The sequence below is a fragment of the Oryctolagus cuniculus genome, chromosome 15 (assembly GCF_964237555.1).
Source record: "Oryctolagus cuniculus chromosome 15, mOryCun1.1, whole genome shotgun sequence".
Lineage (NCBI taxonomy): Eukaryota > Metazoa > Chordata > Mammalia > Lagomorpha > Leporidae > Oryctolagus > Oryctolagus cuniculus.
In genome coordinates, this window is record NC_091446.1 from 30,615,685 (window position 1) to 30,758,573 (window position 142,889).

At 47.2% G+C, this 142,889-nt stretch overlaps 3 protein-coding genes and 2 pseudogenes across 7 annotated transcripts in view; 3 read left to right on the top strand and 2 right to left on the bottom strand.

Moving 5' to 3' along the window:
* The first annotated feature begins 16,584 nt into the window (after positions 1-16,584).
* Positions 16,585-46,981, top strand: GOT1 (glutamic-oxaloacetic transaminase 1). Its single transcript, XM_002718630.5, has 9 exons — positions 16,585-17,147; positions 27,257-27,438; positions 37,929-38,052; positions 38,489-38,601; positions 38,869-38,973; positions 41,311-41,461; positions 41,544-41,709; positions 43,399-43,541; positions 46,181-46,981. Exons 1-9 carry the CDS (start codon positions 17,030-17,032, stop codon positions 46,318-46,320), a joined length of 1,242 nt encoding a protein of 413 aa, XP_002718676.1. The 5' UTR covers positions 16,585-17,029; the 3' UTR covers positions 46,321-46,981.
* A 1,341-nt stretch (positions 46,982-48,322) lies between these two features.
* Positions 48,323-113,754, bottom strand: CNNM1 (cyclin and CBS domain divalent metal cation transport mediator 1). 5 transcript variants are annotated; one of them, XM_051824063.2, is made up of 13 exons: positions 111,858-113,754; positions 84,195-84,338; positions 81,348-81,488; positions 79,873-80,039; positions 78,254-78,353; positions 77,481-77,528; positions 73,565-73,627; positions 65,224-65,387; positions 53,891-54,077; positions 53,572-53,787; positions 51,736-51,837; positions 50,654-50,729; positions 48,323-50,517 (listed from the first exon to the last, which is right to left on the bottom strand). In XM_051824063.2, exons 1-13 carry the CDS (start codon positions 113,425-113,427, stop codon positions 50,421-50,423), a joined length of 3,075 nt encoding a protein of 1,024 aa, XP_051680023.1. In that variant the 5' UTR covers positions 113,428-113,754; the 3' UTR covers positions 48,323-50,420. The 5 variants fall into 5 exon arrangements, with proteins under 5 accessions (XP_051680023.1, XP_051680022.1, XP_051680026.1 ...); XM_051824062.2 differs by having other exon boundaries at positions 79,873-80,042; positions 111,858-113,753; XM_051824066.2 differs by having other exon boundaries at positions 53,638-53,787; positions 79,873-80,042; positions 111,858-113,752.
* Positions 113,755-116,896: 3,142 nt separating this feature from the next.
* Positions 116,897-118,427, bottom strand: LOC100353959 (F-box/LRR-repeat protein 20 pseudogene; annotated as a pseudogene).
* A 4,803-nt stretch (positions 118,428-123,230) lies between these two features.
* Positions 123,231-123,442, top strand: LOC108178459 (mitochondrial import receptor subunit TOM6 homolog pseudogene; annotated as a pseudogene).
* A 10,903-nt stretch (positions 123,443-134,345) lies between these two features.
* Positions 134,346-142,889, top strand: part of HPSE2 (heparanase 2 (inactive)) — a 781,878-nt gene continuing 773,334 nt past the window's right edge. The window contains exon 1 of the mRNA XM_051824058.2: positions 134,346-134,933. Coding sequence (XP_051680018.1) covers positions 134,917-134,933 — 17 coding nt within the window. The 5' untranslated portion in view covers positions 134,346-134,916. The remainder of the gene's footprint in view (positions 134,934-142,889) is intronic.

Sequence of the window (142,889 nt, forward strand, 5' to 3'; positions counted from 1 at the left end):
CTAAAGCCAGGAGCCAGGAACTCAAACCAGGTCTCCTACATGGGTGGCAGGGATCCAGCTGCTTGAGTCATTACCTGCTGCCTCCCAGGGTGCACATTAGCAAGAAGTTAGAATCCAGGGCAGAGTGGTAACTCAAACCCAGGCACTCCGAAATGGGTGGGCCAAACACCGGAACAGTACTGCAGTACTGTTAATAATATGAGCAGGTGATGTAAGGTTAAGAGCTGGGCCCTGGGTTCAAATTTTAACAGCTGTGTTGGCAAGTAAATTAACTTCGCCATGCCTCAGTTTTCTTATCTGTTAATCTGTCTGAAGTGTTTACAATAGTGCCTCGTACATAAGGAGAAGTTAATAAACACTAGCTTTATTGTAGTGGTAAGACAATCTCTAATTAAAAGTTTTAAAAGTTGAGATTTTTGAGGATAGATTTTCTTCAATGACAGCATATTTCCACATGGCAAAAACCAGGTAATCCAGTGCATCTGTAGAAAATTATTAGGGACATTAAGAGAGCTAGCGATTGTGTTCTGTGTTAACAACGCTTTAGTTTCAGTTTTCGCCAGACCGTGTTTGGACTTTACCAATAATACTGTTTCTATGGCTTATGCATTTGCTCTGGATGGCAGTTCTCAGGCTTTGGTGTGCATGAGCACTGCCCAGTAGCTGATCGAAGTGCTGACCAACAGCTTCTTTCCCACAGGGTTTGTCGAGTCTCACCAAACTCTCCTGATAATTCTAATGTATACCGACATTTGAGAACCTAGAAGCTAAAACAAAAACAAAGACAACAACCACCAAAACACCTGGTTAAAATCAGCAACTAGCAGGACGGAACCAAGTGGCAGCACTGGGCTCAGCAGGACGTGACTGGGGGCTGCTTTCTCCTTCAGGAGTATCCTAGAGATGAACTGGCTCACCTCCGATGGGAATGGCTACTGAGAACCTGCTCTGGGCTTGGCAGCCAGGGAGAGGGGAGCTCATGCCAAGAGGGGCTGCTGGAAGTGCCACGAGGGGCCTTGGTACAGGCGTCTGCCCGGCCAGTGGCAGGTGGTGTAAGTGTGAGCGTGCATCCACAATCACCTCGAGTTTGTTGCAATGCAGATTCCTTGGCCCTCCTCCCGCCCTTCTGAATCAGGACCTGTATATGAAGCAGGCTCCGCAGATTTTCTGATGTGATGTTGAAGTGGGAACCACGGATAGCAGGGCGGGTTGAGGAGACCTGGCTATGCCAGCATGCCTCTGCCATCTCAGAGGCGTTCTGGTTTTGTTGCACTCCCCTGGCTGGTAACCTGGAGGCCCTGGCCCTCTGCTTGGAACCTCAGACAGACTTCTCAGATCTGCTAGTGTCAGCAGCCTCTGGAGACCACAGTTACCACTGTTACATGCATGCTTCTGGGGGACAGCTGGAACAGCCATTTGGTTTTCAGGGACTGTCCTGTTAAAAATCACTTCCTCTTGCAAGAAATTTCAACCAGGTAGGTGGCTTTGTCTGGGTTCCTCCTGTTGAGGCCTCTGAGGGTGGTAGGGCCTCCCTGGCACTTGCTCCTGGTGAGCAGTCTTCTGTAGATAACAGTACTCTGCTGTCTGTCAAACAACGGTGGATGAGCAGGGCCTCAGCTGCCGGGGGCGACATTACCACCTTGGTTTCCCCATCAAAGTCTGTCGGGCTGTGTGACTTGAAGAAAAGAAAGGGAGCTGGAGGGGAGGGGTCTCTAAAGCGCCATCTGCAGGGCCCCTGCACGGGCTGGAAGCCTCTCTCAGTTGGCCTGCTTCAGCCCTGACTGTGTTCCAATGCTCTTAGGTTAAAATCCCCGAGTTTCTCTCAGAGAGAAGAGAAGTGGCCTGGGGCTGAGATTCGGAAGTAATTTCCCTTCTTACACACTTTAGTGCTCGATGGCTGTTTCGGAGGAAGGGCCCACGCAGCAGACTCTGCCCAGACAGGATGCAGGTCCTGGGAGTGGGGGAGTTCTGACCCTCGTGAGGCAGGGCTGTAGGCGGCCTTCTGTCCTCAGTGACTTGTAGGGCTGGGCCAAGGGAGGATTGACTCAGTACTAATGTAGAGATGCTTCCAGGAGTGGAGTCTTCTTGCTAAGGGGGGGGGGGGGTAACCCAAGGACCCAAAGAGGTGGCAAGAGTCAATGTCAAGTTTTGACGTTCAATAGGGCATCTAGAGAAGTGAACGCGACTCAATTCCAGCAATCCCAGAGTGGATAAGCGACAGGTTTTATCACAAAAGCACTGGGTGCCCCAGCAGTTTTTGAGAGATATTACAGATTTGTGTTACTTGTGTCAGCCACTATACTATTTCTTATAAAATTATGCACTCAACATTATATAATAATAATAATCAGTTTAAATATTGTGTTATCTAGGATTACAGATGGTATGATAGCCACAGCCCAGGAATGTGTTTTGAACAGTTATCCAGTGCGTGAATATGCTCTTGTTGTAAAATGTTTAGAAGTTTACACAGCAAAATGTCCCTTTTCCTCCTATTCCTATTCCTAGAGGTCAGCACTGTATCCTCCAGTGGTGATCTAAACATTTACATAGGCATGCGTGTATATATGCACACTTATTGTCTATGTAAATGAGATCATATATCACACATTGCTATGTCGTTGGGTTTTGTTTTGTTCACTTGGTAGGATATGTCTTGGAGATATTTCCAAGGCAGTACGTGTAGGTCTGCCTCCTCCATTTTAACATCAGCACAGCATTGCACTATGCAGATGTGCCCTCCTTGTATAATTACTCGAAATTTGTGGACATTAAAATTTCTTTCAGTGTTTTTGCTCTTACAAACAATGTTGCAATAAGCCTTCATGCTCATTTAAAGCTTTTTTTTTTAATGAATTGTTTATTTGAAAGGCAGTTAGAGAGGCAGAGAGAAGAGAGAGAGGTCTTCCATCCTCTGGGTCACTCCCCAGACGACCACAATGGCTGACGCTGGACTGATCCAAAGCCAGGAGCCAGGGGCTTCCTCCAAGTCTCCCACATGGGGGCAGGGGCCCAAGGACTTGGGCCATCTTCCACTGCTTTCAGGCCATAGCAGAGAGCTGGATCGGAAGTGGAGTAGCTGGGACTCAAACTGGTACCCATATGGGATGCTGGCACTGCAGGTGGTAGCTTTACCCGCTATGCCACAGTGCTGGTCCCAAGGGTTTTTGTTTTTTTAAATACTGATTGATTTGAAAGGCAGAGCTAGGGAGCAAGATATCTCTCATCTGATGGCTATCTCCCCAACTAGCTTCAGTAGCCAGGTCTGGGCCAGTCAGGAGCCAGGAGCCAGGAACTCTATCCTTGTCTTCCACATGGGTGGCAGGGGCTCAATTACTTGGGCCATTTTCTGCTGCCTTCTCAACTGCATAGCAGGGAGCTGGATCAGAAGCCAAGCAGCTGGGACTAAAACTGGTGTTCCACTATATAATGCCTGGTCACAAGTGGTGGCTTAACCCACTTCACAACACCAGCCTCTTAGGCTTTAGTTTTAACCATAATTAACTTCTTCCCATCACTTACTACCAGTGTTTAGTTTTCCACATGGTTATTCATTCGTTTATTCATTTATTCCATAAATATTTGTCAGCCATCTACTCTGTGCCAGCATCACATTAGGTGCTAAGAATAACCTGGTGAGCAAAAAGGCAAAAATCCCTGTCCTCTCAGATTCTAAAAATTAATGGGAAACACCCCTCAAATAAAACTACTAAGATGCAACTGTGGTAAGTGCTATATACCTTCATGAAAAAGGGGACATGCGGGCTGGGCTTGGGACAGCAGCATCCCATACTGCAGTGTCTGGGATCGAGTCCTGCCCACTCCACTCCTGATGCAGCGCTTTATCCTTATCTAGGTGTAAATCATTTCCATGACACCTAGTTTGTCCCTCAGTTTGGTTGTCCTCTATGGAGAACTGGCTACCATTTATTCAGTTGCTAACTAATGAAAGTGAGGGCCTCAGAGCAGAGCATAGCGCCACCTGGGGGCTTGTTAGAAATCAAAATCTTAGGTCCCACCCCATGCCTGCTAAATCAGAACCCGAATTTTAAGAAAATCTTCAGATTTTTCTCTAGAACAATACATTGAAACACATCATTTACCCCCATCAGCTTCCTGGATTGTAAAGTGGACAAGGTCATTCCTGACTTACCTTGCTTACAGCTTTGAGTGAATGATGCTCTGAGGTGTCTTAAAAAAGAAAATAATAAAAAAAAGAAACCATTTTCAAAAAGTGCTATGCAATCATTCAATACTACACTATGTTCAGCTGCACAATTTGATTTAACTCAAGCTGTTTTCAGAGTAAACAACTAATCAGTGATTATTTGTATTCCCATAATAATTGATTATACTATCTTAAAATGCTCTGGAGTTCTATTTTATTCTGTTTTAAATGTTTAGATTAACATGATTCTGGATCTTCGCTACAAGGATTCCTACTCCAAAGATTCTGATTCAGTGGACCTGAGGGCAGCAAAGACACACTTACGTGTAATTCTTAAAACTCCTTGGGTTACTCTAACATTCGGCCAAGGTTGGGAACTATGCTAGAAACAAGGCGGGAGAAGGGTGGAGTTGGACAGAAATGGCAATGAAGCTAAAAAAGGGCTTGGAAGAAAATGACTTGAACTTTGCTGTGGAGCCTACAATTCTTTCTCCAAGAATCTGTCCTACCAAATATGTGCACAAAGGCTCATTGCAACATTGTTCATAGGAGCAAACGTGCTGGAAGCAATTTTAATGTCCACCAATTATCGAGCAATTATACAAGGAGGGCACATCTGCGTAGAGCAATGCTGTGCTGATGTTAAAATGGAGGAGGCAGACCTACATGTACTGCCATGGAAGTATCTCCAAGACATATCCTACCAAGTGAACAAAACAAAACCCAACGACATAGCAATGTGTGATATATGATCTCATTTATGTAAAAGGTATGTGTACATATACAAATGTATGTATATGTAAATGTTAGAAACTTTTGCCTCAATTGTCTCATCTGTTATTGGGATAATAAGACCACCTACTTCAGTTGTTACAAAATTCTAATGAGTTTGCATTTGTAAAGCACTTACAACAGTACCTGGCATACAGTAAGCACTATATCAATGTTTTTAAATAAATAAACCCCTATATTGTGCTAGGCAAATATTATGTACCCATAGGCCCCTCAGCAAAGCAGTAAATTATCCTGTATGCTCGCTCTTCATCAATCATTAGACAGTTTTGCATCAATTCTTGTAACTACTCTGATGGATCTGTCTCCTTATTTGTTCCTCCAGTCAATATTTATTTATTTACTTGAAAGGCAGAGAGAGAGAGAATGAGAGAGAATCTTCCATCCATGGGTTCACTCCCCAAATGGTAGCAATGGCCAGAGGTAGGCTGATCTGAAGCCAGGAGCTGCTGCTGCTGCTGCTTTTTTTTTTTTTTGGCAGGCAGAGTGGACAGTGAGAGAGAGAGACAGAAAGGGCTTCCCTTGCCATTGGTTCACCCTCCAATGGCCGCCGTGGCTGGTGCGCTGTGGCCGGCGCACAGCGCTGATCTGAAGGCAGGAGCCAGGTTCTTCTCCTGGTCTCCCATGCGGGTGCAGGGCCAAAGCACTCGGGCCATCCTCCACTGCCTTCCCGGGCCACAGCAGAGAGCTGGCCTGGAAGAGGGGCAACTGGGACAGAATCCGGCTCCCCGACCGGGACTAGAACCCGGTGTGCTGGCGCCGCAAGGTGGAGGATTAGCTTAGTGAGCCGTGGCGCTGGCCAGGAGCTTCTTCTGAGTCTCCCACATGAGTGCAGGGGCCCAAGGACTTGGGACATCTTCCACTGCTTTCCCTGGTACATTAGCAAGGAGTTGGATCAGAAGATGAGCAGCCTGGACTTGAACTGGTGCCCATATGGGATGCCAGCACTACAGGTGATGACTTTACCCACTGTGCCTCAGAGCCAGTCCCCAGCCAATATTAAGTGTCTGTTAGATGTCAAGAATTGTTCTGCATCCTGGGATATAACATCTTGAGATCTGTGTTTTTGAAAACATCACTATTTATCAGCAAGTGATATTTCTTTTTTTTCTTATAAGCTATATTTTACTATAAAGAATAAATCCTCTTAGCGCAAAACATATAAAAAAAAAACTGGAGCAGATATTTAGTCTAATAGTTAAAATGCCTGCCTCCTCTACAGCGGTACCTAGGTTTGAATCCCAGCTATGGCTTTTTTTTTTAACTTTTATTTAATAAATATAAATTTTGAAAGTACAACTTTTGGATTATAGTGGTTTTCCCCCCCATAATCTCTCTCCCACCCACAACCATCCCATCTCCCACTCCCTCTCCCATCCCACCCCTCATTAAGATTCATTTTTAACTATCTTTATATGCAGAAGATCAACTTAGTGTATACTAAGTAAAGATTTCAACAGTTTGCACCCACACAGAAACAAAGTATAAAGTACTGTTTGAATACTAGTTTCACCGTTAATTCACATAGTATAACACATTAAGGACAGAGATCCTACATGGGGAGTAAGTACACAGTGACTCCTGTTGTTGATTTAACAATTGACACTCTTATTTATGACGTCAGGAATCACCCGAGGCTCTTGTCATGAGCTGCCAAGGCTAGGGAAGCCTCTTGAGTTCACAAACTCTGACCTTATTTAGACAAGGCCATAATTAAAGTGGAAGTTCTCTCCTCCCTTCAGAGAAAGATACCTCCTTCTTTGATGGCCCATTCTTTCTGCTGGGATTTCACTCACAGAGATCTTTTATTTAGGTCGTTTTTTTTTTTTTTTTTTTTTTTTTTTTTTTTTTTTTTTTTTTTTTTTTGCCACAGTGTCTTGGTTTTCCATGCCTGAGAAACTCTCATGGACTTTTTAGCTGGATCCGAATGCCTTAAGGGCTGATTCTGAGGCCAGAGTGCTGTTTAGGGCATCTGCCATTCTAACAGCAAGTGATCTATTTTTCTTTCTTTCTTTCTTTCTTTCTTTCTTTCTTTTTTTTTTTAACATGCAGAGTGGATAGTGAGAGAGAGAGAGACAGAGAGAAAGGTCTTCCTTTTGTCGTTGGTTCACCCTCCAATGGCCGCCACGGCTGGTGCACTGCGGCCAGTGCACCGCGCTGATCTGAAGGCAGGAGCCAGGTGCTTCTCCTGGTCTCCCATGTGGGTGCAGGGCCCAAGCACTTGGGCCATCCTCCACTGCCTTCCCGGGCCACAGCAGAGAGCTGGCCTGGAAGAGGGACAACCAGGAAAGAATCCGGATCCCCGACCGGGACTAGAACCCAGTGTGCCGGCACCGTTAGGTGGAGGATTAGCCTATTGAGCCGTGATGCCGGCCAACAAGTGATATTTCAATAGCTCCCTAGATCAGCTTTAAACTGTAGCACACCACATTTGTATTTACTAAAAAAAAAAATTCCTCATAATTTACAAAGTTTTAAAATACTACATGTAGGATGGTGTTATGGTGCAGTGAGTTAAGTTGCCATATTCCATATGGGAATGCCTGGGATCAAGTCTGCATTTGGTTCCTATCCAGCTTCTTGCTACTGCACATTTTGGGATGCAGCAGGTGATGGCCCAAGGACTTGGGTTCCTGCCACCCATGTGGGAGATCCACATGGAGTTCCTGGCTCTTGGATTCAGCTTTGGCCCAGCCCTGGCTGTTGTGAGCACCTGGAGAATCAATCAGTGGATGGAACATCTATCTTTTTGTCTCTCCCTCCCATTCTGTCACTCTGCATTTCAAATAAACAAATTGTTAAAAATACATGTTAGAGCTTTAGGGAACAATTTCATTTTTTCTGCTATTCTACTTAACAATCATTGTTAGAAACTAACAGTTTACATACTTGTGAAATTTTCCATTTTAAAATTTTATTTGAAAGAGAGAGAGAGAGGGAAAAGCTGGTTCACACTCTAAATGACCACAACAGCCAGGGATGGGCCAGGTTGAAGCCAGGAGCCTGGAGCTCCATCTGGGTCTCCCACATGGGTGGCAGAGACTCAACCATTTGAGCCATCATCTGTCGCCTCCTGAGGTATGCATTAGCAGGGAGCTGGAACCCAAAGTGGAGCTGCAGCTCAAACCCTGGCACTCTGATATGGGATGTTGGTGTCCCAAGCAGTGTCTTAACTGCTGTGCCTAAATCGGCCTCAGTAGATGTATTTTAATTTCAACTGATATTACCAAAATGCACTGTAAGAAAAGGTTTAGTTGATTGACTCTCCCCAACAGTGCATTCATTGCTCTTTCCCATCAACACTATTTCACAAATACTTCAAATATCTGTCAATCTGAGTAAAAATTGATGTTAGTGTAGTCTCAATTTAATGATGAGTTACAGAATGTTTATTGGCTATTTTTATTTATCAATGGTTTCTTTATAGCTTAACTCATAAGAAAGCCTTGGGTATAATAATAATAAATGTGACTGATAAGTATGATAGCAATATTTTTTCCAAGTCTTATACTTTTTTTTAACTTTTATTTAATGAATATAGATTTCCAAAGTACAGCTTATGGATTACATTGGCTCCCCCCCCCCCCCGACAAGTCTTATACTTTTATTTTTGGCATTTATCCCTATATAAAGTCAATTAAAAAATGGTTACTGAGATTGTCTCATGATTAGGAAAGTCTATTCCACCCTCAGAGAAAGCGAGCTTCCATCCACTCTCAAATGTCCACAATGGTTAGGACTAGGCTGGGCCAGAGCTGGGAGCTGAGAACTCAGTCCAGATTTCTCTCCAATCACTTCAACCATCACCACTGCCTTGCAGGTCTACACTGGCAGGAAGCTGGAGTCAGGAGCAGGAGCTGAGAACAGAACCCAGGAACTCTGCTGTGGGACACAGGCATGTTAGCAGCTAGGTCATATGCCTGCTGCTGTTTTCCCTATTTTGTTTGTAATTTAAAACACTTAAATTTTGCATCCATTTAGAGTTTATTTTTATACTTGGTAAAGGGAGAAAATCCTGTGGTATCCCAAATGAGTTTGACATAGTTAACAGTCATGACACTGGATGAAGCTCTGTGCCTGCAAAGGTGCATTGTTTCTAAAAGCACGCGTTGAGGACTTCCAGAAGCACATACATTTACAGCCAGTGCCAGTCCCTCTCCTGGGCACTGCTTCCCTCTGCACTAGTGTCTTCACACATACCAGCTGAAAATGCTACTGTGATAGTGAAAATGATTGAGAATGATCCTTTAATTTCTGTAATTAACAAAGGTCAGATACCTTAAAACCACATAGTTGGCAAGTGAGTTTATATTTCCATAGAGGTGCAATTACACGCTAGAAGTCAATGACACGGGAGAGCATTTGAGAGGCACCTCCTTTGCTGGCATCTCTTCAGGTGTATAGGAAATGGATGATCTTAGAGAACAGGGCACAGGCTTCACAACTGAAAACAGAGTGGACATCCTTTGACTACCCAGTTCCACGCATCCCTTGCCACACAGTGAAGGTCCTTTGTACTCTTTTCTTGTTTTGCCCAATCAATAGAAACCAAGAACTTTGGGGCTAGCAAACCAGCCCTGCCCATTGCAGCTATTTGGGGAGTGAACCAGCAGAGGATATCTCTTTCTCTCTATTGCTCTGCCTTTCAAAAACATAAATTTCACACACACACACACACACACACACACACACACACACACAGAGAGAGAGAGAGAGAGACCAAGTAGTGAGGTGGATAATAGTTATTAAGGGTTAATTCTGGGATCCAGTGCTGTGGCTTAGCAGATAAAGCCACCACTTGCAGAGCTGGCATCCCATATGGGCTCTGGTTTGAGTCCTGGCTGCTCCATTTTCAATCTAGCTCTCTGCTATGGCCTGGGAAAGCAGTGGAAGATGGCCCAAGTCCTTGGGCCCCTGTACCCTCGTGGGAGACCTGGAAGAAGCTTCTGGTTCCTGGCTTAAGATTGGCCCAGCTCTGCCATTGTGGCCATTTGGGGAGTGAACCAGTGGATGGAAGATTCTCTGCCTCTGCCGAGAATAAATAAAATAAATACATCTTTAAAAAAAAGAGTTAATTCTGGATGAAAATAGTCTAGAGATCTGTTACACAATATGCACACAGTTAACATTATTATACTGCATACTTAAAAACAGGATGGTAAATATAGTAATACATGTTTTCTACCATAATCAAAAAAGAGTTCTGTATTATAGTTCCATGTTTTTAGTCAATCAACAAATATCTGAGCTCCTACTGGCTATCAAATACCTTTTTGTTGTGGAAGATACCAAGGAGTATAACCTATGGTTTCAGTTCTTAAGGAACTAACTAGCAGTTAAGTTGAAGGAAAAAGTTAAGTACATGTGAAAATTAATGACCTCAGGAAATACGACACTAGAAGAGAAAAAGACAAAGTCTGAGTTGAGAACAGGCAGGAATATCTTTGGGTTACAGTGATAGAAGTATTTGTTAGGTATTTAAGTAGTGTTTGAGCATCGCAATATATATTTTCTAACTTTAGCTTTTTAGTGAGCCCAGGAGGTATTATCTCTGCTCCACAGATGAGGAAGCCAGAAGACTGGTTGATTATAATTTGCCCAAGCTCCCCTGGCAGAGTTGAGAACTAGATTCAATGTCTTCCAGCTCTGATTTCTGCTGTGATTTATTTAAGTTGAAAAAAGTTTTGAGGGTCAGAGTGGAATCCAAATGTGCTAGGAATACTGTGCTGATGTATTCGCTAAAATTAGAATGATTCTCTCCTCTCTGTCACACTGCCAGAGAGCATCAAGTAACTCCAAGCACCAGGCCACAGGTTGCTTTTTCTTGCTGTTTACCAGAGAGGGGTAAACCATGCCACAATAGGATGAGGACGTGCATAGAAGGCTTCAGTGCCACAGCTGTTTACAACAGCTGTCTACCAACTGCATGAAAGACATTCCTCACCCACTCCACCTGACATCATTGTTTAAAGGCAAAATACATGTGCTAAATTTGAGAAAGTCCTGATCACCCCAGGTATGACAGAGGAATACTAACCCAGCAGAATAAAGGCAGTGAATAAAAACCTAGAAGCAGTTACTGGGGCTACGACCATACGAGTTATACACATTTTAAAGACCACGTCCGGCTATTTCAGCAGATCAACTTCTATCCACAAAGTGCAGGATCCTATGTCTGTTCATACGGGACCCTACCTGGTTACCCACAGTCCAGCTACTGTTATCTTTGCCACACAGAATCTGTGGAGGATCCAAAACCTGTTTTCATCTGTTATCTTGTCTACCACTTCAGGGCTATGCAGGCCCTGATATTCTTTCTACATAGCCACCTAAACAAAACAAAACAAAACAAACAAAAACGCTCCATTTTCCAAATCCTATATGCTGAAAGCTTTGCTCTTTCATTTTTGTCCTCAGCATCACTCAACATTTTGCAAAAGAAGAGCAGTGCTGCCCTCTACTGTTGGATGCTGAAATGCTAGAAATACACTTCCATAGCCCTGTTAGCTCTGCACAATAGGTTAAGTCAACCCATTACATTATGCCCTATCCCTTTAGAAGTTGTTTAAAACGACAGTGTATTCTTGGACAACACTTTGAATTTGTTTCTTTCATTATATCTTCATCTACCTCCATCTTGTGCCAAAACCAGGATTTTACGACATGACTGATTAAAAAAAAGACATTTTAGGGTGGGCAGGAGGCTTAAAATACTGCTCTAGAGGTAAGAGAATGTATTTGTGTGATGCGTTTAGGGAGAAATGAGGCAAAAAGAGGAGAAAATCTCATGACTTTAGGTCTATAGTCTTCCCATTCATCTATAGCGTATTCATGATCTTTTTGCTAAGGCAATCCATAAGTACTTCCTTTTTTTGTGTTTCTTTGACTGGAGGTAACAGTCACCCTGGGATGCTGAGAGTAGTGGAATACTGTTTCTAAAACACCCTTCTTCAGGAAAAGACAATATAGAAATACAAAGAGTGATTACTAACATATTTACATTTTTATTAAACATGTCTTGTTACCTCTGAATTGCTTTGAAATTTTTACGTATGTCTACAAAGAATTCTTAGAGGACTCTATATATCTTACAAAGTGTGTTCTTTACTTTCTTTTCCATTTAAAAACTATTTCAGAGTGCATGCTTACAAGAGGCCAGATCAGAGATACTTTAAAGAGACTTAGCCTAACCATTACTCTACAACTAACCAGCAAGTAAAGTGTAATCTCTCAGGCAATAATAATAATTTCTGGGGGCTGGTGCTGTGGCATAGTGAGTAAAGCCGCTGCCTGTGATGCCAGCATCCTGTATGGGCACCGTTCAAGTCCCTGCTGCTCTACTTCTGATCCAGCTCCCTGTTAATGCACCTGAGAGAGCAGTGGAAGATGGCCCAAATGCTTGGGCCTCTGCACCCTTGGGAGATCTGGAAGAAGCTCCTGGTTCCAGATTGGCCCAGTTCTGGCCACTGTGGCCACTTGGGGAGTGAACCATCAGATGCAAGGTCTCACTCTTTTTCTCTGTAACTTTGCCTTTCAAATAAATAAATAGTCTTTTAAAAAATAATAATAATTTCTACAACTTTGTTAAATAGGTATGTGTATCAACAATAAGCAAAAATATTTTATGTTGTTTTACAATTCATTAATTTATCAAAAATTCAAAACTAATTGGATTCTAGGCCCAAGTCCTTGCTTTGTTCTACAGTGCTGCTCAGAATTCATTGAGAAAAATGAAACAAATTTCAAAGGCAAGTGCTTATAAACACCTGTGATTATGATGGTGATTATCCCAGTTAACATTTATGGAATACTTACTAAGTAACTGTCAGGTACAATTCAAAGAATTCTACATGAAATAATTGAATTATAGTAAATCACTTAATCCTCACAGCAAGAGTGGTGTTTAGCCTACTGATTAAGATACCCCTGTCTAGGATGGGTATTGTGGTCCAGTGGGTTAAGCCACTGTCTGCAGTGCCGGCATCCCATAAGGGTGCCAGTTCCAGTCATGGCTGTTCCACTTCTAATCCAGCTTTCTGATAATATACCTGGGAAAGCAGCAGAAGATGGCCCAAGGGTTTGGGCCCCTGCACCCATGTAAGAGACCTGGATGGAGTTCCTGGCCTCTGGCTTCAGGCTGGACTAGCCGTAGCCATTGCAGCCATTTGGGGGATGAACCAGCAGATGGAAGATCTGTCTCTCCCCCTCTCTCTGTAACTCTGCCTTTTGAATAAATACATAAATCTTAAAAACAAAAACAATCCCCATATCCCACAGTTCAGTACCTCGGTTTGATTCCCAGCTTCCTGCCTTTGCAGACCCCAGTAGGCAATGATGATGGCTCAAGTAATTAATTGGGTTCCTGCCAAGTGGGAGACCTGGACTGCCTTCCTGGCTTTCAGCTCTGGTCCCAGCCGCTGATGGCGTTTAGGGAGTGCTGGGAGCTCCCTGTCTCTCAAATATCTTCACAGCAACCCTATGAGATAGAAGCATTGTTATCTCCATGTTATGGATAAGGAAACTGAGGCACACAGAAGAAACCTGGCTCCAGAGGCCATGCTTTGAGCCATTACTCTACAATGCTTCTTGGGCAAAATATAGCACAGTGATTTCTGAGTGGTGCTGTGGAACTTCCATTCGCCAAGTAGATAAAGTCATAGCGTTCCAAGTCCTGCTCATATCTCTGTTACTACAAAGGTCTCAGCAGCTTTAAATAAAGCTGTGTCCATGGCTGGAGGTGCCCAGTTCAGGAACATTAGACCCTCGATGGACATGGCCTTCTGTGAGAGAGGACGCACCAAGGACCGCTGCCAGGTCCAGTCTGTGAGTGCAGGTTGGGGGAGGAGTCGCACACAAGGGACCAAGGGACGGAGGGAGAGACTTGAGGGAAGAGAAGCAAGGAGATATGATTCATCATGGCACAGGCAGGAAATAAGGCCGTTCATTTAAGGGAGAGCTTGATAAGCGATCACTTTCCTTAGCAAAAGTCAACTCATTACAGTGGAAGAACAGCACCACCTTAAGGGGTTCTGTGCTTATCTTATCCTCCACTGGTTAGCCACACTGTGACTCCTGCACAGATCTCTTACAGCTTTGGTTTTTAAAGAAACGTTTGTTCAGCACACAACCCAGCCTCTAAATGATATCCTATGCTCTGTGCCAGCATCCACCCAGATAGAATCACTCCGAAGGACTTTGTGCTTGAGTGCAGAGGGCGATGGACGCCTCCTTCCCCTGACTTGCTCCTAAGTTTAGCTCATCTGGGTATTCAGAGGCTTGAGTGAGTCAAATAAGCAGGTGCAGACTGGCTTCCAGGGCCAGGCAGTGCCCACTGCTGTCCTTGCCTGCCCTGCCTTACGCTCTGGGACAGCGCTGCTCAGCCCTGAAGGCGTCGGATTACCAAGGGAGTACACACTAAAGGAATCCACTCCAGACAGAGCCATCGCTGGGTGGGCTGCCGGTTCCTCTTTTCCAATTCTTTTGAAGAAAAGATGGAGGCAAGGGAGGCAGATGGCAGGAGGGATGCCTGAACAGAGGGAGATGAGGACTTCAGCCTCTTTCTCTGGACACTTACTCTTCTACCTGGCTGCTGGCTGGTCTGGGCAATATTTGGCTCTCCCTAGTCTTTTGCTTTAATTAACCATTTAGGAAAAAGAGTCAGTGTTGAGTCAATTCTAAGTCCAAGTGTTAAAATTAGTGATGACCCACAAAGCATGTTGTTTATTTCCAGACTGACTTCTTAGCTGGAGGGAATCAAGAAAGAAGGGTACTGAACTTAAGTCTTCAAGAACTTCACATTCCGGAGGTAAAAGTTTGAGCCCTGGAACCCACATGATTCACAGGCCTTTGTCCCCATCCCTTCCTACCCCAGTCAATGCTCTTCCTAAAATTCAGAGCAGGAATGGGCATTTGGCAGAGAAGTTAAGGCATGGCTTGACACCCACAACCCCTGTGCTTGGTATGAGTCTCAGCTCTGCTCCCAATACCAGCTTCCTGCTAATGCACACCCTGGGGGAGCAGGTGATGGCTCAAGTGTGTGGGTCCTTGCCACCCACGGTGGAGACCTAAAATGGAGTTCTGGGGTCCTGGCTTTGGCCTGGTCTAGCCCTGACTGTTGTGGGCATTTGGGAAGTGAACCAGTGAGGTGGAAGATCACTGTATCTGTCTCTCACTCTTTCAAATAAGATGAAAATAAAAATTAAGAACAGATGTTTTGGGCACATGAAGAGAAACTGTGTATGACATTTATGGCACTTTTTTGGGACCCTATCAGCATTGGCTTGATTATGGAGCTGCTTAGGTTGCCAATAAATATTTATCTGGCCTTTGTCAAGTAACCTAGGGTTATTTATTTCCCTGGGAATGACGTAGGCAGTGACCACGATATCATGTGAACACTGTGTGAAGAGTATACTTTTAAATACAAGTTGGGCCAAAGGACTCCCCTCTCATCAGCTGTCCTCTGCTTCTGCTTTCAGAGGCACTGAACGTTCACTGTCCCTTGACCTTCAGCATTCCCTTGCAATCCTTGGAGGAAAGCATTGTTAGAGAAACACCCTGGGCACTTACCTTTAACACCAGAGGCACAGTTTCTCACAAGAAGCAGAGGGCACAAACGGTTGGCAGGTATTAAATACAGTTCTTCAGCTGTGCTCATTACTTTGAATGAGAAATTCATTGTATGACTTGTATTATCGGATGACTAGAGACTGTGAAAATGCTTTCTTCTGGAACACGGAGAAAACGGCTTTCTTGGACGACTTGTTGAGTGAATAAATGCCAGAGAATGAGGGCGATTTCTGCAGGGGAGGACCCCTGCCAACAGCAGCTTTACCTTCCACAGCTGTGGCTGACGTGAACCATTGCAACAGCCAACAGAAGGCAGTGCTTACTCTGTGCAACCAAACACATTATGTGTGTTAACTCATGTAATCCCTACAACAACCCCCAGGGAAATAGTATTCCCTCCACTATAGAGCTGGAACCTGGAACTTGTCGAAACCTGCCTGGGTTAGGAAGTGGCAGCCGGCATCTAAACCTAGGTCGCCTGGCTCGGGAGCAAGGTTTTTAACCACAAGGGCATTTTCTAAAAGTGTAACGTGGCCAACAAGGCCCAGATGCACAGAGGCAGATTCTGAGCAGAGTGTGAGGGTTAATGGGGTTTGTATTTGTCAACAGGTGACAGCAGGGTCTAGGGCAGAGGAACAAACAGCCTGCAGAAAAGCCAGCCAAGGACGTCAAGATTTGGTCAAAGCTGGGTAGGCCGCGCCCAGAACTGAAGGTCTTTGAAGACTGGGCCCCGCTCCGTTAGGCATGGGAGGATACAAAATCCCAAACTGGAAACGTGGCAGCGAGGAAGTCGTGGTCACCCCTCAAAGGATTTTTCTCCCTGCCGGAAACCAAGGCGCGCAGCGCACGCAGGTTTCTATCGGGGGAAACAGCCGGCAGAGGCGGTCAAGGTCGCCCGCGTGGGCTCCGGAGCAGCACGTCCCGGCCGTGGGCTCGCGTCCCGGGCACGGACGCCAGGGATTTGGCTGCCAGCCCGGGAGGGCCAGTCTCGGTCAGGAACGTGCGCACGGCCGGGCCTGGCAAAAACACCTGCTCAGTAAGGAAAGACCCGGCCTCCGGAGTTCCCGCCGGCCACTTCCCGCCTGTTTCTGGCCCCAGAAGGTCGAGCCGGCAGCCTCCGGGGACACCGCGCTCTGTTCCTCCCCTTGGCCCCCAAGGAATAACAGCCTCAGTGATAGGAGCACGCTCTGCCAATCAATTCTGGACTCCGCCCCCGCCTCTGCCGGCGTAAATCACATTGGTTGCATCATTCCTGGCCTCCGATAAGATTCTCTTCTTGGATTGGCTAACAGTATCCCCTCCCCCCTGCCTGTGCTTTGTCAGAAGCTCACTATTGGCTAACCGCGTTGCCAAGCTCCGGACGCGGCTCGACCATTGGAGGCCGCGGGCCCGCCTCCACCGGCTAGGTGAAGGTGAGCGTCTCCTCCAGTCGCGCCCAGACCGGACCGAGCAGCTCCAGGAGCCGGGTGGAGGTTCTCGGCAGAGTCCTCCTCCCTCGCCATGGCGCCTCCGTCAATCTTTGCCGAGGTTCCGCAGGCCCAGCCGGTCCTCGTCTTTAAGCTCACTGCCGACTTCCGGGAGGATCCAGACCCCCGCAAGGTCAACCTGGGAGTGGGAGGTAAGGATGCAGTGCCCCGGAGCCTGAGCCGCTCGGAGTGGAGCGCGCCTAACCTGGACCGTGGGGGCTGCGGGAGAGGCCGAATCTCCATGTGGGCGCACCCGGGAGGGGAGGCAGGGTGCACGAGGACTGGGTTCAGCTGCCGATGTTGCAGGTGGGGCTTTGGAGCCCATGGAAAGGGGAGATGTGTCCAAGGTCACACAGAGCAAGTGCAGCAGCCGGCCCACAAGCTCGGTCTTCCTGATTTCTCCTTCCAGTGTTCCTTGTCCTACATCCTCCTAAGAAACGCGAGGGCCAGGGATTGTGACGAGAGGGAAGAAAATATGACGTCCGATGGGCTTGGGGAGTCCTGACTGCCGGAAACCGGGGAAAGGAGAACTTAGGGAGACGTAGGGAGCTTTGACCTGGATCGGTAAATATTTGAGTGACCGCCAGGACAATCAGATACCTTATTAAGTCTGGTGGGGTTAGAGGGAGGCTTGGTTTTGTCCTCAAGGATTTAAAAAATCTGCACCTTAGTTATGCTGTCCTGCAGTAGGGCGCTAAGTGCTTCTGTGATGGGGTAATGCCCTTGCAGATGGTTCTGGCCCTGGTATGACCAGATGGAGATGGTGGAAGAAGTGTGGACACTAGAAACTCGCTCTCCACACATTCTTGAGTTCGTCTCTTGGTTGTATTTCTTGGGCCCTGGACATCTGCGTGTGGGCCTCGGTTTCCCTCCTTTGCCAAGATTTGTCCTGCAGGGCCTCTGAAATTCCACTTAACCCGAGTCGTCTGCGGTGAGTGCATTGTTTCCTTCACTGTCATTCACATGTTTGAAGCCCCAAGGACACTTTCTTGATTGCCAGTTTGCCACATTCTAAGACCAGTCAGAGAGAGGAGAACGACAGCATGATGTGCTTTGCTAGGGGACAGACTTGGGAGGAAAAGATGAGAGATTTGCAGAGAGGAAGTGGGATTAATTTGTAGGGCAAGGTGACATGAAGGAGGTTCAGACACAGGATTCCCACAGAGAATGTTTGTGTCTCCACTGAGGAGTAGGGGGGAGAGAGTAAGGAAAAATCCTAGAAAGGGAGTCTGTTGAAGCTGGGTGATGGGTACGGGTGCAGACTTTATAGTATTCTTTCAACTTCTGTGTATATTTGAAATTTTTCATAAAAAGCATTAAAAAATTAAGTCAGGACTGCATATTTTGCTCGTGGAGGAAAAGTGATGTTTTCAGCAGGCAGCAGAATAAGAGAAATATTCAAAGATTGCTTTGAATTGGAACGAGTGCTATTCAAGCTCTTAATTTGAATCTAATACAGAAGCTCTAAATAGTAAGTATGCCAGTACTGACCAAAGAACTAATATTAATGTTAGTCTAGACCTCAGATTTTATTTGCCCTTGACCTTTGAACTGTCTTACAGGTTTTTTCTTCTTCTTCTTTTTTTTTTTTGGTGAGGATTAAATGCATTAAAGGTTCTTAGAACTGTATCTGGCAAATAAATAGGGGTTATATAAGCATCAGCTACTATTGTTATTGTTGTTTTGACGTTTCTTTGGGTCAGTCTTAAAAGATGTTTAATAGAAATTTTCAGCTCAAGAACTGTAGAATGGAATAATATGGTATTGGCTCAGAAATAGTGTTTAAGCAGAGAAGAAGCATCCTGCAGTCCAGGCAGAGTGATTGGCTGAGAGCTGGTCTTTGGCTCACCGGCTGCCTCATCTCTGCTGGTGCCTTTGTTATGTTTCCCAGGAACCCAGGAACTGTGAGCAAATGAGATGCGTATGGAATCTCATGTTGCCCCAAATCTCCTGTATTGCTAAAGCTTAGAGACGTGATATAATTTACCCTGGGTCTTATGACCACTGCATGTTAGCCTGGGATTCCTGGCAGGTTGTTCAAGCCCTAGGGTTTCTGCTCATTCCTCCATTTCAGGTACCTTCAGGTGCTCTGGAGGCAGCCAAAGAGCTGTAGCAGGAAGAGCCAGAAGACTGGGTACAGGCCCAGCACTGTGGTCCAGCAGTGTGACCTTGGGAGGATTACATGACATCCCAGGGACTCAGTCTAAAAGGAGGAACTGACTGCCGTCTCTGACAGGCTAAGGTTGGACTCTGCTGCTCCAAGATTCACTAGCACGCTCCATGACAGTAGTGTAGGACAATAATTTTGCTGGTCTTATTAGTTGACTTGAGGAGTAAGTAAATGAAGTGAAATGTGATGTGCAAATAAAAAGTGTAATATATAGATGTTATTTTTGATCCCCACTGTGACCCCCCTTTCTGTAGCTGGCAGCTCCTTGGATGAAGACCTTATCAGAGTAGAACAGGGTTAGAGACATTTTTGCAGTCTTTGGATGTGCCGGCTTTGCTTGCACATATCCTCAAGGAATGTAGTTAATTACTGGCTTTGAGGAAGATGTTTTGCCCCCCCTGCAGGTCATGATAAAACCCCATAGAGGTTATTCAGCTCAGAGAATAGTGACATTTCAGAGTACATGGCAGCTGAACCTCATCAGTCAGTTCCACTTACAGATGGTTTCCCCAGAGGTTTTCTTGCTGTGTGAGTTCAGTAAGCTCTGTGCAGTAGGGTATCACATTTTCCACTGTTAGGCACACACAGCACTTTTTTGAGTTGATTGTTTTAGTGCTTCTGAGAAACTGCAGACTGAAGTGGCTTTAAGGGCAAGGGAGACATGGGTCCTACGTGACTCAGCCTGTAAAGACATTTCTTCAAAGATTCCAGTTTGTTTTTCATGTAAACTTATCTTTCCTTTGGTCCAGATAATCTATTTGTTTTTAATATTTATTGGAATATTCAATATGGTTTTCTAGCATATTCAAATAAAGGATTTTAAGATGTATTATGTCTTTTAAAAATATTTTTACATTGAAAATCCTTTTTTTTAAAGATTTGTTTATTTATTTGAAAGGCAGAGTTAGAGAGAGGAGAGACAGTGAGACCTGGAGTCGCCACTCCCAGTCCCCTGTCTATTTGGCACCTGGGTCTTGTCCATTCAAGTATCTCCCCGTTTATTTACCTCCACTGGCGCTGCTTTCATTCAGACCTTCTGGACTATGGGCACAGCTTGCCGACTTAATCACCTGCCTCCATCCCCTCCAGTTTATGTTTCATTCTACTGACTCCTTCAGTGCTTGCAGTGGTTCCCATTGAAATGGAAGTTCCTTAGAAGAGACTCCGTGACCCTTTGAGCCACTCCCTGCATGGATCCTACTTCTGAGCTGTGACAATGCAGATCCTCAAAAACCTAACACTGTGCCAGCCTCCGGGACCTTGCACAGGTCTCAGTCTGGATCACCGTTCTCCGCTCATCTGCCTTCTAAACTCTTGTTCTTCATTCACACTTCATCCTCCGTGAACTCTGCCTGTCCTCGGAGAAGGTTTCCTGGAGGGCGCATGGTCTTACCCATTTCTGTGTGGCTGCTTCTAGCTAGTGCCTGGCTCATGGTAGGTTCAGTGAATGAGTGGATGAAAGAATGAATGAGAAACTCATGACTGCACAGACAGGAGTGAGAATTACGCAGGAGAGCTGGAATGAGGGAGCTGGTGATACTTGACCTCACTGGTCCAGTCACCCAGGAGGAACCTGCAGTTCTGCTTCAATAGCAGTTAGGTGAGGCCTTGGGAATAAGCCCAGAACAGAACCTGGGAGAAATTGGGCAACGAGGAAGGAAGGGAAGGTATAAATTGGCCAGTTTCTCCTTCGTCACAGTAAAGACACGATACCCTTCTCCCATGCCCACCCCGGGAAGCATTACAAGATTTTCTAGAGTTCCGTGGAATATGCAGTGGTGGTAAGAACAACATTCATACAGCCTTTTCTTTCTCTTTCATTGCTTTTACTTATTCTACATTATTCATGAGTGACATCACAAATGTGAATACATAGCATAATTGTTTAGCACATCTAATGTCCAAACCCAGACTCAAAGCATAAAATAACTGCTTTTTCTATGAATATTCACATTTTGTACATCTAAATAGTATTAATACTTTATCCTATTCGCTGTGGTTATATTTATTTATTTGAAAGGCAGAGTTACAGACAGAAAGAAGGTTCTCCCATTCCTTGGTTTACCCTTCAAATGGTCACAATGATGGGGACTAGGCCAGGCTGAAGCCAGAAGCCTAGAACTCCATCTGTGTCTCCCACGTGAGTGGCAGGGGCCCAAGCACTTAAGCCTCTTCCGCTTTTCCCAGGCACTTTAGCAGGGAGGTGGGTCCAAGTGGAGCAGCCAGGACTCCATATGGAATGCCGGTGTCCCAGGCAGCACTTAACCCACTGTGCCACAGTGCCAGCCCCTAAGTAGTATCCTTTCTTTGTAGTCCAAACATACTGTTATTCTTCAGAAATTTCTGGAAACCCTCTCTTGGTTGGAATGGCCTTTGAAGCAGGTAGACCATCTCTTTGTAATTGTTCTACAGGAATATTGCCCAGTTTATTCACCTACACTCTTTGGAGGAGAGGGTGCAAGTACCATTTCTAAAAATTAAATTGAATTGCAAAGAATGAAGATTTGGCACTATTGGGAACATTGAGAATAATGAGATAATTGACTCTGAAAACAATTCCAGAAGGAATTCCAAGAATGCTTTGAACAATGGTAGCATTGTGATCACAGATAGGGTGATCTGCTTCAGGGACAACTCTTTCTTGGAAGTTGTTATTTTGGTGTATAATTAAGGAAATCTGACCCTCCTGGTAGAGTAGGCTTTGTGAGCTTATTGGGTAGGAAGTAGTTTGGTGATCCAGGGGTATCATGTATGCTATGACTGCCTTGAGGGTTAGATCCACCCCCCCCCCCCCACCTGAAGACTACTGGTTGGTTAGTGGCTATGTCAGTCTGGGAGATCTAGCCCCATTTTTATTACTTGCTTGGTATGTTTTTCAGATTTGCAAATGACACATTTTGGAAGGTAGAGTTAACTGATAGGAGAGAGCCACAAAATTTAAAATGATCATATGAAGTCTTTTATTTGTTTTGGCCTAGTATACCTTTTGACTTAGTAATATTACATTTAGAATTTTTTTTTTAAGATTTATTTACCAGGCTGGCGCCGCAGCTCACTTGGCTAATCCTCTGCCTGCGGCGCCGGCACCCGGGTTTCTAGTCCCGGTTGGGGCACGGGATTCTGTCTCGGTTGCTCCTCTTCCAGTCCAGCTCTCTGCTGTGGCCTGGGAAAGCAGTGGAGGATGGCCCAAGTGCTTGGGCCCTGCACCCGCATGGGAGACCAGGAGGAAACACCTGGCTCCTGCCTTCGGATTGGCGCAGCGCGCCAGCTGTAGCGGCCATTTTGGGGGAGAACCAACGGAAAAGGAAGACCTTTCTCTCTGTCTCTCTCTCTCTCTCACTGTCTAACTCTGCTTGTCAAAAAACAAAAACAAAAGCAAGATTTATTTACCAAAGCCAGGAGCCTGGAATTCTATCCATATCTCCCATGTGGGTGACAAGGGTCCAAGTACTTGAGCCATCCGCTGCTTTCCTAAGTGCATTAGCAAGGAACTGGATTAGAAGTGGAGCAGCCAGGACTTGAATGGCACTCATTGGATGCTGGCATTTCAGGAGGTGATTTACCCCACTGAACCACAACACTGGCCCCAGAATTTTTTCAAATACTTATGAATATGTGTAAAGATATGAACATTCATCGTGATTATAATAGTACACACTTGAAAATAGCATGGTTAATAGTGATGCATAGGAAGCCACTGAAATGATGTTGTGAATGGCTTATTTATATGAAAAAATGCCCAATCGCATTCATACGAGAAATGCAAATAAAACTACTCTGAGATATCATTTGCACCTTCTCCTTGGCAAAAATTCTCTCAGTGGATGAGGCTATGGGGAAGAGACAATTCTTTTTTATTTTTTTTTAAATTTTTTTATTTTTTTGACAGGTAGAGTGGACAGTGAGAGAGAGAGACAGAGAGAAAGGTCTTCCTTTGCCATTAGTTCACCCTCCAATGGCCGCTGCAGCCGGCGCGCTGCGCTGATCCGAAGCCATGAGCCAGGTGCTTCTCCTGGTCTCCCATGTGGGTGCAGGGCCCAAGCACTTGGGCCATCCTCCACTGCACTCCCGGGCCACAGCAGAGAGCTGGACTGGAAGAGGAGCAACTAGGACAGAATCCGGTGCCCCCACCGGGACTAGAACCCGGGGTGCTGGCGCCACAGGCGGAGGATTAGCCTATTGAGCCTTTTTTTTTTAAAGATTTATTTGAGAAGTAGAGGCAGTCAAAGAGAGCGAGAGAGAGTTCTTCCATCCGCTGGTTTACTCTAGCCACCACTGCCAGTGCTGGGCCAATCCACAGGAGCCAGTAGCTTCTTCCAGGTCTCCCATGTGGGTGCAGGGACCCAAACACTTGGGCCATCTTCCACCGCTTTCCCAGGCCATAGCAGAGAGCTGGATTGGAAGTGGAGCAGCTGGGTCTTGAACCGGCACCCATATGGGAGGCCAACACTGCAAGCGGCAGCTTTACCTGCTACGCCATGGTGCCGGCCCCAGCAGACAATCTTACACAGTGCTTGTGGGAATATAAATTGATAGAATCCCTCTGAAGGGCAATTTGGAAATAGCTATCAAAATTATAAACAGACTTGCTTCTTAGCTCACTCTTCCATTTCCAACATTGCATGTTACGTTTACATACACATGAGAGGGCTGTTCATATTCATTTGAAGTATTGTTTTAATAGCCAACTCAGATGTCTGTCCACAAGAGACTGGCGGGGGCTGGTGATGTGATGTCCTCTTAGGACATTAGCATCTTATATCAGAGCGCTGGCTCTGTGCTTCTTTTTTCTTTTTTTTGACAGGCAGAATGGACAGTGAGAGAGAGAGACAGAGAGAAAGGTCTTCCTTTTTGCCGTTGGTTCACCATCCAATGGCCACCGCGGCTGGCGCGCTACGGCTGGCGCACCGCGCACTGACCGGTGGCAGGAGCCAGGTACTTATTCTGGTCTCCCATGGGGTGCAGGGCCCAAGCACTTGGGCCATCCTCCACTGCACTCCCTGGCCATAGCAGAGAGCTGGCCTGGAAGAGGGGCAACCGGGACAGAATCCAGCGCCCCGACCGGGACTAGAACCCGGTGTGCCGGCGCCGCTAGGCGGAGGATTAGCCTAGTGAGCTGCGGCGCCGGCTGGCTCTGTGCTTCTGATCCAGCTCCCTGGGAAAACAGCAGAGGGTGGCCCAAGCCCTGCCACCCCCAACATGGATGGTGTTCCAGACTCCTGGTCTCAGCGTGGACCAGTCCTGGCCTTTGTGGGGATTTTAGGAGTCAATCAGTAATCTGTATCTGTCTCTCCCTCTCTTTCTGTCTGTCACTCTGTCAAATAAATAATTTTTTTTTTTTTTTGACAGGCAGAGTGGACAGTGAGAGAGAGAGACAGAGAGAAAGGTCTTCCTTTTTGCCGTTGGTTCACCCTCCAATGGCCGCCGCGGCCAGCGCGCTGCGGCCGGCGCACCGCGCTGATCCGATGGCAGGAGCCAGGAGCCAGGTGCTTTTCCTGGTCTCCCATGGGGTGCAGGGCCCAAGCACCTGGGCCATCCTCCACTGCACTCCCTGGCCACGGCAGAGAGCTGGCCTGGAAGAGGGGCAACCGGGACAGAGTCTGGTGCCCCGACCGGGACTAGAACCTGGTGTGCCGGCGCCGCTAGGTGGAGGATTAGCCTAGTGAGCCGCGGCGCCGGCCCCAAATAAATAAATTCTTATAAAAAACACACAAGAGACTAGTAAGAAAATATGATACATTCATCATTTAAGCAGCTGTGAAAAACAAGGACACTCTGTATACGGATATTTAGATAGAAAAAGCAAGGAATAAAATAGTATGATGTGCTTTGTTTTGTGTAAAAAGGGCAGATGTGAGGAGCTTATTTGCTTGTGTGTGACTTAGGGAAATTCTAGAGGATACATTCGAAACTGAGGACAGTTATTACGGAGGGAGGCTTCAGGCACTAGGCAGATGGGGAAGACCATGGCACTGAGACATGTGGAGCATGTCACCTATTAGAAAAACGGTTGCTGATGAGTATTAATAACATATTTAAGTGGAAAACAGCATGTTGAAAATTCCATATATGGTATGAGCCGTGGGGAAAAAAGTTGATTTTTTTAAAAAGTCAGGGATAAATTCTGTGCAGAAATCAATAAGATAAAACTTAATTACAATTACTGTAATATTTTGTTTCCATTTTAAAATCACTTGCATAAGTATAGGATTGTTGGAGACCTAAGTATTCAAGCAGAAAGCAAATGACCTCTGCTGAGAATTCTACTCAGAGAGATTATTGGCCTGGGCACCAAGCCAAAGCAGCTGCCCACTAAAGCTATAATCCTGTCACAGCCAGAAAAGTATAGAGGAAAAAAAATCAGTGCTAGCATAACTCAGCACAGCCTTAAATTACTTTTAGTGTAGAAGAACCAGTTAGAAATTTACTATAAAGTGAGGTTAAACATTGTGAAATAGGTAAATTTAGATCATTGAAAGCATGAGGCGCGGGAAGTAGATGAACCGTCTGGTAAACACTGGCTGATGTCAAAATACAGAACAAGACGAAGACGTGTTTACGTGGGTCCTTGGGTGACTGTGAAATGAGCTGTTGAACTCTGTTGTCCCAGAGTGTTTGCTCACGGTTCAGCCTCATTCTGTGCTGCAGCGCATGAGAGGAGGCAGGCCCCTTCCACCCTTCTTTCCATGCTTGTGTTAGAAGGTGCAGACTTCCTGGGCAGTAGCACCCAGACCTTCCTGGAAACCTCAGGGAGATGTAGAAAGAAGACAGCTGCTGGGCCACTGGCTGTAGAGACATCAATGCACTAGCACTATTGACCTAGCCCCTCCCCCCCCTTTTTTAAAATTTTGCTTGTTTTTGTAAGGCAGAGAGATAAAGATATCTTCTTCTCTCTCTCTCTTTTTTTTTTTTTTTTTTGACAGGCAGTGTGGACAGTGAGAGAGAGAGAGACAAAGGGCTTCCTTTGCCATTGGTTCACCCTCCAATGGCTGCTGTGGCCAGCGCGCTGCAGCCGACGCACTGCGCCTATCCGAAGGCAGGAGCCAGGTACTTCTCCTGGTCTCCCATGGGGTGCAGGGCCCAAGCACTTGGGCCATCCTCCACTGCACTCCCTGGCCACAGCAGAGAGCTGGCCTGGAAGAGGGGCAACCGGGACTAGAACCTGGTGTGCCGGCGCCGCAAGGTGGAGGATTAGCCTAGTGAGCCGCAGTGCCAGCCAAGATATCTTCTATCTACTGGTTCATTCCTGAATGCCAGCCACAGCCACGGCTGGGCCAGGCTGAAGCCAGGAGCAAGGAACACTATCTAAGTCTCTTACTTGGATGGCAAGGACCCAGATTCTTAGCCATTACTGCTACCTCCCAGGCTGTACCTCGGCAGGAAACTGGATGACAGCAGAGAAGCCAGGACTTGAACCCAAGCACTCCAGTGTGGGAGGCACGTGTCCCAAGCAGTGCCTTAACTGCTACACCAAATACCCCAACCTGGCATTTTAAAGACTTTTTTTTGTTTGTTTGTTTGCAGACTACTTACACACGCACTGCCTCATATGATCACATTTGTGATGATTTGGTTTGACTTTTGGTTTAAGAGCCAAAAGTTCCATAAGGACCATGTCTGTCCTCTATGCTTAGCACCTGGCTCAATGCATGGTCCAAAGCAGATTCTCAGCAAGTAAATGAACTTTAATTTTCTTCTGATTTATTTGAGAGGGGAGAGAGACCAACAGAAAGAATTCCTGTTCTCTGGTTTAATCCCCAAACATCCATAATAGCCACAGTTGGGCCAGGGGAGAAGCCAGGAATTCTGTGGGTCCCATGTCGGTGGCAGGGACCCAATCACAGGGACCCCTGCTGCCTCTGACCGTGCCTCAGTAGAAAGCTGGAATTGGCAGCCAGGGCAAGGAGTGGAACCCAGGGACGCCAGTGTAGGATGCAGCTGTCCCAAGCAAGGTCTTAACCACCAGGCAGACACCCACCCTGCTGTTGTGCCTTGAGTGGGAAGTGTTGGAATCCCGCTGTGTGCAGTTCCCGGTTCTAGCCTGGACAAAGCCTGAGGCGCCACTGTGTGTAACTCTTTCCCGTGTTCCAGCTTACCGCACGGACGATTGCCAGCCCTGGGTTTTGCCGGTAGTGAGGAAGGTGGAGCAGAAGATTGCTAACGACAGTAGCTTCAACCACGAGTACCTGCCCATTCTGGGCCTGGCGGAGTTCCGGACCTTTGCTTCTCGCCTTGCCCTTGGGGATGACAGCCCAGCTATTGTGGAGAAGCGGGTGAGTTTGGGGTAAGGATCTGTTGTCTCATTAGAAACTCTGAAAGCCAAGAGGAGTTGAAAATTCAGACTTCCATTTGTTTTACATTCTTAGGTGTTAGGTCTAGTGACCCAGCGATGAAAGAGTCGTTGAAGTAGCGTGAGTTCAGGAACCTGGTAGTGTAATTATCGTGGCCAGATACGAAGCACAGCCTCTTAGATCATTCAGGTTCCCACCAGCAGATGGGCAGAGCTTAGCTGTGGGATTTGAAGCAGTCAGTGGAGATGCCAAGTACAGGGAATCTGATGGAATGATAACAGACCAGGCTCCAGAGCTGCCTGTACCACAGGCAGATCATTTACCTGCCAGCTCCTGCATCTACACGTGAGAAAAAGACTCACTGTGACTAGGGAACATTTCAGGGGCCTCTGAACTGCCTGAAACTCCTTGCAGAGTTCTGTGTGTTTTTATTTCTGGGGAGAGAAGGATCATAACTTTACCAGATTTTCAAAGGATTTCTGTGCTCCTCCAGAAGTTCAAGAGCCATTGGTCTAGATGCTCTGTGAAGTCTGCCTGCTCTGGTATTCTTTAATACCTCTGGCCTTCAGAGTAGCATCTCTCATTTAGGTGCTTCCGGGTATGTATCCTGTGCATAACTAGAGACATGTGGAAGGAGAACACATTTGGAAGCAGAAGTGAGACAGGCTTATGTGGCAGGAAGTGATGCAGGACAGGTTCTCAGAGCTGTAGTAATGCAGAGGAGAGGGAGATCCATGAAGACTGCAGATGGGACTTGAGTTGAGCCTTGGAAAAAGTGTGGAGGAGGCCAGGACACTGCTTCTCAAAGCTGGTGTATATTTGTATCTCCTGGAGAGTTTTAAAAACCACACTAATGGGGCTGGTGCTGTGGTGCAGCAGGTTAACGCCTTGGCCTGAAGTACTGGCATCCTATATGGGTGCCAGTTTGAGTCCTGGCTGCTCCACTTCGATCCAGCTCTCTGCTATGGCCTGGGAAAGCAGTAGAAGATGGCCCAAGTCCTTGGGCCCCTGCACCCGCATGGGAGATCCAGAAAAAGCTGGCTCCTGGCTTTGGATTGGTGCAGCTCCGGCCATTGCGGCCATCTGGGGAGTGAGCCAGCAGATGGAAGATCTCTCTCTTTGTCTCTACTTCTCTCTGTAACTCTCTCTTTCAAATAAATAAAATAAATATTAAAAAAAAAGTAAACCCACACTGATGATTGGGCCCTGCTCCAGACTGGTGTTAAATCCAAGTCTTAGAGGGTGTTGCTCTTCTGCCCCACCTTTCACACTTTCTTGTCCTTCCTTTTTCTTACCCCCATGGGCATGTTTTTTATTTTAATTTTTTTAAAAAAATTTGAAAGGCAGAGAGAGAGACAGAGGCGGACAGAAAGATCTTCCCTCCTATCTTCTGTTTACTTTCCAAATGCCCCCCCATGGTTGGTACTGGGCCAGCCTGAAGCCAGAAACCCCATCCAGGTACCCCACATGGGTGTCAGCAACCTAACTACTTGAGCCGTCATCTGCTGCCTCCTACGGTGCAAATTAGCAGGAAGTTGGCATCAGGAGTGGAGCTGGGACCTGAACCCAGGGACTCTGATATGGGCTGCGGGTGTCTTAACTGCTATGCCACTCAGCTTGGCCATATATATATATATATGTATTTTGTTTTTTTGACAGGCAGAGTTAGTGAGAGAGAGAGACAGAGAGAAAGGTCTTCCTTCCGTTGGTTCACCCCCCAAATGGCAGCCACGGCTGGTGCGCCGCACCGATCCAAAGCCAGGAGCCAGGTGCTTCCTCCTGGTCTCCCATGTGGGTGCAGGGCCCAAGCACTTGGGCCATCCTCCACTGCACTCCCGGGCCACAGCAGAGAGCTGGACTGGAAGAGGAGCAACTGGGACAGAATCCGGCGCCCCAACCGGGACTAGAACCCAGAGTGCCGGTGCTGCAGGCAGAGGATTAGCCTAGTGAGCCGTGGCGCTGGCCGGCCGTATTTTTTTCAAAGCTCTGCAGGTGATTGCACAGTACAGCTAGGGTTGAGAACCATGAAGTACTAGAGAAGGGAATGTGAAGGGGCGTTCCTCTTGAGTGGTAGCAGTCCAGGGACAGAGGGAAGTGGTAAGCAAGCCTAGGTTGTAAGGAGCCCACCTGGGGGCTGGCGCTGTGGCTCACTTGGTTAATCCTCCATCTGTGGCGCCGGCATCCCATATGGGCTCCAGGTTCTAGTCCCGGTTGCTCTTCTTCCAGTCCAGGTCTCTGCTGTGGCTGTGGAGGATGGCTCAAGTGCTTGGGCCCCTGCACCCACATGGGAGACCAGGAGGAGGCACCCGGCTCCTGGCTTCAGATCAGCGTGGTGTGCTGGCCGCAGTGGCCATTTGGGGGGTGAACCAACGGAAGGAAGACCTTTCTCTCTGTCTCACTTTCACTGTCTAACTCTGTCAAATTAAAAAAAAAAAAAGAGCCCACCTGTTAGAGCTGGGATCTTGTTTGGAACCAGGCAGGGGAAGCCAGCTGAAGGTTTGAGCAGAGGAGTTACCCAGTAACAGTGCTGTTTGAAGAAGATAAGCCTGGCTGGACAGGTGGGAGAGGGAAGAGCTCAGGTTTTTGCAATAGTCCAGTCTAGCATTGTGCAATTTAAGCCAGCTGCCCCTGAGCCACGTTGTGCAGTCTGCTGTTCATGTGTTGAAAGGGCCACCTCTGGAGTCATCTAACCTGTCCCCACCTGCTGTTTACAGTGTTTTTTTTTTTTTTTTTTTTTTTTTTGACAGGCAGAGTGGACAGTGAGAGAGAGAGACAGAGAGAAAGGTCTTCCTTTGCCGTTGGTTCACCCTCCAATGGCCGCCGCGGCCGGTGCGCTGCGGCCGGCGCACCGCGCTGATCCGATGGCAGGAGCCAGGAGCCAGGTGCTTTTCCTGGTCTCCCATGGGGTGCAGGGCCCAAGCACCTGGGCCATCCTCCACTGCACTCCCTGGCCACAGCAGAGGGCTGGCCTGGAAGAGGGGCAACCGGGACAGAATCCGGCGCCCCGACCGGGACTAGAACCCGGTGTGCCGGCGCCGCTAGGCGGAGGATTAGCCTAGTGAGCCGCGGCGCCGGCCTTGTTTTTTTTTTTTTTTTTCCTTTTGTATATCCCACTACCCGGATGCCCTGAGAGGCTGAAGACAGGGTGAAATGAAGGTTACACCTGTGTGCATTCTTTAACATTTATCAGGAAGCAGGGAGGCTCAGGTGAAGGTCTTGGAGCTCAGACTAGCGATTAGGCAGGGAATTAACTTAATTAGGGTTTTAACTGGATTGGGACTTGGCTGAAGGACCCGAAGATGATATATGGGTAGAAACAGTAGCGTGTAGAGATTATGGGTAGCATAGGGAAATTGCTGCAAAAATCCAAGGTTTCCACAAAGAGATAGGTGCTTCCTACTGAAATGTGAGTGGGAGACTTTGACAACTGGAGGCCTGTCTTCTGAGATGCTGTAGAAAAATTACTTGGAGTTTTGTTTTGATGTGGTAAATGGGAGCAGAGTGTTGGGGAGTTCTGGGGAGCTCCGTCCTCGGAGACTGTTCCTTATCAGCTACTCGCTGTGTTGGGCACATGCTTGCTCCTCTGCCCGTGGATCCTCATTTTGATCACTTTGCACATGAAGACCTGGGGCTGTAGCTTGTACGTTGACCTGAGAGCATGGCCTTCTCTCTCAGTCTTGTTCTTCCAGTGCTATGCTTTCGATCACAGAACAGACTTAAATGGCAGTTTTCACAGCAGCACGTATTTGAGGACACTGTTTTGGGCTGGTTCAGTGTCCTCCTCTGGCATCTATATGTATCAGCTGGTACTGAGTTCTGCGCCCTTGTCTTTGAAGAAGTGCCCTCCACCCCAGGCTGCTGTCTTACTTAGCTCTGCTCTCCACCATCTCTTGCATTCTTGGAACAGCATTCTAAGACCTTCCTGCCTCTAGTCTCTTCCCTATTCTAGTATATCCAGCACACTACAGCAAGAATGATCTTCCCTAGAACAAAGCTAACCATGTCACATGTCCCTTCTCCACCTGCCCATCCCCCACAATAGTTCCCCCACTTGTCTACAGAGTAAAATCTAGATTTTTTTTCTTTTTTTTTTTATTTGACAGGTAGAGTTATAGACAGTAAGAGAGAGACAGACAGAGAGAAAGGTCTTCCTTCCTTTGGTTCACTCCCCAAATGGCCGCCACTTCCTGCGCTGCGCCGATCCAAAGCCAGGAGACAGGTGCTTCTTCCTCATCTCTTATGTGGGTGCAGGGGCCCAAGCACCTGGGCCATCTTCCACTGCCTTCCCGGGCCACAGCAGAGAGCTGGACTGGAAGAGGAGTGACTGGGACTAGAACCCGGCGCCCATATGGGTTGCCGGCGCTGCTGGTGGAGGAATAACCAAGTGAGCCACGGCGCCAGCCCTAGATTTTTATTTATTTATTTGAAAAGCAGAGTTACAGATAGAGAGGGGGAGAGACAGAGAGAGATCTTCCATCCACTGTTTCACTCCTCAAATGGCTGCATGGCCAGGGCTGGGCCAGCCTGAAACCAGGATCCCGGAACTCCATTTGAGTCTCTTAAGTGGGGGCAGGGGCCAAGTACTTGGGCCATCTTTTGCTTTCCCAGGCCCATTAGCCAGGAGCTGGATCAAAAATGAACCAGCTGGACTCGAACCAGCAACCATGTAGGATGTTGGCATTGCAGATGGTGGCTTAACCCACTGCCCCACAGTGCTAGACCTGAAAGAGCTGGATCGGAAGTGGAGCAGCTGGGACTTGAACCGGCTCCCATATGGGATGCCAGCACTGCAGCAGTGGCTTTGCCTGCTGTGCCACAGCGCTGGCCCCAGCTGGCTGTTTTCTAGACCCGACGGGGCCCAGTCATGACTCAGAAGCTTTGCCTGGCTCCTCCCTCTGCTTGGCATGCCCTCCCTCACTTCTCCATCCTCCCAGTCCCCACCTCCACGTCCTTCAAGACCTGAGTAAAGATCACTACCCTGCTAAATCCTTAGCTTCCTCAGGCAGAGCAAGTTTGAGTCCTCTGAGTTGTCAGAGGACTTTGTTCACAGCCTGAGAATAACAGTACCTACTGTGCCTACCTACCATAATGTACACTTTCACAAGTCTTTCTCTCCCATAAAACAACTGCCCGCAGACAGGGCCAGTGGCCTCCTCGTTTACCTTGGTATTCAGCATTCAGCTCCCAGCCTGGCACTCCAAGCTCCCCAGATGTTTGACTCAGTCACTCAGTGGCAGGTGCCCACCTCTAGAGAGAGGCCCTGTGCTAGGAGCTGAGTATGGCAGGGACCAGAACACACAGAATCCTTGCCTTTGCTCTCAGTGTTGTGGAGAGGAACAGACTAAACATAAGAAAAGGATACAGGATATTAAAGATGGTAAATGCTGTAAAAATGGAGCAGGGGACCAAGTTCCAGGTGCAAGGGGTGGGAGTGAGGGTGATATAGTTTTAACTGGGATGGTTGTGGTAGAAATAGAAATGCCTTCTGAGCCCAGACTTGAAGGTGACAAGGCACGAAAGAGTGAATGAACCAGAAAGCAGTGTCTTCCTTCTGCTTCTCAGGATTCAGCGTTGTCAGGTCCTTGGCCCGTTCTGAAGAGACCTATTTTCTCGTCTCCTCACTGCTTCTTATACTTTCTGTTCTCAGACCTTGGGATCCAGACAAAAATACCCATTTTTCATCTCCTGTGCAGTAGTCTCCAGGTTCTGAAGTTACCGAGCTCTCGAAAGTGGGAGGTTCGTGGGCTGTAACTCCTTGCGATGGGATGACATCGCAGTCTTTCTGTGACCTCCAGGAGACCTGGGACTTGTGTGGTGGTGCAGATCTTTTTTTAACACTGACTTTTTGCCTCTAGTTCAGCACGTGTTGGCGCAGTGCCATGCCCTAGGTCCTCTGAGAGTTGCTAGGGGTGCTGAGGTGAATGCGCAGGACCCTGCCCACACACAGCTCCTGGACGGCTCTCCTACTCCCCATAGTGAACTCACAACATCAGCAAATTGTGGTCTCAGGCAAGGGTTGAAGAGGCCAGCCCTTGCAAGCTGGCCTGGGTTGTGGGTACTGAGGCCTGTCTTGTCCAGTTCTGCACCAAGTCCTACTGGGTTTCTCCTGCTCTGGATACCCCTGTTTAGCCACAGAGGTCCAGTCGCTCCTTGGAGAAGTCTGTACTTAACTTCCTTTGGTTTTATGATTTCCCTTTATACCAGATATATGGCTTTCTTGCACTTTAGGTCAATTTGCCAAAATCAATTCATAGAATGACCAAATTGCTACATGAATGATTCACCTGAAACTAGTTCCTTTTAATTGCTGGTGTTTAAAGCAACTTGGGTTGCAGTGAAGCCATCTAGGGTTCAGGATATTTTTAGGGAATGAGAATTTGAGGGTCATACCCATCATGAATGTCAAAGATCGGTTAATGTGAGTGAAGTGGGTTTTTCTCTTCTAAGCGCATTTTCAGTCTAGTCTTCTGATTTCCTGACTTCTTGTAATGAATTTCCTTTCTGGAGTGGGAGAGAAAGGGTGGAATTAAAAGTTGAGCACAAGAAATCATGCCTGGGAGTGTTTTCACTAGTTTCCATATATAGCTGCTGTGTTTCCATGGTAACTTCAAATTGTGTTTAGGGGAAACCTTGTTCATTTGAGTAGGAAGTATTAGCGTGCCAGAGTCACACCAAGGTATGGAATTGGCATTCGTCTTAGCTGGGTGACAAATCCATGAAAAAGGTAGACATTTGGGTTCTATGACCTTGGTAGTGATGTGCATGAAGAATCCAGGTGGATCACAGTGTGGCAACAAACCCTTAAAGCAGTGGCAAGGGCTCGTGCTCAGAAGAGGTCACTGCAAAGAACAGAGACAGCAGTGCCCCAGGTCTGATGTGTGTTGTCTTCACCCTGGTCCTCTCCCCGAGCCGCTGGCTCCAGTGTACAGCTGTGCTCAGTTCCCCGTCTCCGTGAGCAGCAGCTTTGCCTGTATCCGCGTTTCTGGTGGTGTTCTTTCACAGACACTAAGACCTATCCATACAGACTGAACAGGGGGGAGTACTAGTGGTGATAATCGGTGTCTGCCTGGTTCTTGGTGTAAGTGGGATTTCTGCTGATGATTCCTTGCTCGTGGTGAAGCTGCCCTGCAGGTTGAATGAATCTTTTTTCCCAGTTATTTCCAGGAAGTATCCAGAGTGTCCTGATTTACTGAGCATTGGTGTCATGAACAGCCAAGCTCTTCTCTGCTGTGGTCATTTGGGTTATCTCTGTCTAGCAGCTGACAAATTATATCATATATGAATACCTGTTAATCACACATTCTTGAGATGACTTACTTGGTCAATGGGTATTTTTTAATGTATTGTTAATTCATTTAATAATATTTATTTGGGAAGTTAGTATCTATTCATGAATAGGCTAAATGGTTTCCTTTTTTCTACATTTTTCCTTTGTCATTTTTTTTTTTTTTGAAAGAGTTACAGAAGGGAGGAGCGAGAGAGAGAGAGACAGACAGACATATTCCATCCATCCGCTGGTTTACTCCTGAAATGGCCAGAATGACCAGGGTTGGACCAGGCTGAAGCTAGGAGCCAGGAGGTTCTTCCAGGTGTCTCACATGGGTGGCAGGGGCCCAAGGACTTGGGCAATCTGCTGCTGCTTTCCCAGGCTCGTTAACAGGGAGTTGGATTGGAAGTGGAGCAGCCAAGACTTGAACTGGAACCCATATAGGATGCTAATGCTACAGGTGGTGGCTTACCAAACTGTACCACAGTGCTGGCCCATCCATTTTTTTTTTTTTTTTAAGATTTATTTATTTACTTGAAAGGCAGTTACAGAGAGAGAGAGAGAGAGAAAGGGGGAGAAAAAGAGAGATCTCCCATCTACTGGTTCACTCCCCAAATGGGGGCAAGCGAAAACCAGGAGCCAGGAACTCCATCCAGGTCTCCCGTGTGGGTGCAGGGGCCCAGGCAATTGGATCATTCTTGTCTGTTTTGCCAAGCACATGGGCAGAGAAGTGGATCAGAAGTGAAGTATTCAGGACTCAAGCCAGTGCTCTTATGGGATGCTGGCATTGCAAGCAGCGGCTTAACTTGCTGCACCACACGCCAGCTCCTCCTCTAGCATCTTGCAGCATCAAGGTTATGTTAGGTTTTGAAAAGACTTCGGAAACTTTTTTCCATATCTAGGATGGTTTTTTCACCCTTTCATTTCAAATCTGTGTAAGGCCAGCGCCGTGGCTCACTAGGCTAATCATCCACCTTGCGGCGCCGGCACACCAGGTTCTAGTCCCAGTCGGGGCGCCGGATTCTGTCCTGGTTGCCCCTCTTCCAGGCCAGCTCTCTGCTGTGGCCAGGGAGTGCAGTGGAGGATGGCCCAAGTCCTTGGGCCCTGCACCCCATGGGAGACCAGAATAAGTACCTGGCTCCTGCCTTCAGATCAGCACGGTGCGCCGGCTGCAGCGCCCCGGCCGCGGCAGCCATTGGAGGGTGAACCAACGGCAAAGGAAGACCTTTCTCTGTCTCTCTCTCTCTCACTGTCCACTCTGCCTGTCGAAAAACAAAAACAAAAACAAAAAAAACCCCAAATCTGTGTAAAAGTTGGGGAAGCAGGGCCGGTGCCATGGCTCACTTGGTTAATCCTCTGCCTGTGGCGCCGGCATCCCATATGGGCCCTGGGTTCTAGTCCTGGTTGCTCCTCTTCCAGTCCAGCTCTCTGCTTTGGCCCGGGAGTGCAGTGGAGGATGGCCCGAGTGCTTGGGCCCTGCACCCGCATGTGAGACCAGGAGGGAGCACCTGGTTCCTACCTTCGGATCGGCGCAGCGCAGGCCTTGGCAGCCATTTGGGGGGTGAACCAATGGAAGGAAGACCTTTCTCTCTGTCTCTCTCTCTTACTGTCTGTAACTCTACCTGTCCAAAAAAAAAAAAAAAAAAAAAAAAAGAAAGAAAAAAGAAAAAGTTGGGGAATCCCTGTGTCTCATCACCTAGCTTCTGCAGTCACCTGTACTCTGATGCGGTTAATCTTGTACATCTCGCCCCTCCTACTCCCCAACCCCTTGCCACTGCCAAGCTGGATCATTTTATAGCAAATCTCCAACATCTAAACCATTTCTTAAAATTACTGTAAAATTTTACATATAACACATGAACACATTCTTCTTGTTTTTATTTATTTATTTATTTTAAAGATTTATTTATTTGAAAGTCAGAATTACACAGAGATAGAAGGAGAGGCAGAGAGAGAGAGAGGTCTTCCATCCGCTGGTTCACTTCCCAATTGGTTGCAACGGCTGGAGCTGCATCGATCTGAAGCCAGGAGCCAGGAGCTTCTTCTGGGTCTCCCACGTGGGTGCAGGGGCCCAAGGACTTGGGCCATCTTCTACTTTCCCAGGCTATAGCAGAGAAGTGGAGCAGCCGGGACTCGAACTGGCACCCATATGGGATGCTGGCACTGCTTTACCTGCTACGCCACAGCGCCGGCCCCATCTCTCTTCTTGTTTTTAAAAGACAACTTATAGATTGGGCCAAAGTCTCTTTTGCCCACTGTTCCTTCATCTTAGTCCTCTCTGCGGAGTCACCACGGTTAGAAGCCTGGTGTACCCCTCCTTTTGCGTGTGATTTTCTTTCCTCCTCCTTCTCTGGCCGTGCCTGTATTGGGCAACATGCAATTGATGCCATTTCTCTACTGAAAGGCTTATGCTGAGCCCTAATGAGAGTTTTGAAGGGACAAACGCAGAGCTTGGTAGAACAGCATAGCAAGATGCAGTGACCAGGTGTAGAGTGGACAGCCCGTATTTGTGCCCAGCTCCGCCACTTACCAGCCTCGTGCTTCGGCTTGCCGCCTCCCTGCATCCCTTTCCTCATAGGGAAACTGGGGATATAGAACTTTCCTGGTGTGTGAGGGTCAGGTGAGGTCAGGACTGGAAGAGGAGCAACTGGGACTTTTATTACTGCCCATATTAAGTCACTGAGATGAGAGGGAGGAAAGGCACTCACATGTCACCCTTGTTTTGCTACAACATGTTCCTGCGGCTTCACAAGCCCTAATCCCAGAGATGAGAAGGAGTTCTGCAGGTTGGTGTCAAGGCAAGCGAGAGACAGTTTTCCAAACTTCTGCTGGAAGACATTTTAATCTCGGGATGGGAGCTGAAAATGTGGGTTTGCCTTCTTGGGCAGGCACTAGTGTGGTGGCGATGGCCCCGCCTCTGTGTTCAGAAGCTCCGCCTCGAGCCAGGGAGGACTCCAGCCTCCTGTGCACAGGGTGGCGACCTTGAGCGACATGCTTCCCTTGCTTAGCCTGTTTCCTCATTTGTAAACAGAGGCCACAGTATCAGTGCCTTCTCCTTGTGCCAGGGTGAGGTTTGAGTGAGATACCACAATTACAGGGCTTGACACTGAGCAGGCACACAGCAAGCGCCCATTGTGACCTTAGTTTTGCCGGTATCCTCTGACCTCACCATTAGCAACCTATGACCCTGCTTCTTCTCTTTCAGGTCGGAGGTGTGCAGTCTTTGGGCGGAACAGGTGCCCTTCGGATTGGAGCTGAGTTCTTAGCACGGTGGTACAATGGCATAAACAACAAGGACACGCCAGTCTATGTATCCTCACCAACCTGGGGTGAGTCTTTGAGCTGTCACGAGGGGAGAGACAGGGAAGCCAGAGAGAATTATCCTCACAGAAAACGGTGACTTTGGGGAGGTGCGTGACGGTGGTTTATGGCCTTACGTGAGAAACATGGTACTCAAATTCAAATCAGGAATAGTTTCTCCTGAGTCTCCTGGAGGGCTTCTGTTTTAGGCTGTGTTGAAACTCCCCAGAGGAGGTGTGGAGTGTAGATGTAGGAGGTAGCAGTGCAGTGGGGTGGAAGTTTGGCATGAATGCAAGGGGTGGACTTGCTCTTGGTGACAGTCCTTCTCTGTTCTGACTCCTGGCCCCAGGGATCCCTGTGGACTTTGAGTCTGTGAGGGCCCTGGAAGCCAACTTATATCCTTTCTAATTAGGCCTCCTCCTAGTGTTTCTCTGAGCGTTTAACGGTTTACCCCTTTGCTTGCAGAGAATCATAATGCTGTATTTTCTGCCGCTGGTTTTAAGGACATCCGATCCTATCACTACTGGGATGCGGAGAAGAGAGGACTCAACCTCCAGGGTTTCCTGAATGATCTGGAGGTGGGTGATAGAGAAGACGAAGGGAAAGGTCCCACGGTGTCATCAGAAAGAGCAGTAAGAGCCTTAGAGCGATTGATTAGCGAGAGTCTGGACTCTTTTCCCGAGCCAGGTGGCGGTTTCTGAACTGTCCTGCAACGGGGAGAGCACCACAGACTGAAGAAGAGCTAAGACACAGGCGCCCCTTGCCCTCTGCTGCCGGCGCGCGGCCGACTCTGCCTCCCCGGGGTGTTGCTAGTGTCAGAGCTGACACAGCTTCCTTCTCCGCAGAGCGCCCCCGAGTTCTCCATCTTTGTCCTCCATGCCTGTGCCCACAACCCGACTGGGACCGACCCGACCCCGGAGCAGTGGAAGCAGATCGCTTCTGTGATGAAGGTAACCGCCTTTTCTGAGAACCTCTTAAATGGAGCACGGCTCCTACTGTGATTTGATGTGTTCCCATGCAGGGCCTGCTTACCAGAGAATTTGAAAAATGGAGAAAAGTCCAAAGAAGAAAATAAATATTAACTGTAAATCCTGTTACCCAAAAGAAAGACACTGACACTGTTAGTGTTTGGGTACATAGAATGTCAGGCTGTGTGCGTGTGTGTTTTACAGAGATGGGATCACTTTGTCTACACTGTTTTGTAGCACATTTTGTTTTTCACTTGAACTGCTTGGTACACATCACTACATGTTTTGCAGCATGGTTTTTCAAAGCCCTATTATATTTCTTTCATGGCTACGCCATATTAGTGATTGGGTAAATCAGCTGATGGATATTTAGGCATATTTCTGATTTCTTGATCTTATGAACAATTATGTAAAATTTTTATTTTAATTATTTCTTTGTGATAATCTATATTGGAGTCTCTAGCTCCAAGTGGATACATTCTTCATTAACAGGCTTATAAAATGCTTGTTGAGCTCTCATGTGCTGGGTACCTTGGGGATACAGTGATGAACAAAGCAGACATGGTCCCTGCCCTTATCCTCTTTCGGGTGGCTAGTGAGTACGAAGGCAGTTAGCATTTTGGGAGATAGCCATGTGAATGGGGGTCTATGGTCCAGACTTCAGTCAGTGTGTGTGGGGGGAGGACGGAGGTTGGGGGAATGGTGGTGATGGCAGAAGACTTCATGGAATAAGTGGTTTTTCATGTTCAGCCTTACGGGACGGGGAGGAGTGAGGAAGGCCGCAATGGGTGGGTGCTGGTAGAGAGCAAGTGTTCCCTGAAGAGGCAGGAGTGTGGTCCAAGCCCAGGACTGCCCTTGCTAAGGCTAAAGAGTGAAAGGGACCAGGTCCATGCTGAGGCCTGGGACTTTGTTCTCTGGGCAGCCCCAGGCCTCTGAAGCCTCTGTTGTTGGAGTGACGTGGTAAGATGGTGCATTGTCTTAAGGTCGCCCTGCCTACACAGCGGGAACGGAAGAAAGGGAGAGCAGTGGGAGGCTACTGCCCTTCTCCAGATGGGAGTTGATGGACCTGAAAGCAGTAGGTGGCAGTGGGGAGGGTGAGATGCAGATGGATTCTGGAGTCTGCAGGGGACAGGACCAGTGGGACTTGGGATGTGACTGGATGTAGGGGGTGACCTGCAAAGGCCAGAGTCAAGATCCACCGGGCTCCGGTTTGGAGAGGTTGGGAGGGGGCAGTGGCCTCCTCTCAGAGAGAATGGCCAGCAGTAGGGGAGGGTTTGGTATGCGGGGCCCTTTGAGGAGACAGGAGTGACAAGAATAGGGGCTACTCTGCTTTTTTTTTGAGTCCTCAGTCGAATGGCCCTAAAGTTAGGAAGCTCTGGGGATACCAGGCCTCACTTGACTGATTTATCACAGCAGGAATTCATGGAGAAGACTCCTAACATGGGACAGTACCTCCATGCCCCAGCAATAGCTCTGTTGGCAAAGTTGTGTTGTGACATTCTAGAACAATCTACTTTAAAAGTAAGGTTTTGGGTTAAACTGCTTGGGAGCTTCTGTTCCATATTGGAGTGCCAGTTTGAGTCCTGGCTCCTCGGCTTCCAGTCCAGCACCCTGCCACCCACATGGAGACCCAGAAGGAGTTCTTCACTCCTGGCTTCAGCCTGGCCCAGCCTGGCCCAGCCTCAGCTGTTGTAGGCATTTGTAGACTAAACCAGAGGATGGAAGATCTTTCTTTTTCTTTCTTTATTGTTCTGCCTTTCAAGTAGATGAAAGTGAGGTTTATTTGGGGCAGATGTGGTACAAAGGGTTCTGTCACTTGGGACAGCCACATCCCATGCCGGAGTGCTGGATCTTGCTCTGGCTACTCCAGTTCTGATCCAGCTTCCTGCTAGTGCATCCTGGGAAGCAGCAGGTGATGGCTCAAGTGTTTGAGGCCCTTGTCACCCACATGGGAGGCCCTGATGGAGTTGTGGCTCCTGGCTTCAGCTTGGTTCATTCAGCTTGATTATTACATTTGGGGAGTGAACCAGCATATGTAAGATCTCTCTCTGTCTCTCTCTCTCTTGCTTTCTTCCTTTCAAGTAGATGAAAATAAATAAACCAAGAAAAAGAAGGCAAAGTTTACTGAAATTGTTAGGCTTGTTGGTTGGGATTTAGCTGAACAGAGAAACACGTAAAAATGGAGGTTAGGGGCAGGTGGACACGAAACAGGAGGAGCGGACAGGGTTAGCTGCCCTTCTAGGCACCAGCTGGGGACGGAAGGCCGGCGTCAGGCTGGTTCTAGGATTTCCTGCCCTGACTCACTCTCCTTGCTCGCAGCGCCGGTTTCTGTTCCCCTTCTTTGACTCAGCCTATCAGGGCTTCGCATCTGGAGACCTTGAGAAAGACGCCTGGGCCGTTCGCTATTTTGTGTCTGAAGGCTTCGAGCTCTTCTGTGCCCAGTCCTTCTCCAAGAACTTCGGGCTCTACAGTGAGTGCTCGCCCGAGTGACAGCCCCGCCTCTCCGCCGCGCCCCCTTGGCAGTCAAGGCTGATTCTTGTCCCTCTCTCTAGATGAGCGAGTGGGGAATCTGACCGTGGTCGGAAAAGAACCTGACTGTATCCTCCGGGTCCTGTCCCAGATGGAGAAGATTGTGCGGATCACTTGGTCCAATCCCCCCGCCCAGGGAGCCCGCATCGTGGCCTACACCCTCTCTACTCCTGAGCTCTTTAAGGAATGGTAAGAGGCTCATAGTCGGAGAGGTGAGGGCTGGGAGTGCAGAACTGTGATTGTCCATTGTATTTAATTAGGCCTCTTCTGTTTATTTTGGCAGAGACAAGATGGAATTACACTAATTTTTTTTTGTAAGAATTTTATTTGTTTTTACTTTGTAAGTTTTTACTTACTTGAGAGGCAGTGGGGGTGGGGGCGCTTGCAGGAGAGAAGACTCCCATCCTCTGGTTCACTCTCCCAATGCTGCAACAGCTGGGGAGGGGGCCAAAGCCAGGAGCCAGGAACTCAGTCTTTGTGTCCCACGTGGCTGGTGGGGAACGTGAGCAGGAAGCTGCCATCAGGAGCCAGAGGCGGGAGTTGAACTCAGGTCCTCCAGTGCGGGGCGTCGGTGTCCTAGCCTGCATCGTAACTGCTAAGACAAAAGTCCACTCCACGTTAACCTCTTTGGATCTGAGATTCTGCTGTGGAGCAGAGCTAATGCTTAGCTCACGGGTGCCCAACACAGCACTCGGGACCAAGGCCGAGGTGCTCGGTGAATGGGTGTCTCTGCCAGGGACCAAGGCCAAGGTGCTCAGTGAATGGGTGTCTCTGCCGTTCTGCCTGCCACCCAGTCTTCTGTCCCTGGAAGCTGGAAGTCACAAGAAGGAATTCCCGAGAGAATACTCAGCGTCATGGCCATGTGACACTTTTTGGGCTCTTGATTCCCATCTCGGATTTATACAGTTGTCTCCCCTTATCCACAGTGGATACGTTCCAAAACCCACCCGCTAGATACCTGAAGCTGTGGATAGTACTGAGCCCTCTGTATACTGTGTTATCTCCTACGTTTACATGTATCTATAATGAAATTTAATTTATGAGCTAGGCACAGTAAGAGATTATAACAATGTACTGCAGTGAAAATTATTTAAAATGTATGAATTGTTTATTTCTAGAATTTTCCGTATACTTTGGACTGACTGCAGTTGACAAAGGGTAGCCGAGCTTGTGAAAAGAGAAACCATAGATAAGAGGACACTAACGTGTTTTATTTTACAATAAAGTAATTTTTATGTAGTTGCTGACTCTGCAATCTTTGGTTAGCTAGGCCTGATAAAAAGCTATCACCTCAGGTAAGCCTGAGATGAAACTGGAGGTACACCAGGGTGGGTGTTGTGGCACAGCAGGTTAATCCCCTGCTGGAACTCCCGCGTCCCCTACTGGGGTGTGGATTCGAGTCCTGGCTGCTCCGCCTCCCATCTAGCTTCCTGCTAATGCACCTCGGAAGGCAGCAGATGATGGCCCAAGCACTTGGGCCCCTTCTACCCACATGGGAGACCTAGACACAGTTCCAGGCTCCTGGCCTCGGCCTGGCCCAGCCCTGGATGTTGAAAGCATTTGGGGAGAGAACCAGGGGATGGAAGATCTCTGTCTTCTGTGTGTCACTCTACCTTTCAAATAAACAAATATTAATAAATCTGAGAAAAGGAGGGGGATGGCTAGCACTGCCTTTATCCGTGCACCCAGTGCTGTCCTGTTCCCTGTGCCTGCTGCATCTGTCTCTGCTCTGCTCAGCCACCACCCAGGTGTCCACCCGTTGCGATGGGCAGGTTGCGATCCCAGTTACATTTCATGGCTCAAACTGCAGTTTTTAAACCTACATGTTTTGTGTACTCTCTCCCATCTGGCTTGGATACGCCGCTGTCCTTGCTTCAGGACAGATAACGTGAAGACAATGGCTGACCGGATTCTGACCATGAGAGCGGAACTCAGGGCACGACTAGAAGCCCTCAAGACCCCTGGGACCTGGAATCACATCACTGAGCAGATTGGCATGTTCAGCTTCACCGGGCTGAACCGTAAGTGGCCCGAGCACGTGCACTCACTCACACCACTCCTGTTGGTTGCTGGCCTGGAGCTCACCTGTGTTAGCTGTGCTTTGATTTTCCACCAGCCTTTGCTTAGGGCCAGGACAAGTCAGGTTTTCTCAATGTGTCCTCCTGCCTCCTGACTCCATCTCAGAAAAGCACTGTTGTGCTCTGACCCATACCCAAGATACTTCTGTTCTAGCAAGTGGTTTAGAGCCAACAACCAAAGAAAGTAAAGGAATAGCCCGGTTAGCTGTGGGTGTTCTCATGCCTGGAACAGGGAATTAGTTCACTTGAGTAAGACATCCTTAAACAACTGTAAGAATAATAAATGTAGGGCTGGCACTATAACATAGCAGATAAAGCCACTCCTTCCAGTGCCAGTATCCCACATGGGCGCTGGTTTGAGCCCCAGCTGCTCCACTTCTGACCCTGCTCTCTGCTATGGCCTGGGAAAGCAGTGAAAGATGGCCCAAGTGCTTGGGCCCCTGCCCCTGTGTGGGAGACCTGGAAGAAGCTCCTGGCTCCTGGCTTCAGTTTGGCCCAGCCCCAGCCATTGTGGCCGTTTGGAGAGTGAACCAGCAGATGGAAGACTCTCTCTCTCTCTCTCTCTCTCTGCCTCTCTGAAACTCTGCCTTTCAAATAAACAAATCTTTAAAAAAAATAGTAAGCATAATGGAAATGGTCTCTAGTAGCAGCATTCTGAAAGTTCACAAGATGAACTACTACTAAGCAGAGTTGGAGTTAGTTTTGTGAACTGACCAATGATGAGACCAGACCTGTGCTTACTATATAAAAGTCATATTTTTACTTGATATCATTTACCATTTTTTTCTAAGATTATTTATTCGAAAGGCAGAGTTACAGAGAGAGAAAGATTTTCCACTTGTTGGTTCACTCCTCAAATGGCTGCAACAGCTAGGACTGGGCCATGTCAAAGCCAGGAGTCTGGAACTCCATCAAGGTCTCCCATGTGGTTGGCAGGGTCCCAAGTACTTGGGCCATCTTCCGCTGTTTTCCCAGGCACAAAATCAGGGAGCTGGATCAGAAGTGGAGCAACTGGGACCTGAACCGGTGCCCATATGGGTGCTGGTGTTGCAGGCAGCAGCTTAACCCCCGTGACACCACGCCAGCCCCTCCTTTGCCATTTTTAAAAGCAGGTTTTTTTTCCCTCTCCTCCCAACGTTTCATTAGGAAAACATACAGAACATTGGGAGGAATCGCACAGTGAAGGCCAAGTCCCACTGCCTCGCTTCCCCAAAGCTCATGTCACAGTTTTTTTTTTTTTTTTTTTTTTTTTTGGACAGAGTAGACAGTGAGAGAGAGAGACAGAGAGAAAGGTCTTCCTTTGCCGTTGCGGCCGGCGCACCGCGCTGATCCGAAGGCAGGAGCCAGATGCTTCTCCTGGTCTCCCATGGGGTGCAGAGCCCAAGCACCTGGGCCATCCTCCACTGCACTCCCGGGCCACAGCAGAGAGCTGGCCTGGAAGAGGGGCAACCGGGACAGAATCCGGCGCCCCGACTGGGACTAGAACCTGGTGTGCCGGTGCCGCAAGGCGGAGGATTAGCCTAGTGAGCCGCAGCGCCGGCCAATGTCACAGCTCTTGGGGACCTGTTCTCCACCAGCATGGGAGCTGGCGACATCCCTCGAGTTATATTCAAAACATTGCATATTATCCTTCTTCCAGGGAAAAAGTCCTTGACTGTCACTAGTTTCTCAAATTGTGACACACCCCTCTTGCCCACAAGTGGGGAAGTTGCATTTTTATTCAAACAAAACCAATCCAGGGTGGGAGCCCGGACCACAACCTTTGCATCTGGGGCACAGCTTTCCACACAGGCCTCGCCTGTGGCCCTGCTGGCTGTGAGGCGGGGCTTTATCTCCGCAGGTAACCGTCATTCGCAGTTAAAGCTGGTCAAGGTGCCTCCCAAAGCTGGCTTGCTGTTTGTTTTATTTTGTTGTTTGGCGGGACGCGTGGGCAGCACCAGTCCAGAGTCCAGGGTTTTACTGCCATCGAGAGGCAGCTTAGAGTTGTAGGACGGGAGTTACACTGCCTGCCCTAAAGTCCATGTTCACTATTCAGCAGCTGCAATTGGGAAAGCCATTTAGTTTCTTGCGGTCCTATCTATATGATAGGGATGATATGATAAGGTTATTACCAAGATTAACTGCATCAAAAATAAAGTGCTTAGAACACCGCCTGGCACATAGTGTTGCTCCTTTGATTGTTGTAATGATTCTACTATTATCCCATGCCCTCAGACTGACGGTGTCTTAAGGGAGCTAATCAGTTAGGCCAAGATCAGCCAGAATTGTATCATGGACTGGCAGTGATGCAGAACCACTCTAGGGATGGGATTGAAGCATAAAGAAAAGAGAGGCGGCCCTTTCCCATTTCATACCTGCGGCACTGCTGCAAACGCGGAAGGCTGGGAAGTGACCACACACCTGATGGCCCCGGGTCAGAGGTCAGCGTAGGTTTTCAGCTATTGGCTCATTCATGGCATTTGTCTTGGGGAGAGGCGGGGGCTGTCCAAAAAGTCTGGAAAACTGTGGTTATTATACAATCCCTGCACCTCCACTGCTTACAGGGCCCCTCCTACTCTGACGAGCTCTTTTGTCTCCAACAGCCAAGCAGGTCGACTACCTGATCAACGAAAAACACATCTACCTGCTGCCAAGTGGGCGCATCAACATGTGTGGCCTCACCACCAAAAACCTCGACTACGTGGCCACCTCCATCCATGAAGCAGTCACCAAAGTCCAGTGAAGAAACACCCTCCAGTCCAGCACCACCTGATTGGGTCTCTGCACGTGTGTCCCCCACCCACACAAACCCAGCTGTACATATCATGGATTGAAGATGACTCAAGGACTGAGAAGGGCGGATGCTGTGTAACCTGGTCCAGGGAGAACACCTCTTGGAAAGAACTGGGGGCTTGGGATTAGAGCCTTTCGGAGGCCAGGGCAAATTAAGCTTTTTATTTAAAAATAAAACAGTGCTCCGATCATGAGATGCAGGTATCTTGCCACTCTCCCTAGCAGCAGGAGTGTGGCCCGTGTTGTTCGTATGCTGCTGTGTGTTGCTCAACTCTGCAGAGTCCAGTCCCAAAGAGCAGGTTGCCAGAAGGAGGCGAGTGTGGTTGTGGGATTCGGCTGTGGCATTAAAACTCGTCATCTCCACCCACAGTGTGCTGTCTTCCCGCTCTTTCTGCATGGTGGCATCCCTGGTCCCGAGTTTTGTCTTCCGGGTGAGTGTGGTAAGAGATTTGCATCATGACACACGCAGATACACACTTCTGGAACTGAAACCAAGGTTTCAGAACCGCTACTGACCCTCTCTCTGTGTAGTGCATCCTGACATTTTCTAGTCCATTCTGTTGTATTCTATTTCACTGAAAAAAAATTAATAAATAAAATCCTAATGAAGACCCATGGAATTTATTTTGTGAGTTGTAACCCAGCTTAAAATGAGGGATTTACTGGTGGCTAAAGTAAATACTAAAATGTGTTCCCAAAATATGACTGACTCCCTCTGGTGAACTCACCACCCCGCAACCCCGTATCCATATTGTGGGCAGGTCATGCGGAGGCCAGCTGTCTTTGGATATCACCTGTAGGAGGGATGACATCGCCCAGGGTGATTCTAGAAGAGCAGCCCCTCCTACTGCAGCTGGAGGGCCCCCTAGGCCCTTGGACAGCTGCAGCAGTTAAACAGCTCACGGTTCGCAGACGGTCTTGGCTTCTGCAAGTGGTGGTTTGGAGAACTTGCTGGGGCTGAGTCTTTCTTAAACAACAGGGTTAATACTTGAAGTTTTAAAGTATTTAAACCTAATTCTTACATGAACAGGATCTGTACCTTTCTAGAACTCCTTTGAGTGGTAAAATCCTACAGTCTTGGGGGATGGTGGGGGTCCCCACGCTTCCCTGGTGAGCTGGTTTCTTCCATATTGTCTCAGCTCTGCACGTGCAGCTAGGGCAGTGGTGAGGCTGCTCTCAGTACGGGGTGAGCATCCCGTTCTGCTGGTGGAGCCCCACAGTTTGAAAGGTCCTTCACCTTGAACCAGAATTTGATCTGCACCTGTTCTACGCCCCTGCCCCCTTCCAACTACAAACAGTACAGTCCTCCGGGCCCCTCTACTGGTGACCTTTCAAACACAGGGAGGTGGCACTTGTGAGTCCTTGATCGTGTGTCACATCACATCTGGTGCTAAGAATAACCTGGTGAACAAAGATAAAAATCCCTGTCCTCTATAAACTAATGGGAAACACCCCTCATAAGACCACTCAAATAAAACTAAGATACAGCCATGGTAAGAGCTACATCTCAATCTCAATAGGAATTTGACCTTTTAAAAAATTATCTTGGTTCCCTCCACACTGTGCTAATTTAAGCTGACCAGGAGGCCTGCCTCACTCCCCGTTCTTCTCTCTAGCCTTTGGCTGGAAAGTGCTGGAGTCTGCAGAAGGGAGCCAAGGTGACTAGCCCATTGTCTCAGGGGCCACCGAGACCTTGAACTTGGAAGGCACCCAGCACAATGCCTCACGCATCACATGGGTTCACCACAAGCTTAGTGCTCCTTTCTTGTCTCCATCACACCCTGGCTTCTCCCTGGGGCTTGACTTCCCGTCTCTGGCGTTTGCCCAGCTGGCCTCTCAGGATGCAGTACTGAGGCCTTCCTGTGACCTTCCCGCAGCCTCGCGCCGGCCTCTTCCGGCAGGTGTGCACCACCCACCTGCATCTCCAATGAAACCACCTCAGAACTGCAAGATTCCAGGAAAGGCATTTTCATTTTATTTAAAAAGTATGTACAACTTATTGAGCCTTCATAAATGCTTTATCTTAAAATCTTTTTTTTAAACTTTGATTTTTAACCTGAAGAAAATCTTGGGAGGAGGGTGCAGGGGACAGGGAGGGGAGTGGTGACAGGCTCCTTGGGGATTCTGCAGAGGGATGGATGTTACCCAGCAGCAGCGGCCTGAGCAGGTGGCCCTGGGTCACGACGGGCAACCTCGCCAGGCAGGCTCCCTTGGGCCAGTGGCCAGCCGGACGAGGCCGCAGGATGGCAGCTCCTGCTCCAAGCTGGCTGCTTGGGGTCTGGGGCTGCTGCTTCGTCTCTTCTTGCGGGGCCAGAGCAGGTGTTGGCAGGGGTGGCTGTGCAGCTATCTAGGAGCAGTCATGCATGGCTGAGCCTCCTGCTGGGCAGGTCAGGCGAGGGTCAAGTCCAAGTCAAGGAGACACCACCAGAAAGGCGTCTCCGGCTCCCACGTCTTCCCTCCTGCATGCTGTGACCCTCCTGTGTACAGCAGCAGCTCTGGGGTGGTGGGGACAAGGGTGTGGGGTGTAGTTTATACACAGGTTGTGCTTGGAACTTCTGAGAACTCCACTTCCTGGAGGGAGGCCAGCCTTCCCTGCTGAGCGATGGACACCCCGGAAGATCATGTCTAATTAAAAAATCTGACTCAAGCCGCCCAGTATTCACTTCACCCTGCATTGCAGAAACTCTGGGCCCATGGGTCCACTACTTAAAATAATGAGTTTTATTTTAACCCTTTGTGAGTCTGAGGCCACTGAGACTTAGGAAAGCCTTAACCCTCTGGAAAACACGCACAAGGACAAACACTAAACTCTGACAGTTTTGGGGTTTCATAGCCCCTCCAAAGTCCAACTATGGACCCCCGAGGGTGATGGACCCCAAGTGAAGAACCCCTGAGTTCAAGGTTCCTGTGGGTAAGCATTTCCTTTCGAGATGCAAATAACCCAGAGGAATGACCAGTCCCTTTGCCATCTGATTTCTGACTGAGTGGCTGCGGGAGGTGGGAGTGACGGAGGGAAGCCTGGATAGGGAAATCTGGGAATGGCTTGGGATTCAGCAGGCAGCACGGGAGCACTGAGTACCTGACTGAGGGCATCAAGGGGGTGGAGACTGGTGTCCCAAACGGAAACCCCACTCACTTTCAAGTTTTCCCTAAGGCCCCCTGTGGTTCTTGATCTGAGAGCGTTCCTTCCTGGAGGCACGTATGTGCAGTCCTTCTGCCATCTGGTGGTTATCTCTGGAATTACACCTGTCCTAAGGTACAGGAGAAAACCAGGGATTTATTATGAGTCCTTGGAATAAAGCACACTAAGCTAACCCGCTGCAGTGCAGTAAGGGCTGGGGGTAGTGGGTGAGACAGAAGAAGGACTCTTCAACGTTCCCGTGTGATGCACACTGAAGTCTCGTGAGAGCACGCATCCTTCTTGGCTGACCTGGGCACTCTTTGGTTTGTCATGGCTAAAACAGCTTGGAATCTTTTGTCAGTCACATATATATATATATATATATATATTTTTTTTTTTTCTTTTTCATGATTATTTACTTAAAACCTGAAGTTCCATCTCTGGCTCCCACTTCCTGCTCTTCCTCTTCCAGAGCAGTCAACTGATGACTGCGGGTTGGGAGCCAAAACTGGTGTCCCTGGGAAAAACAGTGACTTAACGTTCCACCTCCCGTTCTTTCCATTCAGCTGAGACTCACTTCTCCAGGCTGCCAGGGCCTTTGTCTAACAGGAAACCGGTCGCTGACAGTGCTGAATGCTGGAACATGAGTCTCGTGTGTGCGGTATGGCTGCGTCCCGCTGCCCCACAGCCCTGGCGTTCTTGGTCCATCCCCAGAACTGACCTTCACACCTGCTACCGCAGCCGCCTGTGTGCCTGTCTGCCAGGGGCACCTCAGAGCTCAGCTGAGCGTGCAGCGGGGCAGGAAGGTGTCCTTTTGCTCCGGAGGACAGAGTGGTGAGTTCCAGGACATGGGGAAGCCCAGAGATCATCAGGGGTCCCAGAGCAGCATTGTTGGGTGGGGGTCATCTCTTCTGCAGGCCCAGCCTGGGCTAGCATTTTCCATCTGAGGCACTTCCTTCCATTACAGCCACAGCAAGGCTCTGAGTCAAGTTGGAGGCAACGAGGGAAAATGTGCCACACTGACAGCTGGGGATGGAGAGGCGGAAGAAAGGCAGAATGCTCTGTCACCTGGGGGGGCCTCGGGGAGCAGGTGCTGGAGGGCGGGTTCTCCCCAAAGCTCTGGAGCCCCACACGCCCGGCCGACTCTGTCTGTGCTGCTCACGTGATCAGCGGTGTCAGGTTGGAGTTCTCCTCTGCGCTTCTCTCTCCATCTGGAGACCTCTTCCTTTTTCGACCACCTGCAAAGTGTGTCAGTACCACCCTGTGAGCCTGGAGGGGCCGGCCACACTCTCAGCGGCCCAAGCGCTCTTCAGAACAGAAGCAGAAACGGAGCCCGAGCCCTGGCCAGCGTGGCTGGGACTGATCTGCCTGTATCCCTAGGGCTGACTGGGCATATTTACATCTTGAAGGATTAGGGTGCACCTTCCACCTAAGACAGCAGCTTTGAAAAGCCACAAATCCAGGACAGCGTCTGGAATGGCAATTTCCTGGAGGGATTGAGGAAAGTCTGTGTAATCGTTCAGGATCCTGCCTGCGTCGCCTGAGGGCCCCGGCTCCACTCACTGCCAGACCCTGGCTCAGAGAGCGCGGCTCTCACGGCCTTTGATGTCCCAAGAGCCAAGGTTTGTGGGGGCAGCTGGAAGCCATTCCCAGGGCCCTACATTCTCCAGCTCTGACGTAAGCTCCCTTCTGCCTTGCAGTGGGGTAACTGCGGAGTTGTCCTCAAGAATGGAAAAGCAATGTGCTCCCAGCGCTGCTGTCTGGAGGAAGGGAGACTCCAGGATTCCAGCCACCCCCTTGGCCGTCACCTGCCGAGGGGACTGCTTTCCTGTGCGGTGAGTCTCCTGGCCACAAAGCCCTTCTTTAAAGGACTGGATAGTAAATGTTACAGGTTCTGTGGGCCAAACGGTCTCACAAGTACTCGACTCTGCCATTGTGGCTGCGGAAAACAAACTGGTCTCTATGGTCTAGTGAGTGTTTACTGGCGAAAACAAGTGGAGGAGAGATGTTGGGGTTTGACCTACAGGCACAGGCCATGAGCTCCTAGCCCAGAGACCACAGCAGGTATGGCAGATCCACTATCAAGGGTGCGGTCTCAGCCCAAGCCCGGGCGCACTGTGCCTCAACAAAGCTCCCAAAAGAAGCCAAAGTTGCCTCCTCCAGGAGCAAGAGCCTAATGTGCTTTTCTTGCTAACGCGCGGGTGGGGCTGGGGGTGGCCCGAGGCTGGGGGAAGCGTTACTCACTCAAGGTTCGCAGCAGCTTCTTGCCCATGGTTTCTTCGAAGTCGCTACTGCAAGGGCTGGTCTCCGTGTCCAGGTGGATGTTACAACATTCATTGTCTGACGCTGAGAGAGGAAGGAAGAGAGAACTCAAGTTTTTTCGACCTCCATGCCCAGGGATCAAGGCAAGGTGATTCTGCGTGACATCCTGTACAGGAGCCTGCGCAGGGTGGCGTGGCAATGGAGGGAAGGCCCAGAGGGTGCTGGCAACAGGCATTTTGGTGCCATAAAAGGAAGGGAAGGCAGAAGTCCATGCAAAGGGAGGGATAATGCCCTCACCCCCAAGCACCATTTGGCAAAGGAGGAAGGGCACGGTATATTCTCCACCCAAAGGGCATCTGGGGAAAGGTAGGGCTGTCTCCCTCCTCTGCTCACACAGCCCTGGCAAACTGTAGGCTCAACAACCTTCAAGCACCCTCAGAAGGGGATTCCAAGAGAACCAGGAGGAGGTCATGGCTTAGGGCCAACCAGGCAGGCAGGTGACGAGCCGGAGACGGCACTGCACCGAAACCCAGAGACTGAGGCTGCTTCAAGCACAGGTTTGGACTTGAGCAAACGTTTCCCTTGTCTAGGCCTCCAGGGTCCTCAGGTGTCCCATGCGGAGGGAGGACTGGGTGATTTCAAAGACTACCCCACCCCACGCCTCCATTCTGACGCCTTTGCCACATTTTCTTCCCTTGTGCTTTGGCGATGGATTCGGTGTGTGTGGGAGAGAAGGGTCACTGGTTTTAAACTTGTATCCTGGAACGGTGACCCTCCAGGATTTTCTGGGTTAGCCAGGAGTCCAAGAGTGTCGTCTGCTGGCCTCGTAAGTTCTCTTCAAGGCATTTCTCTGGGTCTGAGGGCTCTTACACTCTGGATTAGGGTAGGTCTGAGAGGTCCGGTAGGGGAACAGGTGGCCTGAAGGTGGGTGTAGGGGCCTCCTGAGAGTTTGGGGTGTGTACTTAGTGAGCACAGAAAGATGTCGGGATTGCTGGAGCAACCGCACCATCAGGGCAAAAGCGTTCAATGTCTCGGAGGCAATGCAATCTAGGACCTCAGGAAAAACTCCCAGACAACCTTGGGTCTCTGGGCCCAAAGGAAGGGGTGCTGCTGGTTAGAGTGATGACTGAGCCGGCACTCTGGCATAAGGGGTTAAACTACCGTCTGCACCAGCTTGAGACCCGGCTGCTCCACATCTGATTCAGCTCCTTGCTAATGTGCCTGGAAAAGCAGTGGAAGATGGCCAAGTGCTTGGGCCTCTGAACCCACATGGGAGACCCAGAAGAAGCTCTTGGCTTTGGATCGACCAACTCCAGCCATTGTGGCTATCTGGGGAGAAAACCAGCAGATGGAAGATCTCTGTTTCTGCCTCTCTTTTTCTAAGAAAAAAAAAAAAAGAGTGATGGCTGACTCCAGTTTCCTAGTCTGTAAGGCGAGTCGAATAATAACTACCTACTGTAGATGCTCCACACATGGTGATATGTGTGCCCTTAAAGTATACTGTCCCGTTTATACTCAACACCACTTCCCAAGAGAGCTACCATCATTTATAGCTATTCATGTAGGAGGATCATCAATGAAGATAAGCAACTTGTCTTAAGTAACTTGTCTAAAATCGCACAGCTCCTACATGAAGGAGTTGGGGGCTGGATCCAGGCAGAGTCCAAGCTCCTAACACTGCCTACCACAGCTGTCCTGGGAGAATGAACGAGACAGGGCCCAATCCATAGCAGGTGCTTGGTGGGCGTGTCTCTCCCGTGGCTATGTAAGGAGGTGGGAGGGTGTACTCCAGGGCTGGGGTCCCAGGGCTCCTCTCACCCAGCTTGCCGTGTGCCATCTCCTTGCCCAAGATGATACTCGTCTGAGCCCAGACTCCGTCCTGACCTGCTCCTGTGGGACCTGCTGCGGGAGACAGCGAGAGCTGCTGTGTGCTCTGCTCCTCCAAGTCGGTTGTCTCCTCCTGGGTGAGAGCCAGCTCCTCCATCCTCAGGTACACCACCTCGCCGGGGCTTCTCAGCCCGTCCGAGCGGCTGCCTGTGGAGGACAGTGGACGCCTCAGGCTCCGCTCGGAAGGGGGCCTGGGGCTCTGTGAGGCACGAGATGGGAAGGAGGCTCGGCCATCCGCCCACTGACTTACACGGGAGGCTGCTCCTGTGGTTGAGGAGTGAGACGGCAGCAGGGTCATCCTTGGGGGTCTGAGGCGTGCCCCGGGTCGTGGGGGCCTTGCTGGAGTCCCCGTCAGTGAAGGCGCCCATGTCGGGGGACTGGGGTGAGCTGTCCAGGTGGCAGGCGGTGAGTGCATTCTGGTACTGCTGCCGTGTGATCTGGGGAGAAGCAGGCAGAAGCTCAGGAGCAGGGCAGGGCCCTCCCTGGACCGCCCAGCTCAGAGGCAGCCCAGCTCAGAGGCAGCCCTGCTCAGGTGCCTCGGAACCCTTGACCTTTGAGGCTTGAGACCCAGCTCGGCAGATGAGGGACGATGAGGGGCCGCCACCGGTTCCTACGGCTCATTGTTATTGGCTGCAGGCCCTTAGGGTGTACTCAGTGGAGCTTGTCTTAGTCTGTTCTGTGTTGCTACAACAAAATACCTGGGGCTGGGTACTCTACAAAGAGCAGGGGTTTATTTGGCTGGAGGGTCCAAACAGTGTGGCACTGGCAACTGGCTGTGACACAACACGGCAGAGATGCGGGAATGGAAATGGCCAAGTGCAGAGGGGCCAAGCACGTGGGGTGACCTCACTTCACTACCACCTGCTCTCACGAGAAGGAGCCCAGCCCTGTGAGAGCCACATTGATCCCTTTTGAGGGTGGTGCCCCTTGACCCACCTTCCCCTGACACCCCAGATCTTAGAGATCTGCCACCTCTTACGCTGGGGACCAGGCTTCCACCACACGAACCTTTAGGGAACACATCCAAAGCCTACCCCCGAACCCAACCACACTGCAATCAAGCTTTCTTCCCTTGAAACCCTGGAGAAGCTAGAGGGCCTCTTCCGTTAGCAGAGTGTCTGCCGTCGGAGAAACTCAAGCCACATGTTTACACCACTGACAAGTGTTCTCCTCCTGAGTCAGCCGGCAGGGAGAATGGGGCAGGACCCAGGTGAGGGAGTCTCTGTCCCCAGGCCTCGCTGGCAGGAAGCTGGAGGCTGACACTTGAGAAAGCATAGGCATTTCTGTGTTGGGCTTGGCCAATTACTGCACCTTGGACCACAGCACAGCTATCTCTCTGTTGTCACCTGTGGTTCATGGGATTTTCCTGGTGTGTCAAACCTCACCTGCAAGGAAGGTGTCTGGAGAGTGAGTCAGGTCCTAGCTAGAGCAGAGGGAACCGGCGTGATCCCAGGCAGGAAAAATGTGGCTCAAATATCTCTTCTCACAGAGAGAAAGAAGGCAATGCCTGTTCTTTAGGTGTGGATCACAGCCTGGCACTGTGAACCCTTTTCTCTAGGAAAACAGGTTGGTGCAGAAATGTGGTGTCACCAATCAACGACTGGCACTGGAGGAAGAATGACAATGGCACATGGTGCAATATCCTGCCCAAGTCCTGTGACTTCCCGAAGTGCTTTCATGCCCCATTATCGCATCAAACAAGAGGACACAAAAAACTACAAATACTATTCATTCTGCCTTCTCTTTCCTGTAGGGACAGGACTGGCACTGCGTGTTGGAACAGTAAAGATTTGTGGCTGGCGACAGCAGAGGGCACGGTTAAGACTGGAACACTGAACTGAGGGCAGAGCAGAGGGCATGGTTAAGGTCCACATTTGGAACAGAGAGTGGGCTTGAAGTTGGCTTGGTGTCTGGCGAGGTCTCTTTCAACAGTGGCCTCTAGTCAATGGCTCCATCTTCAGCACCGGCTCTGCAAGCCTTCCTTTCCCCTCTTGCATCTCCCCTGGCTTCTGGAGGGTTTGTGGCGACTGAAACCCAAGACCTCGAGTCAATCCTAGACTGCTCATGCCCAGCCTCTGGGTTGGCTCTCCAGCTCACTTGCCCATCCGCCCACCCTCCGCCTCTCCTTTCTGTTGTGCAGGTCTTTTCATTGGCTCAGTTAATTCATCTTGCTTTCTTATTGGTCTATGCTAGTCTTGCTACATTTTCTAGATCTAATTGCTCTAAACTGTCTCAAAGTTACCAGTGCTAACAAGAGCTCCTTGACATAACCTGTTCTGGGAATTATTTAGCATTCATCTTGAGTATTAAGTCACAATCTTATGTCAAAATATTTGACTTCAATAACCATTCGGGCAATGTTCCCTCTTCATAAGGAGAAATCTATTATTTCCCGTGGTGGGGGACCCATTACTTTATTGGACATTGCCAATTCTTTTTTTCTTCTCTAAAAAACTTCATGATATTTTGCATGACAGTCAAGCAAATTCTAAGCACAACTAACCTGATCAGGAAATACCAAGTAATGTAACCACAAAGCACAATATATATATATATATTTGCAACACCTACAGGACACACACATGCAGAGGTGCCAGACTTCTGGTCACACTGACTGGACAATTTCAGTTCTCTTGGTGGCTTAAATTAATGATTCTCCAACCTCAGCATCAGAATAGTTTCTACTTTACTGGGTCTGGGGTGGAGACTAAGGATCTACATTTCTAGCAAGTTCCAGAAGCTGCTGCTGCTGGTCTGGAGATCACACTTTGAGAACCACTGACTGAAGACCCAGTTAAGATCAGGGGTGGGAATCTGGCCTAATTAAGACACCGCCTGGGATGCACGCATCCCATATTGGAGTACCTGGGTTCAAGTCCCAGCTCCCAGCCCCAGCCCCAGCTGTTGAAGTCATTTAGGGAGTGAACCAGTAGCTGCAAGCTCTCTGTTTGCTTCTCAAAGAAAAAAAAAGTTAAAATCAGACGCAGGTCCTACTTGGGTTTTATTCCTCTAGTCTAAAGAAGCTCAAAGGATAAAGCAGCGAAGTGGTCACAGTCACTGGCTTTGATAATGTGCAGGTCACAACTCTGTGTGCTGTGCTTTATCGCATGGATTTATAGGTCACAAGTTAGCATCTGTCCAGAGTTTTCAAAAGGTTCAATGCCCTGGTTTAGAACACCTGACTTTTTCAGTCTGCTCTGCTGAGCTATAAGAGGTTCCAAAAATAACCCCAAAGATGGAGAAATCTGGCCCTAACACCAAAGGATAGGACAATTCCTAAATGACACTTTCTAAGCTTCCTGTCCCCCCCACCCCAAAAGCAACTGATATTACTCTACTTGAGTTCTTTCATTCCACTTGTCTCCTAGCTGAGTCAAAGAAGGCCAAATGACAGTATGGGAGGAAACATACGATCTGTTGAAGACCAAGTTCCAAGTCCCAGTTCTGCCACTTTCAAGTTGGGCAACTCTGGCCAAATCATTGCCTTCTTTGAGCTTGTAAAAAAGCCCAGAGATAATAAGATGATGTGGGTGAATGGGTTATACAGCTGTTTGGAAGTGCTGTTTGAACTATGTCCACACGAAGTCTCACAATTTGACTTCATAATGGGCATATGTTTCAAAGACAGGGGTCAAACAGCCTGCTGTCACGTCTCAGTTGGCCAAGGTGCAACACCACGGGGTGTGGGGGTGGGCGCAGAGGCCTGCTCCCAGAGTCAGTGTCACTGGGAGTGCTGTGAAAGCAAGACTACGTCTTGGGAAAGTAAATTCTCAAGCAAGGAAATAAAGCAAAAGAAAATGTAGGGGATGGAGAGAGATTCCAAGTGGAGACAATGAGAAAAAGAGAAGAAAAGAGACAGAGAGGGAAGGGGGTGTGTTTTGACTTGACTTTGAAATGGATTTGCTGGCTTAGGGCTCCTATCAGCTGCTAACTTGGCTTTGCCTCCTCACCCCTCACCCCAGCTAGAAACCTCTTGGGAGTGACAATTATTTAACTAATTTATTTACTTTTGGAAAGGTTTTGTTCACACTGTACTACTCTCCCCTTGTCCGTAAGAAACAGTGAGGGCTGGCGTTGTGGTACAGTGCTCTAAGCTGCTGCTCGCAGCGCTGGCATCCCACGTCAGAGCACCGGTTCCAGTCCTGGCTGCTCCGCTTCTGATCCAGCTCCCTGCTAATGTGCCTGGGAAGGCAGAGGAAGATGGCTCAAGTGCTTGGGAGGCCTGGATAAAACTCCTGGCTCCTTGCCTCAGCCTGATCCAGCCCTGGCTGTTGTGGCTATTTAGGGAGTGAACCAGTGAATGGAAGAGGCCTCTCTCTCTCCCTTTCTCTCTCAGTTGCTCTACCTCTCAAATGAATAAATAAACCTTAAAAAAGGAGAAAGAAGCAGTGGTTTACACCCTCCAGCTACCTGGAATCAAGGATCCAGGAACTCTAACCCACTCCTTACATATCCTTAGCAAGAAAGGATGAGCTGGGAATAAAGCATTCCCATGGTAACAATCCTGAATAAGTGAGACAGACTCCCTTGTGAGCTACGGAGCTCCTGTCACTGGAGGTGTCCACACAGCCATTAAACTGCCACTTGTAGTGATGCTACACAGAATATTCAGACAGCTACCATCGGATCTAACACTGGAAGAGGCAGCATGGCGGAGTGTGGATGGATGGTGTGGGGGTGACGGGTCCAGGTGCAGGGGAGAGGCACACATGGGGTGCGGGTCTGCTCTGTTGGTGGTGAGTGTATAAAGGGAGAGCCACCACCCCTGGCTGCCTCCTCCATGTGTCTCAGCCCCTTGCTTTCACACTGCTTTATTTAAAACCTTTTTTCTGAACTAGGAACTGCTGCCATGCCAACGTGTCACCTTTAAAGCAGCGGCTAACAAGACAACACTCCGGGAGATGACGTTCGCAGGAAGCAGCCTCTGCCCTGCTTCTCCCCAGCTGCGTTTCTACATTCAAGCATCACTGCTGGCCAGTTCCCTCCCCGCCCCTTGTTCACAGTACTGTTGAACAGAAATAGAATGTGAGTCAACATGTAATTTAAAATGTTCTCACAGTCACATTAACAAAAGGAAAAAGAAACAGGTGAAATCAATGTTAATAATGTATTTCATTTAATCTAATATATCAAAAATATTTTAACAAGGAATTTTACATTCTTTTTTGTGTTGAACCCAGTGTACATTTTACACCTAGCCCATCAGTTTGGACAAGCTACATCTTGTGTGGTCAACAGCCACATGTGAATACTGGCTACTGCACTGGACGGTGAAGGGCTAGCAGGTCAACCTAAACCACTCTGCTCTGTTTTGGTAATCTGGCCAGCGGTGTGCCCACGACTCACCAGTGTGGAACTGCTCGCTCAGCTCAGTTCCCCTCTCTTCACAATCCCTCCAATGCATCCCATTTCCTTTCATACTCCTGTTTATGGGCGTCACTTGCATGGCATTGTCTGAACTTCTCTGATTCCTTCCCAACTTTTAAAGGCTCAGTACATTTTCCCAGCTAACATGGTGCTTTAAAAATGCCACATAATTTTATACCCAATTAGAGGCTACTCCACACTGGTCACTATAAATTAACCCATATTGCCTCACCCTAACTAGATCTTACTGTATTTACAAGGCAGGGAACATACTTTTAAGTAACAGAAGATATATTTTATTTTTATTTCTTTTCATTTTATTTGAACGAGATAGAGAGGAGAGGGAGATATCTTCTATCCACTAGCTCATTCCCCAGCCAGAGCTGGCCCAGGCTGAAGCCAGGAGCCTGGAACTCCATCCAGGTTTCACATGTGAGTGGCAGGGACCCAAGTACTTGAGCCCTCATCTCCTGCCTCCCAGGGTGTTCCCCAGCAGGGAGCAGGGAGCTGGACCAGAAGCAGAGGAGCCACAGCGCAAACAAGGCACTCCGATTTGGAATGCAGACAACCCAAGTAGCATCTTAGCCACTGTGCCAAACGTCCACCCTAAAAATGTACTTTATACTCATTTCTTTAGTGTATCTCATGCTACCCAGAACCATGATTAATGCTCAACAAATGCTGATTGATTGGCTGATGGAGAGAATCAAACCACTTTTCAAAAGACAGCCTGCTTTCACTTTCCTCTTCACTGCTGTAGATTTCTTAGCAACAGCTTGAATTCAGATGGTCCTGGAAGCCACGAAGGAAATGGAAGCCGACCTTGAAGCTAAGAAAAAACACTGCCCTTTAGAACTTAGAGGCCAGGGTGTCCAGAAGTCTACCTTTAGGCTAATGTGATGTCTCTTGTCATTTTATGAAGTCTGGTTTTCAATTTCAACTTTCAGACGGTTTATTCATCCCTCAAAATACCATCCTGCAATTTAGGGATTCTGCCACCAGATGGTGATGGGGCGCCTTGGCTAAGGTTGCATAATCCAGTTTCAGTCACCAAATACTCTAGTTTAATAATGATACGTACAGAACATACTTCAGTAAAAACACTCACGAGGATTTGTTGGTACCTTCATAACTTATTAAGTACTATTACTTATGGCTTCATTTAATACTTTTTCCAAATAATCACTGGATGCACCTTTCTATCTGTCTTATTTTGTAACTATGAGGTCGAATGACTCCATGGAACCTGAAAAGCCCTTGCAAAATTCTCCTGCAGCCAGCCACAGGGATACTGGACTGTGAAAACACTTTTTTTTTTTTTTGACAGGCAGAGCAGACAGTGAGAGAGAGAGACAGAGAGAAAGGTCTTCCTTTTGCCGTTGGTTCACCCTCCAATGGCCGCCACGGCTGGCGCACTGCGGCAGGCGCACCGCAGCCGGCGCACCGCGCTGATCCAAAGGCAGGAGCCAGGTGCTTCTCCTGGTCTCCCATGGGGTGCAGGGCCCAAGCACTTGGGCCATCCTCCACTGCACTCCCTGGCCACAGCAGAGAGCTGGCCTGAAAGAGGGGCAACCGGGACAGAATCCGGTGCTCCGACCGGACTAGAACCCGGTGTGCCGGTGGAGGATTAGCCTAGTGAGCCGCGGCGCCAGCCTATTTTTTTTTTTTTTTTTTGCTTTAAAGCAGTGATGTGTGTATTTATTCATAATTGACACATACAGTCATACATCCATATGGGGTCAGTGTGGTCTTCTAGTGCATGTACACAACATGTAATGACCAGGTTAATTAGCACACCCGTCACCTCAAATGCTGACGCTTGTGTTGGGAACATGCAGAATCCCATTAGCTACACTGAGACACACAATTACTGTTCAGTGAGTGACCTACCAAGTTACCCTCCCACCCAGCTGCACCAGGGCACCCATAGCCCATACTCCTCCTCCTGGCCTCTGGTGATGCCTGATCTTCTGAGATCAGCTTTCTAAGCTTTCACACTGAAGTGAGAACGTGCAGTAGTTTTCTTTCTGTGCTGACACAATGTCCTCCTGCCTCATTTCTGCTGCTGCTGCTGCTGCTGCAAATGACAAGGCTGCATCCTTTTTTATGGATGAGTACTATTCCGCTGCATAGAGGTAACCACGTGCTCTTTATCCACTCATCCACCAATGGAGCACCCAGGTAGACTCCACACCCTGGCTGTGTGAACAGTGCAACAAAAAACACGGGAGTGCAGACATCTCTTGGACATTTCGGCTTCCTTTCCTGAAAACACTTATCTTGAGGGGCCGGCGCTGTGGCATAGCAGGTAAAGCCACCGCCTGCAGTGTGGGATCCCATATGGGCACTGATTCGAGTCCCGGCTGCTCCACTTCCAATCCAGCTCTCTGCTGTGGCCTGGGAAGGCAGTGGAGGATGGTCCGAGCCCTTGGGCTGCTGTACTCACATTGGAGACCTGGAGGAGGCTCCTGGATCCTGCCCTGGATCAGTGCAGCTCCGGCCGTTGTGGCCATCTGGGGAGTGAACCAGCGGATGGAAGACCTCTCTCTCTGCCTCTCCTTCTCTGTAACTCTGCCTTTCGAATAAATAAATAAATATTCACACACACAATAAAACCACTTACCTTGCACAGTCTTCTGCTTTCTCACAAACTCCTCAACGTGGGCCCAACTGTTAACATGACCACACTGGAGTAGCTGGCTTTGATTTCCAGCTCTGGCTCCTGACCCCAGCTTCCTGATAATGTTGACCCTAGGAGGCAGAGGTGATGGCTCAAGTCATTGGGAGACCTGGATTGAGCTCCTGGCTCCTGGCCTTGGCTCTGACCCAGCCCCAGCAGAAGAGGGCATTTAGGGACTGACTGTACCAGTGAATGGGAGCTTGGTCTGTCTCTACCTCTCAAATAAATAAATTTTTAAACTCCGCATGTTGAAAAATGTGGGAGGCAGAGTGTGGGCAGACAGGTGAGGGAGGTGGATAAAAGAACAACCTAAACAATGGCTCTAACAAAGTTATTAAACCAGGAGGAGGTGATTTTCAACTTTATGGTATAATCTCAGCTTAGGCAAAGAAACCAAACAAAAGTGAACACCAAAGCAAAACACGTTTGTCAAAACAAGTGCTTGAACTCAGAGCTCTCTCTTGTAGGAACGCCCTGTATATCAAAGTTTAGTGTTTTTTTTTTTTAATATATATAAAGGATCCATTTCAGAATCATAAGTCGTATTTAGTTGTGATTTCCTCCTTTTTTTTAAAAAAAGATTTATTTATTTGAAAGGCAGAGTTACAGTGTGTGTGTGTGTGTGTGTGTGAGAGAGAGAGAGAGAGAGATCTTCCATCCACTGGTTCACTCCCTAAATGGCTGCAACAGCCAGGGCTGGGCCAGACTGAAGCCAGGAGCCAGGAACTTCTTCTGGGTCTCCCACGTGGGTGCAGGGGCCCAAGCACTTGGGCCATCTTCTGCTGCTTTCCCAGGTGCATTAGCAGAGAACTGGATCAGAAGTGGAACTGGATCAGAGTGGATGGGCTCCAGGACTCAAACCGGAGCCTATATGAGATGCTGCCAATGCAGGCGGCGGTTTTACCCACTACGCCATAGTGCTGGTCCCAATGATCCCTTCCCCCCTTTTAAAATTATTGATTTTCATTTTATTTGAAAGAAAATCAGAGAAAGAGACAGAGAGACAGGGAGAGATCTTCTATCCATTAGTTCTCTCCCCAAATGCCGGCAACAGCCAGCAGTGGGCCAGGCAAAGCTGGCAGCCTGAACTCTATCCAGTCTTACATGTGTGTAGCAAGGACTAAACTACTTGAGCCATCACCTACTGCCTCTCAGGGTGTGCATCAACAGGAAACTGTCCCAGAAGTGGAGCAGCCAGGACTTGTACCAGGCATTGCAGTGAGGGATGTGGGTATCCCAAGTGGTGATTTAATTGCTGTGCCAAACCCTTGCCCCTGTTGAAGTTTTAGAGACTGAAGCTACAAGCTTACTCAGATTTAGAAAACACTGTAATTGGTTTCTATCCTGCATTCCACTTTTCCTACCTCTGACATTTCATCCTCTTAGTTTCAAAATGCACAGGCGGAGAGAAGGACCACACTCTGTGCTGTAGGTCAGAGCAAGGTCAGAGCAAGGTCAGAGCAAGGTCACTGGGTCTGACTCAAGCAGAGATGCCAGTAGCTGGCTCCTGACGCCAGCTTCCATGAAAGTGACTTCCCTTTTATGTTCCTTTATATTTTGTCCCCCCAGATTCCTATGCTGAAGTCCTAACCCCAAGATAATGGTATTAGGAGGTGGAGCCTGTCGGGGGGGGGGAGAGTCACATGGGGGAGCTCTCGTGGTGAGATAAGTAACCTCGTAGGAAGAGACCTTGCTTCCTGTCCCCACTCTCCACCACGTGAGAGGCCATCTGCAAACCAGGAGTGGGCCTCCCTGGATACCAGATCTGAAAACACTTTGATCTTGGACTCCTCCTAGAACCGTGAGGAATACATGTTGATTGGTTAAGTCCCCCAGTATCCGGCAATTTGCTGCACCAGCAGCGTAGGACAAACGCAAAGATCTGAGAAACAAACTTTAAATTCCCCAGCGCACATAGGCTACAACGCAGATCCCTCACTCTGGCCTGGAGCAGGCTGGCCCTGCTTCTGACCCGCACCCCACCCCAGCTGCTGCCTACGCACACCAGGGGCAGCACTGGGAGTGAGCCTTGACAGCCGAGCTCTGGCGGTTCTGCCTTGAACGTCCTTTCCACCTCCTCTTTCAGATCCCAGCAAAACGCCCTTTGCTCAGCCTGCTGTGAGAGCCGTCTCAGCCCCAGCCTCCTTGTCTCCTCGGCCCAACCACTGCTTATCTCATGCCCCTGTTCAATTCCCGTGTGGCCCTAGTGCTGTCTGGAGTCATCTAAGGCTGCGGCTTGATCTCCACACACTCACTCGTCAGTGCCAGGTAGGAAGCAGGCATCCATGAAATGCTTTTGAGCCACACACTCAGATTATGACTTCCCATTTCTTTTCCCACACACCGTGCACCCATCCTACAAACCGTTAGGAGCCAGCACACCCAAGCTTCTCTTCTGCTTTTTCTCCACTCTACATCTGAGGAAGTTTGCATCAGCACTGAAAGGGAGCCGTGGGGAGGGAACGCTGGGCTACAGCTCTCCAAGGTTTCACCTCCCTGCCCCACTAGACTCCTTCGGAGTCCATCATCACGGACCCCTGGGGGCACTGCTTAGTCGGCTCCCTGAAGTCATCACTCCCTGGGCCTTCACCGCGGGTTTCCTGCAGGCCTCCCCAAAGTCCCAGGATTTCAGAGCGCGCGCTCTGCAGGCAGGGAAGCTCAACCCTGAAGCTTGGCTCCCTCCCCCTGCTAACTTTCCACGGTTACTTTTATCTGCTGGTCTCAGTGTTAGCTCAGGTGTCCACAGAGTTCTGGAACATAGAAAGCCGGCCAGCACACACTGCTCTCTGAAGGGACAGTCAGGGTGTGTGTTCTGGACAGAAAGACACTCTCTGGGATTGCAGTCCACCTCTCATCCAGCCTGCATCCAGGACAATGGTTACCCAGCGAACTCATGGGCTGCACTTTTGGACTGGACTAAATGGGTCGAAGTTTCTAATGGTTTGCAAAACGCCGGAAAACAAAGCAAATAAAACACACTGACACAAGAGGAAGTGGAAACTTTAAAAGGCCCCGTGCCATGGCAGTCCCAACGAGGGGTCTGCAGGAACAGCCGTGCAGCAAGTGTGCATTGGCAGAGGGGCACTCTTCAAACAGCTCTGACGGTTAAGGGGCTGTGCCTGGTGGCGACAAGGGAGTTTCAGTGACCACACAGGCCCAGCTGTGTTTCAGACTTTAAGGTGTAAAAATGCACCATCATGTAAAATCACAGCACGTCCTACACACTCGGTTCACGAATCACCTGCAAATTTATCTTGAAAACAAAATGAGCAAAATCAACCTGGTGCCCATGGTGGGAGAATCAAAGGAAACAGTTGTCCCAGCCACTTGTCTCAAGCAAGCTAATCGCCTATTGCTCTGTGCCTCAGTTTCTCCACATGAAAGGTAAGGATCAGGAGACCTTAAAGAGTGAGAAGTAATGAACAACAGTGACGTTTCCCGAAAACCAGGCCCTTCGAAGACCAGGGAGCCTGATGTGCCACGGTCCGGGGGAGTGCGACGCACCCGAGTGAGGCCGGCCAGCGCGGCGGAGTTACCTTCACGAACTGCACGTCGCTGAGGATGTGGACAGAGTAGTCGGGCAGGTACAGGTTGTTGCTGCCGCCGTACAGCTGCGTGTTGCTCCCCGCCAAGTCGCTGCGCTCGTGGCTCGGAGACTCGGAGCGATTCAAGCCGCTGCAGCGAGAAGGGGACCGGTTCACTGCGGATGGACAGGGAGGGGAGGAAGAGAGAAAAGGCGGGGCGGGGGACAGACATGGGAGAATGGAAGGGGGGAGACAGAGACAGGAGCTGTTTACTGAGGTCCCACGGGACCAGGGGGCAGTAGCAACACCGGGTGGCGGAAGGGGCCCTCTTGCTCCCCACCAGAGCCCAAGGAGGAGTGGAGCTGCTATTTACTCCTCTAGTGGGGGGGGGGGGGCACTTTCCTAAGACAGGGCCGCCTGGCTCTGCTGGATTCAGATGCTCCCCGGACCTCTGTAGGCGGCGCAGAGGGCTCCCACCGCCTCTCCGGTTTTGGTCTCCAGGTTAGGTGCAGGAGGACCCCGGTGCTGTCAGCGTGGCTTTCCACCCAGACCCTGAGGCCCTCGACCTCTGGTATTTTAGAGAAACTTCACCGCAAACCTTATTTTAGAAAGACCAAGGCCTTAGGCTTGCCCTATCCACCCTCTGTCACCGTATGGACAAGCAATCCTCACGCTGGTGATGCATTTCAGCAGGGACAGTGCAGGCCTGCCCAGTGTTGGCAGGGTCTGGGACAAGAGTACAAAGAGAGGCCCACAGAGCACAGGGATCAGTCTTTCCAAGCTATCAATCACAGTCACAAGCTGTGTTCCATCCTTGTCCTTGACAAATGCACATGGCAACTTGCCTCCTTCAAGTTCTGCACCAGAGAACAGAGCTCAGGGTGAGGACAGCTGCCCCCACCCTTGGGCTTCTCATCCCCTTAGCTGCCCAGGGCTGTCTCAGTGGGGATTCCAGGATTCTGAGTTTCTGACGCATGGTCTGAAAGGAAGAACACGGGCTCCGGCTGGGTGCACCTCTGGCCCTGCATACTACTTGCTTCACAGAGGGGCAGGGTTGAAGAGGCCAACACAGGACCCCTGAAGTGTGGTCTCCACAGCAGGGCTCCCTCCTGCAAACACCTAATGGGGGGCTGGAATAACCCCCAGGTCTGCTGTCAAAGACCTAAATGCTTTGTCAAGTTCCTTCTGCATTTTCAAGAAACACTTTTTAGAAAGATTCATAAAAAAACTATTCAATCTCACTATCAGGGATATAAAAATTCAAATAATGCATTATTCAGATCGTCAAAATTAAACCATTTAAGGATATCAAGGGTTTTTAAGAGAATGAGGAATGTGATTCTCTCATATAGTTGAAAAATAAGAAATATATGTAGCACATTTCCCAGGAATAATTGAATACATTCCTTAAAAAAGTACTGTGTCTGGGAATACAGTGGCAGGAATAACAATGGTTGTCACACACACGAAAGGAAGACCACATCACTTGGTTTCACAATGGACCTGATAGCTGTCCTGCCCCAGATCAACAGGAGAGGGTGCTGAAGGTGACCCTAGCGTTTCCTCAACCATGGGACAACCCCAGAGGGAGGGACAGCAGGCCTCTCCCACCCCCCTGCTTCCCAGTCAATGCCACTCTGTACTGGGGGGTGAGACCGAGAGGCCGCCAGTGTCTCGTAAAGCATGCTGGGTTCAGAGGGCTGCAGAGAATCTACTTCTTCATGGATCCTGGTCCTTGCCCCTTTAGGGTAGAACCCGGGGAATTGAATTCTGTCTCCTGAGATAACGGGGCCATCAATCCAAATATCTGATTAGCATCTATCTGGAGGAGTCATGCAGGATACTATTTAGCTGCCAAGCTGTTACAGCCTGGCAAGCCACGCAGCAGAAAGATTACAATACCAACAGTTGAAGAATTTTCTCATTAGAAGCATAGTAATCACTATCTGGAGATGATTATAGAATTAAGGACTCCACTCCCATCTCCCCTTCTCAGCAAATGTCACTTCTAGCTGATACTTAATCGGAAACTTGGCAGTCACCTTGACTCCTGCCACTCCCTCAGCCCCACGCCCAGTCTAGCCATCTCTGCCTCTGACACCATAGGCCCATCTGTCCATCTCTGTCTCCGGTCCAGTCCCGGTCACCATCACCCGCTCCTGAACCACACTTGGGTCTCCCACTTACATTCTGCTTTCATCTCAGCTGCCAGAATAACATTTTAAAAACACAAGTCAACTTCCTAGTGAATCTGAATGAAACCCAAATTACTTGCTCTGGACCCTAAAGCCCCCACGCCCTAGCCCCTGCTTTCCTGTGTGGTCTCATTTTGCTCCTGCTGCCTCACTATAGCCAATAGGCCTCCTTGGGCATCAAGGATCATGAAAGCTTCCCCCTACTCAGTAGGTGCCCTCCTTCCCCCTACTCCCACCCCAGCTGGTGGCTGCTGGCTTCTCAGTCATTACCTCTCATCTGAGATGTCACCTTCTCTGAAGACCCCGTCTGGCCACTCTAAGAAAATGCCCCCTTTTTCCTCCCTCACTGCCCCCTGTGCATTTCTTCAAAGCCCTTTTCACAAGTGTTCACTAATTATACATCTGCACTTACAGGTTAGGCCTACTGAACTCAATTCTAAATTCATGAAAGCAAAGATTTTATCTTTCTGGTCATCATCACTGTATTCCTAGCACCTGGTACAGTGCCTGCTTAGAGCAGATACTCAGTTAAAAATGCATAGAACAGGGCCGGCGCCGTGGCTCAATAGGCTAATCCTCCACCTTGCGGCGCTGGCACACCGGGTTCTAGTCCCGGTCAGGGCGCCGGATTCTGTCCCGGTTGCCCCTCTTCCAGGCCAGCTCTCTGCTGTGGCCAGGGAGTGCAGTGGAGGATGGCCCAGGTGCTTGGGCCCTGCACCCCATGGGAGACCAGGAAAAGCACCTGGATCCTGGCTCCTGCCATCGGATCAGCGCGGTGCGCCGGCTGCAGCGGCGGCCATTGGAGGGTGAACCAACGGCAAAGGAAGACCTTTCTCTCTGTCTCTCTCTCTCACTGTCCACTCTGCCTGTCAAAAAAAAAAAAAATGCATAGAACAGGGGTGGGCATTTGGCTTAGAGGTTAAGTCACCAGTTGGGACTCCCATATTCTATATCTGAGTGTCTGCATTCAAGTACTGGCTCGGCTCCCAATTCCAGCTTCCTGCTAACATGCACCCTGGAAGGCAGTGGTGATGGGTCAAGGGACTGGGACCCTGCTACCCATGTGGGAGACCAGGATTGAATTCCTGGCTCTCAGCTTTGGAAGGCTCAGCCCCCACCATTGTGGGCATTTAGGGGTGAGCCAGTGGTTAGAAGATCTATCTGTCCTATAAAATAAAATTAAAAAAATATAATAATTCAAAAAGCCCCTTAAAGAGATTTTATTTAGAATCTAGATTTTGTTTTTCAAAAAGGTTTCAGAACTCACAATTCATCCTGGAACCTGAAGTCAATCTGCAGAAGAGGCCAGGGGTGGCGGGACACTCCAGAAATGCAGCAGAAATGCAACTAGAATCCAAGGGCACCTAGAAGCCTTAGAACTTGGTCTGGTAATCTGAGAGAGGCTACAGGGTGCACGGGGATTCCGTTTATCTGTCCCTGTAATAAGAACCTGTGAAACAGGGGGACCTGGGGTCAGGCATCAAGGGTCCTATGCATCCACTGGGTGATGGGGACAGACCCTCTCCCAGGGTGACCATGGACTGGGAGGGACAATGATGGTGCCACAGAGGACAGTGAAGCACCATGGTGACTGTAAATGACAAATACTGGACAGAAAAAGGTGCTTTTCAGGCCTGACTCTGGTCCCTTGAAAACAAACTGATGAGTCTGAACCCACCTGTGATTGTTCTAGGGTGGTGTGTGGCAAGGCAAGTCCAGATTCTTTCCTTTAGGCTCACTGCTGTAGACAAGGGGGATGGGGTGGGGGTGGGGCAGGCAACTAGTACTGCGGGGGCTGGTGGTGGCATCTTTGGTCTTGCGTGGAATCTTGAAAACTACCTTATCCTGGTTGGTCAACTTTGACTCAGGTTGGACATGACCCAGAGGATAGAGCAGGGCCTGTCGCTTCGTTCCCCTGGGAAATCACCACCCCTCTTGATAGTCTTCTGTTTTGCCTGGCCTAACCTGGCTCCACACACCCCATCTGTTAAGAACAACTCCGGATACATTCGTGGAGGACCACAGGCAAACAGAGCCCTATCTGATTTGCTAGCCTCCTTCCATTTAGAGAAACTTCTCCTGAGTCACTTCCACTCCTCACTGCAAACAGAGGCAACAAGCACATGCCAGCCTCCTCCCCCTCCCCTCAGCAAAACAAAACACTGTCTCATGGGTACCTCTCTGCTACTCACAGGGGCTCACCCATCAAACACAAGCTACAGCACTATTGAGCTGGGAGGAGAAACATGTCTTTTATCTTTTAAAAGCAAAAATTCTGTTGAAGTTTGTTTATTCATAAAATCCTTGGTGATTCCCAATATCACAACTGTCCTACAAAGGTCAGATCTATAGAACCAACTTTAAAAAGAAAAGGAGTCCTCATTTTGCGACAAAGGAGGCCTCAGCTCATCAGGGCGTTGTGCAAGATCAGTGATTTTGTGCCCCAGAGCCTGACATTCCTCAATAGGTACGATGCTGATGACTTGGCATTTTGGTAATTGTGCACATGCACTCAGAGATTTCTGAGCAAGGCAAAATGGAAATGGAAAAATGCTTTTAATAAAAAAAGGAGAAGAAATCAGTAACAGACGAGTATCCCAGCAGCATGGCAAACTAGTTCAAGTTGTGTAATTCCCCTTGGCATTTCCTAAGAGCACAGAGGCACAGCATGGGGGAGTGAAGCTAGGAGGACAATGCTGCGTTCAAGAAGGTCTGAAGGAGACAGTTCAAAGCGTGATGTGTAAAACCCACCATAGGGCTGGTTAAAGGAGCTAGACCAGGCAGCCAACAGACGCTGCCTGCCCTGCTCCACTGTCACCTCCTCAGTTGGCTCTGGTGTGACTGAGAGGCAGGGAACACGAGTTTCTGCTTTGGGTCCCCAACCGCTGGAGAAGTGTCGTGGACTTCATTCCTGCAGCCATCGAGGCATGATTTGTAGGAGATACCTGTCCTGGTTGGGTACTTGGCGCTACTGAGGTTGGGTGGAGAAGACAGGGAGACAGAACTGGATGTGGGATGGGAGACAGTGTGGAAGAGAATTTTACACTGGTATTGAGGCTCGATGGAATGACAGGAAGGGGCCCCAAAGCCCACACACAGCTCTGGGTCTCTTGCTTCTCTGGTGATGTCTTTACCCAGGGAACCTTCACACCCCTATCCTGGAAGCCTGGAAGCAGGACCCAAGACACAGAGGTAGAATGCCTACTCCTCTTCTCAGTATGAGGATTTGAAGGCAAGGAGGGTTTGGTGGCTGCCTGCCTACATCTTTTGGAGCATCAGGGAAGGATGGTGGAAATGGCCTCCCTTGGTCATGGTCACTGTGGCATGGGCCATCTGTGTTCTCCAAATCAGATGGGGAATTTAATTCCATAGGCTTGTAAGAGTACACACTAGCATTATTAAAATTCATCATCCTGTAGTAATATTCAACATCAGAAAACCAAATGCCAAAAGCCAGCCAGAGCAAAGCTACAATGTGAACTCTGCAAGTCAGCCCAACTTAGGCTCCCAGATGAACTTGCTCACATTACACGGAGCTTTAATGATTCCCAAATGTTCGCTACACAAGAGCCAACCCCGAGGAATATTCCCACTTGCCACTTTTGAAAAGTAAAACAATTATTCTGGGGACTCTCTGCATATTCTGAGAGAAAACTCTCATTGTCATTGACCTCAAAGCACACTGTGGATGGACAGTTGTGCATTGGAAACGATCCCTTGGTTCTGACATTTCTTCTGTGCTTTGTGGATTGGGAAGGATTGTCGTGGGTCCTCTCAATTATCTTCACCATCAGGACAGGGAAGAGGGAATTAACGCAGGGAGAAGGCATGACAACTGCAGTGGGTCTGATCAGATGTTTCACTTTTAAATGAAATTTCAGTTGGCTAATTACACTGCGCTCTGGAGATAATCCACAGAGCACTCTGCTCTCCTTATTACAACTGAGTCTCAGACACACAGGAACTCCCTGCGGATACTGATTTGTACTCAAACAATAGGTTTGCAGTGTTTGGTGCAGGGACCCCTGTGAGCACCAGATTCATTGGCAGGCTGCTTACAAAATGCAAATAAATCTCAGCCCTCTAGGGGGCACAAAGTGCTTACGTTCAGAGGTGCATCGAGGGCAGGGTCCAGACTTGGATGCCAATCCCTCCCCCTCTGATACAGTTTCTCAACAATAATTCATCTCTATCTCCCGTGGTAGCTGTGGAGGTTAAATAAAACAATAACAGAGTTCTTCTTCAAGTTAAAGGCCTAGTGATTCACAGTATTTATCTTTTTCCCTGGGTAAGATGGGATTGAGATGTACTACATATGGTAATTATTGTATCAGGATCAGAAACCAAACATGGGGCCAGAAGGTGCCCAGGACTTCTTCCCACGAAACCCCAGAGCTCTGAGGCTTCTTCTGGTGATATGGAACAGAGACTTGAGTGGCAGGGGGTCAACTCATTGCGCAGGTCCTGGGAGGTCACCCGGTCACCGAGAAGGCTGTATGCTTGGCTGTGGATGAGACCCGATGGAAGACGGAGGTGAGGAGGGGGCAAAGGAGAAGGAAGCTGCTCCCCACCTCCATTTCCTCCCACTGTGCCTGTCACTGCTCCACCGAGGGCGGGAAGAAGCTTGACACTTTTTCACCAGGGAAGCAAGAGACCCTGCGCATGGCACCAGCCAGGGTTGGGCCAGAAGTCTCGCCACCTGCTGAAGAACGAGCCACTTTAATCCCTGCCTGACCCTGCGCTAACCACGAAGTCGTTCACTGATGGGCTAGAATTTACCTTCTTCAGAAGACTGGAAAGGTACAGTGAATTAGGTCATCAAGTTAACTAAAGGTTCATTAAAAAGGAAAATATATTCTTGCTAGATCCCTATTGTTGAAAATCTTTTAAAAATGTGTGTCCTCCCTCTCCTGTGGAACTCTCACAGCATACGCCTGGCCTTCCCCCAGCCTCCCTGTGTGCGAAGGACCTTGAACGCCCATGATGAAGTCATTTCTGATTTTGCTGGCACGTGGGAGTGGACCATTTGGCTGGTGAGGGCACCCAATGGCATCACATCAACTGTATTTTCCAGTAATCATCACGAAGGCGTGTGCTCTCACAAAGCAAGAAAACATCTTAGTGGAAAAACACCATCAAGTGAGAGGAAGCACACTGGTGAAAAGGTAGTTAACTTGTCTTAGGAAAACAAAAATGCAAAAGAGACAGTCTTTGATGGAAAAATGTGATCTGAGAGAAAAGAGAAGTCAACATAAAAACTTGTGAAGTCGCAGATTTGAAGGCTGGAGGTCTCAGAACACAGCCTTTTTGAGTGTTGAGGGCCTATCACATAGGCAGCAAAACACAACGGAACTCTTGATGACAGAGGATATAATGGGGCCTTAAAACTGGGACAAGGGACATGGATGTAGGGAGTATAGGAAGTTGGGTTGTGTGCTAACTGCCGGGCAATTTAACAAATAAGCTCCTGCCTTGGTCATTACTTGCTCTATGAGCATCAGAGATCAACCTCCAGAGAAGAGAATAATATAACCAGCTATTTGATAGTTCAGATTTATTTCATTCTACTCAATTGAGTTACCGTGCAGCTCCACAAGGAGCTACTTTACGTGATTAAAAAGAAATCCAGTAACTTTCATTTAATTAACAAGAGGTTAAGCCTAATGAAAAGTTGATTTGGAAATTTTAAATACAGCATCCTTCATATGAACAGACCACAGGGAATACGATGATCACATCTGAACACTCCGAGGAGGGTGAGGATGGGCCAGTGGTTAGCTAAGGGCAGGGGCCACACAGACGGGAAGGTGCAATTAGAGTCAGTAGGAATAAGGCACAACATCGCACAATTTCTTCCTATTTTTCTCCTGCTGACTCCTCATCCCCCAAATGATGAGGAAAAGCTCCCATTGCCGCTCACGCCCACCGTTTTCCCATGTACACTCAGATCTGGGGGGCAAATTCATAAAGGATGCCACAGAACCAGCAACGCCTGGGCTGTGTGTGCACAAGAGCATTGCTCACGTGACACACTGTGCCTCAGTCATGGGCTTGCCTGTTGGCAGAGGGTAACTCTCACGCAGGACGGTGACCAAGACCAAAGACTTCCTGCAAACCACTTGGATTTACAGAGACCCGAGACACCCACGCATGTTTACCTGGGGATCCTGCCAGGGAGTCCCCTCTGCTGAAGGCGGAGGTACGAGACACAGAGACAGGCACTAAAGAGTCAGGGGCCAAGGATTTGTGAGTTGCAAAGGGGGAGATAAACACAAAAGGAGAGAGACAAAGAGCAAAGCCGGTGAGACAGTCTGTTCCTGGATCCTCACAGCATCACATTTCTCTGCAAAACGGGATCTTGCCTCGGAAAAAACCCGGGGATTGGGTCCTCTTACAAAGTCACTCCCCAGAAAGACAAGAAAATAAAATGGACCTTGCCGAAGGTCACCTGCAAACATGTCCCACTGTCTCAGAGGAGATCAGAGATGCCAATCGGAAGGCCAGGTAGTGCCCTCCTGGGGAGCGTGTGGGCAGCACTCTGGGGGCCCAGCACTGCCTTCCCACCAGGCTCTCCCAGCTGCTCAATCGCACTTGGGCCCTTGAAAGTCAAGTGTGAGGCCCTGCTAGGGGCATCCTTGCAGAAGCTGGCTCCTATCTCGGACTTCTAGGTGCTCCTCCGTGATCCCAGTGCTGGCGAGGAACTGTGCATTGCTAGAGGACAGGAAGGGCAGCATTCTAGCCCTTTGAATGTAATCAACTTGGTGGATTACATCATCATCCCTTCTTAGCAAGTACCGGTGCTCCAAAGCATCTCTCTCTCGATCCCTCTTTCTTCTCTCTCTCAACAGAATCACTGAAATGGTGTTGGCTATCATCTGGGACCGAGTGGGTAGAGTGTGTAGGGCCACTCTGGCCTTTTCCCATCTTGACCCTAATCAAGTGGTGATTCTGCATGGGAATCCATCTTCACCTGTCTTAGGAGATCATTCTCAGAGTACCTTTCAAGGAAGGCAGTGAAGCCGATATGCACATGATGGCACAGTGAACTAGGCAGCTTCCGCTCTCTTATTTGCAGCAACAGATGATTTGATCTGAAATTATCAATATATGCAAGGGAGCAAGGTGGGATGCTTCATACCTATCCGATTGTCACTTACTCTGACATGAGGTTTTAATGGATGTTTGAATGGGCCTCTAATATTGTTAGGCACATTGGAGTAAGTAAACCCCACAGTTTCAAGAATAATCATAGTTGTTCAATTAAATGTATACACCATCCGACAGAAGACTTGCTCTCTCCTGCTGCAAGCCTGTGTGACCCTGATCTCAGGCAGGTTTCCTCCAGAGTGCCAGGCTCACCTTAGTACTTCTGGCTTCCCTGGCAATCAGAACCACAATAAATAAGACAGTGCAATTGTGTTCTCTTCTCTTCACACAGAACAGCTGGAGACCTCCTTGAAACCTTAAGTTCAACCTGGAGGCACAGATCACAGAGCCAAGGTTCTGGCAAATCCATCACTTCACTTCTCAACTTCAAAGGCTGAATAAGCTACAGGCTAGCTTCCAGGACAGCAGGAGTTTGCTAGGCCAAGGACTACAAGAGTTTATTGCCTTGTGGGTTAGGCATTAGCTTCCCTTCCACCTACAAGTGGAGGTTCTTGGCAAGTGCAAGATGCTGGGTGGGGTTCTTGGGCTGAGCATCCTCCCGGGACAATCATGGGGTGCGGCCAGCCTTTGAGATTATTTCACACTTGACTAGGTAGGGAGTCCTTGGAGGAGGATGAAAAATGTCTTTATACCCTTCTGGATAATAATATTTCCTTTTCCTCTGGAATACTTATAAAGGTGCATCAGAAATGTGGCGAGGGAGAGAGTTCAATGCTTCCTTTCACCTGTTTTAAAAGAGAGATCAATTTCTACAGGACTTGCAGGTTACTCCTGTCTAACTGATCAACTGAAGGGTCTTGATAGGAAGAAAGGAAAGGAGGACCTCATGTAATATCTTCCTTCTACTTAGATTTTTCTTTCAAAGAAATGTTATCAAATTGGGTGGGCTGGGAGACTTACATAATCCTTCTTCTACCTCTTTTGATCTTCTGGAATGGGCAGAACAGGGCCACATTTCTACATAAGCTATCTTAGTCCCGGGAGTAGTTCCTAGTGTGATGGAAGGTGGGAATCTCCTTTAGGAACAAAGGCGTTCCACTGGCTGGTTTCTCACTCATCTTGAGTTCTGACACCAAGCACCGATACTCCCTTCATCAACCCTGATCGAGATTTGTTGGGTTACATCAGTCTGATAATGCACCAGGCCCTTTTAATTTTACAGATCTCCTTCAACTTGAGTTCTACCTCTTCAGTGTGGGTAGGCACTTAGACATCATTGTAGCTGTGTGCTGAGCTAGGACGTGAAATTAATCACATTATAAATTGCCCTGCTACTTCCATATTGCATTCTAGAACATGGTGGCTCTAAAATCTGTGTTTTATTGTGCTGTGTGAACTAGTCAGGCCACTGGGATGCATCCATGTAAGTCACTAACCTGCTGCATGGTTTGAAGCAAGTCATTTCTTTAGTGTCTGGTGTTAAAATGGCATCGACCTTGCTGTGCTCCAAGGACTGTGATATCACATTCTGGGACCCTCTGATAAATCCCAATATAAAGTACCATGTTAAAAATACCCCACTTGGCTTTAAAGCGGCCACCATAAACACTAACAGCTGAGAGCAATGCAATATTCAGACCAGTGAATCAAGAAGAAATCTGCAGAAATAATTCTGGCTCACACTTTCATCACAAGAAATGTCATGCCCTGACTGGAGCATAGGGAGATTACTGATGCCATAAACAGGAGTGTCAATTTGTAAAGTCAACAACAGGAGTCACTGTGCACTTACTCCTCATGTAGGATCTCTGTCCTTAACGTGCTGTACACTGAGGCTTAATGCTATAACGAGTACTCAAACAGTATATTTCACTTTGTGTTTCTATGGGGGTGCAAACTGTTGAAATCTTTACTTAATGTACACTAAACTGATCTTCTGTTAAAAAAAAAAAAAAAGAAAAGAAACTATCAATTCCCAACTTGACTCTCACTGGGATTAAACATGACAATAGGTCTGATCTGATTTCATCATCATTTAAAAAAAAATCATCTATTATTTTTCACTTTATGTTTCGGTGTGGGAACAAACTGTTGAAATCCTTACTTAAGGTATACTAAGCTGATCTTCTGTATACTAAGATAATCGAAAATGAATCTTGATGTGAATGGAAGGGGAGAGGGAGTGGGAAAGGGGAGGGTGGTGGGTGGGAGGGACGGTATGGGGGGGAAAGCCATTGTAACCCATGAGACGTACTTTGGAAATTTATATTCATTAAATAAAAGATAAAAAAAAAAAAAAAAAAAAAAAAAAAAAAAAAAAACAAGTGCAGTAACCGCACAGGAGGCAGGGGGAAGGCACAGCACAGAGGGGGACGAGCAGACTGGCCATCAGCCCCGTGCCAGCCCCACCAGCAGCATGCACAGCCAGCTGGCAGCCACCACTCCGCCAGCTGGGAGGGCGTGAACAAAGAAAGAGAAGCAGATAAGCAATATACCGCACCAGCCCGGGGCTTACATCCCCGAATCTTGTGGTCCACGTCCTACTGAGGACAAGCCCCACAGACACAGTAATAGCACATGAGGGTTTTCGGTTAAAGGCAGGGAGGTGAATCATCACTGTGGAGAAGGAAAGCCTGGATTTTCACCCAGCAAAGCACACACCTTCCTTGGCAGATGGCAGTAAGTAGGGCCTCCACTCACAACCACTCTGCTCATCTCCTTTCCTAGGGCTCACCACTTGCATATCAGCAGAGAAGCCACAGGAAACATTGCAGACACACAGCACCTAAGTCCCTAGGGTCAGGGGTACCTGGCAGAAAGCAGTGTTCCTGGCAGAGTGTTACAAAGAGGCTGCCAGCATTTGTGCTAGCCCCATCCCAGGCTCAAGGTGCCTGGTCCAGGTCCCCAGAGTGGGCTGAGGCAGCGCTGTGACAGGGAGGACGAGGAAGGGGCTTGAGGAATACATACGAAAGACAGAGGATCCAGCCAGGCTTCCAGCCTTCCGTACATCATTATCTAAGGAGAGAAAGATACAGTCTCAGAGGCAAGTCCGAAAACACACCTTCCTATGGGAATCTCCCCTCTCCCACTCCACCCATAGCACCAGTTAACTCTAAAAACCGGGCAATCAAATGGAAGGGTAGAAACCAGTGTAAAAAGCCAAAGAAACTTGCATTTTCATGCTAAAACAAATCATTCTCTACTGTGAACACTTGCTAATGTGATTGCTTTTTCCTACTTAAGTTTTATCACCTTTTAAAAAAGATTTATTTATTTGAAAGGCAGAGTAACACACACACACACATATCTTCCATCCGCTGATTCATTCCCCAAATAATTGCAACAGCCAGGCCAAAGCCAGGAGCCAAGAACTCCATCAGGGTCTCCCTTGTGGGTGGTAGGGGCCCAAGTGCTTGAGCCATCACCTGTTGCTTCACAGGCACATCAGCAGGGAACTGGATCTGAAGCAGAGCAGCCAAGACTTGAACCATATAGGATGCCGGCTTAACCTGCTGTGCCACAATGCCGGCCTCTTTTTGTCACTTTTTTTCTTAAGCACAAACCCTGGGTGAAAATTTATTTTTTATACTCACTTTGAAGAGGAGAAAAACCAAAGCCAGGCAAGTTAAATGGCTTGTCCAACATCCGTTACAGGAGTCAAGACTTGAACTCACATGCTTTTTCTACAACATTCCATTGCTTCTCCAGCAAGTGGAGAAGTGGCTTGGAAACGGGAGTACCTGAGCAAGCAGTGGTCATGATGGCCGGGACACCATAGTAGGTGAAGGCTCCATTCTCGAAGCGAAGGCCTTCCTTTCCAACCTCCACCTCGACTTTCCCCTGGAGAAAGAAGAAGTGTGCGAAGGGTCTATTTGAGCATGACGAGGATCCTAAGCACTTCTGCTGTTCTCATCAGAGGGTAATGTTAATTCTGTCTAGATTTACGTTTCATAAGCAGAACCTCCAACTTTGGTAGCTCTTTGCAGTAAATTCATTGCTTCATTGTTCATAAAGCAGCATCTGGTTATGAACAACCACGCTTCTTTGAAATGATGACACAGGTCCAAGTACCAGCTACGGCCTCAGAAACTGCCACTGATTTAGTCTGGGATTAGACTCTCAGTCTGAGATAAAATACAATGTTTTCACCAGTAATAATGACAGCTTAAGTGTGGTATTGAGTGTTTGGCTATGGGGCTGGTGCTGTGTTATATGCACTGCACAGAGTCTTCTTCAGTGAGCCTCACAACCATATGGGGATCGTACTGTTTTCACCCACAGTTTACAGACGAATCGATTTTGAGGCTCACAGAGGATAAATAACCTGGTCAAGCTTCATCAAGAAACGGTAATATGGGAATTTAAAATCTAGATCTGTACAATTTCTGAGGTTACTCTCTTGCTGCTACATCCTATTCCCTCCACATTTTATTTGAAAACTTAAGTTTATATTCAGCAAAAGGCAGTGTGTTGTATGTGTTTATTACATTATATAAACAGTGTAGCAGGACCCTTCTCTGTTTCCAACAGTGAAGTATGCGAAGTCACTTCCTTGAGGCCAGCTGGAAGGATATATGGGAGGCAAATGAGAGGCTGAGCAGACAGGCTGGAGGTGGACTGTAGCAAACAGAGGTCGTTTCTAAGTTAATGTGCGTTTCATCAAGATTGTAAACCATCCCTTTATTTAGAGTCCACAAAACTCTGCTGGGAAGAGACAGAGGATCAGCAACAGAGCTAATGGAGCATCTAGGACAGGGCACAGCAGTGCTATGAGCTGGAACCATGCCTGACTCTTATTGAACACAGGCCTGTCCGGGCAGCCAAGGCAGAAGGTGATCGCCCTGATGTGAGCATCGGAAGATGCTGTACTTCTTTCACTCGGCCATTTTTTTCCCCTTCCCAGTCCTCGTAAAGGAGGAAATACTCATGTTCTGGAGAGGCTGCAATGTGGCAGAAAGAATGTGTTTCACTTGCACCCAGAGAACAGGGTGGTGAGACTTCAGCAGAAGGAAGGGCTTCAAGAATTGTCTAAAGTGCAGGAGGGAGTGGGCAGTTTCATTCTGGGGGATGTTCAAGCCAAGACAAGGAGGTATTATGGAATGGAAGTTCAAAAGCAGAACCTCTCTGCTGCAGAAGTACTCACCACACCCTACCCCAAACACTGCTGAGTGATCAGAATAAATGCTGTCAAAGATCCTGCCACTCCCAGGACTCCAGTCTTCCACGTCTGCACCCCTACTGGTGGTTATGCAGAAATGTCCATGCCAACTGGCCTTCCTGGAGGGAGTCATGGCCATTCCTCTTCACTGTGGCCATGGTTTTATCCTGCCCCCAGAAGTGCCCTTACGTTCCCACCTACCTGCAGAAGCAGCACAAAGTAGTCCACGGGGCGGTTGCGCTGGTAGAGGTAGTGTTCTGGGGCCTTCTTGTTCTTCTCATCAAACTTCAGCTCCTGGATCACGTTGGGATGTTTCAGGAGCCGGAGCAGGATCTTCTCCGAGAGGTACAGAGACTTAAAGGGCTCTACTTCTAGGCAAGAGTCGGGGAAAGTAGGAATCAGCACCTCCTGTGTCCACCCTTTCCCCGCAGTGGCAACTGGCAGGAGCTAGAGTGGGTAAAACGGGGGCTGTGGCTAGCATCACTCCCATCATGCTACTGGGCACCAAGCTGCAGGGCTTCCGAGGCATCTTTGGGGTTGGCAATCTTAAACCTAAGTGTGCATCCCTCTGGACAAGTGTGTCCCTGTATGTGCATCTCAGGAGGGGCAGGTCAGCATTTTGGAAATGTCAGTTTGTTACTAATTTTCTCTTTGATTTTAAAGTTGGGCATAGTAACTAAGTCATTTGAACAAGAAATGTATGACTGAGTGAAATACAGAGACTTATTCTGGCTTATGTATGAGACATACACCTATTGAATGGAATGAAATCCCAAGAAATAGAGACAGGTCATTCTTTATGTGAGAAGTTGTGAGTAAGGTGAGGCTTCACTGCATCATACTTACATAGGATCACTATGTATGTATTCATCATTATAAATTTATATTATTATATCAAACAGATTCAAGTGCAGCTATTTGCCCTAGAAAATCAGGCAGAAGTTACAAGAAATCCCTGTTCACAACTACAGAACATGTTGAAAACCCTTTTTTAAAGAAAACTCATCTTGAAATTTTCTACTTATCAGCACCTGGAACAGTTCCAGCACTCCTACTATACTCAGCACATCTGTGTTAGAGTTGTTGTGTGTTGAGCCCAGTGACAGATACGGTCACTGTGGGGCAGCACATGCCTTAGCATGGATGAGAGAGGCTCGGAGGGTTCAAAGATAAACTCTACCTCCTCACAAGGCGTTTACCCATGGAGTCTCTCATCATTTTTTCTTGCTAAAGACCCCAAGATTCACAGTCCACTTCTGTATTTTCAGAACCCTTGTGGGCATTGGCTCCTAGGGTCTTGTTGTTGTGTAGGAAAATGACTTTCCTGCCCAAATACTTGGGGCAGCCCACCAATAACAGGATGGGCTTGGCCTCAGGCTCCAGCCAGGAAGTCAATGGAGGAAGGGGAAAGCACATCTGTAGTTTCTTTAGCACTTTTCTGAAGAGGAAGAACAAGTTGAGTTGTTCCCACTTCAGTCCCTAGACGGTCAGGTCCGGGCTGCACATGACAGCGTGCGACGTCTGCTACCCTCTGTGAGGCAACTTCCTTCCCAGAGCAGTGGTTCTCAGAGCCAGCTGCAAGTTGGAACGAGAGTGGAAGGCACTGACATCTCTGGTCCACTAGAGACTCTGCTTCAACCGCACTGGAGGCTCAGGGGGCCGGGGCAGGGTCCTACCTGTGGCCATGAAGCGGTGTGTGGCCAGCAGGAGCTGGGGTGAGATCTTCACCCTGATCTCGGAGTCGGAGAGCTTAAACAAGGAGAAGTCATGCCGCTTCCTCTCCCGGTGCGGGACCCGCTGCTTCTTCCGATTGTCGGCTGTAGGGTCACAGGGGACAGGTGGCAGCTATCTCAGAATCACTGTTGGTCTTTGGAGGTTTTCCCAGAGTCACATAGACAGGGAAATCCTCTGGGACTACACACATTTCTGCAGGGCTGAGCACAGGTGACATGGCCACACCTCTTTCCTAGGGAGTGGAAGGATGTTGCTGAGGGATAGAGATGGCTATCTCTCTAGTGGGAGATGGCTCTAACCAACTCAGGGTAGCTACACTTAGGTGGTAACAGTGAAAAAACTGGAGTGGGGCTCCCAGGTCCAAGGTGCTAGGACTCCCCCACCGTCTAGCTGTGTAACATCTAAACATCAGTTTCTGTTTGCCTGAAGCTATATAGAGGCTGACGACAGTTAGCAACAGCTTTCCTACTCATCCCATGCAGTTATTATGAGACTACAACCAGAAGCTACCATGAAAGTGCTTGCACAAAGTCACACACACAGGAGGTACTTGCATTCCTTAGCATCAAGGGGGTTGGTGGGTCCCAGTGCTTCCCTATCCCCAGAACTGAGCTCACCTGGTCTCTCTGCTGATTTAAACCAGGGTCTGAGTGGTACCAGAGGCCATACAAGGGATGAGAACAGTCACCTCTCCTGCTTCAACCCCAGGCCCTCCACGGGGGGAGAATGGAGGGAAATCCGGGGAAGAAGGAAAGAAATAGGAATGGACCTGTAATCTATGAAGGTGAGCAGGGGCCTGCGGCATGGCCTGGTACCCCCAAGAGCCCGTATATTGGGTATGTGATTATTGACTGAAAAAATTTTTTTTCCCAATTTAATTTGCTGTGGGGAGCTTTTCCATGGACATTTCTCTTTTGGCTTTCCTGAATTTTGCATAAAAAATTGAAACTGCTGGCCTATCTCATCTGCTTTTAGGGGAACTTGGGGAGGGATTTAAGTTTTTCTCTAGACTTGACCAGAAGACATCAGGGCTGCAGGGAACTTCAGTGAAAGCTGAGTGGATGTGATACAGTGAAATGGAATAACCCCCTGCGGAATGAAAACAGGGCCCCACAATCTGGTTCCCCTCTACGCTCCCTTCCCTCTTGGAGGGTGCTCTTGCCAGCTCCTTTGGGTCTCCCTGTAGAGGGGGGCAGTGCCCTTCCCCGCCACACAGCTCTCAGGGGCTGCCTTTGACTTTAGGCTTCTGCAGTCACCTGGCTCCTGCACGGACACGCCCCTTGCTCTGCTCACAGCAGTGGGGAGGTACAGACCCAGGAGTCGGGACCTGCAGGCGGTCAGGGTCATGGAAGAAGAAACATAGTATTTCTGGATCCTTGGTCTTTCAACAATTTACTTATTTGGCTAGAAAAACCCTAACTGCCTCCTGTAGAGAAAGAGAGTAGCAAACAAGCGTGTGGGACCCAGTTCCTTTGCTGCCCTCCGATGTGTGTCATTCAACAATCTCCCCTTCAGAATGGCAGTTAACATCTCATCATTAGAGAACCATACCTCTGCACCCTCCTCCCCTCCTTTTGATTTCATGGCTGGAGTCTGCAGCATTCAGGTTGCTCAACCCAATGTCCCGGGAGGAGCTGACACATTTAGACTTCCGTTAGCTACTAACACCTCAGTGTGAATGTCTTCATCAATCTTTCTACTGAGACTCCCCGGAATTCTAAATAAGGGTGTGGGCAGAGGTGGAGAAGGGAGCACTGGGTGGGTAGCGGGGGACAGGTCATTTCTGAGCTCAGTCCCTGCTTGGCGCCGGGGTGCAGCAGCACCTGCTTCCTGGTGGGGGTGCTGGGACACTCCAGCTCATTCCTGCCAAGGCCAGGACCATCATCCAACTTGAATTCCTTCCTAGCCCAAAGGCAAAGCACTCTTTCTGTGCCGCTCACTGCCTTACTGCAGTGCGGTGTCCGAGTTGCTTCTACCAGCAGCTGGACTCTGAAAGGCTTCTTCTAGCAAAGGACAGGGGTCTGAAATGAGTTATCTGAGGGGAGGAAGAGATGAAATCCGGAGGAGGAAATGCATGCTGGCCCAGGGATAACACTCCTGTCCCGGAGACCCAGAGACAGGGCGGCCTTTGTAATGTTTGCAAGCAAAGCTTTGATAAGGCTCAGTAACCCAAACAGCCACTCCCTGCATACAGTGGTTCCTGTTGTTCCAGGGGAGGGAGAAGGAAGGAGAGGAGTCCAGACAGAAGGGGCCAGGGACTGGAGCCAGGCAGGTGCCTTGTCCAGGGTGAAGGGGCGGGAAGAGAAACCTGTGTGGTGGGCTGAAAGGCCTAAGAGAGCAGTGCAGTGCCTGAGCAGGCACATGGACACTGAGGGTTTAGGATGGGGTGGGCAGCCTCACTCCCTGGGGTGTGGTGTGAGCGGACTGTGACTTGGACTCCCCAGGTCTGCCGGGGTCTGTGTGCACGTAGGAGAGACAACAAAGGAATGACACAGGGCAGAGAGGCCTCTGGGCTCCACCCTGGGTACACTGTGTTTCCCAAGCAAAGGCTGGGAGGTCTCCTTTCCTAGTCTTGGCTGAGCTCCTGAAGGTGCCCTCTGGGTAAGCAGTTAGCCAGCTGTTCCCAGTGACTCATGGGTGATTTAAGCCGCTTGGCAGAGGTGGCTGACACACATCAGTGCACAGGGCTTGTTCTGACACTGGTTCACACTGTATCAAACTGGGCTGTCCCCGAGAGTCTCTGAGGCAAACAGGATGGCAACGGAGAGCAGCCGAGGCCATGCACTTACTGTAGAGGTCAGTTTCGTCCAGGATCTCGGACTTGATGATCTCCTCTATGATGTCCTCCAGTGTGACAATGCCCATCACCTCGTAGAAGGGGTCCCCTTCCCCCTCATTATTCACCCGCTGGACAATGGCCAAGTGAGACTTTCCTAGAGAACAGAGGAAATCACCATGAAGTATCTGGGACATTTGCAGAGCTCTTTCTTCCCTTGTGAGAAAAGGGCACAGAATTGCTGTCTGGCCAATCTTAGGACTGAACTCATCCCAGAAACCCCCTCGAATATGAACTTTGTGTGCCAGCTCTTATAAATGCAAACCTCATATTTTTAAAACACAGTTTTGTGTCACCTAATGCTGGGGACCTGTTCTGGGGAATGCATCGTAACATGATTTCATCACTGTATTAACATCATGGAGTGTACTTGATGGCTACAACATCACTAGATGATATAATCTTAGGGGAGCATGGTCACACATGCAGCTGTAGTTGGCCAAACTACTGTATTTTTAACAGTTATTTTTATTTATTGAAAGAGTTACAGAGAGAGGTAGAGACAGAGAGAGAGGTCTTCCATCTGCTGGTTCACTCCCCAGATGGCTACAACAGCTGGAGCTGTGCCAATCTGAAGCCAGGAGCCAGGAGCTTCTTCTGGGTCTTCCACGTGATTGCAGCAGCTCAAGAACTTGGGCCATCTACTGCTTTCCCAGGCCATAGCAGAGCTGGATCGGAAGAGGAGCAGCCGGGACTAGAACCGGTGCCCATGTGGGATGCTGGCGCTTCAGGCCAGGGTTTAACCTGCTGCGCCACAGCGCTGTCCGCCTGTATTTTAAATTTTTAATTGACACATAGTAGTTATACATATGTATGGGGTAAAAGGTCCCTTCAATGCACATATACAACAGGTAAGTGGCATATTCATGACCTCAAACACATTTCTTTGTGTTGGAAACGTACAGAATCCCCTCTACTAGCATTTTGCAATGCACGATAATTGCTGCCAACCAGTGACTCTACTGTGCTATAGGATGTTAGAGGTCATTCCTCCCATCCAGCTGTACCCTGTTCCCCTCAACCACCGTCTCCCTACCTTCTTCTTCCTCTCTGGTTCCCAGCCTCTGCAACCTTATATGTTTACATCTCTGTCTTTTTAGAGAAGTTACCTAATGTACTCAATGCTGGTTAAGTTTCTTTCTTTTGCACTTTCACATTTCAGCAAATATTTATTAGCTGAAGGAGGATGAATACTCTCATGGAAAGAAAGTTTAAAGAAGAACCGTTAGAAGTCATTTTCCTCCTCCCAACAGTCCCCTTGCTAACTGTTCGAGTTAGTATTGCTGAGCAAATCAACCTCCGGGCATATTAACCTCTACTAAGTGATCATCTCTCATCCAGAATCAGAAACTAGTATCACTGTGGTGATTGTAAAATCTTCTCCAAATTCTTACAAAAGCCTCCATGGAGAGCTGTGGTCTTGCCTTCCCCCTAGTCTGGGCAGATTTGTGACTCCTTTACTGACAGTGCACAGGAAGTGTCCACTCTGACTTCTGAGGCCGGGTCATCAAAAGACTGTAAGCTTTTTGCAATGACTGTCCTGAAACTACCATGGTAGAGGCCACGTGCCGGCACTTGGGGGACAGGCATTCCACCAATTTCCAGGGAGGTTAGCAAAGACATCTGGCAGCAGATCTGCCAGTCTCAGCAGTTCCAGCTCCACCCTTCCCCTCACTGGTCTTTCTCCAGCTGCAGCCCTGGGTATGGTAAGCAGAGAGAAGCCATTCTCGCTGTACCTTTTCAGAATTCCTGACTCACAGGGCCTGTGAGCAGAAGCACTTGGTTTTTTCATGCCTCTAGGTTTTGGGGTGGTCTGTTAGCAACAACGGTAATTAGAACGACTAGCATCCCTCGACTGTGGAGCTCAGAGACCTCCTGGATTTGTGAAGAGGCTCAGTAAGCTACACTGTGCCATGGACAGTTATTTCATATTTATTGACCGACAGCTTAATGAAAACAGTACACATGTACTGAGCTCTTGCTACATGCCAGGTGCTACTGAGAGCACCTTACAGGTATCGGTTTATTTAATCCTTACCACAACACTGGAGGTAAATATTATTGTTATTCCCATTTTACAGATGGCAGAACCAAGACACAGAATGGTTAAGTAACATGCCGAAAGTTACACAGCCTGCAAGTGCTGGGGCTGGATTACAAACCCAGGCAGCTGGATGTAGTGCTAACATGGGGACTGAATTTCATCTAACAGTCCTGCTTTGTGTCACGTTTTTTTTTTTTTGCTATATGGTCACATTTCCTGGTCCTGTCTCTAAAATGCAAAACTTGGTAACTCTTTTCCTTGGAGAAAATCTGGGGTACTGACTCAGATGTTATTCTTGCCAAGACAAAATTAAAAAAAAAAAAAAAGGGGGGGACGTGTATGTTTTATCAGTGCTGCTCTTTCAAGCTTTTGCTTAGCCACTGCTAAAAATACCAGATCAGAGGAGCACTCACTTTGCTGGAGGCATAATTAACCATTAAAATTTAAACACATGAAATTCTGTATCAAAAATACCAGAAATCACAAGATGGCCACCTTGTGCGATTTTTTTTCACTGAAATGTAATGGGAAAGATGGGAATTTTATTACTGCAGAATGGTCTCTAATTTCTTCCCCACCTTCAACCTGATTTTGCCCTACTTCTACACTGATGTGATCATGGCCAGCCCTCCTCAAAAGCCCTCCAAAGCATCCTAGTGCCTACAGAGTCAAGTCCAAACCCATTAGTTTGATATTATCAAGACTGTCCAATGTGGCTCTTCTCTGACTTTCTAACTGCTCACCCCACTATATCCTCAATTCATTCTATACTCCAGGGGTGCCAGGTTCCCTGCACTTCCTCAGTTGTCACCATGGACACTTTCTAAGTCTTTGCCCACACTGTTTCCTTCCCAACCCCATGTCTGCTGGCCTTTCCAATTCAGCTCAGATGTCAGCTCCAGAAAGCTCTCCCAGGTCTGCCCTACTCTGAATTGGAACCAATCTCTTCTTGCCATGTGCTCCTAATCCTTTGCTAAACCCAGACTTCAACAGGGTTCCTGCTACCAGGCAGCCAATGGGTGCTCGATGAACTAAAAAAGCTGAAGACCGAATCAAAGTCCATAGTTGGCATGGTTGATTGTACTACAACAGGACCTTTGTGCTTTTGATAAAATACTATGTGCATAAATTAAATTTTAAACTCTGCATCAGCAGTTCTAAAATTATCCTTCTTTTAAGCAGTTGCTTCCTACCCAACTGAAGTGTTTTGCAGCTCAAATTAGATTGTTGTTAGAATATGCTAAATTTAAATTTTTAAAAAATTTTTGAACACATTTTTCTTAAACTTACGGCACCTGTTCTCACTTTTCTGCTGACATGTGCTACAGTGACAAAACAAATGACTTCTATAGACGAAAAACTTGAGAAAGAGTGGTTTCCTAAAATGGATACATTTTGCAAAGTGGAACCCAGAATACAGATAGTACAGCCACACTACCCACCACTGCCAAGATTAATTCACGTGATGGAATTCGATAAGCTCACAGATTTGGATATTTCAGAGTACTAGTACATCCATGTGAAAAAGCCACCTTTGTGATCTACTTTCTGAGGTCAATCTAAGGACACACCATGTTGTCATCCGTAAATAGAGATTGTTAAGTCCCAATAATGCAATACTGAAGATATTGTACCTATATAATCTAGTTGGAAACATTTTATAACTTATAATCAGCCCTTAAGATTCCCTCCAGAGCCTGTAGGGATCTGCAAACCAATGAAAGAAGCCATGCTTTGTTAGGTATGGACTGGGGCAGGGGTCAGCAGCCACATAGACCTGTTCTGAGCTGACACTCAAAAGGGCAGGAAAACCAGATGTTCCCAGCCTTTTGCATAAGTAAAATAAATTTTTTTAAAAAAGAACTCAATTGAAAAATGGGCAAATGACTTGAATAGTGAAATACAAAAGTGGGCAATGCTCATGAAAAGATGTTTAACATCAAGGACTCAGTAACTAGCAGCTGATAACTGGATAGCCACACGCAGAAGAATGAATTTGGATACCTACCTACACCATATACAACAATTAACCTCAAATAGATCAAACATCTAAATGTAAGTGAAAACTACAAAACTCTTGGAAGAGGGGCCAGCACTGTGGTCTAATAGGCTAAGCCTCTGTCTGCAGCATTAGTTCATGTCCTGGCTACTCCTCTTCTGATTTAGTTACCTGCTAATGTGCCTGGGAAAGCAGTGGAAGATGGCCCAAGTGGGTGACCTAAAGAATATCCTGGCTCCTGGCTTCAGATTGGCCTGGCTCCTGGCTTCAGAATGGCCCAGCTCCAGCTGTTGCAGCCATTTGGGGAGTGAACCAGTGGGTAGAAGACCTCTCTCTCTCTCTCTGTCTCTCTCTGTCTCTCCCTTTCTCTGTAACTCTACCTGTCAAATAAATAAATAAAATATTAAAAAAAAAAACTCTTAGAAGGCATAGGAGGGGCCGGCGCCTGCAGTGCCAGCATCCCATATGGGCGCCGGTTCCAGTCCTGGCTGCTCTTCTTCTGATCCAGCTCTCTGCTACGGCCTGGGATAGCAGTGGAGGATAGCCCAAGTCCTTGAGCCCCTGAACCCACGTAGAAGACCTGGAATAAGCTCCTGGCTCTTGGCTTTGGATAGGCACAGCTCCAGCTGTTGTGGCCATCTGGGGAGTGAACTAGTGGATGGAAGACCTCGCTTTCTGTTTCTCCCTCTCTCTATAACTCTGTCTTTCAAATAAATGAAATAAATCTTTAAAAAAAAAAAAGAAGGCATAGGAGTAAATCTTTGTCATCTTAGAGTAGACAATGAATTATTAGCACATAGAAAGCACAGTCGAGCAAAAAAATAGACAAATTGGACTTCACAAAAATTAGAATTGCTTGTGCATCAAAAGACACCATCAAGAAACTGAAAAGACAACTCACAGAATGGCAGAAAATATTTGTACATGGTCACATCAAGGGTTTGTATCCAGAATATATAAAAAATACTAAAACTCATAAAAAGACAATTACAAAGTGGGCAAGAGATATGAATAAATATGAATATTCAAGGAAGATATAAAATTGGTCACTAAACACATGAAAAGAAGCTTAACATTGTCAGAATCAGGGAAATTCAAAGCAAAATACCAATGAGATATCAATTTATACCCATTAGTATGGCTATAATCAGAACAAAAAAATAGTGACAAATGTTGGTGAGGATACGGAAAAACTGGAAACTCCAGACATTGCTGGTGGGATTATAAAATGATTCACCTGTTTTGGAAAATATTCTAGAGTTTCTCAAAATATTAAAGCATAAAATTATGATATGACCCAGCTATTCCACATTTAAAAAATAAAAACACATCTACACAAAAACTTGCACATAAGTGTCTGAAGTAGCATTTCTACTGCTATCCAGACTCAGGAACAATCCAAATGTTTGCAAACAAATAAAAAAATTGGTATATCCACACAGTGAAATATTATACAGCTATAAAAAGTGATGAAGAAGCTTGAAAACATTATGCTGAGTGCAAGCAGCTAGATACAGAAGGCAAAACACTGTATGATTCCATTCATGTGAAATGTCCAGAGTAGGCTGATCTACAGAAGAAGAAAGCAGATTAGTGGTTATCAGGAGGACAGGAGGGAAGGAAGGAAATGGAGAGGGCCGGAAAATGGGTACAAAGTTTCTTTTAGGATGATGAAATGCTGTAATTCGTGGTGATGGTTGCACAAGTCTGTGAATTTACTAAAAAACCATTAATTGTGTATTTCAAAGAGTTAATTTTATGGTATGTGAATCATATGTGAATAAAGTTGTTTAAAAACAAAGCCAATAAAAATTGTGCCTGAATGAACAGGAAGTTGGTGAGACTGAAAGTTAAACTGACATACAGGTGAGTAAAACTAGGGACTGCTTCCTGAGAACAGGTTGAAAGAGCAATACAGGTTTGGACATAGATAGTAACACTGCAATATGTTAACTCAGAGCAAGCGCCATAATTTTGTGTTCTAAAATGTGACGACCAAATGTGCACACAGGAGAGGCCACAGGAAACCACAAATGGAAGAGAGGGCGCTGTTGTGATTTTCTGTGGAGGGCAAAGGGTGCTGCCTGCTGGGGAATTTGGGATCAGCCTTGAGGCTGGGACACCGCAGGTTCGTGTTTGAGATCTCACCGACCTTCAGGCGTGACTTCTGAGTATTTTAAATACAAACAGCAGCAAACTTGGGGAGTAGGGGCTCAAACTTCCTGTGTTTCAGTATTTCTTGGGGGTAAACGCTGGCTTCTAACATGCATTATCCCTTCTATGAAGAAGGCACTCCTATGGGGGAGTGGCTGGAAGCCTGCCTTTCCCTCACTGCCTGCCTGTGGGGTTCTGAGTGGAGCCATGCCTTTCCTGTGGACCCATCCCGCTACAGGCTAGCGGAAACTCCCAAGTACCTTTTCACAACTATTGGCCCATTCATCGCAGCTTTCCTTCAACTTCCTAGGAACGTGGGATGCATGTGAGGTAACTTGGGTTAATAATGGTGAGCTCTACCATTGATAAGAAGCTCACAGTTTGTCAGGAGGCTTCATATAGACGAGCCTGGGAGTCTGTGAGATGTGCCTGAGAACTTCCCAAATCCCTCCCTGAGTGAGTCAGGCCCCCAGATTTCCCCAGAATCTACTGGGAGATATGTCTTATGCATATTCTTAAACAAGTGAAGCTCTCTTTCATTAAAGAGCTTTCTCCTTTGGCAGCCATTTTCCTCAGTTGGACTGCAGACAACATACACCTGCAGAAGGGCAGGGCCACCTGGAGCTGCAGGGGTGCAGAGCAGACCAAGGTAGGTGATACGCCTGCACAGCCTCAGCCTTGAACAACTCCAAAGCAGTGGGGCCTGGCATAATTACCTTGCAGTTTCCAAAAATAGTCGAAGTGACAAATTTTAAGCCCGTTAAGCCTAAAGGCATATTGTATCTCATTACAATATAGCAGAGGCAAGAGATAATTCTATAGACAGAAAATTTTATAAGGCATTTTTATATGTCCCTTCAACACACTACCATGGCACTGTTCACCCGGGGATGGGGAACCTCTGGGCTGAGCTGAAAGGTAAAGAAACAGTGGATTTTATAGCAAGTCATTTCTAAGAATGAAGACGACATCTGCCTCCAAGTTGTACAAAGCACATCTTAGCCTGGTCCGCCGGTGTCCTACTTCTGAACTGGTAGCTGCAGACTCGCTGGCGTCTGGTTGGAATCCCTGGCCTGTTCTTGGTGTCCGGCCTCCACAGCAGCCCAGCTCTGGCCTGATGAACTGGCTGGCTCACACTTGCCTTTCCTGATTTTAGCAGCTCTGCGTTCCTTAAGCCTTCGTCTGTTACTCCTGGACCTTGACTGTCTCTCCCAGTCTCTGATTTACAATCTCTGGCTCCAGTGTTGTCCATACCTTGATGAGACACAAAGGAGAGACTATACATCTACATCTTGAGCCTTACTTGGACCGTACTGAGGACAGTTCAGTTGGAACTAGAGAAGTAATCACTGATGAAGTGTGAGGGGTTGGAAGCAGACCTTTCCAGGATGAAGAGACATTCATAAAGACCCGTCACTCCTCTGTTAAACAGGGTCACCTGTCAAGACCCTTCACTAGCAATGCATTTCATCCAGTTCAGTGGCTCTCAATGCTGACCACACCTTAGAATCACCTGAGAAGCTTTAAATTCATTCCACAGATCTGCTCCCATACCTGGAGATTCCTGTTTCATTGGTTTGGGGGCATGGTCAAAATGTTCCCCAGGTGATTCCAGTGTTCAGCCAAAATTGAGAACTATTACCTTGGTTTGCTGCAATAGTTTTAAATGTGTGGTCCCTGGGACAGCAGCATCAGCATCACTTGAGAACTAGTTATAATTGCAAATTCTCATGTCCTATCCCAAGACCTAGTAAACCAGAATTTCTGGGGGTGCATCATAGTGAGCTATAGTTTAATAAGCTTTACAGGTGGTCTTATGCAGGCTACCATTTCAAAATCAATGCTTTATGGGTAGGCTCTATGTTATTTTTGTTTCTTGTCTGGGGGTCTATGAGGAAGGGAAACAAATAGTGAAATGTCTAATAAATCTTAGGTGCCCCTGGTTTAGGCATCATAATACACTCATGACAGACAGAAAAGAACCTCCTGGAACAAAGGGTAGTTTTATGGCAAGATGATTAACATTTTCTCTTCTATGATGTGTGTGGTTATGGTATTTTGTTGACATGGAGCAAAACGCAGTTGTTGACTAGACCTGGAGAGGAGTCTCTTTTTTATACCAGTCACCTCTGAGACAGCCTTAAGGTACTGCACTATCTACTGGGTTCTTTGCAAGTCTCAGCTCTATAAAATTCACCTCTACTGAAAGTCAAACTACTCTTTCCTGTTGCCCCAAGAGCCCAAAGGGCACTCTTGGTACTGGTTACAGATAGTGCTCTGTATAAGGCTCTCTTTCATCACCCTCTGATGTCATATACCCAAACTGCAAGTCAGATTTCTTAGAAGGGTGACTAGGCTTGTAGACATTGCTTTTAAAGCAGTGGTTCTCAACTGGGGGTGATTTTGATGCCCCTCCTTTTTGAGGAGGTGGCAACTGGCAATCCCAGAAATAATTTTGGCTGTTAAAATTTGTAGTAAGGAATGCTATGGTGCTATGGGCATTTAATGGCTAGAGGCCATGGATGAGGTTAAACATCCTACAATGCACAGGACAGCCCCCCCCCCCCCAATAATAATCAGGTCCTAAATTTCAATACTGCAGAGGTTGGAAGCCTGCTTAAAAGAGACAGGAAGTTAGGCAGTGGCAGCAATATCACAACTATATTTTGGTATCTGAAGAAGCTGAAATATCCTCCAAGAGTCTTGAATAAATGTAGCCTTATCTGCTTTAAAAGACTTAGGCACCTCCATAAATAAGAGCTCTCCAGGACCCTGTGAGCATACTTCCTATGCGTGGAAAATAAAAAAAGCAACTCATTGATTTGATTCCTCCCTCTTTCAAAAATAGCTACAGCTCTTTGGTAAGGTAATTGTTCCCAATATAAGATAGAGAAGCTAGGAGGAGGACATACTGCTTGGAAACAGAACTGTGGGGATCAGACTTTATGGTTTCTGCCTCACTTAGGACCTTCCGCTTGTAAAATACAATAATGCCTTTTGCTACATTGTTCTCCCTGATGTCCTTGCAGCACCTTGTATTCGTTTGGAAGACAGGACTGAGTGCCTTCTCTTTCTTACCCTGGTCTTGGTGACTTGCTACCATTGAAGTATATTCCTGAGAGCAGCAGCATAAACACTACCTGGACATCTGTGCAAAATGCAAGTTTTGGGGCCCTTTTCTGCACTGCTGAATTGGGCTCTTTAGGGGTGAGGTGGAGCCGAGACAAGAGCTGAGTTGAGTGGTCTTGCTCACACTAAAGAAGTGCTGTGCTTGTGTGTGGACGTGGAAGGATTGGAAGCATTGCCATCACTTGGAAGTGTCTGAGATGCAGAAGTTCATCGCAGGTCTTTGAATCAGAAGCTGCATTTCATCACGACCTCCAGGCAATACTCAGGCACATTTGAGCTTTAGAAGAACTGGTCAAGACGCCCCTGGTTTTCTTCCCACTGTTATATGACTGATATTTTTCTGTTTCCGTTGTGGATTCCTTCAATGTATCCTCATCTACAGACAATTATATCACAAAGTCTCTAGCTCTGTGATTCTCAACCTCGGCTGGACATGGCAACCGCTTGGGAGCTTTCAAACCTATTGAATACTTTGTTCCACCCACAGGAATTCTGACCTAATCCATCAGGGGTGTGGCTGAGGCACTGGGCTGTTTAAAACCTTGCACATTCTCATGGCTGCTGCAGGTAGGAATGTCTGCTCCAGTCCTTGATCCTGTGCTTTTCTCTCTTCTTAATGAAAATCCCACAAAAGACCACTGCTTTAAATCTCACCATGACCTGTTTCCTGGAAACTAGATGCATAGCTTAACACCAGTGTCCATTTTGAACTCTTTTCCTGTTTTAGACATTTTAAAGGAGTGTCCCCTTGACTTGTCAAAATCACTTATCCAACCAGGAACTCCTGATCTTTGAGACCCACTATCCTTGCTTTTCCTCCCTCTACGACAGTAAATGACACCAACCTTCTAGTTACTCACAGTCAAAACTAAAGAGTCATCTTTTACCTTCTTTTGCTCTGCTACTATTGGAAAAATCCCTACGTTCTTCTAATCCAGCTTCTACCTAAGGCACTGATAACCCATCTGGGCACCCGTTATTTTTCCGACTGCCCCTCTTCTCGATCTAGCTCTCTGCTAAAGGCCCAGGAAAGCACAGGAAGATGGCCCAAGTGCCTGGGGCCCTGCACCCACGTGGGAGACCCGAAAGAAGTTCCTGGTTCCTGGTTTCAGATCAACCCAGCTCCTACCATTGCAGCCATTTGGGGAGAGAACCAGTAGATGGAAGATCTTTCTGTCTCTCCCTCTCTCTGTCTATAACTCTACCTCTCAAATAAATAAATAAATAATCTTAAAAAATAATTTTGGATCTTATTGTAAGTAACACACAAAAGCCATTGTAGAGTTTTGTGTTTGTGTTTATTTTATTTTATTTTTCAAAAAAGTGTTGTGACCTGATTTATATTTTAGAAGAAACTCTCTATCTGCTAGGTTAAGAGAAACATGAAGTTGAGAGAGGCAGAAGCAGGGAGACTGGATAGGATGCTGTGGGAATTATCTAAATGAGAGATAACTGGTGGCCTGGACTGGGATGGCAGTGGTGGAGATGGAGAGGTGGTGCAGATTCTCTGATACATTTGGGAACAGAGTCTACATAAGGGACTGAATGTGGGGTGAAGGAGAAAAAAGAAGTTATGACCTGAACAACTAGAAGAATGGAACTACAGCTAGTGGATTTGGTAGTATTGGGCAGTACATTTTGGTATAGACCAAGAACTCAGTTTTGAGATGCCCATTAGATTTACAGGTGGACATGTTGAGTAGCAGTTGGAAATACAAGTCTGGAGTTTAGGCTGGCGATCTCTTTGGGAGAATAAATGAAATAACCAAGTGAGTGAGTGTAATTATAGAAGATATCCATTTCTGACTCCTGGGGCATTATCACATATAGAAATCATAGAAATACAATATTCTTTTTTTTTTTTTTTTTTTGGACAGGCAGAGTGGACAGTGAGAGAGAGAGAGACAGAGAGAAAGGTCTTCCTTTGCCGTTGGTTCACCCTCCAATGGCCGCCGCGGCCGGTGTGCTGAGGCTGGCGCACCGCGCTGATCCGATGGCAGGAGCCAGGTACTTATCCTGGTCTCCCATGGGGTGCAGGGCCCAAGCACTTGGGCCATCCTCCACTGCACTCCCTGGCCACAGCAGAGAGCTGGCCTGGAAGAGGGGCAACCGGGACAGAATCCGGCGCCCCGACTGGGACTAGAACACGGTGTGCCGGCGCTGCAAGGCGAAGGATTAGCCCAGTGAGCCGCGGCGCCGGCCAGAAATACAATATTCTTGAAACTAATATTTGAGTGTCTGAACGGACAGACTGTCTGATTTGGGTGTCTTGTTCCAGTTGCTGAGGGTTCATCAGTGGATGCAGGAGACCAGGAAGGAACATCCAGAAGGTAATGCAGTCTCAGAGATTTTTCCTCCTTGTAATCCCAAGTGTGAAGTTCTTAATATCCATGTCCTCATCCTATCCTGGAAGTCTGCACTACTATCCTAACCAATTCTCCTTCAGGTTTTTTCAGTTCTAGTCCATTCTATACACTAAAACCAGATCAAGAGTCCCCCCAAATCACATTTATGAGGATATTCCCAATATTAGTGACATATGCCAGCTGTCAGGGAAGGTTGTTTCTGAGTTCTTCCTCCTGGCATTAAAGGCTCCCATATGTTTTTGGTATATATCTTGCCTTCTTTTCCAGTACTCCATCAAAATATAACGTGCTTTTTCACTATTCAGAAAATGACTTACGAGCTAATAAAGAGTGAAGCCAAATTTTGAAGTTAGGGAGCCCAATAGGACCCATTCTGGCTAGGGTTTGTGGAGAGCTTCAAGACCTAACTAAACAAGACTTCATTCTTTAACCTAAGGCTCCTCAGACACACAGCTGATTATGGAAGCTACCTATGGGGCCAGTTTGACACTCTCCAGGCTCAAGCTAAACATAGCCAGAATCTACTGCTTGAAAATCACCATGGTAACTCAACCCTGATGAATGGTATCACTTGCACACCATCTACTAACCTCAAGTATGAGGAAGATACATCAAAAATCACATAGGGTTGGCCTTAGTCATCCAGCAGTTCACATAATTCTGGTAAGTCTAAGGTCTATGTTCTAGCCAGGCTAATTCCTGGCAGAACAGAGAGATGTGAGCTCTCAGGGGCTCTATTTGAAGTAAGCTAGACACCTGAAACGACCTTAAAACATACCCTTTGAAGGCTTTCATTCAGGAAAAGGCAGCCTGCCGCTACTCCAATGTTTTCTGTACTGTTTCTGATCTAAAATAAGCTGCCTCCTGAAAGCATAGGTTTTTGCCATAATGGTGACTATAATACCTGCTGTACACTGAGCACATACATTACCTCTGGTCTCCTATATCGCTGCAAAACGGTGACTGTTGTTACAGACAAGGAGACTGAGACTCAGAAAAGAAAATAACTTGTCCACGGGCAACCAGCAGTACGTGGTGGAGCCAGGAAACTACCTGCTCTGCCTGCTCTTTTCAACACAAGGAACGCCACATTTCAGGCCAAATCTCAAGTTTGCTGTTGCTTATGTATTAAGAGATATGAACCTATATTGTGTAATGCCCAGAGCCTGAAGGAAAGTATACAGAGCTAATTTCCTGCACCTTACTAACGAGTTTGCCAGGAAGGAGACGGGTTTTCCATTGGGAAAGCGAAAGGAGTCTCTGTTCTGCCTCCTCCAAGTACTGCTGCTTTCTGGTCCAAGCCTTCCTGTGAGGCTGTTAGCCTTGTGTCTTCATGGACTGGCTGGGGCCCATGAGGAGTGTTGTTTAGATGGCTATGATATTAATGGATGGTCATGTTTTTAATATGCCTGAGATGTCTGAGGAAGGGCAGAGTGATGGGGAAGAAACCTAATTCTAATTGATGACAGAGATAAGGAACTTGCCACAGCTCAGTGTTGGTCTCCTGGGTCCTGTCAACAGCTTTCAATTTTGTTTTCTTATCACAGACAGTGAGTTCTACATGGACTGTTCAGAGAAAGAACTTGTTATTTATACAAGATGATTAGCTACATTCAATTCATTTAACTAGATCAGGGAGGTAAGAGGCAAATAGTAGACCATCTTGAAGGTGCTGTACAGGAATTAGGCTTAGCCTTCACAGTACACTTAAAATTATAATGTAGTATCATTATTCTCCCTTCTCAAAAATTATTTTTGTATTTATGTGAGAGGGAGAGAGACACACACACACAGAGCTCCCATCTGCTGGTTACTCCCCAAATGCCCACGAAGGCTGGGGCTGGGCCAGGTTGATGCTAGGGCCAGGAACTCAATCCAGGTCTCTCATGTGGGTAGCAGAAGCCCAGTTACTTGCAGCGTTACTGTTGCCTCTCAGGGTCTGCATTAGCAGGGAGCAGGAGTCAGCATTGCAGGCCAGTATCAAATTTAGGTGCTCCAATGCAGGTCATGGCCTCTTAACCTATGTCTCAGACACCAGGCCAAAGGCCTGCTATTCCCCTTTTAAGAAGAAGGAAGGTAAGCCTCAGAGTGACTGAGTGCCCTGCCCAAGTCACACAGCTAGTACATGAAAGAGCTAGGATCCAAGACCAGGCCGTTGGTGCTCTCTGTCTAGGCCTATCTCTCCATGGGTTGAAGCTGTGAGTCACAGATGTGGGTTCTGGTTCTACCACTGTCACTGATGTTGAGGAGGACATTCAAGTCTCTGGATCCCAGGTGCCAAATATATATATGTGTGTGTATATATATATATATACATATACATATATATATGATAAATAGGGATAAAAACCGCTAACCTCACGTTCTCAGTGAGCACGAGATGAGCTACTGCTTTGAAAAGGTCTTTGCAATTGCCAAAGGCTTTGCAGCTATCAAGGACTATCATGACTATTTTTGTTTGTCCTTTCTGGGCCTCTCAACCTTAAAATTAAAAGTTCCTTTTTCTGGCTTGAAAATTATATGCCTGTCAAGTCTAAATAGTTCTGGGTTGCAAAAACAGTTTGCCTTTATAGGATGCTTTTTTTGTGCTGACACACAATGTAATGGCTTTCACAGTGCCACCAGTTACAACCTCTTTCACTTACAAAGGGCTGTGACCTCCTAATGTTTATATCTTAGTATTGAAGAACTCCATTGGAGTGAGATGAGAAAAAGCTTCCTTGACACATATGAGCCGGTTTTGGTCTATACAACCAAATCATTTTGACACAAATCAGGAAAAGAAATCCAAAAATGTTACCTTACCAATCCTGCATCAAACACACTGATGTGGAAAAACAAAACGGTCTCTCTAGTTTAAAAAAAAATAAAAACACACTGCACTTTGTAGCAATTGTCTTGTTCTACTTATTGGAAATACAGTAATCAACACCTCAATCCCCAAAATATTTCTCAAACCACTAAAAGGCAATTATACAAAAGCCAACTGTGTCACCCAGAGCACCATGGTAACCAACATCACTAGGGCATGAAGAAAATAGTTGTTAGTCACTAGAATGTGAGCCAGCTGGCAGTTTGGCCTGCTGAGCAACACTACAAAAATAGCAGAGAAACGACCCATTATCTGGAGGTCTCACCCTGCACAGCTTTGAATCTGGTCCCAGAAAGAACTGTCCCAGGTCCCTAGGCCAACTCCATACCTTAGTTCCCAGTCAACGCCTAATTAATCATTTATTCAACAGATGTTTATTGCAGCTTATTGCATACCAGGCACACGATTCTCAATGTGTGTGTTCACATGGTTCCTCATGTGAACAGCAGCTATACGAGAGATGGACAGAGAAAGAGCGGTTTTGTGTAGAGTACAGTGGGGGCAGGGATTTGCCCGAGGCAGACTCAAACAGAGCTAACATTTGACAGCCAGAGCACAGAAGAAATTAGAAAAGTAGACACAGAACTGCATAAAATACATTCTCATGACCATGATCCTGCGTCAGCAAGACTGAGATAAATTTAGCAGCCTTTGTTAAGGCAGGCAGGGATGGCTATAAAATATTTTAGAATTCTCACCATCAAAAATGGTCAAAATGTCCAGTCTTGGCACCCACAGGGAACGACAGTTATACTTGACAAATGCGTCAGTGTGCCCTGCTCGCTGCTTGCTGGAAGAAAGCGGCCTTAGGACCACTGCCTTGCCAGCACTCAGACACGCGTCGCCTCCCTCTCTGCCTTGACGTTTCTAAGGCAAACTCCTGCCTCAGCTGCAATGTGCATCCCTTCAGAATTGCTTATCAGACTCCTTCTTCTTTTGTCAAGGCTGAGCTGAACTTCTGCCGCCTCGGGGAAGTCTCCCAGAGCCTGCAGGCATTTTTTTTCTCCCTTCCCCTCTCACCCACAGCTTGCCTCTACCTCAGGGCACCTGGCATCATCCCATCCACCGGGGACCTTCCCTGTCTCCCTTCATGTTCCACCAGGGCAGTGTCAACCCCACATTTACATCCGTGTGTATCTGCTGGAGCCCTGGCATGCAGTGAGCAGAACGTAACTGAGCTGCCCAGACCACGGCCACAGTCACCGCGGCTGCACAGAAAGCAGGCTGTCAACAGCGACATTTTCTCGAAGGGCCGTCACACAGCCCAGGAACCCGCACAGCACCACACTGGCCCTCCTTCCTCAAGGCCTCTGCACGTCTGCTCCATTCCCCCAGAGAACTCTTCCTCTGACAAACGCCTTCTGACTACCCTTTGGATTGCCGTTCAAATACTGCGTGGGGAGAGGGAAGTCTCTCCCTACCCAGAGACCAGCACAGGGCCCTCTACCGCCCACTCTGTCAGAGTGCCTTACACTTTTTTGTGCAAAATCAGTTATCCTAGGCAGTAACTGTTTATTGATTAGTGTCTCTCTCCCTACCTGACTGTGAGCCCCAGGAGGGCTGGAATGGTATCTGTCTTGGCTTCACCCAATCCCCCCTGTCTAGCAAAGCCTACCATAGGGTAAGTGTACTTGTGTGGAAGGAAGACTTGAGAACAACCTCAATTTGGGGAAGGGACACAGAGAAAAAAAAAATAAAAAGAGAATTGAGAGTTGTTCCTGAAAGTCCAGGGGTCCCCAAATTTGGGTTTGGAGGTCAAGCAGTTCAAAGGAGTCCTGGGGAAACCCACAGACCCTCTCCTGAGCCACCCAAATGCTTTCAGGGAGCTGGAAACACAAATACCTGTATCCGGTGGTTAAGCAATGGAACTGAGGTGGACACAACAGGCTTCACATAAAAGAGAACTTGGGAAGATGACAAAAAGAGAAATAGCATTTCACCACAGCCTGTAGGATTCAAATTAGATATAGTCTGTAATGTAATCCCATACAACTCCTGCTTTATAAAAAACAAAAGGGATGAATGTTAGTTGTGGTGGAATGAGAAGGCTGTGCTAAGATGGCCGCTGGCAAGCGAGCGTCAGTTACTCAGGAATGGCTTTGGAAACCACCTGGCAAAGGAGCCTGCCTGGCAACAGGCTGTAATTGGTTAGGGCATAAATTGCCCCTTGACCGGATTGGCTGCCTTAGCTATATAAGCTACTATACTGAAACAAACGACGAGTCTGCGAGCTGCTCACCTCTAGCCCACTTTCATCCAACTCCCGGAGTCTGTGTGGTGACTCTGCACTCTTGCCCCCACCATGCTCCTCCTCTCAGAATGAATCCACAGCAACATCTGGCGCCAAGATACCCCCCTCTAAGAAGCCCACACAGATTACAAAACATAATGAATCTGTGAATGATAACAGCCTGTCACTCCAGGCCTTTGCCTCACAAGTAACAGTTGATGACTTAGGGAGAGAGAGCTCTGACAGTGAAAATGACATGACAGCAGACAACGCAGCAGTGCCTAGTCAGTCACCCCCCAAATATCCGTGGGATGAACTTAGACTACCTGGAGGCGATAACCCATGTGAGGTCATCCCTTCCACACCCAGTGAGGATCCCCACATTTGTGGCAGTCCCCAGGCACCCCCAGGCTCTCAGGGCAGCTGCTAGACCCCATCCAACCCACATGTTTGCCGTTAATCTCGGAGTGGATGCAAAATTCAGGCCATGGATTCCAACACCTGTAAAAAGGCTTCTGCTAACCAAGGGCCAAGGATATGCTTGTGTCTTTCCAGAGAATGCGGGACAGCCCATTTGGATACCAGCCAGAAACATCAAGCCTGCAATTGACAGTCAATCAGAACCAGCTGAACAAGACTGAGAGTCCGCCTTGTTAGTGGGTGCACCTGCTACTGATTGTCAAGCTGCTGCCCTATCATCCTGCCCTGAGGAACTGCCCATAGCCACATCCGCTACTGCTTTATACCCCACTTAACTCTGGTCAGCCACTCGAACAGCCTATAGTCTGCATGTGGTCACGCCATTCCTGATTATCATTGTTCCTCATTCCTACCCCCATCTGAGCAAGCACTCCTGTGATTTCCGTTTTGAGGGCTGGTTATTCAACGACAGGTAAGATCCCCCGGGGGACAACCTAAGACAGGCACAGCCATGTGTGGAGACCACATGGAAACAGGATCAACAATGATATGGCCAAGAATCATGCCTCCCGTTGCTCAAAAATAAACGAAAAGGGGAAAATGTGGTGGAATGAGAAGGCCATGCCAAGATGGCCACTGGCAAGTGAGCGTCAGTTACTCAGGAATGGCTTTGGAAACCACCTGGCAAAGGAGCCTGCCTGGCAACAGGCTGTGATTGGTTAGGACATAAACCACCCCTTGACTGGATTGGCTGCCTCGGCTATATAAGCTACTGTACCAACTGAAATAAATGAGTCTGCGAGCTGCTCACCTCTAGCCCACTTTCATCTGACTCCCGGTGTCTGTGTGGTGACTCCATGCTCTTGCCCCCACCATGCTCCTCCTTTCAGAATGAATCCACAACCACAGTTAGTAAAATGGCACAGTCTTATCTATGGAGCGATCTACACCCTGACACCATCCTAGGACCATCCTAGGCTCTAGCCCCCACTGCCATTGCTGGAAGCCAGGTGGCCACTTGGCCCAACCACTGATGTCAGCCCCACCCCTATCCTAATGGGATTCACTGTTCCTACTTCCCTGCCCGTCCCCCACCCCGCAAAGTTTTAAAAAGACCTGTTCCTGAACACGTGGCTCTCTTTCTCTCCGTCTCCTGATCTCTATCTCTCTCTCTCTGTGTCTGGATCTCTCTCTCATGCTCTCCTCCTTCTTTGCCCCTTCCCTCCTGTCGGGTTTCCCCCAATAAATCCTTTCCCTTAAAAAAAAAAAGAGAGAGAGAGAGAGAATAGTCTGACAATCAATGCAGGCTGGTATGGCCTGGAAAGGAGAATGAAATCTGAACAACAAGCCAGTGTGAATGAGATTCTCCCTCAGGCTTTGCAGTCTGCTCCAGGCAGATCTATTGTTCCTGGGCATTTCTTTTGCCAGGATGAGGGCAAAGAAGAATACTGCATCACAACATTACAACAACCATACTGGAAAATCCTAAAGAAAAGCAAATCCACCATTTTTCATCACCTTTCAATTAACTTCATTTTTTCCTGTTTCCTAGGTTTGTGAGGGATTATGCGTTGTTGACTGCTAACTCTATTGCTTAGAAGGTTAACATCTCAATATACATTTTAATAGCTATTATTCAACAATATTTAATACATTTAAAGCATATTAATATATATTTATGCCAGAGAAATGTAACTTTGAAGACATTTTTCATTTTTTTATGGGAGACAAAGAATATGGCACTAAGGTTCTGGTAGATTTTTGCAGAATTAAGCGATGGGATGATTACTCTTCGTGCTAAAATAGCTCACATTAGCATCTGAAGTATAAACTGCGACACTGACTTTTTCCACCAGATTATCTCTCAGTAAAAAACGTTACATTCTGTGTCTGGGCCAGGAGCATTTACTGGCTGCAGAGACATCTGAGCAGCCTTCAAAAATGTTGGCTGGAAACACAAATCATGCAAAAACTATGTGTGGATTTCAAACCTTTTTTTTTTTTTTTTTTGCAACAAAATAAACATCTTTTCACCCCACATTCCCACAACTTTTTAACTTGCCCTCTTCAAGCAACAGACTGCTTGCAGGAAGACTCATGATGGAAGGACATTGTGCAGCTGACTGAGGGCTGGTCAGTGTGTGTCTTGCTCACCACTGTATTCCCAGGGCCTAGTACAGTGCCTGGGCCAAGGTAGGAATGCAAAAAATATTTACTGACCAAATCAATGAATGAGCAAAGGCTGAGTATGAAAATTGCAATAGGGCATTTTGGAGCCATGCCAGTCCACAGATAGCAACCCAGCAAAGGCAGGTTATGCTGTCCTTTGGGAAGACAATGTTACCGATGTAGCAGAGTTGTCTAAATGAGTTAAATACCAGAGCTTTAGTGCCCAGAGGCCTTTGACTTTAGAACAAAGCTTTATTCCTTTCCCCATGTTTTTTTTTTTTTTTTCTGAAAAAAAAAAAAAAAAGTAATAAATAGAGCAGTAAATTTTAGAAGTGCAATAAATCTCCAAGGCTCCATTTTATAAGTGAGTCCTCCCAAATTACAGAACTCATCCTGAGGAAACCGCAGTGCAAATAACTCCATCATCGACAAAGGCCACTCGCGGGCTGGGAATGGGACGTTTGATTTGTGGATGATGGCAAAATAGTGGGTTTCCCCCTTTCTTTTCTTTTGAAAGATTTCATCAAATTGTTATAAATACAACATTTCTCACCTGACAAAATAGTAGGTTATTTCAGGATAGTGGGGTGATTATCTTCCTGATTTTCATACTTTTTTTCCTGTGTTCTATGTGAGGCATGGAAACTTACAGATGTCAATAAAATTTTTATGAAAGCAAAAATATGACACCTAATCAAAGTTACTCTGTTCCCCACGATTCTATGGAATTTAATATTTCCATTACAGGCAATTTTGTTCTGATGGTTTATGTATAGGTTTGTCTTGTCCATATATTTCTATAAGGGTAATTCTTTTTTTTTTTTTTTTTTTTTTTTGACAGGCAGAGTGGACAGTGAGAGAGAGAGACAGAGAGAGAAAGGTCTTCCTTTTTGCCGTTGGTTCACCCTCCAATGGCCGCCGCTGCAGCCGGCGCACCGCGCTGATCCTGGCAGGAGCCAGGAGCCAGGTGCTTTTCCTGGTCTCCCATGGGGTGCAGGGCCCAAGCACCTGGGCCATCCTCCACTGCACTCCCTGGCCATAGCAGAGAGCTGGCCTGGAAGAGGGGCAACCGGGACAGAATCCGGCGCCCCAACCGGGACTCGAACCCGGTGTGCCGGCGCCGCAAGGTGGAGGATTAGCCTATTGAGCCACGGCGCCGGCTGACTATAAGGGTAATTCTAAAAGGTCATGGAAAATGGAATTCAGAGACAAGTTTATTTTAGTGCAAAAAACTTAAATCATGCATAGTCTTTTCATAATACGCATTTCCACGAATTTTTTGAAGTTCCCTCACATACTGAGACTTGACTGGTGAATCGCAATGTCATTGGAAGTCACAGGAAAAGGTCACTCTAGCCGGCCTTCCAGCTTTGCAAAGGGAGTACTCCTCTCCCGAACCCTGGCTCTAGGCTCTTTGGGAGCAGGGATTGTATCTCATACACCCAACTCTTGGCACATGCTTCGATCATGAATAAACAGATGTGCCTAAAGAAGCAGAGAAATCATATGTGTGATACTTTTCTTCGAACACGAGGTCTCGTCCAAAATGATTGGGCTGGAGATAATTAGTGATTCATTTACCAGTGCTCCACAGATGCCCTCCATTAACTTACATTTAATTTCTTCAATCATTCATTCAGTCTTTCAACAAACACCTATGGAAAATTTACTCTGTGTCACATTGATTGATAGGTATCAAAGTTACAAAGCCTGGCCCCCTAAATGTTTTTTATATGGGTGGGGGGCACTTATAAACAAACACACAGTACAGCCTGCTTACTCACCAACGGAGATAAGCACAGGAAACAATGAAGCTGGCTAACCTGGAGTTTACAGGAGAAGCTTGCCCGAAGAGTGTTAACAGCAATGTTAAAAGAGGAGCTGGAGCTGGACTAGTCCTGGACCATTCCTGACAGAGACCAGTGTGAGCAGAAGGAGCAGAGGACAAAGGCAAGAAACACAGGGCGGCTGCTGAGTTCCGGGTGGCTGGGGCTTAGAACTGTGGCTGAGTGGTGAGTGACAGGGCTGCAGGGAAGGGCAGCAAGCTGGGTCCCAGGGCACTGGCAGTCCTGGCGCCAGCTTAGACTTCACCCTGCAGCAGGAAGCTGCAGAAGGCTTTAAGCAGGGATAATGCTACTGGAGACTATTTTAGTGGCCCTGGAGGGGATGAATTGGAGGGAGACAAAAATTTGAGTGTAACTTCTTAGAAGGCATTTGCATAAATGAGTAATATATTTGCATTTATATTAAATAATCATAGCCAACACTTAGCACTTATTATGCAATGGGTGCTAAATAAGCATTATAATGCAAGTCTCAAAGTTTCAAACAACCTTATAAGCAAAGAGTCTTATTATTCTCATTTACAGCTAATGACACAGACATTAACAAGTAGGTAATTTACCCAAGACCTGCATCAACCAGGCCCTCTGGCACCAAAGCTTATGCTATTAATCACATTTGTTTAACTTGTGTCTCTTGTATTAGAACAAAAACTTCATGTGTATTGGTGGTGTTCTCCCCTGTGCCTACCTAACAGGTACACAGTAACTATTTGTTGAATAAATTCAATGAATAACCTAAGAAGAAGAAATAGTGTGCTAAATCTCCTACAGATTCTATAAATAGTTCGGTTGCAAAATTGGCAAAGTTATGGTTTGAGTGATCGGGCTTTTGAGATCATTATGGACTGAATGCTTGAGTCCCCTGTCCCCCAAATTCTTATGTTGAAGACCTAACCCCTTTTCCTCTCCCACTACACCGCCAGGGAAACCTCTAAGAAAGCAGTTAAGGCAAGTTCAGAGTCGGTGAACTCAAGGGGCTTCCATAGCCTAGACAGCTCATAGCAAGAGTCTCGGGTGATTGCTGACGTCATAAATAAGAGTGCCAATTGTTAAATCAACAACGGGAGTCGCTGGGTACATGCTCCCCACGCAGGATCTCTGTCCTTAATGTGTTTTACTATGAAACCTAAAAACAACACTACTAGTCGAACAATACCCTATACCTTGTGCGGTTGTGTGAGTACAGCCTGTTGAAATCCCTGCTTAGTATATACTAAGTTGATCTTCAGTATATGAAGGTAATTGAAAATGAAACTTGATGAAGGGCGGGATGGGAGAGGGAGTGGGAGAGCGGAGGGCCACGGGAGGGAAGGAGGTTGGGGGGGGAGCCACAACAATACAAAAGTTGCACTTTGTAAATTCACATTTATTAAATAAAAAAAACTATAAAACAAACAAAAAAAAGAAAAAATAAATAATAGACTCAATCAAAAAAAAAAAAAGCAGTTAAGGGTAAAGGGGGGAGGGGCTCCATGCCACAAGGATAGTGTCTGTCTAAGGGAGACAGCAGAACCCTCTGATTGTCTGTGTGCATGTATGAAAGACAGGCCATGTGAGAACCAGAGAGAAGCCAGCCATCTGCAAGATAGGAAGAGAGCCCTCACCGGAAATGGAACCGGTCAGAACCTTCGTCTTGGATTTCTAGTCTCCAGAACTGTAAAAAAATTAATTGGTATTGCTTAAGGCATCCAGTCGACAGTATTCTGTCATGGCAGCCCAAGTAGACTAAGACAATGATTAATAACACAAGGGTGTGGGGCTGGTGCTGTGGTGTAGCAGGGGAAGCCGCCACATGCAGAGCTGGCATCCCATATGGGAGCCGGTTCAAGTCCCCGCTGTTCCACTTCGAATCCAACTCTCTGCTGTGGCCTGGGAAAGCAGTGGAGGATGGCCCAGCTCCTTGGACCCCTGCACCCACATGGGAGACCTAGAAGAAGCTCCTGGCTTAAGAATGGTGCAGCTCCAGCCTTTGCGGCCAATTGGGGAGTGAACCAGCAGAAGGAAGACCTCTCTCTGCCTCTGCTTCTCCTTCCTTCTCTGTGTAACTCTGACTTTCAAATAAATGAATAAATGTTTAAAAAAATAACACAAGGGTGAGTAGTGAAGGGAAGGTTTCCAGCACAAGAGACCAGAGGGACGGTGGTGCCACTAACTGGGGTAGAGGAAGAAGAGAGACTTGTGGTCAATGGACCAGCTCTAATTACTCTATGCTTAGAAATTTGGTGTTCACCTCACTCAAACAAAGAAATATAGAAGTCAGTTATTTACATCCTGGCCATCAGGGAAACGCAAATCAAAATCACAGTGCATATCATCTCACCCCGTCAGAAAGGCTAAAATCCAAAAGGCAGAGAGTAACAAATGCTGGTGAGGATGTAGAGAAAGAACTCTTACAAACTGATGCTGGGAATGTAATTTAGCACAGCCACTGTGGAAAACAGTATGGAGATTCCTCAAAGAACTAGAAATAGACTTGCCATATGAACCAGCAATCCCACTTCCGGGTATATACCCAAAAGACATGAACATGTTGTATCAAAGAGATACCTCCACCACCATGTTCATAGCAGCACTGTTCACAAGAGCCAAGATATGGAATCAATCAAGGTGTCCGTCATCAGATGAATGAAAAAAAGAAAATGTGATATATACACAAAATGGAATATTATTCAGCTATAAAAAAAGAATCAAATTCTACCATTTGCAAGAAAATGTATGCAACTGAAAGACATTATCTTGAGTGAAATAAGCCAGACACAGAAAGACAAATACTGTATGTTCTCCCTTATCTGTGGGAGCTAAAATTCAAAAATAAAAAACAAAACAAAAAAATGCCTGTATATATCACTATTATTGCAAATACAATTTTATCAAAGCCCTTGACTGGTATGTAAATTAAAAATATATTATCTCAAAAACTAAACAAAGAAAGAGAAAAAGGGAGGGAAAGGGGGGGTGGAAGAGAAAGAGGGAGGGAGGGAGATGGAAAGACTCTTAAAGAATTGTTTAACAAGTTATTTTTAAAGGCAAGGAAGAGCAGCTCAGCTCGGTTTTCCTCTCCTAATCAATAGTGCAAACATGGAAATTGACCATGACGTTCTATGACTTGTAACCTGAGAACAACCACCTTGCTAATTATTCTACAGCTTCTATCCTCAGTAGATCTACTAAGCACTATTAAGTAATGGCCTGCAGAAGGGAATGCTTCTCCAACTTCAATGTACACATAGGCTACCTGGGGGTTTGCTAAAAGTGCAGATTTTCCTTCAGTGGATTTAGGGTGTGGTAGGAAATTCTGCGTGTATAATAAGTTCTCAAGTGACACTCTTGCTGCAGGTTCCGGGGCCACTCTAAGTGGCAGGGCTCTGAGCACATGAAGTGTCTTTCGAGGCATGGTATCTTCATCACAGTGGCCTATTTCTCTTGGGTGACCTACTTCACTACAGACTAGTAACCAACAAACACTGACAAGCCTTTTTCAGACCAGATTTAGAAGTTCTTCAGAAGGACTCATTCCTGATCAACATGAACTTTTTTTGAACAGCCCACTTTGTGCAAGGTGCTGGAGATACAAAGGTTAATAAGACAATTCCTGTTACTAAAGAGAGCTCTTACTCTTAACACCGGATGCTCTAGAGACTGGTAACTTCCAGGGGGTAGTTATCTTGTCTCCCCTGTTGCCTAAAACTGCTTAGATTCTCAATAAGCACGACACGGACAAATGAATGGGTTCACGGGAGTTTCGTTAAACACTACCTTAACTGCTCTCTATCTTAACTCACAGGTAAGAGGCGATTACGTTAGAATGAGGCCGTAGAGCGAGCCCTGATCCAACCTGGCAGACGTCCTTGTAAGGACAAGAAATTTGGTCACACAAGGAAACGCCAGGGGTTCATGCGCACAGAAGAAAGACTATGTCAGGGGACAGGAGGTGGCCACCTACAAGCCAGGGGGACGGGCCTCAGAAGAAATGGTCTTTGACCTTGGACTCTGGGCCTCCAGAACTGTGAGAAAATAAACTCCTGTTGTTTAAGCCAACCCAGTCTGTGGTGTCTTGTTATGGTGGTTGGAGCAAACTAAAACGGGTTTTTCACAGCTTTTGTACCCAGATCCAGGGGGCCGGCGCCGTGGCTCACGTGGTTAATCTCCGCCTGTGGCGCAGGCATCCCATATGGGTGCCGGGTTCTAGTCCCGGTTGCTCCTCTTCCAGTCCAGCTCTCTGCTATGGCCCGGGAGTACAGTGGAGGATGGCCCAAGTGCTTGGGCCCTGCACCCGCATGGGAGACCAGGAGGAAGCACCTGGCTCCTGACTTCGGATCGGTGCAGCACGCTGGCCGTAGCGGCCATTTGGGGGGTGAACCAATGGAAGGAAGACCTTTCTCTCTGTCTTTCTCCCTCACTGTCTATAACTCTACCTGTCAAATAAAAAAAAAAAATCTTTAAAAAAAAATACCTAGATCCAAGATCCTACTTCTGCAATGGACAAACAGTGTAAGCACTGTTAATGCGAGGATTAAGGGAGACAAACAGAAGAGGGTGAGACAGTAGCCCAGACTGGGCTTAAATAGCTACCACATACCCACTCCTCTCCCCTTCTCACGTTGCCAACTGTCTTAGTCCATTTTGTGTTGCTAATAATGGAATTACCTGGGATTGGGTAACTTATAGATAAAAAATGAAATGTGTTTCTTACAGGTCTAAAAGCTGGGAAGTCCGTGAGCATGGAATTGGCGTTTGGCCAGGGCCTCTGCTCTGTGTCCTAACATGACAATAAGGGCATTGAGCACACGAGTGAGACTGACACCGCAAACAGCCCAACTTGCTTTTATAAAAACCCACTCTCATGACAACTAATCCACTGCTGTGATGACAGCATTAGTCCATTTGTGAGGGGACAGCCCTCACCTAATCATCTCTTAACACTGTTAGGACAGCAATTAAATCTCAGTGTGAGTTTTGGAGGGAACATTCAAACCACAGCCCCAAGGCGAAGCCCACGGCTGTTCTCCTCCCAAATCTGAGACTGCGAGGAGCTTTCAGACACCACCCCGCCCCCAAACTTGACATTAACGTATTTCCAAAACATTGCAGCAGGAAGACGACCCCAGATTTCTTTCTTTATGTGAAGTCTTAGAGAGGACCTATGATGATAACATAATGAGATTGATTTGTTGGCCAAAAATGGATAAAAAGGCACAGTCAAATGAGAATACTGCTAGCCACAGGGAAGCTACATTTGAAGCCTGATTTTAAAGCCACAGAACTGCTTTGATTTTTTTTTATAATAAACATGCCAACCTATAGGGAGAAACGAGTGCTTCCTTCAAAAAGCTGTTCTGGAAAGTTCTACATTTACTGTAACCACATTGCTGTTCTCACATTATATCTGGAGTTGCTTTCAGGGTCTGTGAGATAATCTTTCAAATGCCCTCAGTGCTGACACTTGAAAGTCAATCTGATTTTCAAAAACAACCAGGAGTTCTATACCAATTTGAGAGAACCAGGGGACCAGTCAGTCAAACTGTGGGGTTCTGTGAGGACTGATTTTCCTTGAGTGAATTTGTACTCAAACCCCAGAAGGCAAAGCCAAAGACAAAGCCCTGACACGAAGTGAACGTGTTGTAAACACGACATCAAGCTGAAGGTGTGGGGGTGAGGGTGGGGAGGGCAAGGTGTGGGGGTGAGGGTGGGGAGGGCAGTGACTTCACTAAAAATAACCGCACTTGTTTGGAGGTGTTCTCTCCAGAACACTTAGGCCCAGATCCACCCTGTTTCATGGGACCCCAAGTTCAAGGACCTACTGCTTCAGTCCAATCTTGGGTATTCCACGTGTGTTGAATGGGGAAGAACGTCTAAGGTATCTGGAGCTTACTCTCCTTGTCTCAAAAGCAGAACTGCAAGGCTCTGGGGAGAGAGAAGTCTGCCCCACGTAAGGAACACACTGTCAGCTGCTGGAGCTGTCCAGCAACAGCGAGCTTGCTCTGACACTGAGCTCCCGGCGCTGGGAAGTTTAAAGCAGAAGCTGTTTGTGACGGGAACCCGAAGAGGTGCCCCCTGTAAGGGATGGGGGAGCTATGCAGTGACCTCCCAGGGTCGTCCTGAACCCAACCTGCACAACACCAGCAACTTTGCAGGCACTGGAAAACGCTAGTGGAACGGAATGGACGAGGAATATGGTGCATCTTGTGAGCCAAGAAGAGGAGCAGAGGCTGGGGCTCAGCCAGCTGCAAGGAAGGCAGGGAGAAACCAGACGGAAAGAAAGCGGGAGCCCAGAACCGGTGTGTGGCATGCAGGAGAGAAACAGCTTTGGGTAAACCGAAGCCTCACAGGGATAAGGAAGGGGATAGGAGTCGGGCAGAGGCGGGGAGCCGAGACAGACTCCTACTCACCCTTCTTAAACTCCTCCAGCACCGTGTCCAGCCGTGTATCGTTGAACACGCAGTGCAGGGGCCGGTTGTAGAAGCGCGTGACCGTGAGAAGCGGGGTGCAGTCGTCGGGGTCCACGAAGGCCAAGTCCTTGACAAACAGAATGTCCACAATGTTGTGCCGCTGGTCGCCCTCATAGACCGGGATGCGAGTGTAGCCGCTGCGCAGGATCTCGGAGACGGTGGCGAAGTCAAGCACCGCGTCGGAGCGCAGCATGAAGCAGTCCCCGAGGGGGGTCAGCACCTCCTCCACTACCTTGGTGCGCAGCTCCAGGGCGCCCTGGATGATGTTGAGCTCCTCCTTCACAAGGTCGCTGTAGGGGTCCGCCGCCCGTAGCGTCTCCAGCAGTTTCTCCCGCGTGTAGAAGGTGCTGATCTCCTGGCGCAGCGCCCAGTCCAGCAGGCGACCCAGTGGGTAGCACACGGGGAAGGCGGCCGCCATCAGGAGCCGGGTCAGGCACACGCTGTGCGACGCGATGGCCAGCCCGTGGCGCGAACACACTGAGTAGGGGCAGATCTCGGCGCCCAGGAACACGGCGCCCGTGCACACCAGCGCAGGCAGCCACGGGAAGTGAATCCCCGCCTCGATGTAGTCTTCCCCGGTGCCCCCGACGCCCGGCGGCAGCGAGGCGTACAGCCAGCCGGCCAGGGCCGCGTTGGCTCCGGCTTGGCCCAGGAGCAGGGTGCAGAGCAGATGGGTGCCCCTGCCGCGCACGGCCTGCACGCGGCGCGCCTGCTCCTGCTCGGCGGCCGAGCCGCTGTTCCGCAGCACCCGTAACTCCACCGGGTCCAGCGAGAGCAGGCTCAGGCGCAGGCCGCTGAACAGGGCGGACAGGGCCAGCAGCAGGAGCGCCCCGAGCGCCCGCAGCCACGCGGGGGGCAGCAGGTCCCCACCCGGGCCGTAGAGCCGCGGGCGGACGCGCAGCAGGAAGCCGCCGGCGGCGCCGTGGTGGTGCCAAGCGCGCCCATCCCAGGCGCACAGCGAGAAGAGCTTCCCGCCACCGCCCGCGCCGCCCCGCTCCGCCTCGCCCTTGCGCAGCTCCCGCACCCGCACCTGGACCAGGGCAGAGCCCGCCACGCCCCCGGGGCGCAGGGGCCCCAGGACTTCCACGTCCGACGCCCAGTCGCTCTGCTCCCGGCAGCGCTGCGGCCCCGGGGGCCGCGTGGGGACCGCACTGGGCGCCACGCCGCTCCCGCCCGGGGGCTCCTCGATAAACACGAGCCTCGGAGCCCAGTCGCCGGTGCCGTTCTCCCCCGGGGAGAGGGTGGGTGCGGGCACCGGCGCGGCGGGCGCAGAGGGCCCGGGCTGGAAATAAACGCGCAGGAGGAAGCTGGTGCCTTCGGCGGCGCGCAGGGTGCCCCCCTCCAGGGACACGCGGCCTCCAGCAGTGTCCTCAGGCCGCAGGCCCAGCAGCCAGGCGGCGGCGGCCGGGGGCCGAGGAGACAGGGAAAAGAAGAGCAGAAGCACAGCGCCCTGGCTGCAGCAGTCCCAGAGCCTGACACCCGGCGCGGCTGCCGCCGCCGCCGCCGCCATCCTGCACCCAGCGCGGCTGCACGTGATGCTGCAGAAAGCCGAGCAGGAGCCGGAGGGAGGAGGAGCCGGAGCCGGGAACCCGGCCCCAGGCAGGTCACCACGTGCGCGCCCCCTGCGCGCGTGGGCTGGAGGCGGTGGGGGCGCAGACCCTGCCTGGGCAAGGTGTCGGAGCCGGAGGTTGGAGATGGCCACGCATCCTGGTACCGCGCGTAGCGGGCGGACACACTTCGGTGTATCGGAGCTGCAGCCTGGGGAAGGCTTGGCTTGGCCTGGCCTCCCGCTCCAGCAGGACGGCGCCCTTCCGCGAACTCCTACCCGGCAGTAATTCCCTGCCCGCCCCACGGCTCCTTCATTGGTCCGGGAAATTTCCGAGTGTTTTGCTCCTCCCCTTACCACTTGGCGCTTTTCCTCCTGGTCAAAAGATGTTCTGGAATCTTGAATCGGTGAATACTTTTTAGCGTTTAGTCTCAAGTCCAGCTGTCCTTCACATGGTAAAAATTTCCAAATTATTTAAGTTCATTCCTGTTAACATCAGAAAATCCATCAATTAGAAACCGGAAATAAATGATGATACCACTGTGCAATGGAATACTATACAACAGGAAAAAAGAACGAGGAGACCCATTGCTTTGTGATGATGAAAATCTACAGTAGTAATGGGAAAACAGGAAAATGCAGAACAATGTGCACAATTGCCATTTGTGTTAAAATTATGTATAAATTTATATGTATGTATAATACATAAATACACATACATAATAGATTCAAAATGCAGAGGATACACAAGACATGTCATAGTGCTTACCTCTAGAGATCAGGATAGGAGTCTGGAAGAGACTTTAAATCAGGAGAATCTTTAAGAAATCATATGTTAATAAGAAGTTGTACTTTCCACTCAGTTCCCCCAATGGTTATATCTTAACCATAATATAATCTCAAAAACAGAAAATTCACATTGGTTTAACGTGTGTATATAGTTCTATGTAATTTTATCACATGTTGGTTTATGTAATTACCACTGCAATGAAAATACAGATTTATTTTAACACCACAAAGATAGAGGGAAAATTTTTTTTTCTACTGAATTCCTTGTATTATTTGAATTTACCATGGGCCTGTATTACTTTATTATAGACATTTAAAATTATTTTTATTTGTTTGACTGGTAGGGAGGGGGAAACAGCTTTCATTTGCTGGTTCACTCCTCAAATGCCTATAATAGCCCAGATTAGGCAAAGCCCAAGCTGGAAGCCAGAAACCCAATCTGGGTCTCCCATTTGGGTGGCAAAGACTCAACTCCTTGATTCATTACCTACTGCCTCCCTAGGTTCTAATCAGCAGGAAGCTGGGATTGGGAGCAGGGCTAGTTGGAACAGACACTCTGACTATGGGATGTGGACGACTTGCTAGGCTAAATGCCCATTCCTATTTTCATGTATTTACTTTTAAAATTTATGTGGTAAAAAAAGCTGTCCTAAGAGCTTTGACAAATACTCATTCAACCATCATAATAAAAAACAGTTCCACTTGGGCCATCTTCTGCAGCTTTCCCAGGCCATGATCAGGGAGCTGGATCAGAGTGGAGCAGTGGGATATGAATTGGTGCCCATATTGGATGCCCATGTCATAAGTAGTGGCTTTTACCCACTATACCACAATGCTGGCTCTGTAAGGATTATGTTTTTTATTTTTTTATTTTTATTTATTTATTTTTTGACAGGCAGAGTTAGAGAGAGAGAGAGAGAGAGAGACAGGTCTTCCTTCCATTGGTTCACCCCTCAAGTGGCCGCCACGCCGGTGCGCTGCAACCGGTGCACTGTGCTGATCCGAAACCAGGAATCAGGTGCCTCCTCCTGGTCTCCCATGTGGGTGCAGGGCCCAAGGACCTGGGCCATCCTCCACTGCCTTCCTGGGCCACAGCAGAGAGCTGGACTGGAAGAGGAGCAACTAGGACAGAATCCGGCACCCCCAACCGGGACTAGAACCCCAGGGTGATGGCGCCAACGGCGGAGGATTAGCCAAGTGAGCCATGGCACTGGCCAAGGATAATGTTTTGATATGTGTATACTACACTGTGAGGTGATCAAACCTGGGTAATTCGCATATATGTCACCTAAATATTTTTCTTTTCTTTGTGGTGAAAATATTTAAAATCCTCTCTTACAGATAATATGTCATTTTTAAATACAGCTACCTTGCTGTGCAATGAAACACCGGGACTTAGTCCTCTGATCTAACTGTATTTTGCACCTGTTGATCCATCTCTTCCCTCTCCCTGTGCAGCCTCTCCCAGTCTCTGCTAACCACCACCCTACTCTCTATTTCTATTTGCTCAACTTGTTTTACATTCTACATGAGTAGAATGCAGATAATACAGTATTTGTCTTTGTCGCCTGGTTTATTTCAGTTAATATATGTCCTCCAGGTTCATCCATGTTACTGGAAATGCTGACAGAATTTCCCATTGTTTTATGAATGAATAGCATTTCCTTTTACATATACCCCATTTTAAAAATGTATTCATCCATGGATGGGCACAGGTTGTTTACAGGTCTTGGCTAATGTGAATAATGCTGCAGTGAACACAGTAGTGCAGATGACGCTGGTATTGTCAGTTCCTCTGGGTGGAAACCTAGCAGTGGGATTGCTGGATCATGTGGTAATTCTATTTTTAGCTTTTTGAGGGAACTTTATATGGTTTCCCCAAATGGCTACACAAATTTACATTCATTACTCATTTTTAAAAAGATTTATTTATTTATTTATTTGAAAGTCAGAGTTACAGAGAAAGAGGGGAGAGAGATCGAGAGGGAGAGAGAGAGAGAGAGAGAGAGAGAGAGAGAGAGAGAGTTCTTCCATCCGATGGCTTACTCCCTAATTGGCCGCAACGGCCGGAGCTGTGCTGATCCGAAGCCAGGAGCCAGGGGCTTCTTCCAGGTCTCCCACGCAGGTGCAGGGATCCATGGACTTGGGCCATCTTTCACTGCTTTCCCAGGCCATAGCAGAGAGCTGGATCGGAAGTGGAGCAGCCAGGTCTCGAACTGGCGCCCATATGGGATGCCAGTGCTTCAGGCCAGGGTGTTAACCCACTGCGCCACAGTGCCAGCCACTCATTACTCATTTTTTAAAAGATTTATTTATTTGTTGAATGGCAGAGTTACAGAGAGGCAGAGAGAGGGAGAGAGAGAGAGAGAGAGAGAGAGAGAGAGAGAGAGAGGTCTTCCATCTTCTGGTTCACTTCCTAGATGGCCACAATGGCCAGAGATGTGCTGATCTGAAGCCAGAAACTTCTTCTGGGTCTCCCGTGCAGGTGCAGGGGCCCATGGACTTGGGCCATCTTCTGCTGCTTTCCCAGGGCATAGCAGGGAGCTTGTTCGGAAGTGGAACAGCCAGGACTTAAACTGGAGCTCATATGGGATGCTGGCACTGTAGATGGTGGCTTTACCTGCTATGCCACAGCGCCAGCCCCTCATTTTAAAATCCCACACTTGTATGTGTGGTGGAGTGGGACATAGTGCAGTGATGAGGGGCAGGTACTGTGACCCAGATAGCCTGAGGTCAGCTTCTGGCTCCGTCTCCTCCTGACTGTGACAGCCGCAGCTTCTGCACCTGTAGACAACACTTGAAGTCAAGGACAGTGTATGGAAAGTTGGATTAATGTGCTATCTGTTATCTGAACACACTCTTCCAGGTCCATCTTTTCAAGTTCATGACACTTTCTAGCCAGAGTGGTGAAGCCCACATCTGTTAACTGCAAACATTTTGCCACTTCTAATATTCTTCTTTTTTTTTTTTTTTGACAGGCAGAGTGGACAGTGAGAGAGAGAAAGAGAGAGAGACAGAGAGAAAGGTCTTCCTTTTCTGTTGGTTCACCCCTCAATGGCCGCTGCGGCCAGCGCGCTGCGGCCGGTGCACCACGCTGATCTGAAGCCAGGAGCCAGGTGCTTCTCCTGGTCTCCCATGGGGTGCAGGGCCCAAACACTTGGGCCATCCTCCACTGCACTCAAGGCCACAGCAGAGAGCTGGCCTGGAAGAGGAGCAACCGGAACAGAATCCGGCACCCTGACCGGGACTAGAACCCGGGGCGCCGGTGCCGCAGGCAGAGGACTAGCCTATTGAGCCACGGCTCCAGTGGGCCACTTCTAATATTCTAAGCTGTGGGCAGTTCTGACCTAGAGCACTCAGGATGGCATCTGTGACATTGGAGCAGCCACACGTATAGAGAGACTTTAACTTATGGCACCCTCTGCAAATAGTGATGAGACCTTCATCTGTGATTTGTAAGCAAGTCTGCAAGTTCAAGGTCACCAGTTCAGGGCAGTGTGCACCTATATATTTCAGAGTTTCATCTTCTAGCTGTGTGCAGCCTTTCAAGAATAAGGCCTTGAGACCCCTACAGCCTCTCACTAGTGTCTGAATGCCATCCTTGGTTATATGGTCACACCAGGAAATGTTCACTGCTCCAACAGCAGACACCTGTCACTCAGTGCTTTTAGAGACATGTTTGTTATTGATGTACAGGAAGCAAAGTCAAGGTGCCTGAGTTTGGAACAGAACTTGCTAAGGCTACTACATCCACATCTGCAGTCTTTGTACATCCATTTAGATCCAGTACTTCATTATTCCTACAGTTTTGTGCAAAGGTCCTTAATGCATTGTCTCCCACTCCAAGACACTCACAAAGACTTAACTTTTGTAAAAAACTCCCACATCATTTTGAAATATTCTCCACTACACGGCCCTCAGTATCCCTCTGGAAATCAAGCAGATCAATGCCAGTTACTTCCACCCAGAGCCAGGACATTCCAGGCCATGGAGACTTGAGCACAGCGACACAAGGTAATGACTTCCAGAAAAGAAAATATCTGTAATAGTAGTTCTTTGGGAAGTTTTTTTTAATATTAAAAAAATTTGGGGGGGGGGTAGTTTTTTATTGATTACAGCTTCATTGCTATTTGAGAACATCTGCTCTTGGTCATTTTGTTCAGGTCCCTCCTCATGGGGCCAGGCTGGGCGCTGCGGCGGCGTGCGGAGTGCAAAGACAGGGAGCCTAGGGCAGGCCCCGGAGTTCCTGGATGGGGAGGCAGCAGGCTAGGGCAAGGCCCTGGTGGTGGACAGGGAGGAGAGACCTCTGGCTCCAGCGGGGCCTCCACCACCTCCTGCAGTGCGCCTGTGGCTGTGAGGACTGCTCCCATTCATTACTCTTTAAAATGTAAAAGTAGGTACCAGCGCTGTGGTGCAGCGGGAAAAGCCACTGCCTGTGGCACAGGCATCCAATATGGGTGCAGTTTTGAGTCCTGGCTGTTCCATTTCTGATACAGCTCCCTGCTGATGCGCTTGGGAAAGCAGTGGAAGATGGCCCACGTCCTTGGGCCCCTGAACCCACGTGGGAGAGCCGGAATAAGCTCCTGGCTCCTAGCTTGGGATTGGCCCAGTTCCAGCCATTGAGGCCATCTGGGGAGTGAACCAGTGGATATAAGATCTCTCTCTCTCTCTCTCTCTCTCTCTGTGTCTTCCTATCTATCTGTGTAACTCTGCCTTTCGAATAAAAATATTTAAAAAAATGTAAAAGTAATGATTTCACATACTACCTTTAATGCTACCTTTAGCATCTCTGATTAATGACCAATGTTATGTGTGAAATTTATTTTCCACTATATTTGTGAATCCACAAAGATATTATCTGAGAAAGTCTTGTGGAGGGTAAAACCAAATACAAATGATTCCAGCCAAATGTTGCCTTCTTTTCATAACAAACTCTTATAACCCAGAGTGGAAATAATGTCTTCCTGTTTAGGGACTGGATAGGCCTTAGTAGGCTGCTGGTTACTTTCCTACATAGGTTGCTCTTCACACCTTGATGGAGATATGAGCCAAACCTGCCTTTGCCTTAATATGCCCTGGTTACTGTCCCCTAAAACTATGCTTCAAAGCTAGAAGGGAGGTTTTACCTGAAGAGGAAGCGTTGAGGCATTTAGGAGTACTGGAAGTATAGGGCAGAGAAGGGGGGTCAAGCATGTGACAGTACTTTTTTTTTTTTTTAATTTGAGGGTAAGTTGGGGAGAGAGAGGAAGAGTGTACAAGTCCATCACCCATTAGTGAGATTCACAAATGACAACATTAGTCATGGCTGGGCTAAGACTGAAGCTGAGAGCCAGGAGCTGGGAACCCAATCCAGGTTCCCCACTGGGTAATGGAGACCCAACAACTTGAGGCATCACCTTGGAAGCTGAAATTAGGATCTGGAGCTGTGATGTGACTCTAAAGGAGGTACTCTGATGTGGGATATGGGCAGCTTTTCTTTTTCTTTTCTTTCTTTCTTTCTTTTTTTTAACAAGTTTCCGAAGTACAGCTTATGGATTACAATGGCTTCCCCCCCGCCATAACTTCCCTCCCACTCACAACCCTCCCCTCTCCCGCTCCCTGTCCCCTTCATTCACATCAAGATTCATTTTCAATTATCTTAATATACAGAAGATAAATTTAGCATATATTAAGTAAAGATTTCAACAGTTTGCACCCACACAGAAACACATAGTGTAAAATACTGTTTGAGTGCTAGTTATAGCATTAATTCGCATTGAACAACATATTAAGAACAGAGATCCTACATGAGGAGTAAGTGCACGGTGACTCCTATTGTTGACTTAACAAATTGACACTCTTGTTTATGGCGTCAGTAATCACCCTAGGCTCTTGTCATGAGCTGCCAAGGCTACTGGAGGCCTTTTGAGTTTGCTGACTCTGATCTTATTTAGACAAGGTCATAGTCAATTTTTTTTTTTTTAATTAGCTAAGATTGAAAGAGAGAGTTACCCTATTCCCTGGTTCACTCTCCCCAATACCCACAGCAGCTGGTACTGGGCCAGCCCAAAGCCAGGAGCTATGAACTCATTCCTGGTCCCCTACAATTGGGGCAGGGGCTTAACTCCTTGAGGTATCACCCACTGCCTCCAAGATTCTGCATTATCAGGACGTTAGAATTGGGAGTCAGAAACAGGATTGGAAACAGGTACTCTCACATAAGACTCCAGGCATCTATCTTAACTGCCAGGCCAAATGCCTACCCTGTGATTGTATTTTTTAAGTGGTGGCAAGAAAGTTCTCACTTTTTTGACGTTTAGATTTATCTCCCCTCCCAACATAAACTCCTAAGTTCAAAGGTCTCTGTTATCTTAAATATTCTTCTTGAAGCTCTTTTAGGCCATGGGGCTTTGTCATCATTGAAATATAACTAACTTTGGGGCCGGTGCTGTGGCTCCGCAGGTTAAGGCACTGCTTGGATGCCAGCGTCCTACATGGGTTCCAGTTCGAGTCCCAGCTGCTCTACTTCCTATCCGGCTCCCTGATAATGTGCTTGGGAAAGCAGCGGAGGACGGCCCAAGTGATAGGGCCCCTGCACCCATGTGGGAGATCTGAAAGAATCTCCTGGCTCCTGGCTTTGGCCTGGCCCAGCCCCAAACATTACGGCTATTTGGGGAGTGAACCAGCAGAGGGAAGACCTCTTTCTCTCTGTCTCTCCCTCTCTCTCATTTTAACTCTGCCTTTCAAATAAAAATAAACCTTAAAAAAGCACTAACTTTATCAAATTGTAGAGTTATGAAGAAATTTAAAATTTATTATTTCACACACACAATGAACCCTGTGAAGATGATATCATTACAAATATACCCAACTTACAGTTAATTGGTTAACTGATTAATTGAACTTTTTTGGCCTCTGTATTGATGCTCCCTTAACCCTGCAGAACCAACCAGTACCAAAATAAAACCTTTCAAAAATATCATGGTAGGAATTTTAAAAACTTAACTTTCTAATTATAAAGTATTACATGCTCAAAATAAAACTAAAGCATGACCCCACCAATGAGATAAACATTGCTGATATTTTTAAATACACCTTTTTATTTTCTACATGAATGAATAAGAAATACACACACATATGTACTCACCATATATTTGTATATTTTATAATTGAGTATATATTATATAAGCAATTCTAGTTAGATTCTGTCACTTAACATATTACAAACTTTCCCCCCAATGTAATCACAATTTTTTTCAGAAACATAGTTTTAGCTATGTATATACACACATACACACACACACACATACTCAAAACAAGTCTTCAAAAGCTCATGGAAAGAGGGCCGGTGCTGTGGCACAGTGGGTTAATGCTCTGGCCTGAAGTGCCGCCATCCCATATGGGTGCTGGTTCTAGTCCCGGCTGCTCCTCTTCTGATCCAGCTCTCTGCTGTGGCCTGAAATGGAAGATGGCCCAAGTCCTTGGGCCCCTGTACCCACGTGGGAGACCTGGAAGAAGTTCCTGGCTCCTGGCTTTGGATCGGCGCAGTTCTGGCCGTTGCGGCCAATTGGGGAGTGAACCATTGGATGGAAGACTTCTTTCTTTCTGCCTCTCCTCTCTCTGTGTGTAATTCTGACTTTCAAATAAATAAAAAAAAGCTCATAGAAAATGTATATTGTGAAAAAAAATCTATGCATAGACTTTAAACTTTTATTGCACCAAAATAAACTTATCTTTTAATTTAACTTTCCATGAACTTCTTTAAGTAACTTGTACGAATAAGCCTATTCCCAACTGTATCAACTGTTATTTTTTATTTTTTTTATTTTTTTTTTATTTTTTGACAGGCAGAGTGGACAGTGAGAGAGAGAGACAGAGAGAAAGGTCCTCCTTTTGCCATTGGTTCACCCTCCAATGGCCGCCGCGGCCGGCGCGCTGCGGCCGGCACACCGCGCTGATCCGATGGCAGGAGCCTGGAGCCAGGTGCTTTTCCTGGTCTCCCATGGGGTGCAGGGCCCAAGCACCCGGGCCATCCTCCACTGCACTCCCTGGCCACAGCAGAGAGCTGGCCTGGAAGAGGGGCAACCGGGACAGAATCCGGCGCCCCAACTGGGACTAAAACCTGGTGTGCCGGCGCCGCTAGGCGGAGGATTAGCCCAGTGAGCCGCGGCGCCGGCCTGTATCAACTGTTATTAAGAAGTGTTAGTCTGGGGCCAACATTGTATGTAGCATAGTGGGTAAGGCCGCCACCTGCAACTGCCAGCATCAAATATGGGTGCTGGTTGGTGTCTTGGCTGCTCTACTTCTGATACAGCTCCCTGCTGAGGCGCCTGGGAAAGCAGCAGGCCTTGGGTCCCTGCACTCACATAGGAGACCTGGAAGAAGCTCCTGGCCCTTGGCTTTGGTCTGGCACATCCTTGGCCATTGCTGCCATTTGGGGAGTGAACCACCAGATGGAAAATTTTTTCTCTTTCCCCCTCTCTCAGTAACTCTGCCTTTCAAGTAAAATAAAATAAATGTTTTTTTTTTTTTTTTTTTTTTTTTTTTTTTTTTTAAAAGAAGTGTTAGGCTTAGGAAATTCAACTTACTTTTCTGGGCCAGTTCCTCATCTGTGAAATGACAGTTTTAAGGTCTCCACTCTTTCATGGGTTAATGAGTAAAGGCTAATGGTACCCTGGGTGCAGATAACCCAGAGAACCTGAGTACTTTTCCTTTTACTGAACAGAAGGTTCTGGAAAAATACTGGGTTTCTAGAGCTCTGCTGAGACTGAGGATTCTTGTGGGTAGATTCAGGCAGTGTGATTGTCCTAAGGAAGAGCTGCCAAAAATAGCCTCCCAGAATCTAAACGTTCACTATCTTCCTAGCTTCTCAGAGAAATGGAGGGAATAATGCTGGCCTCTGCTATCACAGCTGTATCAGAAAGTCTGTGTCAAATGCTTTTGCTGACCAGACTGGAAGTTGTGTGTCTGGGGCCTGTGCCGAGCACACAGGTGCTACTATGGCTTCCAGTAGAGTCTCTGTGAACCTTGCTGGCTCCACAAATGAAGATCCAGGAATTGCCAACAACGTGAGACTTCTACGGCTTTGCCACCAATAGGAATGATTTCCAGAGGAACTTGATCCTTCAGTTTGGGTCTGTTTGCTGCAAGTGTGTGGCTGGCCAGGAAGCTGAGTGACACTGAGCGAGTGGTACCTCAGCCAGGAGTGTAGCCAAGCTGACAAGTGGAATCTCTGTGCTGTACTCCAGCCTTCCAAAAACTGAGAGTTCAACTGTGACCATCACAGGACATGGCCTGATGGTTCCCTTTTGTTCCTGAGGCCACTCAGAGCTCTGTTCCTTGGTTAGTAGTCAGGCTGTTCTATAAAGTGCGGTACACAGCTCCTACAGTTTTGCTCTTGTCCTGAGGAATGACAAGAATGTTTAAAGAAATATGTGAAATAAAGACCACATGCAAAGAAAGCCCCTAAAATGCTGTGGTTAATTTCATTATTTGTTTATCCATCCAGTAAACATTCGCTAATGAACAAAGTGCCAGGCCCTGTGCAGGATATTGGGCATATCTGACACTATCCTTGCTGTTTTGGAGCTTAGATTCTGTTGAGGAAAGCAGACATGAGTCAGAAATAGTTTCCCTATCTAGTTATTTAGTTACTTTTACAAAGGAGATGTTCCAAGTGCCATGAAGGTTTATAATGTGTAAATTCACCTACAGAGGAGGCTCTGGAAAAACTACCATGAAAAAATAAGATGTAATAAAAATGGAAGAATTTCTACATTGGAAGAAACTGCTATATTTTGTACCTTCTATTCTTTATTTGTTCTACTTTTGAAATGATGACAATGTATTAATATTCCTAATAATATAATCTGCTAATGTTTATTAAGTGTTTGCTATGTGACAAATGCATTATCCCTTTTAGTTTTCACCATAGATGAGAAAACTGAGGTTCTGATTGGGTGACTTTGTGAAAGTCACATGATTAATATAGTTAACAGAGCCCAGCTGAGTGCAAAATCTGAGTACAGAGCCAACAATTTAAAAAGTTAGGAATTTAATAATACCTTACAGATGGCTTACTCTGTATCAGACATAAACTGACTCATTTGGAAATAGATGTTATTATCATTTCCATTTTGCATGAGGAAGCTAAGCCATAGAGAGATTAAGAACCTTGGTGGCCAAGATTTATATGATCTGTGGCAGGTGCATTGCCACTGCACTATATTATTTTATACCAGATTACATTATATCCCCTTGTTGTGGCTTTCATTCATTTACATGTTTTGTTTTACATAGTTACATTTACCATGTTCCTACAATTGGAGTATTCTGTTTTTCTTTCATTATTATAGTATAAAGCATTTTCCCTTATTAGGACTATTTGTAAGTATGCTTTTCCTTTTTCCTTTCCTCCCCAAGGTGCAGTTATACTGCCCATTTGTCAGTTTCACCTGACGTACAGAGGACTGAGGTGGTCACCTTCTCAGCTGAGGGTTGCTGGTGGTGCTCTGTCAATCACGGGCTAGGAAAGACCTCCGCTAACCCTTCCCAATCCTCAATCCCATCTCATCTCTCAAGTAGCTACTCCAGTATTAAGATATGCCCTTAAACATGTGGGTGCCACAATATTGGTTTGTCTCTTGTGTTTCTTTTATTGAGATACAATTCACATACTTTATAAAATTTGCCATTTGAAAGTAGACAACTCAATAATATTTTAATATTTTCACCAAGTTGTACAATCATCACCACTAATTCCGGAATATTTTCACTACCCTATTACCCTTTAAAGAAGCTATAAGCCCAATAACAATCACTTTCCATCCTCTGCCCCAGCCTCCAAAAATCACTAATCTACCTGCTATCCGTGCATGTTTTTAATTATCATAAGATGTGCCATTTAACTTCTCCAGTTTTTAAGTTTCACCTAGCACCATGCTTGCAAGATTCATTCATGTTGCTAAATGTATTCCTGATTTGGTGTTTCTAAATGTTGCATGGTATTCCATAGAGAATGGCCATTATTTTTATCCACTCCATAGCGATAGATACTTAGATTACCATTAACTCCCATTACTACAAAACGAACCCCAGTAAAACCCTTGACAGGGACCCTAATGGGTCTGCAAGGAATTCCTCTAGGATGTCTTGATATGAGGCTGTTGGATCATAGTGTATACATCCACCCAGTACTGTGGATTACTCTCCACTAGCAGAGCTTGAAGTTTCCTGTTTCTCTAAATCCTAGAATACACTTGATACTATTCATTTACCAAATTGGGCTAAGCTGATGAATGTCTCTGATTCCTAGCAATTTCACATATCTCTTTAGTATAGTTGTTAGCATTTTATGTGTGAAATTCAGGTTTTTAAAATACTCCTGTGGTATCAGCATCTGGTAGAATGGTTAAGACACCACTTGGGATGCCTGCATCACATATTGGAGTCCCTGGGTTTGAGGCCTGGATCTGCTTCCAATCCAATGTCCTGCTAATGTGTACTCTGGGAGGCAGCAGGTAATAAAGATTCAAGTGACTGGGTGACTTCCACTCACATCGGAGACCTGGATTGAGTTCCTGGCTCCTGGCTTTGGTCTGGCCAATCCCTGGATGTTGCAGGCATTTGGGGAATGAATCAGCAGATGGAAGACATCAGTCTGTCTGTCTCTCTGCCTTTCAAATATAAATAAATAAAATTTAAAAACATTTTATTTCTCTATTTGAGAGTTACAGTCCAGGACTCCAGCATGGGTGTCAGGGACCCAGTTATTTGAGTTATCTCCTGCGGTTCCCAGGGTACACATCCATTGGAAGCTGGAATGGGGAGTGCAGGCAGGACTTGAACCTAGACACTTCAATATGAGATGCTGGCAACCCAAGTGGTGTCTTAACCACTTGTTCAAATACCTGCCCCAAGAATCTGCATTTTAACAAATATCTCATATGATTCCAATTGAGCTGATTGTCTACTCACTCTATAAGAAATATGGTATGAGAAGAGCGGCTGTTAAACTTCTTTGGGTTCACACATACCAGTGAGATTCTAAGGAAAGCTATAGGTCTTTTCTGTAGAAAACTGAAGATCTATGCCAAGACACACTGACGTGAATAAATTGTGAATACAATTGCAAGGGGTTCAAGGGAATCCCAGTGGCATCATGGTCCATGATCCTCAAGTTCAGGACCCCTGACAAAAAGGTGATGCTTGTGGTAAGGAGTTTGTGTTTTGTTTTGTTTTAAAGAGAGAGGTTCAGGAAATTGAGAATAGTTTTAAGTGTGTGTGTGTGTGTGTGTGTGTGTGTAAAAGAAAAGAGAAGAGGTGATTTCTACATTTAACAAAGACATTCTTTCTCCATTTCTAGATCCAGTACCTAATAATGGAACAGAAGATGGGTCCCTCAACAATTCTTTTCTAGCTACATCCTGTCCACAAACATGTTAATGAAATTTTCAGATGACCCTGAAAGAAGACATGCTGCAACCACAGTAAGGCCAAAGAAATTATATAAAACATTAGCAATATGGCAAAAAGAATGACACTCCACTTGGAGAAATTTCAAGTAGAGGTATCTGGGGAGAAGCAATTGGAAAGAAAATTTTTCATGGGGAGGGCAACACCTGGAAAATAGTAATGTCTGTAAGAGGCCCAAGGGTGATGCTAAATGGCAAATTAGATACATGACTGCTATATAATATTGCAAGAAAAATATGACACTGGCCTCTTTGTCATGAAGTAGGGAGATAATGGCTCTTTCTATTTGGCCCTCGTGAGATAGCACCTGGGATGCTGTTTTTAGTTTTGGACACCTCATTAGTAGAAAATTGTTGATTAGCATTTGGGAATTTGGAGGCAAGAAATAAGAACAATTAAAAGCATTTATTTGATGTAACAGAACCATTCGAAACCAGTGGTGCAGAGAGAAAAAGGAATAACAGCTTGTATTTAGATTATGTTGTTGAGAAATCAAAGGTCTCTTCATTTTCAATTTTGGCACAAAACCAGTGATTGTTGAAACTGTGAGGGATTTTGGAAATGAATTTCATGACCTTTAAGTTCCTGGGCAGGGCTAAAACTTTGTTACCTGGGCAGGTTGCTCTTGGGTCACACATGGTAGAGAGATCTGGAAAGGTTCATCTTAAAAATATAGACTTGATAATATTTACCTGCTTATAAACCTTCAATGATCTTTCGTGGCATTTGGAATAAATCCTGCCTCTTAGCAGGGCTCACATGGTTCTGCTCGTCTTTGCCAACATCTTGACTTTAGTTTCTCCTGAACTCACCAATCTTAGGACACACTGGCCTCCTTACTGTCCCTACAACTTCCCCACTTTCTTTCCAGTCTGATGGTTTTTTATATTTGCTGTTTGTTCTGTAATCTCCTTGTATTGCTGATTCCTTCTTACCTTTCTTCTTCATTTTTTTAAAGAATTACTTTGTTTATTTTTTATTTATTTGAAGACAAGAGTTACAGAGAGAGGTCTTCCATTCTGCTGGTTCACTCCCCAAATGACTGAAAAGGCCAGAGCTGAGCTGATCGGAAGCCAGGAGCCAGGAGCTTCTTCCGGGTCTCCCACACGGGTGCAGGGGCCCAAGGACTTGGGCCATCTTCTACTGCTTTTCCAGGCCATAGCAGAGAGCTGGATTGATAAAGGAGCAGCCAGGACAAGAATTGGTACCCATATAGGATGCCGGTGCTGCAGGCTGGTGTTTTAACTCACTGTGCTACAGTGCCGGATCCACCTTTCTTCTTCTATGACCATCTATCCCCATTCCATGACTCTGTTTATACTCTGTAATTATATTAGCGCTAGTTACTTGTTTTTTTTTTTTTTTTTTTGGTAAAGGAACTTTTGAGCTGTTCAGAGTTTCTTTTCTTTTTTTTTTTTTTTTTTGACAGGCAGAGTGGACAGTGACAATGGCCGCTGCGGCTGGCACGCTGCGGCTGGCGCACCGCGCTGATCCGAAGGCAGGAGCCAGGTGCTTCTCCTGGTCTCCCATGGGGTGCAGGGCCCAAGCACTTGGGCCATCCTCCACTGCACTCCCTGGGCACAGCAGAGAGCTGGCCTGGAAGAGCGGCAACTGGGACAGAATCCGGCGCCCCAACCGGGACTAGAACCCGGTGTGCCGGCACCGCAAGGCGGAGAATTAGCCTATTGAGCCGCGGTGCCGGCCTAGCTAGTTACTTGTTTATTGTCTTTTCCCTCTATTAGGTTATAAATACAGGAGAGCAAGGACCTTTTCTATCTCATTCATTCCCATAATTACAGTGATTAGCATGTAGGAATAGCTAACATATATTGAGTTCTTATATTCCTGACCCTTTTCAGTGTTTTACATGTATCAACTCATTTAATCTTCATAGCAATCTTTTTTTTTTTTTAATTTGACAGGTAGAGTCATAGACAGTGAGAGGGAGAGACAGATAGGTCTTCCTTCTGTTGGTTCACTCCCCAAATGGCTGCTACAGCTGGTGCTGTGCCGATCCGAAGGCAGGAGCCAGGTGCTTCCTCCTGGTCTCCTATGGAGGTGCAGGGGCCCAAGCACTTGGGCCATACTCCACTGCCCTCCAGGGCCACAGCAGAGAGCTGGACTGGAAGAGGAGCAACCGGGACTAGAACCTGGTGCCCATATGGGATGCCGGCGCCGCAGGTGGAGGATTAATCAAGTGAGCCATGGTGCCGGCCACCATAGCAATCTTTTGAGATAGGGCTCTTAGTATCTTTATCTTACAGGAAACTGCATGGCAAAATCAAAGTGCAGGGAGGCTAAATATCACTTACTCATGGCTATCCACCATAAGTAGAACCAGGATTTAATCCCAGCAGCATGAGTTGCCCAGGGTCTGGAGAACAGGCAATGGATCAATTACTTGGATAGCTATGTACTATTATCTTTTCCCCTATGAGAAATTCTAGTAAATAAGAATTTGCCTCCATATTTGAGAATGTGTGATGTTAAGTCATTCCTTTTGGGGATAATGAGGAAAAGAGACAATTTAGGAAAGAGGACAAGAATAAAAACAGGAGGTAAAACATATGGTGGGATAAGAATTGAACTTTTTGTCATACAGTCTAGGGAGAGGCAAAGGAAGCTAAAAGGACATAAAGCAAGGACTTATTTTACGGTCTACTAGGAGGCAGGGAATTGGGCTTGTGTGGGAGTTGTGCCTTTTTATGAACTTATTTATCAGGGCTGAAACAAGACCTGTAACACTGTAATTTGGAGAGAGAATTGAGAAATACCCATTTAATTAGGCAAAATGGACTAAGGTGTGTCTAAGGCCTTTCCTTATGGAGCATACAGTCTGTGAAACAATGGAACCAAGGATATAGGAACAAAGGATATAGTCACTGATGGCCCTGTGTTATATAATCAGAAAGATATTTGAACGGAGGTGCCAATAAGGATAACATCTTAGTTTGCAAGTTATCTGAAACCAAGCAAAACAAATTTCCAAGCACCCTGTCAATCCTGAAAGGTTTTTAGTTAACAAGGGATGTCAAATTGATATTATTCAGACATACCACTATTTTTCATGTAGGTGAATGTTAATGTGAGGTGTCTTCAGTGTTTTATTAGCAGGAATGAAAACATACCCGTAAGAGATTTTACTGATTCACACCTGGTGGCCTTGACCTTCAAGTCCATTTTGCCTGATGTCAGTCTTGCTTTGTTTCTCTTCTCTATTCTTCAGAATGCAGAGAGTGATTTTTGTAAAACATAATCCCCTACTTAAGAACTTCCAGTGGCTCTCTGTTGCTTAAAGGGTAAAACAGAAACTCTTCAACATGGCTTATCCAAGTCCTCTTGACCTGCATCCTCCATTCTTTTATGACATTACTCTGCTTCTCCATGTGGTAAGTGGCAGAACCCAGACTTGAACCCAGATAGGTTACTTCAGAGCCTGTATTTTTTTTTTTTTTGACAGGCAGAGTGGACAGTGAGAGAGAGAGAAAGAGAGAGAGAGAAAGGTCTTCCTTTGCCGTTGGTTCACCCTCCAATGGCCGCCGCGGCCGGCGCGCTGCGGCCGGCGCACCGCGCTGATCTGATGGCAGGAGCCAGGAGCCAGGTGCTTTTCCTGGTCTCCCATGGGGTGCAGGGCCCAAGCACCTGGGCCATCCTCCACTGCACTCCCTGGCCACAGCAGAGGGCTGGCCTGGAAGAGGGGCAACCGGGACAGAATCCGGCGCCCCGACCGGGACTAGAACCCGGTGTGCCGGCGCCGCTAGGTGGAGGATTAGCCTAGTGAGCCGCGGCGCCGGCCTCAGAGCCTGTATTTTTAACTACTGCCCCATATTGCCCCAGCATTCAGCCAAATTGAATCTCTTACAGTTTCTCCCACAAGTCATGCTCCTCTCTCTCTTTTCAAAATATTTATTTATTTACAAGAGTGACAGAGAGAAAAAGAGAGGAAGAGACAGAAAGAGAGAGAAAAGGTCAGCATCATGGTGCAGTAGATTAAGCCACTGCTTGCAACATTGGTATTCCACATCGGAACACAGGTTTGTGTCTTGGCTGCTCTGCTTCTCTGCTAATGTGCCTGGGAAAAAAGCAGAACATGGCTCAAGTTCTGGACTCCTGTAGCCATTTGGGGGAGTGAACCAGTAGATAAAGTTATCTCTTGCTCTCTCTATTTCTCTCTCTGTGTGTGTCTCTTTCTGTCATTCTACCTTTCAAATAAATATATATAGATATGTAAAAAAATATAGGGGAGAGAGAGAGAGAGAGAGAGAGAGAGAATGAATATCTTCTATTGCTGGTTCACTCCCTGGCATTGTAAGCAGAGGTTTAGCCCACTGTGCCACAATGGTGGCCCTGAAATGCTTTTCTCTTTTTCTTTTTAAAACATGTTTTTATATTTATTTATTTATTTATTTATTTATTGACAGGCAGAGTGGACAGTGAGAGAGAGAGAGACAGAGAGAAAGGTCTTCCTTTTGCTGTTGGTTCACCCTCCAATGGCCGCTGCGGCTGGCGCACTGCGCTGATCTGAAGGCAGGAGCCAGGTGCTTCCTCGGGATCTCCCATGCGGGTGCAGGGCCCAAGGACCTGGGCCATCCTCCACTGCACTCCCGGGCCACAGCAGAGAGCTGGCCTGGAAGAGGGGCAACCGGGACAGAATCCGGCGCCCCTACCAGGACTAGAACCTGGTGTGCCGGCCCCACAGGTGGAGGATTAGCCTTTTGAGCCGTGGTGCCAGCCAAAACATGTTTTTAAAAACCAGCTTTTTTTTTTTTCATGTTTTAAAACTTTTATTTAATAAATATAAATTTCCAAAGTACAGCTTATGGATTACAATGCCTTTCCCCCCCATAACTTCCCTCCCACCCGCAACCCTCCCATCTCCTGCTCCCTCTCCCATTCCATTCACATCAAGATTCATTTTCAATTATCTTTATATACAGAAGATTAATTTAGTATATATTAAGTAAAGATTTCAACAGTTTGCACCCACACAGAAACATAAAGTGTAAAATACTGTTTGAGTACTAGTTATAGCATTAAATCACAATGTACAGCACATTAAGGACAGAGATCCTACATGAAGAGTAAGTGCACAGTGACTCCTATTGTTGACTTAACAATTTGACACTCTTGTTTATGGCGTCAGTAATCTCCCTAGGCTCTTGTCATGAGTTACCAAGGCTATGGGAGCCTTTTGAGTTTGCCGACTTCGATCTTATTTAGACAAGGTCATAGTCAAAGTGGAAGTTTACTCCTCCCTTCAGAGAAAGGTACCTCCTTCTTTGATGGCCCATTCTTTCCACTGGGATCTCACTCACAGAGATCTTTCATTTAGGTTGTGTGTGTGTGTGTGTGTTTTTTTTGCCAGAGTGTCTTGGCTTTCCATGCCTGAAATACTCTCATGGGCTCTTCAGCATGACCCAAATGCCGTAAGGGCTGATTCTGAGGCCAGAGTGCTGTTTAGGACATCTGCCATTCTATGAGTCTGCTGTGTATCCCGCTTCCCATGTTGGATCGTTCTCTCCATTTTTATTCTATCAGTTAGTATTAGCAGACACTAGTCTTGTTTATGTGATCCCTTTGACTCTTAGACCTATCATTATGATCAATTTTGAACTGAAATTGATCACTTGGACTAGTGAGATGGCATTGGTACATGCCACCTTGATGAGACTGAATTGGAATCCCATGGTATGTTTCTAACTCTACCGTTAGGGGTAAGTCTGATTGAGCATGTTCCAAATTGTACATCTCCTCCCTCTCTTATTCCCACTCTTATATTTAACAGAGATCACTTTTCAGTTAAATTTAAACACCTAAGAATAATTGTGTGTTAATTACAGAGTTCAACCAATAGTATTAAGTAGAAAAACAACAAAAAATACTAAAAGGGATAAAGTATTAAGTTGTACATCACCAGTCAGGACAAGGGCTGCTCAAATCACCGTTTCTCATAGTGTCCTTTTCACTTCAACAGGTTTCTTTTTTGGTGCTTGGTCAGTTGTCACCGATCAGGAAGAACATATGATATTTGTCCCTTTGGGACTGGCTTATTTCACTCAACTTTTTTTTTAAAAGATTTATTTGAAAGGCACAGTGACATAGAGGAAGAGAGACAGAAAGAGATCTATCTGCTGTTTTTCCCCTCAAATGGTTGCAAAAGCCAAGACTGGGCCAGGCTGAATCCAGGAGCCTGGAACTTCACCCAGGTGTCCCACATGGGTGGCAGGGGGACTAGTTACTTAGGTTATCATTTGCTGCTTCCCAGGAACATTAGTAAGCAGGAGGATTGGAAGCAGAGCAGATGGGACTGGCTCCAATATGTGATGCTGACCTTGCAGGTGGCAGCTTAAACTGCTGAGTCACAATGCCAATTCCAACCCCACGCTTCCCTTGTCTTCAGGGTTTGTTACATGCTGTTGCCTCTACCTGGAATTTAATTTTTTTAAAGATTTATTTATTTATTTGAAAGGCAGAATGAGAGAGAGAGAGAGAGAGAGAGAGAGAGAGAGAGAGAGAGATGAGAGATGTCTTCCATCTGCTGGTTCACTCTCCAGATTGCAATTGCTGGAGCTGCACGGATCCAAATCTAGGAGCCAGGAGCTTCTTCCTGGTCTCCCACATGGGTTCAGGGGCCCAAGGACTTTAGTCATCCTATGCTGCCTTCCCAGGCCACAGCAGAGAGCTGGATTGGAAGTGGAGGAGCTGGGACTTGAACTGACGCCCATATGGGAGCAAGGCACTGCAGGTGGCAGCTTTACCTGCCACATCACAGTGCCAGCCACTGGATTTTACTCTTTCTACTCTTTTGGCTTTAAAAAACCCCTCCCTATTTCTCTTTCAGGTATCAGTGTTGAAGTTTCTCCAAGAAACTCTGCAATGATTTCCAAAGTTTGAGTCTGAAGCCTCTGTGCCATGTTCCCTTAGCCTTCTGCCCCCTCATATAAGGGATTCCTTACACAGAGAGCCCTCTACTTTCTATGTGTGTATGTGCACGTGCACACTTCTGTGTGTTTATGAAATGGTGCAAGAGTGACATGCGTTCAGTAAAACCTGTATTATATATTTTGAATTCTGACCTTCTCCCAGGCCAGTAGTCTACGTATGACACTCTGACACTTTCTCACCATGCCCGGCAGTGGCAGCAGCTGCAACAGTCAGGAGGGCTCCCCCACAAACGACCCTCAACAATGAGCTGTGTTACTGAGCTAGAATGCTAGATGTATTAAATGCGTTTTGCACTTACCATATTCTCAGTTTGTGACGAGTTTCATCCTGTAACCCAGTGGTAGGTTGAGTACTGTAATCTTCAGTTTGCCTCCTTGACAAGTTTGGATTCCGTCATTTCAGGAGTTGTGATCATCTTAGGCATCGTTGTAGTCTCTGTGCTTACTTCGATGTAAAAATGAAGAGCGGGTGTAGAAGTTCATGGTAGGGTTTCAGGAACTTAACACTGGAGGTCGAGAAGGGAATACTGTAGTTAACTTCCTGCTGAGGTCTTTTGCGGGAGTGATTCAAAGTACAACCGAGAAATTACTTAATCGAAGCAGAGTTGCTCAAGAGCGGAGAGACAGAGCCAGAGACAGCGGTGGAGGGAGAGGGAAGGCGGTGGGGGGCGGGAGATGGAGTGCGCAGGCGCATGATGGACGTGGCTCTGGGATGGGTGGTCTGGCGCTCGCTGTTCCTAGGGTTAATTTCTTCCTCAGAGACCCTTCTTTGGGACTGAGGCTGTGAGGTCAGAGGGTGAAGCCACACAGTTCCTGAGAGGCGTTGTGAGCCCTGGGAGGGCGGCTCCCCACAGCTGCTGTGGAGTCTTGCTGGTGTTTCTAGGGTCATGGAAAGTTCGGGAACTTCCTCCCAAGACTTCGACTGTGCAGCCACCTTCCAACACGTGTCCCGCCGCTGTCCTGACGCCCCAGGACACCGGCCTTGAGCTCCCAGAGCCTGTGGAAGAATGGGGGTGCCCTGAGAAGAACAATCCCCCGGGTGAGGAAGGGCGAGTCCGAGGCCCCGCGGGATGGCGCGGGCCTGGCCGAGGCCTGTGTGCTCCGAGACGCCGGGGGCGGAAGACAGGAGGGAAAATCGAAGGCTGCCATGGGAGCAGCAAGAAAGCTTGCAACCAGAGGGACCCAGACGGGATAGTTTGCTTCCTCCAGCTTTGCAGAGGACGCTGAAGGCCGCGCGGAGCCCAGGGATCCTGGGCAGGGGACGCAGATGCGGCTGAGAGAACAGTGAGTACCCCCACCCGCACCCCCACCCCGCAGTTGCCTGAGGCCATTTCGAGGGACTCCTGGAGGGAGGGTAGCCAGGGAACCTGTGGACTCCCTGCTGATGGCGCAGATGGGGCTGACAGCTCAAGATTTGGCTATGGCTGAGGAGCTGTCGGATTTATACTAGGCGTTGGGAGGGTCTCAGTTGCTGCAAGCCGGTGACCCTTAGAACCTAGTTGTTGTCAAATGTTAGTGTAAAATCACCATGGAAGTAGCGACGGCACTGGCCACGAATCTCCAGGCTTGTTTTTTTCCTTAAACTGGGTCCAGAGATTGAATTCTGTGCGAATTTCCTCCTGGCTGTCTTGCTGTCCTGCTGCCCGGCCTCCCCTCCCAGGTTGCTTTCCTTCAGTAAGCCCGGAGTTATCTTCACCCCAGAATTTTGGTGGTCTCTGAACTGGAGGGAAAAGAAAATCACATCTTTGTTTTGTCTAACGTCTAAATAAATTCTAGTACCTTTATCTGTTAGGAAAGCAGTCACAAAGCCCAGTTGTGTTGACAGAACCTGAACTTTTGCAGTCACAGATACTGACTTTCTGACAGAAATATTTTTGCAAACTATGAAATTGAGTTATTTGGCCTGCCATTTTTAAAAATGTATCTGTTTGGTGCTTTAACCTTGAAGCATACATAATACTATATTACTAATTTAAAAGTATTTTAATAATTTTAGGTCAAAGAATGGTTTCCTCTGTGTATGTCTCTTCCATCCCTAATCTTACTATGATGCGCAGAAGGCAGATTGCTGCTGGTCCTGAGAAAGTGAATGACTCAAATCCGTGGGCCACAGATTTTTCTTCAGGCTTTCTAAGGACCTAATGCAGTTGTTAATTGATAGATAATCAAAAGTAATTTTAATAACAGGTCACTTTTGGATATTTGACATGTAACTCTGGTGATCAAACAATTATGTGATGTCACAACACAATAGTTACTTGCCCTATCTACTTGTGTAAACCAGCTTTCTCAGTCATTTTCTTCAGCTTATACTTAATAATAAACTAGAAAGGAAAAGCGTTTGATTTTTACATTGACTATCAGTAAGTGCATAGATTTATAAACTAAAGCCTATTCATTTCATTAAGAAATTCATTGCCAATAAAATTTTTCTTGGGTTTAATGTTTATATAAATTTTATTATGTTTTGCTTTATTTAGAACTACTAATAATTATAATGATAACTTGATTCAGGAAAAATTTTAAAAAAATCTCTGAGTCCCATAGTCATGACTGATTAAAATTTTAAATTTAAATTTACCATACTTTAGTTTCAGGAAATTATAATAGGATGATTAGTAGATCTTAGATACAAAGGTGTAATAGATTCAGATTAAATGCAGTGGGAAAAGTGAATGAAAAGGCAAGTTATAGAAGAAATAAAAATGTGAATTTCTGAAGAGTATGTTCTTCTGTTTTTAAAGTGGATGATAGTAGATGGGTAACAGATCATTACAACATTTATATTTCTTTCTTTTTTTTTTTTTTTTTGACAGGCAGAGTGGACAGTGAGAGAGAGAGACAGAGAGAAAGGTCTTCCTTTGCCGTTGGTTCACCCTCCAATGGGCGCCGCGGCCGGCGCACCGTGCTGATCCGAAGGCAGGAGCCAGGTACTTCTCCTGGTCTCCCATGGGGTGCAGGGCCCAAGGACTTGGGCCATCCTCCACTGCACTCCCTGGCCACAGCAGAGAGCTGGCCTGGAAGAGGGGCAACCGGGACAGAATCCGGCGCCCTGACCGGGACTAGAACCCAGTGTGCTGGCGCCGCAAGGTGGAGGATTAGCCTAGTGAGCCACGGCGCCGGCCACAACATTTATATTTCATTAGGTGGATGTACCCTATACTTGTGTGCAAACATTTAATTATAGTAGATACTGCCAAATTGTTTTTCAAAGTGATTGTACCAATTTATATTCCCAGTAGCAGAATTTGAGATTTCTGTGGTCTAGATACTAAAGAACCAGATAGTAAATATGTTAGGCTTTGCAGGCTGTATGGATTTGTGGCACATAATCAGCTCTGCCCTTGTAGAATGAAAATCATAGACAATACATAAATGAATGGGCATGGTTGTGTTCCATTAAAATGTTATTTAATACAAAAATAGAAGTTGTGTGTGTGTGTGTGTGTGGGGTCAGTGTTGAGGCCTAGTAGCTTAAGCTGCTGCCTGAAATGCTGGTATCCCATATGGTGCCAGTTTGAGTCCCGGCTGCTCCAGCTTCCTGCTAATGCACTTGGGAAAGCAGCAGAAGGTGGTCCAAGTGCTTGGACCCTTGCACCCATATGGGAGACCTAACCTCAGCTGTTTAGGGAGTGAACTAGCAGAAGGAAGATCTCTCTCTCTCTAACTTTGCCTTTCAAATAAATAACATAAATCTTTTTTTTTTTTTTTTTTTGACAGGCAGAGTGGACAGTGAGAGAGAGAGACAGAGAAAAAGGTCTTCCTTTTGCCGTTGGTTCACCCTCCAGTGGCCGCCGCGGCTTGTTCGCTGCGGCCAGCGCACCGTGCTGATCTGATGGCAGGAGCCAGGTACTTCTCCTGGTCTCCCATGGGGTGCAGGGCCCAAGGACTTGGGCCATCCTCCACTGAACTCCCTGGCCACAGCAGAGAGCTGGCCTGGAAGAGGGGCAACCGGGACAGAATCCGGCGCCCTGACCGGGACTAGAACCCGGTGTGCCGGCGCCGCAAGGCGGAGGATTAGCCTAGTGAGCCGCGGCACCGGCCCAAATAAATAACATAAATCTTAAAAAAAAAAGGTGGGTCCTGCTTTGCTGACCCCTGCTCTTTGTCTTCATCAGTGCTTAGTATTTTTTGTTGTTTTCATTTTAGTCATTCTGATTTGTGTTTTGTAATATTGCATTAAGAGTTTTATGTTACATAATTCAGATAATTAACAAACGTCTTTTCATGTGCTGAGTTTTTAGATGTATTCTGTTGTGAAGTGCCTGTTCAAATGTTTGCTCATTTGTATTTTTTCAATATTTATTTTATTTATTTGATCAGAATTAACAGCAAGAGAGAGAGACAGAGAGACAGAGAGATGTCTTCCATCTCCTGGTTCGCTCCGCAGATGGCTGGAATGGTTGGAATTGGGCCAGGCCAAAGCCAGGATATTCTTCTGGGTCTCCCATGTGGGTGGCAGGGGCCCAAGCATTTGGGCCATCTTCCGTTGCTTTCCAAGGCCTTTAACAGGGAGCTGGATTGGAAGTGGAGCAGTGAACCAGTGCCTATATGGATGCCAGTGCTGCAGGTGGTGGCTGTACCCACTATGCCACAATGCTGTCCCCAGTTCATTTTTAAGCACAACATTTTTATTGAGATATAATCTCCGTACTATAAAATTCATCCTTTTAAAGAATACAGTTCATTAGTTATTAGTATATTTATGGATTATATATTTAAAGTTACCTGATTTCATGGCATTTTATCAAACCCTCCCCTAAACCACCATACCTATTAATAGTTATCTGATCCTTCTATCCCTTGTCCCTCGCAACCACAAATCCACTCTCTGTTGTTATGTATTTTGCAATTCTGGACGTGTTACATTAATGGAGACGTAATATGTGGCTTTTTATGTCTGACTTTTTTCATTTAATGAATTTCATATAATGTTCTTAAACTTTATCCATCAGTACTTAATTTTTTATGGCAGTTAATGGATGAATGTATATTAGTTTGTTTATCCATTCATTTGTTGATTCTATTTTTGGCTATTATGAGCAATGCTGCTATTGGCAATCATGTGCACGTTTTTGTGTGGAAATACTAGTATATTTTTAATTCTCTTGTGTATATACAAAGGAGTGGAGTTGCTGGGTCATATGGTAGTTTTGTGTTTAGCATTTTGGGGAACTGTTAAAATATTTTCCAAAGCAGATAAATTACTTCACAATCTCACCAGCAATGTATGAGGTTCCAGTTCCTTCACATCCCAACCTTAACTTGAGATTGTTAGTCTTTTTAATTGTAATCATAGTGGGTGTGAAGTGGTAACTCACTGGGGTTTCTGTTTGCATTTTCTTAATAACCAGTGATGTTTTTTGTGCTCATTGGCCAATTGTATATCTTCCTTGGAGAAATGTCTGTTTCAATTCTTTGACCACTTGTTAATTGGGTTGCCCAATTTTTTATTTTTATTGTTTATTTTATTTTTGTCACTGCTCCTCAGTTCATAATTTTAAAAAAATTTATTTATTTATTTATTTTTGATTTGACAGGCAGAGTTAGACAATGAGAGAGAGAGAGAAAGGTCTTCCTTTTCCGTTGGTTCACTCCCCAAATGGCCACCATGGCTGGTGCTGCGCTGATCCAAAGCCAGGAGCCAGGTGCTTCCTCCTGGTCTATCACACGGGTGCAGGGGCCCAAGCACCTGGGCCATCCTCCACTGCCTTCCCAGGCCACAGCAGAGAGCTGGACTGGAAGAGGAGCAACCAGGACTAGAACCTGGTGCCTATATGGGATGCTGTTTCCGTAGGCAGAGGATTAACCAAGTGAGCCATGGCGCCGGCCCCCTCAGTTCATAATTTTTAAGAAAAATTTATTTATTTATTTGAAAGTGAGATTTACACACAGGAAGAAGGAGAGGCATAGAGAGAGAGTCTTCCATTTGCTGGTTCACTCCCCAATTGGCTGTAATGGCTGGAGCTGCAGCAATCTGAAGCCAGGAGCCAGGAGCTTCTTCTGGTTCTCCCAGATGCAGGGGCCCAAGGATTTGGGTCATCCTCTGTTGCTTTCCCAGGCCATAGCAGAGAGCTGGATTGGAAGTAGAGCAGCCGGAACTCGAACTGGCTCCCACATGGGTTGTCAGCACTGCAGGCAGTGGCTTTACCTGCTATGCCACAGTGCTGGCTCCCTCTTTTAATTTTTTTAAAGATTTATTTTATTTATTTGAAAGAAAGAGAGGTAGAGACAGAGAGAGAGGTCTTCCATCTGCTGGTTTACTCCCCAGATGGCTGCCTACGGCCGGAGCTGTGCCGATCTGAAGCCAGGAGCCAGGAGCTTCTTCTGGGTCTCCTGTGTGGGTGCAAGGGCCCAAGGACTTGGGCCATCTTCTACTGCTTTCCCAGGCCATAGCAGAGAGCTGGATTGGAAAAGGAGCAGCGGGGATGAGAACCAGCACCCATATGGGATGCCGGCACTTCAGTACAGGGCTTTAACCCCTGCTGCACCACAGCGCCAACCCCTCCACCCTTTTAATTGTTACAATTACATACTTTCAATTTATTTCATAATCACAAACTTAACCCTCCACTAAATAAAAAAATTCAACAAGTAGTAAGTAGAAAAACCACTGTTCCTTAGGAGTATTACAAGGGCTGTAAACAATAATCAAAACTCAAAATGTCTCTTTTGCTCATATACATTACTTTTTTTTAAAACTCTATCAGGGAAAACATATATTTGTCTTTCTGGGACTCGCTGACTTCACTAAGCATAATGGTCTACATTTTGTGTTTCATTCTTTTAGTGGCTGAATAGTATTCCATCATGTCTGCATACTGCAGTTTCTTTATCCAGTCATCAGTTGATGGACACCTTGGTTGATTCCATATCTAAGCTATTGTGAGTTGAGCTGCTTTAAACATGAGGGTACAGATAATTCTTTCATATGCTGATTTCATTTCCTTTGGATAAATTCCCAGGAGTGGAATGTCTGGATTGTATGGTAGATCCATTTTTAGATTTCTGAGGACTCTCCATAATGTCTTCCATAATGATTGTATGAGTTTACATATCCACCAACAGCATATTAGGGAACCTTTTCCCCTACACCCTCAACAGCATTTTTTATTTTTTGATTTTTGGATGATAGCCATTCTAACTGGGGTGAGGTGAAACCTCATTGTGGTATTTATTTGCACTTCTCTGATGGCTAGTGATCATGAACATTTTTTCATGTGTCTGTTGGCCATTTGTATTTCATCTTTTGAAAAATGCCTGTTTATATCCTTAGCCCATTTTTTAAAAGATTTATTTATTTATTTGAAAGTCAGAGTTAGAATGAGACGGGGGGAGACAGAGAGAGAGAGAGAGAGAGAGAGAGAGAGAGAGATCTTCCATCTGCTGGTTCACTCCCCAAATGGCCTCAATGACCATGGCTGGGCCAGATGGAAGCCAGAAGCCAGGGGCTTCCTCCAGGTTTCTCACGTGGGTGCAGGTGCCCAAGCACTTTGGACCATCCTCAGCTATTTTCCCAGGCGCATTAGTAGGGTGTTGGATTGGAAGTGGTACAGCTGAGACTCGAACTGGTGCCCATATGGGATGCTGGTGGTTCAGATGGCAGCTTAACCTGTTGTCCCACAGTGCCAGTCCCTTTGTCCCATTTCTTAACTGTATTGTTTGTTTTGTTGTTGTTGAGTTTCTGGAGCTCCTTATATATCCTGGATATCAGTCCTTTATCATATGTATAGTTTGCAAATATTGTCTCCCATTCTGTCGTTTGCCTGTTTATTTTGTTGTGTGTTTCCTTTGCTGTGCAGAAGCTTTTTAGCTCGATGTAATCCCGTTTGTCTATTTTTGCCTTTATTGCTTATGCTTCTGGGGTCTTATGCAAGAAGTCTTTGCCTATACCAGTGACTTGGAGTATTTCCTCTAGCAATTTGATGGTTTCAGGTCTTAGATTTAAGTCCCTTATCCATTGTGAGTTGATTTTGGTATAGGATGTAAGGTCGGGGTCTTGTTTCATACTTCTGTATGCAGAGATCGTACTTTCCTAATACAATTTGTTGAGGAGACTGTCTTTTGTCCAGGGAGTGATTTTAGCTTGTTTTTCAAAGATTGGTTGTAGATGTGTGTTTTAATTTCTGGGGTTATTGCTCAGAGCTGAGGCAGGAGCCGAGGATGTTTGTTCATGATAAAAATGCTTTGTAAACTTCACATTTACAGAATAATAAAGACATTTCAAACCCAAGTTTCCCAGGTTTTGCTTGGCCGTGAGGGCTGGGGGAGCCAGGGAGAAAAAAAAAATTTCTGGGGTTTCTAATCTGGCTCACATGTCTATTCTTTTGCCTGTACCAGGCTGTTTTGATTATAACTGTTCTGTAATGTCTTGGAATCTGGTGTTCTGATGCCTCCAACTTTATTCTTTAGGATTGGTTTAGCTATTTGGGGTCCTTTGTGATTCCATATGAATTTTATGGTTTTCATTCATTTTTTTAATATATACATAGAAGTACAGCTTTTTGAGATTTTATAGATATAATCTTACAGGGCCCAGATTTGGGTCCATCCTATAATACTGTTCCCATTTTAGCAAGGAGGCCTCGGTGGCCATGCTAAATTTTTGGGTGTTGCTTCAATGACCTAAGGCATGATGGACAGTTGGATATGGGGAATCAGTGGGCCAGCGTTTGTAAGAACCTCTGTTTCCAGAAGAACCCAGTATGCAGTCAATATTTCTGTTCTGATAGCATATAGTATGGCATTGAGAAAAGCAATTACTGCATCAAAAAATTCATGGACACTTTATGGTCATCATAGATGGTCCAGAGCTCCATTTAGGAGCCTCATGTGAAAGGCCGGTGCTGTAGCATAGCGAGTGAAGCTGTCTTCTGCAGTGCTGGCATCCCTTATGAGTACTGGTTCCAGACCTGGCTGCTCCACTTCTGTTCCAGCTCTCTGCTGTGGCCTGGGAAAGCAGTGGAAGATGGCCCAAGTTCTTGGGCCCCTGTGCCCACTTGAGAGACCTGGTTAAAGCTCCTGGCTCCTGGCTTTGACCTGGCCCACCCCAGCTATTGTGGCCATTTTGGGGGGTGAGCCAGCAGATGGAAGATCTCTCTCTCTCTGCCTCTGCCTCTCTCTCCGGCCTCCAACTCTGCCTTTCAAAATAAATGAATCTTAAAAATAAAATAAAAAGGCAGAATAATGGTTCCCAGAATCTGTGAAAATGTTACCACGTGCGACAAAAGTGGTTTTGTA

Excerpts from the sequence above, each read along its gene's own strand:
- GOT1 (XM_002718630.5), top strand. The coding sequence starts at position 17,030 with ATGGCGCCTCCGTCAATCTTTGCCGAGGTTCCGCAGGCCCAGCCGGTC. Across the intron at positions 38,053-38,488 it reads TGTATCCTCACCAACCTGGG|AGAATCATAATGCTGTATTT; the intron begins GTGAGTCTTTGA and ends CTTTGCTTGCAG. Across the intron at positions 38,602-38,868 it reads GTTTCCTGAATGATCTGGAG|AGCGCCCCCGAGTTCTCCAT; the intron begins GTGGGTGATAGA and ends CCTTCTCCGCAG.
- CNNM1 (XM_051824062.2), bottom strand. The coding sequence starts at position 113,427 with ATGGCGGCGGCGGCGGCGGCAGCCGCGCCGGGTGTCAGGCTCTGGGAC. Across the intron at positions 77,529-78,253 it reads CATGACCACTGCTTGCTCAG|ATAATGATGTACGGAAGGCT; the intron begins GTACTCCCGTTT and ends TTCTCTCCTTAG. Across the intron at positions 53,788-53,890 it reads CCACAGGAGCAGCCTCCCGT|GCAGCCGCTCGGACGGGCTG; the intron begins GTAAGTCAGTGG and ends TGTCCTCCACAG.